General features: G+C 51.7%; 2 protein-coding genes across 10 annotated transcripts; one reads left to right on the forward strand and one right to left on the reverse strand.

Annotated features, from left to right (window-relative positions):
* Window positions 1–4,752: 4,752 nt before the first annotated feature.
* On the forward strand, window positions 4,753–102,640 carry APMAP (adipocyte plasma membrane associated protein). 8 transcript variants are annotated; one of them, XR_004345837.1, is made up of 12 exons: window positions 4,753–4,890; window positions 12,919–13,035; window positions 17,562–17,677; window positions 25,170–25,262; window positions 26,482–26,598; window positions 27,721–27,895; window positions 28,355–28,489; window positions 28,909–29,101; window positions 31,967–32,095; window positions 63,654–63,776; window positions 64,106–64,196; window positions 102,431–102,640. XR_004345837.1 is itself a non-coding variant. In XM_032605583.1 (10 exons), exons 1-10 carry the CDS (start codon window positions 4,799–4,801, stop codon window positions 54,769–54,771), a joined length of 1,389 nt encoding a protein of 462 aa, XP_032461474.1. In that variant the 5' UTR covers window positions 4,753–4,798; the 3' UTR covers window positions 54,772–54,860. The 8 variants fall into 8 exon arrangements, 7 of the variants coding, with proteins under 7 accessions (XP_032461474.1, XP_032461475.1, XP_032461479.1 ...); XM_032605583.1 differs by lacking the exons at window positions 63,654–63,776; window positions 64,106–64,196; window positions 102,431–102,640 and adding an exon at window positions 54,550–54,860; XM_032605584.1 differs by lacking the exons at window positions 63,654–63,776; window positions 64,106–64,196; window positions 102,431–102,640 and adding an exon at window positions 54,550–54,860 and having other exon boundaries at window positions 31,967–32,074.
* On the reverse strand, window positions 29,340–45,696 carry CST7 (cystatin F). 2 transcript variants are annotated; one of them, XM_032605593.1, is made up of 4 exons: window positions 45,501–45,696; window positions 37,838–38,010; window positions 36,849–36,965; window positions 29,340–29,850 (listed from the first exon to the last, which is right to left on the reverse strand). In XM_032605593.1, the coding sequence occupies exons 1-4, from the start codon at window positions 45,565–45,567 to the stop codon at window positions 29,695–29,697; spliced, it is 513 nt and encodes a 170-aa protein (XP_032461484.1). In that variant the 5' UTR covers window positions 45,568–45,696; the 3' UTR covers window positions 29,340–29,694. The 2 variants fall into 2 exon arrangements, with proteins under 2 accessions (XP_032461484.1, XP_032461485.1); XM_032605594.1 differs by lacking the exon at window positions 29,340–29,850 and adding an exon at window positions 35,563–36,212 and having other exon boundaries at window positions 45,501–45,693.
* Window positions 102,641–106,490: the final 3,850 nt, after the last annotated feature.

Genomic DNA, 106,490 nt, shown 5'->3' on the forward strand with positions numbered 1-106,490 from the left:
CAGGAAAGGTAGTGTGAATTCTCACCCCACTGCCTCGGCCTGACTCGAGTGAAATTAACTCGAGTCCTCGCAGACTGACCTGCCCCCACCTCCAGCCCTCACAATACCCAATGTCGGAACAGAAATGCTTCTGCTGCTGAGCACAGTGGGCAAGGAGGCCCTGCCAGGTGCCCCACTCCTCAGCCCACTTTATCCCCTTGGCGCCTCCTGAGCAGACACTTGTCCCCACTTGGTAGAGGAGGCGGGAAGATGGCGGAGCTGGGTTTGGATGGAGCTGACTCCATCTTTGACCCCCATGCTCAGATCCCCTCCTGGGAGAGCTTAGGGGAACATCTACATTTAATTTTATTTATAATTTTTAAGGCATCTTACTGTTGGCCTCTGTATTGGTATCTGGGCCGGGGACAGCAGCACCCAGGTGCAGGCCCAGAGAAAGCCTCCCCAGAGGCAGTGACTCTGGGGGGGGGTAGGAGGCAAGGTGGTGACGTCCAATCTGAGTTAGAGGCTTTTCCTTCATCATTGGGAATTTCTGCTGTGTAACAAGGGTGAAACCAAGCAAACAGATCCTTTCTGGTCTGTGAAAACCATTTGTCTTTGGTTCCACAGTATTATTTTTCACTGACTTGTTTTTATTTATCCTGCCTGGGCTCCATAGGGCTTCTTGGGTCTGTCGCTTGATGTCTACCTGAATCAATTTTGGAAATATCTCCATCATTCATTATATCTTTAAATATAGTTTTTGTCATTCTCACTTCTTTTCTGAGGACGCAGACATCCCATATGTTGGAACTTCTCATGTTCTAGTCTCTCTTCCTGCCTTGGTCTCGACTGCCCTGAAAGCAGAGCCTGAGATGAAGGCTTGTATGCAGCCTTCCCTGTTCTTACTTCGGAATGTGATTCCAGGAACAAGTTTGAGGGATGGGTGTGAAACAGGGAAGGAGGGTAACTAACACCATGGCAACCGCTGCTGACCTGGCAGGACTCACGAGGAATCCTATACATGTGTCTTGGAACTGGCTGGCCTCTCAACTTCCTCCTCTGGACCTGCGAATGCACTCGGGGGAAAAAGTGGCTCCCGACCCTGGGCTCATCCTCCTGGGCCTCTCTCTGTCCTTTCTGTTACCTGGTCACCATGCTGGGCTTGCCAGTGTCTTCACGCAGATGTTTCAAATATTTCGTTCATCATTGTCCTCACTGCCAGCGTGAGTCTCAGTTATCTAATCTGCCATCACACGAACAGAAAGTCATGCATAATGTTCCTTAAATGTGAAAGGTTCTCAATTCCAACATCCACTTCACCCAAGCATTTCTCATAAGTTACGGAGGCCCTTTACATATTACTTTGTACTTGTTTGTTCCCTCCCAATATAATGCAGGTATCTCCCCATCTTATTCCTTGTATTGATTGCATATGGCAAACCACTGAATGTGAGCATTTATTTAACCATTATTAATGGACACCTGAGGTGATTCCAATTTGTCTACATTAGAAACAAGACTGAAATGGACATCCATGCCCATCTTTGCACCATGGGATCAAAAGGAATGCTCGACCCCTGCAATGGCCTGAATGTTTGCCCCCCTCCCCTCCTATTCACATGTTGAGATCCTATCCTTCAAGGTGATGGTGTCAGGATGTGGTGTCTTTGGGAGGCTGGGGGTCTGGGAATCTGGGCTTTCAACAATTCCCAGGTGTTTTGCACAGCTGGCAAGGCCCTGGTCCAGTTTCGGGGATCACTGATCAAGCCCAACACTAAATGCATTTCCATTTCAATTTAAGAAAGTGATCCGGACAAAGACAGCTTTCAATCTAGGCAACAGCTTGCTTTCAGACATTTTTGGGGATGAAATATAACAAACATATATAGAAAGGTATACAAAACATAAATGTACAGCTAAACAAATTGACGTAAACAAACACCCAGGTAACTCCCGTCAAGGTCATGATAGGAAACCACCTGTGTGTGGGAAGCCACCCAGCCCATTCCTCATCATAATCTGTGTTCCCCCTGACAAGTCACAGCCCCTCCGGTCCCAAGCCCTCAGGGTCATGCCTGAGTCCCCCCAGCCCCTCATGGCGCAGAGCTGCCTCTCTCATGTTTCCTGCAGACAGTCTCTGAGGCTTCCAAAGCAAAGTGGTGGTGGGGTGATTCTCTTGGTCTCCAATCTTAGGGACACTGGACTCAGACCCCTGTCCCCCCCAAACTGGATATATGCTGTATATATGTCTCTATTTCTTCTCTAAGCAGTGATGCTCGACTTTGGCTTTTAAAAGTGTCTGGGGAGGGACTTCCCTGGTAGTAAAGAATCCGCCTTCTAATGCAGGGGAAGAAGGTCCAATGCCTGGTCAGGGAACTAAGATCCCACATGCCGCGGGGCAACTAAGCCTGCGCGCCTCAACTAGAGAGCCCATGCGCCTCAACTAGCAAGCCTGCATGCTCTGGAGTCCGTGCACCACAACTAGCCTGCGTACCTCAGCGAAAGATCTCACATGCCGCAATGAAGATCCTGAGTGCTGCAACTAAGACCCAACGCAGCCAAAAAGAAAAAAAGGAAAAGTGTCTGGGGACCCTTTAAAACTACCTATGCCCAAGCCACACCCCAGACCGATTACACTGGAATTTCTGGGATGGGACTGAGGCATCAGGATATTTCAAAGCTTCCTGGATGATTCTAATGTGCAGCTAAAGTTGAGAACCCCTGTCTTAAAAAGTGATGCATCCTGGGGCAACACGAATCACAGTGACCAGCTGGGGCACTTGCCCCTGCTGCCTGGCAAACGTGTTTATTTTCACCCTCATGTCATGCCTTTCAGCCAGGTGCCGACACTGTGAAGGACTCAAGACTCTGATTATGGCGTCTAACCCCTGGGACGGTCCTCCTGGCACAGGTGACTTAAAAACAAGTGACTGGAAAGCAGCACCGCTGGCACAGGCTCAGGGTGAGGGGAGTGGGTTCTGGTTGGTCTAACCCATGGGACACTTGGTAAGGCCTGGAGACATTACTGACTATCATGACTAGGTGGGATGCTGCTGACATCTAGTGGGTGGAGGCCAGGGGTGCTGCTAAACATCCTACAGTGCACAGGACAGCTCCCGGCTCTCCCTTCCCTCCAAGGAATTATCTGGCCCAAACTGTCAACACCACTGAGGTTGAGGGACCTGATCTAACCAATCAGAGTGGTCCCACCCCCCTGCCAGGAACGGGGTGTTAGTTATGCTGGAGGGTGGGTGGGGGGACTGAGAAGGAAAGAAACCACAGCTAGCAAAGTGGGCCTGACCATGACACCCAAACAGAAAAACAGGACTAAACCATGCCGTGCAACACGCGTGACTCAGCTCACGCAGAGTACGTGCTCCAAGACAAAACCACTGACCCCTCCAGTGGCTCTCCTGATTACAAATTCTGACCCATCCTTGCCAAGACCATCTATGGCCAACTACAGCCCCACACCCCTCGAGGACCCTTCCATAACACCCCTGTTTTGAGGAGACTCATGTGTCCTCTGGTGCATTCCTTTGCTGCAGCAAGTTGAATAAACCTAACCTTTTATTATTTTCTTGGACAGCCATGTTCCTGGCTGTTTTCAGTTGGCATGGAACACAAATAACTCCAGTGAAAGTGCCTTAGACACTAGGAAGATGTCCTGCTTGTGAAATTAGGGGAGGGATTTTCAGCAAATGAAGTGGGTCCTGAGTGATAAAACCGGTCTGACCAAGTGGAGGTGAAGGAACAATAAGGACCAAGGCAGGGAGGCACAGAATTAGAAATAGCAAGCATCCTGAGTGTGTGAAACACAGGATTCAGGGTAGGGACACTCCAGACAGGCAGGAAGGGGCCGATCATGCAGCGCTGTTAAAACCATCCCCGGCAGAGCAGCTGTACTGGCTGCATCCCGCGGGGAATGAAGTAAGATGCTGCCAAGGCCTGAACTATAATCCGGGACCCTGCCGACCTGGATTCACACAAGGAATCTTCATTCCCCCACGCTGGGTCTTCCGAGCTTTTCTTGGGGACAGCTGGGTGGGAGTCCGGTGCCCTCGAGCACCCAGAAAGGCCGTGGCACACTGGCCTGGGGACCGCCTTGCCTAGTAGCAAGAAAATCGATTCTCAGGGTTTCATTTTGAGTGGCCTTTTCTGGAGACGCTGCCGAGTAACAGGAGCCGGCTTCCTCTGCCGGGAAAACCTCCTCCCAGTGTCTTCCCCAATCCCATACAACTTCAGCTCCGTCATCTGCCGGACGCCCTCACGAGCCCGTTGGTCTCCTTCGGCAAAATTCCTCATTAAAACCCCAAAGTGTCTCACGACGACCGGCTAGAGTCGGCTCTTCCGGGAGGAGATCGCGCGGGTCAGTCGGCGGGCGCGGCCCTCGGCTTGTCCGCTGCTCCTGGCGACAGCTCGGACCACGCTTACAAACCGCCGAACGTCGCTGCGACCGACACAATGGCGAACACGGCCGGCTGCCCTTTTCCGGCGCGTTTTCCCCTTAACCCCATCGGTTAGGAAACGGCCACGGGATTCTTGGTGGGCCTCGCCTCGAGGTCAGAACAGACGTGAAAGGCTGGGACGGCGGGCTAGGACGCGGCGATGCAGACGCCTGAAGCCGCCTCCGGGACGTCGCGCTCGCTGGGACCAGCCGGGGAGCGCCTTGCAGCAACTCCCGCCCCGGCGGCCGGAAGGGGCGGGGCCCAAGTCACTTCCGCGCACGGCCGAGGAGGGAGGCGGGGCTTGTTCGTCACTTCCGCGCGCCGGGCCGTAGGCGGGGGAACGGGGCTCAGGCAGCAGGCGCGCGGGCGCCATGAGCGAGGCGGATGGGCTGCGGCAGCGCCGTCCCGTGCGGCCGCAGGTTGTCACGGACGATGCCCGGGTCCCGGAGGCCAAGGGCGGCAGGTAGGCCGGGCCCGGAGCGGGACCGTGACCCCGAGGCGGTGACAGCGGCGAGCGCCTCGTTTAGTCCCCGGGGGCCTCGCTTCACGGGAGGAAGCGGGCTCTCGCCGCGCGGTGCACCTGCGGCCCTTCGGTCATTGCCCGGCTCCCGGGACCCCCCTTCTCCCGGCCCTGCCGCACTTCCCCGTGGGGACGTCTGCGGAGCAGCCCGGGGCGCGCGGAGAGGGCCTCCGCACCTGCCCTTCTTGCCGCGCCTTCAGGAAGAACGGGGAGCCGAAGGGGCGTTTTTGGGCAGTTTTTGTGAGGGTCCAGGCTTGCACATTTTCCTGGTAGGGACGGAGATGCATAGGGACCTTCCGGAATTTAAATATACTTTGCTTTGTTAACTAAAAACTGAAGCATAAGCCTATAAAATTCTTAAAATTCTCCTCTTAACTTTATGCCCTGAGTGTCCTAACTTTGGATTTTTAGGAAGAACCAAGAGGCCCCACACAGACCAAGCTCAAAGTGTGGAACTGATTGACTTATATGTTGATAGAAATATTGGGAATATTTCTTGGAGTGCCAGCGGGTGTGGTACATACTGAATGTGAGACAGCTTTTGCCGAGAGAGACCGAATGTATTCCCTGATGATAACGAGAGGAACACATTTGAAGGAGAGACATGGCAGAGAGGAGCGTTTGGGCTCTAGAAAGGAGATTCATGGAGAGTTTTCAATAATATGTCTCGGGGCCAGTGGAAAGGTTGGATATATGTTTCGTATATAGTCCTCACTCTAGGGTGATCAGCTATCCTGGTTTGCCCTGGACTTTGGGACGTGGGACTCTAAGTGCTGACCCTAGGCAAACCAGGACAGGTTGGACACCTTTTTGACTGTGGGTGTTGTGAAATCATCTGCTGATGACTTAGGAGCCTTTAGAACACACGTGATCGGACTGGCAGTGCTGTGCTCCTGAAACTGTGCCAACACCGAGTCTCTACACACTCATGCCCAGAAGACCAGGAAGCAGCCGGCCTGGGTCTGTCTGGAGGTGCAGGGCATAGAGTGCCCGACGGCACTCGTTTGATGGGCCCAACTCTCAGCTGGGCTCCCCCAGGCACTCCAGGCCCCAGGGCAGGGGGCAGAGTTAATTCAACTGTATTTCAGTTTCTCTGGGGGTTTCTTCCTTAATGGTAGGGTTAATTGAATGTTCCAAAGTCCTCACCTGTTGCTGGTCTTTCCCTGGGTGCCTTTTGCCCTGTGTTGATTTAAGACATTTTCTTGGCTTTCCTGTGTTTCCCTCTTTCTCTTCTTTGCTCTTCTTCTGTATCTTTGTAACAGTCTCTTTCCTGTCACCCACCTTCTTTTGTATGTGTATATTGTAATTCTTTAGTTTTTTCTTATTTTTACCATGCAGTTCTTCTCTGTTTTTCACTTCTTTTGTGGTGGTTTCTAGTAGTTTATCTGATTGTCATCTTGGATTACCTTAAAAGTTGAGGGTTCACCCTAAGACGGGAAAACGTTGTGTATAATGGGTGAAGTAAAGGAATCTGAAGGAACTAGAAACATGATGATAGAGTAAACTTTAGACATGCTGAACAGAATAAAGGAAGCCTTGAAGGACATACTGTTCAGTTAACAGAAGCAGGACAATAGATTTCGGTGGACAGGACACTGAACGATACCTTGCTCAATCTCCTGACTCTTGGCATGAAAGGTGGCATTAGCTCTGTTTTCCTGGTGAGGTCGTTGAGGTCTCTGTGAGTCATGTGGTTTATGTAAAGTTACAGAGGAATGGAGTCACAAGTGACATGAAAATGAATGAAGGACAGAATTGGCCGCTGGACAGTGAGAAGCATTGTGAAGAGTTGTGTGTGACTCTCAGGTTCCAGGTATACTTGGCACCTTGGGTTCCAGTCTCCCCTGGATTTGGGCCTAACAGGTTTTCCATAAAAATCACAGGTCTCTTTTGATCTCACTGAATCTGTTGGTCAGGACTTCTGTCTGCGACTCAAGGCCCTGATGTCCTGTGTGCAGAGGTGGTTAGAGAATGCCCTCTGCCGCATTTGGCTGGTGCCGCAACAGGATTTTGTAAGTCGTGGCTGAGCCGATGGTAGTTGTCAAATCCTGTTGCGTCATTGTGATCGCTCTCTTGCCTTAGAGACTGTAGGAAATTTCAGGGTGCAGGTGTAGAGGTTGGGGCAAACAAGTTGATTTCCCAGATGGCACCTGGGAGGGAAGTTGCTGACCTTCTGGGATGTGTCAGCCCAGATTGGGAAGGAGAGTAGGATGGGCACGTGCAGCACTTTGTCGGTGAAAGTGGTATGGATGAATGGAGGGTCCTTTATTTGAGTGGACGCAGGGCAGGTGTGCGGTGGGGGCAGCCGTGCAGGAGAGGCAGAACTGTGGCTGACTGTGCCAGCTCACAGGAGCTGGCAGTGAGATGGGCCTGTCAAAGAGTTAATGAACCTTGGGCTAAAATAACCATGTGCCCAGAGCCTGGGTGGGAAGCCCTCCAACCTCACCCCCAGGACCTGTGCACCCAGCAGTTATAGGCTCAGTGCCCAGGGGAGTGCAGCTCTCGCCTGTGCCGAGAGCTCGTTGAGTCCTGTGTTTCCTCGGCTGCATGGCTCTGCTCAGTGGTTTCTCGTGAAGTTTCTGGGCAGAGCTCATGGGTTTCGAGCTCTCCCCGCCCTCTGCCCAACCTGCTGTACTGTTCCCCTGTGTGCTTGTCACTCCCTGGTGGGCCGTGTTCACACCAGGATGCATGGAGGGCGGGAACTTGATGGGGCCTGGCATGCCTGCCGTGTGTGGAGCTGGTCATTAAATGCTCGTGGGCTCCCAGGTGGTGCTGTCTGATGCGGCAGCCGCTTGGCCACATGTAGCTACTTAAGTCTAAATTAATTAAAATGAACCAAAATTAAAAATTCAGTCCCTTTTTGGTGTTACGTAGCGGGTTTGAGGGATGCTGGGGCTGATGAAGGAAAGTGATGTGGCTGTGGGGTGGCAGCAGCCACGTGAGCTTCGTGGGTGACACTGACGGGTTTGCGTGTGGGGGAATCTCACGGGGGAGGGGATGAGAGAGGCTCCCGGGTCAAGGCAGGTGGTCAGAGAGCTCCAAGGGCAGGAGTGGGGTGGGAGTGGCGAGGCTGTTTTATCGATGGGTAATAGCTGTCTGGTGAGGTTTCACAGAGAATGCAAAGCAGGCAGGCTCTAAATGGCTAAAAATTTGTGTTTGGGCTATTTTTAAAGTAATTGGATATGTAAAGTTGGAGTTTGGCGCTGATGGGTCTTTTGAGCTAATGTGTCTCAGCCTGCAGTGAGGAAGTAAACAGCCTGGGACTGAGCTGCTGTTTCTAAAACTTGACCCTGTGCAGAACTTTCCAAAGGGGCTGGCCGGCGGTCAGCCAGGGTGTTGATGGACTTCTTTCACTGGGGAGGGGTTTGAATCAGGTCAGTGGTGTCTGGCCGCACATCAGGCACAACTGGGGGTTTCTTCCTTAATGGTAGGGTTAAGACAGGGCCTTGTTTACAGCTGCCCCAGGGGAGGTGCCCCCTTCAGGAGCACTGGGCTGGGTGGCCTCCAAGTTCTTCTCCAGTTCTTTATACTCTGATTGTAAGAGGGGGCTGGCTGGGTCCTCGGCAAGGATGGGCCATGTGGACACAGGCCTTTGTCTCAGTTCCGGCCGCCTTTCTAGCTGTATGCAGTTGCCTTCTGTCCTGGCTGGACTCCTCGTTTTCCCCGTCGTAGGAAGGGGCAACCAGGTCTTCAAGCACGCTGCCACAAGCTCTAAATCACATTCCTAAATTAAGATTTTCAAATGTACACAGCAGTGTAGAAAAGGAGAGTTAACAACATAGAGTCCGAGCTAGATGGGAAGGATCTGTTTTATATGGAATCGTGTTCAGCAAGGAAAAGGGAAAGGGGCTCTTTGGCCAGTGTCACCATTTTTGTTGGTGAGTTTGCACAAGGCAGCTTCCCCTGAGGAGCAGGGGCCGGGGGTAGGGGGATTACATCAGCCCCCTATGCAGGACGGCCCGTCCTTCTTTGTGGGGGCCCTGCGGAAGGAAGGGTTTGTGTGGTGCCATGTGGCCCGCTCTTTGGGACTCCACTTTTAAAGGAACCACAGGACCAGTCATTCCTTCCCTGCACCCTTGCAGGTGCCCTGTTGCTGTGCAGACACTGGCTGTGGCCACCACGCTGACAGACTGGGCACCGAGTGAGTGATGCATGTCCCAGCCTGTGGACGGGCGGTTTGCAGAGCTGGTCACTGACTTTGTTTACTTTCTTGACTTCTTTGTTGAGATGTAATTCACATACCATCATTTTCCAGTTTAGAATGTCCAATTCAGGGGTTTTTAGTTTATTCAGAGAGATTTGCAACAGTCATCACAGTCTAAGTTCAGAATATTTTCATCACCGTTAACTTTTTTGGAGGTGAAATTCACATAAAATAAAGGGAACCACCTCACAGTGTACAGTTCAGTGATGTTTAGTGTTGGGCAACCACCACTGTGGTTTCAAAACTTTTCCTCGTCCTATGAAACTCCTTGTTCCCATCAAATAATCACTCCCCGTCTCCCCTCCCACCGTGTCCGTTAGCAGACGAGCGGATAAACGTTGGTGGTGTTGAGCTGCGGAAGGCAGAGGTGCTGACATGTGCTGCAGCTTGGATGAAGCCAGACACGTTGTGTTGAGTGCACGGAGTGGCTCGCAGAGGCCACACCGGTAGCTCCATTTACCTGCAACGCCCAGAAGGGCAGACACAGTCAGCTTGTGCAGAGTGTTTCAAATGCTACTCCAGGCTCCAGGTCCAGGCGTCTCCTCCGGTCCTTGGCAGGTGGCGTTACTAGCAGTGACTGTGGGCTTGGGGTCAGACCTGGCCCTCGGTCTCGTCCTTCTGGCAGTGGGCCGTGCGCCGGCCACCGTGCCCCATCCACTTCCCTCGTCCTGGAGCGGACGGTCCAGTTCCGCCTGGTCACCCTCCTGAGCACGTTGCATGGCACCTCTTGTTTTCACCGTCTTTGTCATCATACTTTTCGGGGCCCTTGCTCCTTGCCCCTCGCAGGCCTCTCAGGTCGTGTCCGCCTGCTGTTGTGTCTGGTGGTTAGTGCTGATCTGTGCCACGTGTGCACTGCATGCTCTCTGTTCTTGTACCCTTGACCACGTGAGTCGGTCACGATAGAAGAAGGCTGATGGGGTTTGGAGACCGGCCTGGGAGGGAGGGGTTGCCTGATTTTCCCTTCCTGGTCACCTGTCTTCTGCCAGGAGCCTGGCAACTCGGCGTTTCATCTGCTGGGGGGCGTCCTCAATCCCATGTGAAAAGGGGGTTAGGAACAAAACTTGCTTTTTGGAGGTTATTAGAGGGAAAATAGGTGCAGTTTGGGATACTCATTAGCAGAAGGGAATGTCAAAGGTCAGCACTGTCCCCTGTGCATGAAGGTACAGGTGCACCTCAGTTCTGCTTGGAGGTGTCCCGGCTCATCAGGTACAGGCGTGCTGTCCCCCTCACTGTGGGATACAGTCAGCCCGGCTCTCTGCTGCTTTCCTCCAGGTCTGGTCCTTGTCCTGGCATCCTCCTGAGGTCTCACCAGCAGTGCCTTGCATGTCCATGTTTCAGCTCACAGTCTGTTCTCACTTCGTCCTGAGCCTTTGCCAGCAGAGTCTTTAAGGTCCGTGTTTCTAACAACAGTCAGTTCGAGGAAATCTAGACCTTTTCTTTCCTGATCCTCACGATTCTTTCCTCCTCCACCTACAGCTCAATTCCAGTGCTACTTCCTCATTTTTAGGTATTCGTTATAGCAGCACCCCGTTTCCAGGTAACAGATTTAGTTTAATCAGAAAACTGTATTAGGACTTCCATGGTGGCTCAGTGGTTAAGAATACGCCTGCCAATGCAGGGGACATGGGTTCGAGCCGTGGTCCGGGAGGATCCCATATGCCACAGAGCAACTAAGCCGTGTGCCACAACTACTGAGCCTGCGCTCTAGAGCTGGCGAGCCGCAGCTGCTGAGCCTACATGCTACAACTACTGAGCCTGTGCTCCGTAACGAAGACAAGCCACAGCAACGAGAAGCCCGTGCACCACAATGAAGAGTAGCACCCGCTCTCCGCAACTAGAGAAAGCCCACGTGCAGCAACAAAGACCCAACGCAGCCAAAAATAACTAATAAAATAAAATAAATAAATTAAAAAAAAACTATTAGTTTTCTGTGGCCGCCATGACAAGCAACCACACACTTAATATAAACAACACAAATTGATTCTCTCACAGTTTCGGGCTCAGGAGTCATGCACAGTCTCACTTCGCTGAAACCAAGGTATCAGCAGGGCCACCACGTTCCTCCTGGCAGCTCTAAGGACAGTCTGTCCTCCTGTTTAGACTGGGGGCAGGATTCAGGCACTTCAGCATGCTGTCCATGTGTCTGCAGGGGGCACTCTGTCATTCTTTCATTTCCACCTACCCCCAGTAGAAGCAGAACGATTTGTTTTCTGCTTTATTTGCTTATTAAAATCATGAATGTTCAGAACTGGGTAGGACTTTGAGGTTACTCTGCCGCAAACCCCGAGTCACAGTGGGGAACCGTGGGCTTTGGGGTGCAACAGCTCACCTGAAGTGGCGTGGCTGTAGTTGGGACAGTTGGGGCTGGCACCCAGGCCCCCACATTTCTGCATTCTTCATTGAAACCATCTTGTCAAAAGTGAAGTGAAACATTGCCCTCACGTCAAGTTGCTTTGTTAAGTGTGAGTCCTGATTTTTTTCAAGTCAACTTATTTTGATAGAAAAAGATTTTCCACTTTAGGAGCTCATGATTTTAATTTGCTTTAAGTTACTTTTGATTTCAGGTGTTCAGTGAATTTGAATACGCTGATGCAAGGGAACAGTGATCCTGGGCAGTTTATTTCTTAGCAGGAGGCTTCACGTGCTCCCTGGTCCATGGGTGAGTGAGGATGTGTGTGAAGATTGTTAGAGAGGAGTTTCAGTCCCCCATGGTCATTTGTCCACACGCTTCGCTAGAGGTCCCAGGGCACTGTCAGGTCTCCCCATGGCTTTTGCAGTGACGGCCTGGAGGTGTGATCTTGTAGGTTCTCTGTCTGTATCTGTCAGGCTTCTCCCAGGCAGAAGAGCTGGGGTCACCTCTTGAGCTCTTAGAGGTGCGATGCCCAAAATGGTTGGGGTTGGATGCTCAGGACATTCTGCTTCTGTTTCCTTCTTTTTTTTTTTTTTAATTAATTTTATGTATTTATTTATTTATTTTTGGCTGTGTTGGGCCTTTGTTGCTGCACATGGGCTTTCTCTAGTTGTGGCGAGGGAGGGCTGTTGCAGTGTGTGGGCTTCTCATTGCAGTGGCTTCTCTTGTTGCAGAGCACGGGCTCTAGGCGCATGGGCTTTAGTAGTTGTAGCACGTGGGCTCAGTCATTGTGGGCACAGTCATTGTGGCGCGTGGGCTCTAGAGCACAGGCTCAGTAGTTGTGGCGCACGGGCTTAGTTGCTCTGCGGCACGTGGGATCTTCCCGGACCGGGGCACGAACCCGCGTCCCCTGCATCGGCAGGCAGACTCTGAACCACTGCGCCACCAGGGAAGCCCAGGCGGATTCTTAACCAGTGCACCACTGGTTAATAGGAAGCCCTGTTTCCTTCTTGAGTTTGTCTCTGAGCATTGCTTCTTTGAGTCCAGGCGGCCAGAGGTGGTGGCTGAGGGATGCTGTCTTCCCCGTGGATGAGGGTGGCTCCTTGCCTCAGCGCCACTCTCTCCTCTGTCACTTTGTGCCCATCAGTTCTTTGGGTTGCCCACTTTTAACCTCTGCTAGAGGATCCAAGATACAGCTTAGCAGACTACCTTGGAAATAACCGAGAAGAGTGTCCCACACGCTGAAAGGTTAACAAAAGAGCAAGGGCATGGAGTGCACAGTGCTGACCTTTAGTCACTGACATGGAGGTGGTGGCGGGCAGGCCAGGCGGGAGGGCTGCCCCTGCCCAGAGGGCCGAGACTGCGGCCATTCTGCCTGAGCCCTGCCCAGTGCCTTCCTGTGCTTTGTCTCTGGCAGCTCCTTCAGTGGCAGAGTGTTCCGAGCCACCTTCCTGATGCTGGCTGTGTTCCTCACCGTCCCCCTGCTTGGTGCCATGATGCTGCTGGACTCTCCCATAGACCCACAGCCTCTCAGGTGAGCTGTTGCACAACTTGGGGGGCTGGGGCTGTTGCTTGACAAAATATAGTAAACGGGCTGAAATGCCTTCTCGACTGATAAACCAACCTGCTCTGAAAGGTAAGTTATTATGGGAAATAGAGATCAGTGATTTCTTTAGTGCCTGTGTTTCATGTTAAGTTAGATGTTGTACAGTATTATCCATGTTACTGTTTCAAAAACAAAACTGTACAAAGCAAAATTAAAAACCAGAAAAATCCCAAACAAAAGAAGCTTAAGTATTAGAGATGATTAACCTGAATTCATTTGAAGTGTCAAAAGCACATGTAAATGCAGGTTAAGTTCAAGTTGCCTTCTTTACATTTTTTAAGTAACTGATTTTTTTTTTAATTGATAAGTGTTATTTGTTCAGCAGTCACAAATATGTTTGCTGGAATAAGGATTTATAAGTAGCTGATTTTTAGTAAACCTTGTAATTACTGTTCTATTTTTCCTAAGTTACCCTTTATCAGTGGGGATCTGTGGGTAATGCAGTCCGTTATAACTTGAAAAAATAGTGTACACCTCAGGGTCTTGTGAATGTATTCACATTTGTAATTACAGTCACGCAGAGCCAGGCTCCTCTTGGTACAATTATTTATGACATCAAGGGCTGTGCAGTCTGGTTCAGTAAGTTCCTGTTTCCCCTCAGAACCACCCAGGGTGATGAGGCTGTCTGAAGTTTACTATGAGTGAGTTCGTGTAAGACTTTAAAGCTTTAGATAAGAACCCTGGCTCAGTATAGAGAGAATCTAACAGGTGCAACTGAATAACACGTTGGTGGTTTGTGAATGAGAGTTGAGGCTTCATGGTGGTGTGTTGGGCGTCCTCTCCAAGGGGCTCCCTCCTGCCGACCCCCTCACTGGGTAGAAGGATGCGGCTAAGCCTGCCCCAAATGCAAACTGCCTGGGCCTTTCTGGATAATCCAGTTGGCCAGGCAGGAGCATGAATTGTGTCCACAGCTGGGGATCAAAACCTGGGCTGGGGAGCTGGCCTTGGAGAGAGGAGGCAGTGGGGAGCAGGTGAGCATCCGGCATCTGAGGGGACAGGGAGGGTTAGAGCTTCCATGACCGAAGACCTATGATATCAGTAGAGGTCATTTATTGTGCAGAGTGGTGAAGCAATTCGGGGAAAGAAGGTGTGAAGTCCTGACAGCCTGGAGGGGAGCGAGGCCAGGAAGGTTTTGAGGTTGTGCAGAATGAGCCCTGTCTGTGGAGTAGATGTGCCGGGTGAGGAGAAACCCAGAGAAACCGGTGTGGCTGACAGGCCTCTCCTGGGCTCAGAGTTAGGGAATGACTGGCTCCCACATTGGGGCTGTGGGCCCCCAAAGCCAGAATGAAGGCAGAAGGCTGGCAGATGGTGAGAACGGGAACGATCTGGGGTTTGGGGAAAAGTGCTGATAACAGCAGCAAACAGGACTTTTGTAAAACTCCCTTCAGAGCAAAATGAACAAGGAAGGGGGAGACCCACTGACTAGGGTGAGCAGTGCAGTCTCAGTGCTGGTGGGGCTCAGCTGGCGGAGGTGTCCTGGGGGCTCTGTCTGCAGGGGATTCAGGAAAACAGAGGACAGACAGACACAGAGGGCGCAAGACTAGGGGAGACCCAGGGTGGCTTGTTATGCAGTTGGTGGCAGTCCTTAGGGAGCAGAGTCAGCGGGAAGGCTGCCAGACTTGGCCAGATCCTGCTGTGCGGAGCAGCCTTCTTTTCTTTGTTAGGAAGATTGGGGACTAGTGGACACGACATAAGTGACATCCCGATTCCTGGAGGGTGTTGCTCAGTGTACGTCAAGATACATTTTGCATGTGGAGAGATGGGAGCCCAGTGGTGTGGTCACCTGTGGTTGGCACGGGCGCAGGAAACTTGCATCAGCTTGGTGGTCCTCACTGCACAGGAGCGTCCGCTCGTGGAACCAGAGGGGTTGGGTGGCTCAAAGGTTTCCTGAGCATCTCTGAGGACCCCAGTGTGTCTCCCTCCTGAAGGGGTCAGGGGGCATGGGACACTGTCTCTCTCCTTCCCCTGCAGGTCTCCCGTGGGCCTTGCCTGAGTTTTATTTTTTGTGTTTCTATTTGCTCCTCACATCTCTGACCACCTGTAGCATTTTATTGCTACTATTTATTTATTATCTTTGAGTTTTACAGTTTCACTCTGCTAATAGAATGCATACTTTTGACAGTAATGGTAATAGCTTTCAGTTGCTAGAAGAATTACTATTCCTGTTGGATTTTTAAATCATAGCCACAAAAATCTCTTCTTTAAAACACGTGTTTTTTATGTTAAATTTTACAGTAACTGAAAAATATGGTTTAAATATGGCAGAAACAGTCCTATCCTTTTATGAAAAATAATGTTTCTGTTCCTTTCTGGATGGAAGCTGAGTCCTTCCACAAAGTGGTGGGTGGAGGCTGCGGTGACCACTGCTGAATTGGGGCCCATGGGCCGTGTCCTGGCCACATGCTTGTGAGACACATTCACAGCTCACAGTCGGAGGGGCATTTCCTCAGTTCCACCTCAGAAGGAAGACTAAAGAGTGATCCTGATCAAATGGAACCATGGGGAGAAACAGGATAAAATTGGAAACTGAGCATAAGTGGTGACTGAAGTTAGGGGGAGTAGCACGAGTGAATAGGAGTTAACAATTAATGAGTTAATGCGAGTCCCTGGACCTGGGCCGGCCCGAGGTGCTGGGCTGGGCCTCCTGGGCTGCTGTTCCCTGATGCTTCTGCGCCCAGCGGCGGGCCTGGGGGCCCTTTTTGTGTGTCCTTTGCATTTTCTCCTATGTTTCCTTGTTTCCTCGCGGAGATTACCCAGACTCCTTGGGGGCAGGGACAGCACATGATACACTGACTAGTTTGATGCTGCAGCCATTCCCCGAGGACCTCCTGAGTGTAGGGAAACCAGCAGCGTCCACGTGGGCAGAGGGAGGTTGAGTCTCAGGGGAGGCTCCTCTGCCCCTGCTCTGTGTGCTCGTCTGTTGTTCTGTTTACACATGTACCTGCACCTGGGAGGTGTGACCTTCCCGGGCAGAGTTTGAACCCAGGTGTGTTGCAGGTCATGGTCCTGTTCTCTCCCTTTGGAAATAAAACTCCTTAGTTAACCCAAGAGTGTGTTTTTGAAAAGCAGGTAGAAAGCCATAATTGGGAGGCAGCAGATGGTGAAGCGGGGGGATTTAATTTGGGGGGAGTTGTGCTGTGTTTTGAGTAGGAGGCGGAAGGGAGTGAAGAGTTCTGCCTGGAGGGGGATGGGGGTGGAGAGTTCCCACATCACCCCCCCCCCCGCCTTGGTTGTCCCACTCTGGTGGGTGAAGTGGGGGGGGAAGTGGGAGCTCTCCTCCCTTCCTCCCTCCCTCCCACGGTACTCCCCGGGAGCCTCCTGGGTGCCAGGTGTTCAGGATACAACAGGGAAAAAACACAACAAATCCCTGATCTCGTGTGTTCTTGTGGGGACAGACAGTTGACATAGAGAAGTGAGAGCTGAAAAGTGCTGCCAACAAAGTCGAGTGGGGTGGGGTCTGTGCTTCTGGGGGCCGTGTTGGATGCTAAATTGGGTGGTGGGAGCAGGCTTCACTGAGAAGGTGATGGAGAGGAGGCAGCAGACTTAGGATGGGAGATGCCTGGTGCCCTCAGGGACCAGCAGGGAGGCAGAGTGAGGGGAGGAGAGGAGGCTGTGGCTGGACTTCAGGGTGAGGAGCTCATGGAAGACCTTGGCTCCAGGGGAGAGGGCCCGTTGCAGGGGTTTGAGGGGCGGATGCCGTGATCTGACTGTGTTTCCTAAGGTGCAGGTGGGCTGCTGGGTTGCGAGCAGACTGGGGGGGACAAGGGAGGAGGTGGGGAGGGAAGATGGTGGCGTGGACCAGGCTGGCAGCAGAGGACCTGACTTGTACAGGTGGCATCAGCAAAAGTTGCTGACGGGTTGGGAGAAATGGCGTATTTGCCTGTGTGTGGAAAGGGGAGAGCTCCTGGGGCGGCTTCTTCGTGTGGGGAGGGGTCCAGGCCAGAGGGAGCTGGGGGGCCCCCGAGAGTGACAGGCGGGAGACAGGTGCGCGTGTGCAGACGCTGGGGCTGTGGCGCCAGGCCCAGCCATCTTCTGTCCCCTCTGGAGTGGGAGGTGAGGCTGTCACTGTGAAATGTCCACTCCGCTCCCTCCGTCTCAGCTGGACCTGGGTGGCCTGGCAGCCCGGGGGAGAATAAAGGCCTGGGTATGTGAACCGCAGGGTGGAGCAGGTTGGATGGGTGGGTGGAGGCCCGGTGGCCTTGGGTGGCTGCTCCTGCGGAGTTCTTGCATCAGCCACGCTTACGTTCTCAGTTCTCTTCTGTGCTGTAACCTTTCCTGATATCCCAGGAAGTTCTTTTTCTTAACTTGTGCTTCTGGCAACTAAGGATGTTATTGGAACATGTGCTCTTTGTCAAAGAATGGGGAGTTATGCGTGTAGGTCCTTGTAGGTTCTCCGTGAATACTTTCTTCGTGTACTTTTATAGACAAATCCCTGTAATTGCGTTATTTTACAGCTTCAAAGAACCCCCGCTCTTGCTTGGTGTCCTGCAACCAAATACGAAGTTGCGACAGGCGGAAAGGCTTTTTGAAAATCAGCTTGTTGGGCCAGAGTCCATAGCACATATTGGGGGTAAGTAGACCCCTGGGACTTGGCGCTTTCTGTTGCCTGAGTGGGGTCCTGTGGGGGCAGCTCCGTGGGGAGCCCCGGGCAGCCTACTTGGCTGCGGTCGTGCGCGTGTTTGTCTACCAGATGCCCTGCGGGAACCTCTCACCTCTCCGAGTTGCAGGCCATTTTAGTGCTGGGTGATTTTGAGTTCATGTTTGTGAAGCATTTTCTTCTGCTCAAACTGTTGCACCCTTTAAAGTGAAAGGAGAAAGGAAAAAATGTGGACAAACATTGGTGCTCAGTTCATTTATCACATTGGGTAGGTGTTACTTGATAGGACGTTCCTAGCACAGATTGTCTTTGTGTAGATTTCATTTTTGAAAAGAACAGGAACCATTCTCAATATTTCCACTTTTTTTTAAAAGCTCACTTTGGTGGGTACATTTAAGGGTAACCATCTGCTTCAAAGTTGCCCAAACCTAAGAACTGGAATAGGGTCTGGTTCTAATTCTTGAGTCTGTAGCAACCTGGAACAGGTCTTTTCTGTCTGTTAGAATGAGAGTTAAGCTCAGGAATAAAAAAATATAGTTAATGAAAAGTTTGCCGAGGGTTGAGATGAGAGGATTTCCCAGCCACTGCTTACCTCTGCTCATTGGCCGTCTTTCCAAAGCACGGTGGAACGGCTGTGGGCATGGGCGGCCAGTGTGCTTCTGTTTCCTTCCAAAGGCCTGTCAGGCCCACGCCTCCACCTCTGTTGCTGTGGACCAGCCCCTCTTTCCCAGCCCTACTGTTTGGCTGGCCCGAGGACTGAGTGTTTCTGCAGTTGGTGGCAAAGTCAGAATTGTTCAGGAGGGATGGGCACTTCGTGATAGAGCTTCATGTTTCTCTTAAAAAGATTTTGATGTTTATTAATTTCACAGATTTTGTGTTTTTGGTTAAAAAAACCCGGTATTGACATTTAAAACTGGAACTTTGAGGAATTACAGTGATTTTTAAAAAAATCTCTCAGAGGATGCTTTTCTTGTGTTTTCTACTTGGCCTGATGCCTCATCTTGCTCTCTCATCACGCCTCGCTTTTCTCTCTTAAAGGAGCTGCTTGTCCTTTGGTGATATTTCTGGTTACCCGCTGCAGGTGTGAACCGCACAAAGGCCCTGGGGACCCACTGCTGCTGACAGTGGAGGGAGGCACTAGCCTCCGGAGCTGCCGATGAACATCCTTTAATTTTTTAAATAGACTATGTTTTAGAGCAGTTTTGGAGTCACACAAAATTGAGGGGAAGGTACAGAGATTTACCATATATCCCCTACCCCCTACTTTCCCCATTATTATTATTTTTTAAAATTTATTTTATTTGTTTATTTTTGGCTGCATCGGGTCTTCGGTTGCTGTGCGCGGGCTTTTCTCTAGTTGCGTTGAGCGGGGGCTACTCTTCGTGCGGTATGTGGGCTTCTCATCCCAGTGGCTTCTCCTGTTGTGGAGCACGGGCTCTAGGCGTGGGGGCTTCAGCAGTTGTAGCATGCAGGCTCAGTAGTTGTGCCTCGCGGGCTCTAGAGCGCAGGCTCAAGTTGTGGTGCATGGGCTTAGTTGCTCCGCGGCATGTGGGATCTTCCTGGACCAGGGCTTGAACCTGTGTCCTGTGCATTGGCAGGCAGATTCTTAACCACTGTGCCACCAGGGAAGCCCCTTGCCCAGTTATTAACATCTCCCATAAGATGGTACATTTGTTATAATTGATGACCCTCCATTGACACATCATCATCACCAGATTCCACAGTTTACATTAGGGTTCACTCTTGGTGTGTACGTTCTATGGGTTTGGACAAATGTTTAATGACATGCATCCATCATTATAGTATCATACAGAAAATTTTTACTGCCTCTCCAGAAATCCTCTGTGCTCCACCTCTTCATCCCTCTCTGCCCCCAGCCTCTGGCAACCACTGATCTGTTTCCTGTCTCCTTAGTTTTGCCTTTTCCAAATGTCTTAGAGTTAGAATTATACAGCATATAGTCTTTTCACACTGACTTCTTTCACTTACTGATATGCATTTAAGGTTCCTCCATGTCTTTTCATGGCTTTATAGCGCATTCCTTTTTATTGCTGAATAATATTCTGTTGTCTGGATGTAGCGTAGTTTATTTTTCCATTCACCTACTGGAGGACATTTTGGTTGCTTCCAAGGTTTGGAAATTATAAATAAACCTGCTGTAAACATCTGTGTGCAAATTATTTCATGGAGTTAAGTTTTCAGTTCATTTGGGCAAATACCAAAATAATTGCTGGATCGTATAATAAGAGTATGTTTAGTTTCATAAGAAACTGCCAAACTGTCTTTCAAAGTGGCTGTACCATTTTTCATTCCCCCCGAGCAGTGAATGAGAGTTCCTGTTGCTCCACATCCTCGCCAGCATTTGGTGTTGTCAGTGTTCTGGATTTTGGCCATTTTAATAGGTGTGAAGTGGTATCTCATGGCTGTTTTTTTTTTTTTTTTTTTTTTTGCGGTACGCGGGCCTCTCACTGTTGCGGCCTCTCCCGTTGTGGAGCACAGGCTCCGGATGCGCAGGCCCAGCGGCCATGGCTCACGGGCCCAGCCGCTCCGCGGCACGCGGGATCCTGCCAGACCGGGGCACGAACCCGCGTCCCCTGCATCGGCAGGCGGACCCTCAACCACTGTGCCACCAGGGAAGCCCTCATGGCTGTTTTAATTTGCAATTTCCTGCTGACATATGATGTGGAGCATCTTTTCATATGCTTATTTGCTGTCTGTATATCTTCTGTGGTGAGGTGTCTGTTTTAGTCTTTGGGATATTTTTTAAATTGGATTATTTGTTTTCTTATTGTTGAGTTTTAAGAGTTCTTCATATATTTTGAATACAAGTTCTTTATCAGATGCATCATTTGCAGATATTTTCTCCCAGTCTGTGGCTTGTCTTCTTATTCTCTAGATGGTGTCTTTCTCAGAGCAGAAGTTTTTAGTTTTAATGAAGTCCAGCTTATCAATTCTTTCTTTCATGGATCATGTCTTTGGTGTTATATTTAAAATGTCATCACCACACCCAAAGTCAACTAAGTTTTCTCCTTTTTTATCTTCTAGGAGTTTTGTAGTTTTGTCTTTTACTTGATCTAGGTCTGTGATCTATTTTGAGTTAATTTTTGTGAAGGGTGTAAGGTCTGTGTCTAGGTTCATCTTTTTGCAGGTGAATGTCCAGTTGTTCCAGCAACATTTGTTGAAGAGACCATCTATACCTCATTATATTGCCTTTGCTTCTTTCTTAGAGATGAGTTGTGAATCTATTTCTGGGCTCTGTATTCTGTTACTTTGATCTATTTGTCTCTTCTTTTGCTATTACCACATTGCCTTCATTATTGTAGCTTTATAGTAAGTCTTGAAGTCAGGTAGTGTCAGTCCTCCAGCTTTTTGTCTTGGCTCTTCTGGATCTTTTTCTTCTCCATATAAGCATTAGAATCATTTGGTGGATATCTACAAAATAGCTGCTTGGGATTGCTTTGAATCTATAGATCAAGTTGGGAAGAACCTCTTGACAATGTTGAATCTTCCAATCCATGAACATGGAATATCTCTCCTTTTATTTAGCTCTTTGATTTCTGTTATCAGAGTTCCATGGTTTTCCTCATCTAGATCTTGTACATATTTTGTTATATTTAAACCAAATACTTCATTCTTTTGGAAGCTAGTGTAAATGGTATTCTGATTTTAATTTCAAATTTCACTTGTTCATTGCTGGTATGTAGGAAACTGATTGACTTTTGTATATTATCTTTGTATCCTGCAACCTTGCTATAATTGCTTATTAGTTCCAGGAGTTTTTTTTGTTATTGTTGATCCTTTGGTATTTTCGACATAGACAATCATGTTATCTACAAGTGAAGATAGTTTTATTTCCTCCTTCCCAATAAGTATACCTTTTATGTCTTTTTCTGGTCTTATTGCTTTAGCTAGAACTTTCAGTCCAGTATTGTAAAGGAGTTATGAGAGCAGACATCCTTGCTTTGTTCCTGATTTTAGTGGGAAAGCGTCTAGTTTTCACCATTAAGTATGATGTTAACTGTAGGTTTTTTGTAGATATTCTTTATCAAGTTGAGGAAGTTCCCCTCTACTCCTAATTTGCTAAAAGTTTTTATCATGAAATGAGTGTTGGGTTTTTGTCAATGCTTTTTCTGCATCTATTGATGTGTTCATGTAGTTTTTCTTTACTCTGTTGATATTGTGGATTACTTAACCGATTTTCAAATGCTAAACTAGCCTCGCATACTTGGGATAAATCCCACTTGGTTGGGGTGTATAATTCTTTTTATACATTGTTGGATTTGATTTGCTAATATTTTCTTGAGGATTTTTGCATCTTTGTACATGAGAGATGTTGGTCTGTAGTTTTCTTTTTTTTTAAATTTATTTTAATTTATTTTTGGCTGCGTTGAGTCTTCGTTGCTGCGTGAGGGCTTTCTCTAGTTGCGGTGAGTGGGGGCTACTCTTCATTGCAGTGCGCGGGCTTCTCATTGCGGTGGCTTCTCTTGTTGCGGAGCACAGGCTCTAGGTGTGCAGGCTTCAGTAGTTGTGGCACACGGGCTCAGTAGTTGTGGCTCGCGAGCTCTAGAGCACAGGCTCAGTAGTTGTGGCGCACGGGCTTAGTTGCTCTGCGGCATGTGGGATCTTCCTGGACCAGGGCTCGAACCTGTGTCCCCTGCACTGGCAGGCAGATTCTTAACCACTGCGCCACCAGGGAAGTCCGGTCTGTAGTTTTCTTGAAATGACTGTCTGGTTTTGGTATTAGGGTGATGCTGGCTTCATAGAATGAGTTAAGAAGTATTTCCTCTGCTTCTATTTTCTGGAAGAGATTATAGAAAATTGGTATCATTTCTTCCTTAAATGTTTAGTAGAATTCATCAATGAACCCATCTCAGCCTGGTACTGTTTTGGAAGGTTATTAATTATTGATTCATTTCCTCAATAGATACAGACCTATTCAGATTGTTTCTTTCTTCTTGCGTGAGTTTTGGCAGATTGTGTCTTTCAAGGAATTGGACCATTTCATCTACATTATCAAATTTGTGAACATAGAGTTGTTCGTAGTGTTCCTTTGTTATCCTTTTAATGTCCACGGGGTCTATAGTGATGTTCCCGCTTTCATTTCTGATATTGGTAATTTCTATCTTTTCTCTTTTTTGTTAGCCTGGCTAGAGGATTATTTATTGGGTTGGCCAAAAGTGCATTTGGGTTTTCCGTAGCATCTTACAGAAAAACCCAAACAAACTTTTGGACCAACCCAGTATTTTATTGATCTTTTCAAAGAACCAGCTTTAGTTTTGGTGATTTTTCTCTGTTGATTTCCTGTTTTCAATTTCGTTGATATCTGCTCTAATTTTTATTATTTGTTTCTTCTGCTTACCTGGGGTTTCATTTGCTCTTCTTTTTCTAGTTTCCTGAGATGGAAACTTAGATGATTGATTTTAGGTCTTTTTTCTTTTCTAATATATGCCTTTGATGCTACAACTTTCTTTCTAAGCACTGATTTCTCTGCAGCCAGAAAATTTTTATAAGTTGTATTTTCATTTTAATTTAGTTCAAAATGTTTTCTAATTTCTCTTGAGGTTTCTTCTTTGAATTATGTGTTATTTAGAAGTGCACGTTGTTTAATCTCCAAGTATTTTGTGATTTTCCAGCTCTCTTTCTGTTATTGATTTCTAGTTTAATTTCATTTTGGTCTGAGAGCAGACGTTGTATGATTTTTATTCTTTTAAATTTGTTAAGGTGTGTGTCGTGGCCCAGAATATGGTCTGTCTTGGTGAATGTTCCATGTGAACTTGAGAAAAATATATATTTTGCTGTTGTTTGGATGAGGTAGTTGATATCCAGTTAATCAGTGATGCTGTTGAGTTCAACTGTGTCTTTACTAATTTTCTGTCTGCAGGATCTTTCCATTTCTTTTTAATTTTTTTTTATATCGAAGTATAGTTGATTTTCAATGTTGTGTTAATTTCTGATGTACAGCAAAGTGGCTCAGTTACACATATGTATACGTTCTTTTTCATTATGGGTTATCCCAGGACATTGAATATAGTTCCCTGTGCTGTACAGTCAGACCTTGTTGTCCATCAGTATCTGTCCATTTCTGAGAGAGGTATGCTGAGGTCTCCTCCCCTAATCATGGATTCATCTGCTTCCTTGCAGTTCTGTCAGTTTTGCCTCATGTATTTTGATGATTGTTTTTAGGCACATACATGTTAAGGACTGTTATGTCTTCTCTACAGTTGACCCTTTGTCATTACGTGGAGGCCTTCTTTATCCCTGATTGTGTTCCTAGGTCTGCAGCTGCTCTGAGATTAATAGAACTACTCCAGCTTTCTTTTGATTAGTGTTAGTGTAGTATATCTTTCTCTGTCCCTTCATTTTTACTCTATATGTGTCTGTATATCTAAAGAGGGTTTCTTGTAGACTGCATATAGTTGGGTCTTGTTTTTTGATACACTCTGACAGTCTCTGTTTTTTAATTGGGGTTTTTATACCATTGATGTTGAAAATGATAATTGATATACAGTTGACCCTTGAACAAGTCGGGTTTGAACTGCGTGGGTCCACTTGCACGTGGATTTTTCTCCCGGTAAATACATTCTGCAGCACTACTCGTCCGCAGTTGCTTAAATCCGCGGGCGCAGAACCTTGCGATGCAGAACCTCTTGAATGCAGAGCCTGGAGGATGTGAGGGCTGACCATAAAGTTGTGCACAGGCTTTCGACCGTGCACAGGGTGACAGCTGACACCCCTAGCTCCCAGGTTGTTCAAGGGTTAACTGTAGTTGGATTTCTGTTTCCCATATTTGTTACTGTTTTCTGTTCATTGCCTTTGTGTTTTTATTTCTTATTTTCTCTTCCACTCTCCTTCTGACTTTGTAGTTTCAGCTGAACATTATGATTCTATCTTCTCTCCTTTCTTCGCATATCAGTTATGCTTATTTTAAAAACTTTTTTTAGTGGTTGCCCTAGAGTTTGCAATATACATTTAAAAATATGGAGCATTTCATGAATTTGCACATCATCTTTGTGGTTCCAGTTCTAGTGTATGTGCTGCTGAAGTGAGCACTTAATTTTACACCGAGGGCCTTCCTAGCAGTTCTTCCCCTTTGGTTGGGTGTAATCGGCTTCAGCAGCAGACACTGACATGAAGCAGACGTGAACAGCCCCGAGTGCTGAGCGTCAGCCCGAGGGTCCCCGCTTCTTTGAGGGTAGAAAATCCTGTTTTTATCCCTGACTGGTGTCTGCTGTGCCCTGGATCCAGCCTCGGGGTCACAGCCATGCTGTCTGAGGCCCCCGTGGGGTTTATCGCTGCACGTGTTAAGACTTTTGTCCCCAGACACCACTTGCCTTCATCTTCAAAACTGCCGTTTCCTCTCTGGAGATAAAAAGCACAGACTGGCCGCCTCTGTTGTAGAAGGTTGTGAGAGCACAGTTTTTAGGCTAACCCAGTAATACCCTTATTCCCTCCTGTCTTTAAACAGATGTAATGTTCACTGGTACAGCAGATGGTCGAGTCGTAAAACTTGAAAACGGTGAAGTAGAGACCATCGCCCGGTTTGGCTCAGGCCCATGCAGTAAGTCAGTGACCCCTGGTGTGTGTCTCTTCCAGGCACCCAGGAGGGTGCCAGGAGGAGCTGTCTTCCCCAGAAGTCGGGTCCTTGGAGGAGGAGAGCCTGACGGCCCAGCTAGAGGCTGCCTGGGCTCCTCATTTGCCACCTGTGCTTGCAGTTTCCCATCCAGCTGTGGCCGTGGCCCTGCCGGGCCCCCACACCCCAGAGCTGCTGCAGGAGGTGCTGGGCTTTGTTCCTCACATGCTGGAGCGCGTTCCTGTTCTAGCCCCTCAGGAACCTCAGCCCTGCATCCAGAGTGAAATACCCTTAGGTCGCTCAGCTTTTAGAAACTCACTGTTTAAAAACTGGTAGCTCCCAGACTTATTTTTTTAAGAGCTAGAATGTTTTTCTAAAAATGATGCATTTTTATGGTGAAATGCAAACAACGCAGAGAAGAAAGTAAAAATCACCTCAGAGTCTTCTCAGATGTAACTGTTAACAATTTAATGAATAACTTTTCAGATTTCTTTCTGTTCATGGATACTCACACCCACACATGGTTTTATGTGATGGAATCATACTCTACATTTGGGTATTTAACCTGCTTTTTCCCACTCCGTATTTTGCCTGTAAGTGCCTCTGCAGTAAGTGCCCTGCAGTATACACCTCGAGGAGCACACCCTGCGGTGAGCACCCTATAGTAAGCACTCTGCGGTAAGTGCCCTGCAGTGAGTGCCCGGCAATAAATAGGCTCTGCCACGGGTTTAAAAAGAGTATAGGTAGTAGAACAGGAGAGTGGATCTCAGCAGTAAACAGGAGCTTTCCCTTCATGACGGGAGGAGGGACGCCGCCATGTCCCTGGATGGGCGCAGCATTCAGGTCCAGCTGTTGGGCCTAAATGCGACTCCTGAGGTTCTGGGGGATTTGGGAGTGGGGCCTGTGTCTGCTGACGTCCCTGAGTGAACTGTTTGCGTCTCAGGATGCTGATGTGAACTTGATTCTTGAGTATCAGTTGCTGTGCTTATGTCCACATCCAGATTCTCGGGTGGTGCCTCTAGACATGCTGGACAATTGTCCTAAGCTCTAGGGGGCTGGAACATGGGGGGCCGAGTCTGTCTCTGAAGCCATGGTCTGTTTTGTTCTCTACAGCATGATGCAGGTTTAGGACGGGGTGGAGGAGGTGTTTGGACACTGAGGGGCCACAAATCTTGGACCAGCCACTGATTCCTGTCTGTTTCCCTAGAAACCCGAGATGATGAGCCTGCTTGTGGGAGACCCCTGGGCATCCGGGCCGGGCCCAACGGGACCCTTTTTGTGGCTGATGCATACAAAGGGCTATTTGAAGTAAATCCCTGGAAACGTAAGTGACAGTGACTTGTTTCCTTCTGTGATGATTGCTGATCTTTTAAACAGTATGTGCATTTATTTATAAATGGATTTAGTAGAATTTGTTCAGTACAGTCTACTGGAGACCCTGATGTTTTTCTTATTCACTGAATGGAACTGAAAATATTACCTGCAGATACCAGCCAGTATTCACACCGTGTGGCTCCTCACTTATGCCTGCTTCTGGCCCATTCCCTCCTTTCCCCTGGCCTTTGTGTTTGAGCCACAGGATCTCAGAAGGACTCATGTTGAGGATGTTAGGCTCCTCTTCCTATCTTTACTTCTCTGTATTTCTCTGCATCTGGTCTTGCTGTTTGTTTTCTGCCTCTCTGTCTTTTCCTTCCTCCAGTTCCTTCTCCTCTTTCTCTCCCCTGACTGAGCACGATGTCACCTCGATCAGTGCCACAGTATTGCTGTGTGTGCTTCAGCGGGAGGTTCATGCTGAGGGAGGAGTTGCCGTCGTGGGTGGCGCACCGGGCCCCTGGGAGGCCCCCGCTCTGCTGGGTGCTGGCTGTGTGAGAGTTACTCAGCCTCTCTGTGCCTGCTTTCCTCACCCACGGGGCAGGGATGACGGGAGTGCCTGCCTTGCGCGATAGTTGTGGGGGGTTTAAATGGGATTATATGTGGGAAGTGCTGAGCGCTCCTTGAACGTTTGTGCTACAATCTAAAAAGATTTACTATGATTCCTGCCTTTTAAATTTAAAAGCAGATGAGGTGAACTTTCTGTATTTCTCTCAAGCAGACAAATAGAAAATTGCCTTTTTAGCCTAAGATTCTTACCAGATTTTTAAGTCAGTTGGTCTTGATAAAAGGAGTTCCTCCTCATCCTTAGAGGGAGGATTCTGCCTTTAGTGGAGCTGGTCTAAAACAATTCATCACCTAATAGAAAGAAAGGAAAACACTGATTTTTACTGTAAGAAGGAATAAATCTTCTGTCAGGACACGGAGAAGCTCATTTAGTTTTTCCTTGTAAATCAGTTAGGCCGATTGATATTTTGAAATTATTGAGTTACACGTTCTTAGAATACAAGCAAGTCTCTCCCCTTCTTTCTTTCTTCCCTTCTTTCCTTTTCTTCCTCCCCCCGCCTTGCCTCAGGTGAAGTAAAACTGCTGTTGTCCTCCGAGACACCCATTGAGGGGAGGAAAATGTCCTTCGTGAATGATCTTACAGTCACTCGGGACGGGAGGAAGATTTATTTTACGGATTCTAGCAGCAAATGGCAAAGACGAGATTATCTGCTGCTGGTGATGGAGGGGACAGATGATGGTCGGTGAGTGTTCCTTCTGGATCTTCTCCTCAGGGAGGCTGTAGACAGGCAGGATGACTTCGCAGAGCTTATTACATCCAGGAATTGTTGGGGTGTTTCTGAGCATAGTACTCAGCTTTTAAGGGAGGATCTTACTGTCTCCTGGAAACAGGTGACGGACACAATGAAACAGCGAGATGTTCTCACTTTCTTCTTTGGAGAAATGAAGGTAGAATGGCCAGGCTGTCTGAGGGTGTGGTCTTGCAGCGGGGAGAGACCTCACAGGTGACCTCTGAAGGGGACTCCTGTGAGGCTGCAGCCACGGTGGCCCTCCCTGGTGCTGAACCAGTGCTCAGGTCAGCAAGAGAGCTGACTGTGGGCTTGTCTGGAGGAGGGTGCCTGAGGGCCTAGACCGGGAGCAGGGCTCTAGCCCAGCAGAGGCCCCCAGACACCCCGTGTGACCTCCGCTGTTGGCGCCCGCAGCCTGTTGGAGTACGATACCGAGACCAAGGAGGTGAAGGTTTTGCTGGACCACTTGCGGTTTCCCAACGGGGTACAGCTCTCGCCTGCGGAGGACTTTGTCCTGGTGGCGGAATTGACCATGGCGAGGATCAGGAGGTGCGTGAGCTGATGTCAAGTCCACCGAGCTGTGGGCCGGGCGGCTGTGAGGTGTCAGCTGCAGAGCCTGGGACGCAGCGGGTGCCTGTCCTGTGTGATGAGAGAGTCATCTTCCCTCTCCCTTCCTCAGCCTTCTTGCGCGTCATGGGCTGGGAGAGTCTTGATGGAATGCTGGCTGCGATCCCGGCCCTTTTCCCTGCTGGTGGGCCTGGTCCGGCCCTGCTTCCCGCACCTGCTTCTTGCTGGGTGGGCCCAGGGCGCCGAGGGCTTCTTGGAGCAGACGTGCCATCGTTCGTGATGGACGGGTTTACAGTTGTATCCATTTGGTTATTGGGACCAAGACCAATTTGGTGCTTGGCTAAAATTTTTCCTTCAGTTGGGGGGCTGCCACTCATTGCCTGCTTGGGCGAATTTTTCAGGTTCTACGTGTCTGGCCTGATGAAGGGAGGGGCCGACCTGTTTGTGGAGAACTTGCCTGGATTCCCAGACAACATCCGAGCCAGCAGCTCCGGGGGTTACTGGGTCGGCATGTCGACCATTCGCTCCAATCCTGGGTTTTCCATGTTGGATTTCTTATCCGAGAGACCGTATCTTAAAAGAATGATTTTTAAGGTAACTATGAGAACTATTGATTTCAAAAAACAAAATGAAAATGCATCTAATTATGGGTTTTTTGACCTTTATGGAAGCTCTGAAAATTCTAGTTCTGCTTATAGTATTTGGTGCTTTTAATGACTTCTTTAAAACATATTTTATTCTTTGCCTTGTAACGTAAATGTAAACATTTGAGCCCTCTGAGTTTTTTCTCTTGGTTTCCTTGTCTGGGTATTTTTATCGTCACCCTCCCCGTCGTGACCTGTTGGGGCCTCTAGCCCTGCCTGTCCCTCTTGCTCTCCGCTCTCCCTGAGACCCCGTCCTCAGCAAACTCAGCTCTTCCTTGAGTGGTTGCAGGTGCCCCTTCCTCCTGCCCCGCTTCCTCCTGCGTCCTCGGAGCCTCATCACCCCCTTCATGGGATTTCGCCCATGTCCTTAGTTTCAAATACTAACCTGTTTGAGACTTAAGGTCCTGGAAGGTGCTGGGCAGCAGTTGCTGAGTCTGTGCGGCACGTAGCCCTGTGTCTGGGCCCTGCCGAGGGCTGTGGGCACCTTCTCAGTGAGGCTGGCCCATGGCCTTCAGTGTTGTTCCGAGTTCGGCAGGTCACTGTTCAGAAATGACGCATCGTCGGCTGCAGAGTTAATCTGTTCGCTGGGACCTGGAGGGGGCAGAATGGCAGTGTGCAAGGAGAAGGGTCTTGAGGAAGGCCTGACCAGCTGTGGGGCCCTGGGCAGGGGATGTGGTCTCTCTGCCTCAGTTTCTCCATCTGTCAAGTGGGAAGAATAATAGCACTTCACTAGGTGATGAAAAATTTAATGAGAATATGCAGATGATGCCCTTAGCTGAGTATAGTGAGTGCTTGAAGCTGGTACCCATCAGAGGATGTGCTCTGTCCGTGGTGATCGCATCTCTCCCCTGGTTGATAGGCTGCATCTCTGCACCATCAGAGCAGGTGCTTTTTCTGTTGAGTTCTCTCCGTTATCCTCAGCGCCTAGAACAGTGTCTGCATCAGGAGCCAAGACCGTGTGTGAGAAAGGGCCAGCGGGGTGGGCGTGTTCCCGGACGTGGGCGTCCTGGGCAGGAGTGGCCCGGCGTCGTCATGTGGCTGGGAGATAGATGGTGGGTCTGGGGCAGGTGGGAGGTGGGAGGTGGGAGAGGACCACAGGCCTTGCAGACTTGAAATGGAGGTTAGATTTTCTTCAGAATGTTGTTGAAGTCTTTGAGGATTTTCTTTTTTTAGTTTTGAGGCAACATCAGACCTAAAAAGTAGCAGGAAGGGAACAGAGGATGTCTTTCCCTCAGCTGTTTGCAGGCAGGTGGCTGACCTGTCGCCCCCGGATGCTCCAAGCGCTGTTCCTATAGCAGCGATGACCCCCTTGGGATAGGATGTCCTGCGGATACGGGTGACCCTCCGGTGCACAGACCCAGCTCAGGCTCGCCAGTGGCCCAGGGGTGTCCTTTGTAATGGGACTGTGCCCAGGATCGGGCTGGCTTAGTCGCCACCTGTCCTTGTCCCCTTCAGCCTGGAGTGGCTCCCAGACCTGACCTTCAGGATCCCCGGTCAGCTCTGCTGCAGAATGTCCCTGCCTCGGGCTGCCTGGTGTTTCTCACGGTCAGGTTCAGGCTGTGCCTCTCCGGTGCCCTCAGCGTGACCTGTCGGGAGGTGCGTGGTGTCCACTTGTCCCTGCAGTGCCCGTCACCTCATCCAGTGGTGGCTGCCGGGTTTCCACTGTGAAGTTACTCTTTATCATTTGTAATTAATAAGTATTTTGTGGGGATAGTTAGTAAGTGTCATTATGGTCTCGGGGTTGATGGTTTTATCAGTGATTATGATCTGTTAATCATCGTTGCTTACTTTGACGCTCACACTGTCCGGCTGTGGCCAGTGGGAGCCCCTTCCATATGGCCCCTTGACCTTTGCATGTGTCCCAGTCGTTCTTGGAGTAGTTCCTGCTTCCTGGCCCCGCACATTGTTCAGGCGCCTCTTGTTCTTTCCCTGCCGGGCTCTGGGATCAGCCGTTTGTCAGGGAGCCCAGCTTCTCCTAGAGGGGACAGGTGCTAAGTGTGCTTACTGACGGGGGGTCGCTGCTCCCAGGCCCTCGTGACAGAGCTGGGGATGTATGCACACGTGTTCGTGCACAGACCCTCACACCTACATTTATGTGTCTTCATCTGTTTCTTTAAATTGAAAACCGTAAGTAAGGCTGTATCTCTGCTTCCGGTCCCATACCACAGGATTTATGCCAGTTTTCTTACCGTCTGTGTTTGTACTTCCCTTCTCTAAGGTGAGAAACCCGGGTCTCATGCTCCTTCATACCTATGTGATCAGATTCCCCAGTTGTCCCTGTCTGTAGCCATTGTCCCCTGTCACGTGGCCTCAGCTGTCATGTGGCTCGGCTGTCATGTGGCCCCAGCATCACGTGGCCCCGGCTAGGGCTCTAGCACCCATGCCAGCCCTTTTCCCTCCTCCCAGCCGTGTGCAGGGGCCTTACCTCTTAAGGGCTCATGGCCTGTGCCAGGTCACCCTGCTGCAGGACACCATCTCCCCTGCTTGGGCCCTGACACCCTGCTTGGAGCCATGGCCCTCTCTCTTCTCTAGCGTGGACTCTCCCTGCTCAGACCGACTCTCTGGTCTGGGCCGCCCCTGCACGCACCTACCTTGCTTGGCTCCACAAGCTACTTCTTGACTGAATTGTTCAGGTGTGGGGTGTTGCCGGTATTTTAAAAAGGCAGCTGCAGTGCCGTGTGGAAGCGAGCTGGTGGGGAGGTGGGGGGCAGGGTGGGTGGGACGTGCACAGCAGGTGACAAGAGCCACAGTGCCCGGCCTGCAGGACTCCACGTGGCCCGTGTCATGCTCTCCTCTCACTGTGCTTCCCTTTCAGCTGTTCAGCCAGGAGACGGTGATGAAGTTCGTGCCGCGGTACAGCCTCGTCCTGGAGCTCAGTGACAGCGGGGCCTTCCGGAGGAGCCTGCACGACCCCGATGGGCAGGTGGCCGCTTACGTGAGCGAGGTGCACGAGCACGACGGGCACCTGTACCTGGGCTCCTTTAGGTCCCCTTTCCTCTGCAGACTACGCCTGCAGTCTGCTTAGGCCCGTCGTTGCCCTGTGCGCCACCCCTGGGCCAGGAGGTGCGTGGACACACCCTTCCCACCTGCACCTGCCGGTACGCAGAGGTGTGGTGCAGCCTCTCGGGGCACTGTTACCTGGACACCTGGACTTGGCCTTGCATCTGCCCTGGGGAAGATGAGTCCCTTGTCTCTTAAAAACCTTCCCAAGTGCAGTGATTCTTTAGGCCCCAGGGACTTGGTGCACTTAACAGGCTTCAGGTGTGGGGATGGAGCTGTGGGTGAGTCGGCTGGCGTCTCGCTTTTGCTGCTGGCTGTGTCCCGCCAGCCTCGATGTCTTTGTTGTTAAATGGGTGATACCTGTCGTTGTGAGAGGGGCTCCGGGAGGGCGCGGAGAGCTCAGAGGAAACGTGTGTGAAGCCTTGGATGGGCTGTGCAGGTGAAGAGGGCACGGCTACGTTCCCCAAAATCAAGTGAGACCTGAGCCTCGGCCCTGGGCGTCCCTCCCGTGGCTCCCACCCTCCTGCTGCACCTGGCCCCTCCCTACCCGGGTACCCGCCAGCGCTCTGCAGGCAAGGACCTGGGTGTGTGTGGAGGAAGAGCACGTTGATTCCAGCAGCTCAGAGGACTCACCGGCTTCTCCGTGGACAGCCTGCCGTGTGGATCAGAGGATGGGGAGTGAAGGTGGGCGCTGGGCAGCAGGAGTCCTGTTCACAAACCTGGTTCCTCACCCCAGACCCAGGTGTGAATAGTGCACGTGCTGGGGTTGCGTCTGTTCTAGTGTTACAAGCCTGACGCTGCTCTGTATCCTGACGGGGTGTCCACACGTGGTCCCGGTTGGGGGGTGATCCGTGTGATTGTGGTAATTAAATGGACTTTCCTGCTGATTAACCTCTGGATGGTGTTGCCTGGGAAGTTCTGTGCTTTCATCTACTGTAACAGTGAGTAAGGTCTTGTCCTCTGCCTGTCGTAGGGGCCGTTCTGCTGGGGTCATGTTTAGATTCGCTCGGGGCCTCCCCTGTGCCCGCCTGCCTCCCACGCTGACTCAGTCCACATGACACCCCTCTCCTGTTTCCATTCTGCAAGGTGGGGCTGATGTCTGCTCCTTCCTTTCCTGCGTATTTGTGAGAACACATCAGGGATTGTGTCTCTGGAATTGTCTTTGTAACTTGAAAAGGCAGTATTTTGACTAGGGGATGACATTGAACGTCAAGGATGGCCGACATCGTGGTGAGACTTGGACCGTTTGTGCCTTGTGCTGGTTCATAGCTCCTTTCCCCTACCTGCTCTGCACCATTTTAGGGGAGAGAGTCGGGGTCTGATGGGGGCTCATTCCGAGTTGCCTGCTTGGGGCCAGCTTTACGCATAGCTGCGTACAGCAGAGTCAGACTGGCTGCATGGCCGTGATGTGACCCGTGTCCTGTCAGGTGTTGTAACTTCATAGGAAATGCTTTTTAACAGGCAACAGTGCACCCGTGTATCGAGTCTGCAGGAATAGTAAGGTGAAACCTGACCATTCTGCCTCGAAAACACAGAACCCAAGCGTGCTGACCCTGAACATTTCTTCTTGGTTGGGAACTGAGGGCTGTGCTCTCAGTGCAGAGAAGCTGGTAGCTTTTCACAGTTTTCAGCAAAGGTGTCTTTTTTTTGTTTTGACTCAGATGTTGATTTTCTGTCTCAAAGTGTCATTTCCTGTATTTTATCTGGTAATTTGCCATGATGAGGTGCAAAATATAGCTTCATTAGGCTTAAATATATGATAGGTTTTTGTTGTAAACATGAAACGGATTTACTCTAATGGGAATTACTAACATGATCTTAAAATTAAGTGATTCATTCACTGTGTGCTGCTTTGTCATCGTTACAAAAGCTCCATCAGGAGTCAGTTGCTGCCTTTATAGGACAGAGGCCCCGCGTTGAGGTTTTTGTCATCAGCCTTCTCTCTGCCGTGTTGAGTTTTCATGTGCACTGACCTCTTTGTGATATAAGGAGACGTGGCCGCGTCTCATGGGGGAACCTAGGCTGGGGAGGGACCTGCCTAGGGGCACAGGCGGCTGGGGGCGAGGAGGCAGGGTGGCTGCCCAGTCCAGGGGTCAGGCCTGCGGGTGCCTATGTCCCGGGCACCGAGGTGGGACAGCAGCGGGGCTAAGCCTTGCAGGTGGTCCTCTGGGTGGCTGCGTTCCTCAGGGCCTGGCCCGTCTGCAACCCGGGGAGGGCTGGGCTGCATCTGGAGTGGAGGCCCTGAAGCTGGATCCCAGAGTCTGCACGGCTGGTGAGCAGGGGCGGAGGGCCTGGCGGGGGAGGCTCTGGAACACAGTGCAGGGCAGGCGTGCCTGTCGGGAGTTAGACTGGTTTTGGTCAGTTTGAGACCTCAAGTGTTTCTTCTTCTTGGTCATAATTCTGGTACTGTATGTCTTAGAATCCTGTGTCCTTAACTTTACATTTTCCCAGTGACAGTGAATGAGATGAAGGTGCAGCTTCCCACTGTCAGAATCATTCCCTCTTAGAGCAAAGCTGATAAGTTTTAAGAAACAGGTAGAATTGGGTGGCAGCATGGGCCACCACTGGTTGACATCCACTCCCTGTGGTAAGTGACGCTGTCACGGGCACAGGGGGAGTTGGGGGCAGGGCTGCCATGAGGCTGCTTCCCGTCACACCTCTCTTTCTCACACCACGTGAGGCCTGTGGGGCAGCGTCCGGTTGGTCTCACAGTTGTCAGGAGACACTTGGCCTTGTGCTCTGGTGTGTGTTTGAAAGTGAGGACGGAGGGGACCTTAGAGCTTGTGTCCCCTGCATCAGTCACAGGGGCCCCACAGGTGTGTCGTGAAGCGTCTGGCCCTGGTGCTGGACCCCGGTGTGCCTGCCGTCCTGCTGACGGACGGGGTCAAGCAGGGGCTGAACTTGCTTGTGTTCACGAGAGGGCTGCCTTCAGGGGCCTTCAGAGTCTCGAATGAGTCCAGCATCGTGTGGCATAGTGGCCGCCACTGCCCCTGAGTTAGTGACCAGGAGGTGAGTCAGGGCCGCAGAAATGGAGGCAGCTGTGGAATCATCGTGACTCTCATCGCCGCAGGAGCCAGAGGAACTTCACTTGGTGGTTCGCGTTTGTCACGTTTATGACAGCGAGCTAAGTCGCCGAATTCAATGCACATTTTCTGTTTCCTGTGAATTACCGAGTCGTTCTTTTAAAGGTGACAGCACGTTTGGCGCTAATCCGTAGTTGGACGAGGACGCCCAGGCTCATGGTGCAGGGGTCTGGGTCCCCTGCTCCCGCTTGGCCCAGCCTTGTGCCGCCTCCACTGCGAAGGCCTTCCCGCCTTCCCACCCACGGCGGTGCCCCCCGCCCAGCAGGTCCCCCACCCTGCCTCCCTCTCCGGGCCGAGCCGTGGGATCTGCTCCGTCCCTGCCCACCTACCTGCCCAGGCGCAGCTGCCGAGCCTCAGGCAGCAGAGAACGTGGGGGTGGGATGCGCAGAGGACAGCGCAGCTGGAGGTGGGGGGCCTTGGGGCTTTGGTCTTCAGTACGGTTCAGTGGCGAGGCCCCCCAGGGCTTTGTGGAGGGAAGGGGGCCTCCTGACTTCCCCATTCTCCCCTTAGCAGGTCAAGCAGCGGCATTGCTTCAAGGTGATCAGTTCTTTATTCAGGTTTATTCCTAACTATTCACCCAAGACATCACTGATGCCTGGTCCCTGCCCAGTGCAGGGACAGTTATTCAGATGGAAAGATGGCCCTCTGGGCTTTCCTCGAGGGCCTGGGATCTCAGGGCAGTGAGGTGGGAGGGTCCCTTGGGGTCGAGAACCCGTGTAATCCCCATTGGAGGACTCGCCCTGTCTGTGCAGACCCTGAATCTAGGTGGACAGCGTTGGGGAGACTAGTTAAGTTTGGGAGGAGGCTTGATGTGTTATATCCAGTGGACTGCCATTCTGCTCTCAGGAGATGCTGTTTCCCAGGGCCCACGACAGCAGGGATGGAGCTGGGAGGCGGGAGTCAGTGACAGCGGAGGACAGGCACCTTGAAGCTCTGGAGCCAGGGGATGACCCAGACTTCAGAGTAGCAGCTGAGAGTCTGAAACGAGGGTGATCTGAGAGTTCCCCTTCACGGAGGCTTCCCACCCCGCCAGGGTAACCTCACCTGCCGCAGAGGTGGGTTCCCAGTGCCACTGCCTCAGGCGGGTGTGTGTGTGTGTGTGTTTGTACACGTGTGTGCTTGTGCTTGTGTGCTCACGTGTGTGCGTGTCTGTGTGTGCGCCCACGCATGTGCATGTGTGTTTTCTTTACTGAAGAATTCGCTCCCTGCCCTGGCTTTATTTTGAAAAACTTCAAACCTACAGAAAAGTTGAAAGAATAATTCAAAAATATATACTCAACACATGTATTTACAAATTACCAAATTTTGCCACATCTACTCTCCCCGTGTGTGTATATAAAATTTCTCAATTATGTACAAGTTTTCTTTTGCTCTCCCCCCACCCCCAAACCTGCAGTGTTTACTCCCTGGAGGTGTGCCTGTGGGAGCGAGGAGGGGTGTCGTTTGGGAAGTCCTGGGGGGCTGCCTCTCGCTCTCCCGTGTTGGGGGTGGACGTGGGCGCTGCTCAGGGGTGGGGTCAGGAACCTCGCAGGTAGAGCAGTGCCGAGGGTGATTTCCGAGGCTGCGGAGGTGGCTGGGGGGTGGTGAGCGGTGGGGAGGCCAGAGCCCTCTTACCTGCTTCAGGGTGCGGTTGGTCTGGAAGCTGCAGTCGTCCAGGCTCGAGTGCCTGGTCTTCTTGCAGGTGGTTCTGCTGATGTCCAGGTCCAGCATGAACTTCAGGCCCTTCACTATCTGAGGGGATAGAGGGCGGGCCTGGGTCACTGGGTCTAGGACATGGTGAGAGATGGGGTGAGCTGGGGGCCCACTTCCCTCCCCCCAGGCTTGGGCATGCGCTCCTGCAGACGGTGGAGGCTGAAGACCCCAGTCCCCGGGTCTGGGCCCCTGGAGTCCTGACACTGGCTACTTATACCCGTGCAGACCACCCTCCATGATAGGGACAGCATCCCGCCCTGAGAGTTTGAGGTTACCAAAGAGAAGAGAGATAATAGAGTCACCCCCCCAATCCTGTACCCAGGGGTGACCATTATCGTGAGTCAGCATGTGGGGTGGTGTTGGGCAGCACACATCCTTGGGGCTGTGGGTCTCTCTCCCCAAGGCCAGCTCCCTGGTCAGTGACTGCGAAGCTTGCTGACTGGCTGCACCGGGCCCCTGCTCGTCGAGAGTGGCTGCGTCCTGTCACTGACTGTGTCCTGTACCCTCATTGACCTGTGTTCTCGGGACCCAGGACGAGCCAGGCCTGGCTGCCTCGTGGTGTCCCCGTGGGAGGGGGAGCACTGAGCTGCTCGTATGGGGCCGCTGAGAAGCGTGGGGACCTTGCAGGGTGTGACACTCCTGCAGGGACGGGGCAGTGGTTGGGGGACATGGCCGCAAGTGCTTTGGGGTTGTGGAGCAGTGGCCTGCGGGCAGCCCGGCAGGCAGGCAGCCCTGAAGGTGGGCGGCGGGGCAGCTTGTGGCCCGTGGTAGCCGCCCTCGCCCGCCCTCCTCCCTGTGTGCTGTCCGGGAGGAGCCTGGTGCAGTGAGAGACGGCGCCGGCCTCGGTGCTTGACTCTGGTGGCCCCGGTCCGGTTCTGGCCGCCTTGGGCAGTCCTGAGCCCAGACCCCACCTGGACGAGGGCTCTGCTGATGTGTGACTCCCGGAACAGGAAGGCATCGTTGCTGCAGTTGTTGAAGCTCTCGGCGCTGTGTCTTGCTGCCCTGAGGACGTCCGGGTCGTTGGTCTTGATAGTCTTGGGAAATCCTGGCTTCACACCTGAGTTAAGGATCTGGGAACAAAAATCTGGACGAGAAACAGAACCAGACAAGAACGTTAGCTGTGGGGGGGTCCTTGGTCCAGGGATCATGCCTCCCGCCTCTGCTCCCAGTGTGGTGCCCGGCCCACCCGCCCACCCGGCCTGTTCTCCCCTCCCATGGCCGTGTACCCTGCCGGCCCATCCATCTCTCGCCCCCCAGTGCGTCTGCCCTCCGTCCCCGTGGTTGCCCCGTCCTCAGCCGAGGGCCAGTGCGGTGGGCGGCGCAGAGGTGGATAAGATGTGGTTCCGTCCTGTCCCTGCCCGCATGTGTCCCTGGGTTCTGTCCTTTCAGAACCCAGGTTGTTTCCAACAGTTACAGGAGCCTGGACACCCCTGCCCGCCCTCAGGCCTGGAACCTCTGTCAGGATGAGCCCTGGTGTTCCGAGAAGTCGGCTCTGGCCTATGAGTCCGCCCTCTGGCTTCGACCCCTCAGCTTGTCCCCAGCAAGTGGCCGAGGGGAAGTGCTCAAAGGCCGTCCTCCGCCCCCAGGACTCTCGACCGAATCCGCCCAGCTGCCAGGTCCCGCGGCACCCGTGTGTTGCCTCCTTTGGGGTGTTTGGGCAACAGGTGGGTGGTGGCTTTTCTAGTTGGTGGCTCAGGGGTGACTTGATTTCAAATTTATGTTTCTCAGTTTTGCTGCAGTGGTCACAGACTACTTTTATATTAAAATCTAAAATGAGGGGGAGGGAGAATGGGAAGAGGGTTTAGGGTTGTAGATTACTTCTCTAAGAATTCCCCAGATTTTCCTGAAGTCATCTTGTGCCAGAAGTGACTCGGAGCTGACCCACCCCCTGGTGCCAGCTCAGCTGTTTTCTTTCACTGAGTCGTGTGGAGAGTGGGGTCCGCGCCTCGTGCACGGCCTGCATCGGGGATCAGCTGCATCCTGGCCGGTGTGGAGGGTCCACTGCCCTGCGCTGCCCTGGAAGGTCACTCTGCCTCCCTTGGCCGTGACCTTGGGGAGCACCTGTGGTGCATTCAGTGGGGGTGGGGTCAGCACGTGGTGGACCCGCTGGAGCCACAGGAAGTAGAGACTTGTGGACGAGCTTCCGGGTGTTGCGTGCGGAAAGGAGGGGGCAGTGCTGCCCGGGTCCCCTCCTCACGGGGGACTCGCTGGGACTGCAGACTCAGGGTGCTGGGTGTGGGCCCCGCCGTATTGAGGACACACGGTTCCCTGGTTGTGAAGAAGTCTCGACTCGTGGGAGGAAAACAGTGGTGTGAGGTTGGCAGTGCTTGGGGGTTTTGTTCCTCAGGGGCTGGACGCGGGTGTCCCATTGGAGACAGGGCCCCCCAGCTGAGGACCTTCACCTCAGCTGGGGGTTGGGGTCAGGGTCAGTGGCCTTGCTGGGCCGGGACCCAGGCACCCGGCAGGACGGCCCGTGTGCAGCTATGTGTCCAGGAGCCTCGGCCAGGTCAGTCCAGTACGCTGGGACCTCTTCTGGGGGCCGGCCTGTACGTGGGTCACAGCAGAGGGGGAGACATGGCGGATGCCAGCTCAGCTCAACTCAGTGGGGAGGTCTTGCCAGGGTGTCAGTGAGCCCTTCAGCCCAGAACGAGGTTTTCGGAGGAGGCTGGTCCCACCGTCTGCCGCCTGAGGTCTGCACAGAGCCCCCCTTAGAACTGGACATCTGCTGTGGCAGTGGGCACACGAGACCCCCAGCGGGTGCGAGAACCAGGACGGCCAGAGCCGGCCCTATGCGGCCTCGCTGAGGGGTCTCCTCTCCAGTTGGGTGGAGCGGTGGAGGGGGCTCTGGCAGTGGGCAGAGGAGGCGTGGGTCTGGTCTGGGTAGAATCTGCAGAGGGCCCATGACCCTGGGGGTGAGCCGCTGGCACTCATGACAGCCTCTTTGTAAGGGGGGCTGGCACTGCCCGCCCAAGCGGGACCCCTCCTGGCAGGTGGGCCCCAGCTGGGTCCCTGGGTCGAGATGGAGCTCTGGATGGCTCTGTGAGGCCCCCTCAGCTGGGAGGCCTGCTCCACCCCCATGAGAGCTTCCCAGCAGGTGAGGTTGTCGCTCTTCCCCCACGAAGCTTTGTCCCCAACGTCTCTGAGAGTCTCCTTTGCCATAATCCGGCCCTCACATGACGTCCCCAAAGACTCTGGGGTGGGCCGTGGCTGAGGTCTCTGGACGCGGCAGCTGGGTTGGTCGGCTGGCTGGGCCCTGAGCCCGTGGCTCTGACTCTGGTGCTTTGAGGGCTGCTGGCCTGCTGTTGACGACAGGAAGTCCAGTGTGTTTTTCTGTTTTGAAAACCGTTCGATTTCTGCTTGTCAGCATAGTCTGAACAGCAGACGGGAAGGACCACCTGGTGGACGGTCCAGTCGCCCATGTGTTTGTGGGTCTACATCCACGGCTATTTTTTCTTTGTACAAATTACATATATTGCTTTTTCTGATTATAAGCTTACTTGTTTGGTAGGAAACTTGAAAAACACAGAAAAGTACAACAGAAACATTAGAGCTCACTCTCAGTGTTGCAAAGGTAACCACTGCTACCTGTTTTTTAAATAAAGTATACTACATTTAATTTCGCTTGAACTTAACATGATTATAATAATGAAGTGAAACTAGGTGAGGCCAAACCTCTGATGATGTCTCTGCCAAACGTGTGATGTCAGTTCTAAGCAATTTTGGTAAAGTTACAAAGAGGTTGTAGGAAACTTGAAGTTGGTTTATTTTTAACTACATTTCCTGAAATATAGGCTTCAGTTAAGTGAGGTTTCATCAGCAGAGTTATCTAAACAAACAGTAAAACCCCATTTTTAATTTTAAAAAGTTGAAAAGTCAAACCTATTTTCAGAGCAATTCTTCAGAACGTCCACAGGGCAAGGTTGGTGCAGAATAAGCCCAAAGAGGGGCTCTCCTTCCGGAAGAAGACAGGCAGCCGGGGGCCCTGGGCCCCAGCCAGCTAGCCCCCTCCCACCACCGCCAAGGGGTACCCCCTGGGCTGGCCGTGGTCCCATCTACAGGGAGGAAACAGGCCTCGAAGGAGTGCAGGGCGGGTTAAACCTAGGTGTGAAAGCTGTGCTCTTTTTCTCTCAAGAAGTATTTCTCAGTAGGTGCTGTGGGCAACTCCAGGTTGGGGGCAGGACAGTGATCTGGCAGAAGGGGCTCAAAGAGGGAGCTGGGGGTGGGGACCAGTTAGAAGGCACGGAAATGGGCCAGGGGAGCAGAGGGCAGAGCACGAGGCAGACCTGACTGCCCTTAGCTGCAGGCTGGGTGCGGGGGCCACGGGGGGGGGATCGTGAGTCACGCCGGTGGCAGGTGGTGGCCTGGTGACGTGGACTGAAAGGACAACCAGAAGGAGAGGTTGTGAGGAGGAACAAACACTCTTCATCACACACGCTGGGGTGGGGGAGGGCCAGGCGGCGCAGAGAAGTGAGGTTTCCAAATAAGCCGGACTCCCTCCCCCATCCCCTGCCAGGTGGGGCATGGAGGCTTTGGCCCAGAAAGGCACTGGGAAGAGGGAGGTGGGCAGACCCCTTGGTGAGGGGCGGGCTGAGTCAGGAAGGAGAGAAGAGGGCCCCTTACTGCTCTTGGGAGAGAAGTAGCTCTTCAGGTGGTCTTGAAAAAAATGACTCAAGACGGCAAGAGATTGGGCAAGAGATGGGGGGCCGGAGACTTGGGAAGATTAGGGTGACAGCAGCGCTGTGCCTGGGTACTGAGCGGGGGCTCCAGCCGCCCCCGGATGCACAGTTGTAAGAGCCCCGGGCGAGTGCAGTGTGCAGGGGCGCGAGGCTTGGAGGGAGGACGGCAGAGGCCCAGCTTTCCTGGGGCCAGAGCAGACCCCCCCGGGGTGGAAATGCGAGCGCCTGTCGTCTCAGACCTGGGCGGTGGAGCTGGCCCTGGAACTGAGAGCGTGGGCAGGAACCAGTGCGGGACCTGCCTCTGGCAGATCCGTCCCACCTGCCCTGGCACAGCTGGGACCTGCTCCAGGAGCCAGCACGGCTGGGGATCCTGCAGGCCCCTGGGCTGCTCAGGCTGCACCAGCGGACTCCCGGCCACCTGCTTCTGTGAAGTCACCCCAGGCCCCTTCGACACCCCCTGATTCAACCTGATTCAAGGGAGTCAAGGAGTCTCTCCTCTCATGTGATCAGAATGGGAAGCAAAACGTCAAGGAAACATTCTGATGTTTCTTGCTGAAAAGTGTAACTTTCCATCTAAATCACAAGTGATTCCTACTCCAGCTCCTGTCCTGTCCTGTCCCTACACCCCTTTCTTCAGAACTAACACCGGCCCCACTGATTTCGGTGGCCAGGCTCTGCGCTTGCCCTCACCAGTTGGGGCACTCAATTCCCTCCACCAGTGTGTGGGCACTTCACAAACATCGAGGGGTTCAAGGCAGATCCACAGTTGAGCAGGTGGGGCTGGAGCTTGGGGGACATGGTCAGCAGCCCTTCGGGTTGCGGCAACAGTTAACTGTTTCTATGCAGTTTAAAGAGGATGGAGTCTGCCCTCCAATTACCACCAAACATGCAGCAAATGTCCCAGGAGAGGACAGTAACTTCCTGACAAAGAACAGCTGGTAAAATGAGTCAGCAGCAAATGTTTTTGGTAAACATCCCTCAACTTGCTTTTCTGAAAAATGAAGACGTGCGATGATGTCCTGTAGGAGGCGCTGGAGCCTGGGACGCTGGCTGTGCGTCCAGGGGTGCTGGGCCCTTTGGAGAGTCCAGTGCCTCAGGCCGCGCAGCCCCTCCTTCCCTGGTGTGGAAGGGAGAGGGGGCTGCTCAGGCAGCTGAGGCTCCCTACCCCTTCCTGTTTCAGGAGTGTCCTGTGTGTGGCTGGGAGGTGGGGGGACCCTAGAAGGGAGCCAGGGTGCTCAGGAGCCAAACACTGAGGCCCCCACTGGAGGCTGCCCCACCGTGTCCCCGGTGGTCTCCTCGTGGTGGCTGCTTCCCTGCCAGCATCACGGGGCCCTTGTCATGCCACGGGCGGGGTCCTGGAGCGCACACTAGGAGAGCTGTGCCCAGGGAGCGGGGTGCTGGTGTCCACTGCCCACCTGGAGGTTCACTCCGAGCCTCGCCCCCTCTCGTGACACCAGAACTCAGTGTGCTGGTGGTTGCCCTTAATTCCGTGGGGCCACACCCACCCGGCTGTGCTCTGGGGGCTCTGACTAATGAGTAGCCCCGTTGTTTTGAGAGCATAGGTGTCCCCCGGCACAAACAAGATGCTGGTTAGTCCCTGCCTTAATCCACTGGGACATGCCCAGAGTGAGTCCCAAGTCTGCCTCTCAAAGGCTGTACAGCCTTGGGGAAACTGCTTGACCTTCCTGAGCCTGTATGATGGGTGATGATGGCACCAGCCCCACAGGGTTGTGGTGGGAATACAGGAGACCATCCGTAGGAAGATCTTGTCGATAAAGGACATGCCATAGTGCCATGATGATCAAATATGGGAAATGGCTGCAGTGGCGCTCTGAGGGCAAATGGGTGTCCCCACTGGAAAAAAGAAACCTCAAAATGCAGAGGGTGGGTCACTGGCCCTCACGCCGAGATGCAGCAGTCCCCCCCCAACCGCCACCCTGGGATGCAGACCGGCGTGGGCCTCCCTTGTGGTGGGTGGTCTCTGGGTCCTGCCACTGGTGACGACGGCTGCTGGACCCCAGACCTTGCCAGGTGGCCTGTGATGGGAAGATGGGCCCCTGTGAGCCCGACTGGGAGGGCTTCCCAGGAGAGATGAGAGTCAGGTTGAAAAAGGGCTTCCATTTTCAACTGAAGGAAAAGTGGCTGAAGAAATCGATGTAGCAATTTCCTAGGTTCTGAAGGGCTTGGGGAGGGAGGCTGCCGGGGTCAGGTCAGCGTAGTTGAGCGCCAGGGGCGGGGAGAAGCCAGGTGCCCAGGTGGCAACACTCGGGGCCCCTGTCCTCCCACCACGGAAGGCTCTAGGATCTGTTCTTAGAGGAAGGCCGTGGGGCTGAGGGGCGGACTCGGGTCTGGGGCCGAGCTGTCTCTTCTCGACCCCCAGACAGGGGCCCCCAAGCCACTCACTCGAGCCCGAGGCCCTCGCTGGGGCCGTCACCTGTCACCTGAAGGAGGCAGCAGAAAGGATCTGTATGGCGTAGGGGCTGCGGCCAGCAGAGGCTCAGGAGCAGGGGTGCGGGTGGGCAGCTGCCCCCCACCCCAGGCCCGGGGCATTGCCTTCCGTGGGCCACTGCAGCCAGGTGCCTCCAGGGCCTGAGGGGTGCAGTGGTTTACCCATTTCATGGACAGTGAGACTGAGGCTCAGAGAGGCTCCGGGTCCCAAGGCCCCTGCATGTGGCTTGGACTCTGGACCCTCCTCCATCTGGGCTGTGGGGCTGAGAGCAGGCCTGATGGGGGAGGGCCAGGCCAGCCAGAGGGCTGTGTCAAGGGCAGGCCGTCTTCCACCTCCCGAGGGGGCAGGTGCAGGACTGGGTTGGAGAGGGTTTGGTCCAGCACCAAACCCCAGCAGAGGGGAGGCAGCCTTGCCAAGGGAAGGAGGCCAGCGTCCAGAGCCTCCTGGGCCAGGATTCCCCACACAATCCTGCTCTGCTTGTTAGGGGAGGGAATGAGGCTGGCAGAAGCAGCTTAGGAAAGCGGGACAGAGGGCACGAACGTTACATCCCAGTGCCGCGGAGGTGGCGGGCCCCTCACTCAGGCTTTCGGAGGGAGTCACTTCCCTGGTCTGAACGTCCAGCCACTTCCCTGGCGTGGCCTCCTCGGTTGGGCACTAAGGGGGCCCAGGAGGACAGACAGCTCCCGGAGGAGAGGACCTGTGAGGCTTCATGGTGTGAGCTAAGACCGCGGCTGGGGGAGGGGGCAGAGGCAGGATGTCCTGTCTGCATGGTGCCTGAGATGGTGCTGAGATGTCACCCACTTCCGAGGCTGTGACCTCCAGGGACTGAGAGGCTCAGGCTATCTCCTGGGCACCTGCCTGGGCACCCCAGACCTGGTCACCCGTGGCCAGGCTCCAGACCTCTTCAAAGAGGGAGGAGAGCAAAGACCAGTTGCTACCTGGGGGCTGTATCCTCCACCTCCCGCTGGTCACTTCAGCCCCGGCTACCAGCTTCCTCGTGCGCATGGGGCAGGTGCTCACGGGCTGTGTTACTGGGCAAGTCGCCTAACCTCTCTGTGCCTCATTTCCTGGCCTACAGGTGGCGGCTCCCCTCGCCCTCCCCCTAGCTCTGGCCTGGCTGGAAGGATGAAGACTTAGGTTCCCCCGAGCCAAGTCACAGGGCAGCAGCAGAGGCAGGAAGGGTGCACCATCAAATAGAAACGGCCTGACTGCTACCCTGTGCGCTGTCTCCATGGAGGGGCCGTGGCGGGCCTCCTTTGGGTACTTGCAGACCCCTGGAGCGGTGGGGGACAGAAGGCACTTCCCCGGTCCCCAGACCCCCCCAGTCCCCCTCTGCCGAAGCTTGCTCCCCACAAAGGCAGCTGCTGTGAGGTCCCCTGGAATGTGCCTTGGGAACGGGGTTGGGGGTCAAGCTCACGGCGCCTGGACGGTGGGGAGGTCCCCTCTTACCTTGCGAAGGGTCCCCCGTGGCACCCAGGACGAGGCCACAGACCAGCAGTACGCCGGCAGGACGCATGGCTGCACACAGGGCTGTGCTGAGCAGGGGCGCCGGCAGCGAGGTGCTGGGGGAGCCCCGCCCCGCGAACCGCCTGCCTGGGGTGCGGGTGGTGGTTTCTTGCTCTTCATCTCCACATCTAGCAGCTACAAGCTCAACCGCTTCCTTTGTAAAAGTTTCCAAACAGCGATTATTTGCAGGGGAGGGGAGGAAGAGGTAAGAGCTGTGAGCAAAACTTCTGCTATTTTCTACCCTTGAAACACATGGAAGAGACGTTGCAGCAGAAAAATGAGCAGGGATTTTCAGAAGCACACGCACTTGGGGTTCCTTCTCCAAAGGGTACGCTCCTCAGGCCTAGATTCTGGGGTCTGAGTGGCCCCCTGCAGGAGACTGTCCTCCTGCTGGCGTGAATTAGGTGACTTTCCCTGGGAAGTAGCAGGAAAACGGGGTTCAGACTGCAGTTCAGAGGATGAACTTCGCCAGGCCTGGAACCAGGTGAGGAACAGCATTTGCTGATGAGTGATGGATTCTTGAACCTTTTTGGCTCAGAGCTGGCAAAGGAGAGGAACAGTGTCTGGGCTAGAGGTCCCGGCACTCTGCCCAACTTCTAGGCCAGGCCTACGGTTAGGAGTGGGAGCTCTGGAGCCAAAAGACTTGAGGCTCTACCTCTGAACACCTGGCTCACCTTGGGTGGGGGACTCCAAGCCTCAGTTCCTCAGGTTATGCTGAGGTTTGGGGATGTCGTGAATGTAAACGGCCACTGTGCTTGTGCCCTCCACCAGGCATGGCAAGGAGTTGGGCTTCCCCTGTGCTCACGGCCTTGACCCTGCAGTACCTCGGGAGCCAGCGGTCACTCCTGCATGTCCTCAGTGCGGTGGCTCATTCCCACTTTCAGAAGTTCCGGGGGTTGGGGAGCTCAGAGCGGTTATGGGACCTGCCTGTCACTGCACTGTCTCTGGCCCTCGGCCCTGTTGTCTGTGAATGTGGGTGATGGTGCACCTCACCGCCCAGGCCTGGGGCGAGCAGAGGCTCAGAGAGGAGGAAGGAACTGGGGTTAGAGCAGCGTTACGGGCCCCCCGGGGAAGTGTGCATGTGTGCGCTGTGTACATGTGCCATGTGTATGCGTGTGCATCCAGTCTTTACATGTGTCTGAATGTGAACATGTGGAAGTGTGTTTTTCTGAGTGTGAATGAAAGGTGTGTATGTGCTAACACGCAGATGTGTATACGTCTGTGTGTGTTTTGTATGTATGTTGTGATGTTGATTTTATGTGTCCACTGGGCCACTGAGGGCCCGGACATTTGGTCAAACATGATCCCATGTGTGTCCACGAGGAGTGTTTCTGGAGGAGATCAGTGCTGCAGCCAGTAAACTGACTAAGGCACTTGGCCCTCCTGCGTGGTGGGCCTTGTCCATTCAGTCGAAGGCCTGAATAGAAGAACTAAGGCCGGGAACTAAGAATCCTCTCTGCCTGCCTGTCTTCCAGCTGGGACATCAGTCTTCTCCAGCCTTCGGACTCAGACTCAGACTGTCCTAGGTCTGGACTTCTCAGCCTCTTTAATCCCATGAGCCAGTTCCTTGTGATAAATCTCTTCATACATACACACACCCTACTGCCTTTGTTTTTCTGGAGACCACTGATCCATACATTTGTGCAGGTGTCTGTGCCTGTATGTATCTGTGTGTGAGAGTGTACATTGCTTTCGAGTCTGTGTGTTCATATGTGTCTGTGTGTCTGTGCATGTGTGTGACTGTAGGTGTGTACGTGCACTATTTCTGCCCCATCCTCGGCCTGCTGGGGGTCGTGGGCTCTGCACTGAGCCCCACTCATTCATTGGTGGGTCTGTTCATCACTCGCCATTCCTGCCACCCCTTCCTGCTTGAAATGTGGTTCCCTGCCCAGTGCCCAGTCAGCACTCCCTGGGCCCTTGATGGAAATGCAGCTTCTCAGGCTCTGCCCGTGATCAGGCTCTATGAGTGGGGCCCAGGAATCTGTTTTCACAAACCCCCCAGGAGACTTTTTCTTTCGGCCTCCACGCTGTGCCCCCTGCTGGTTGGCTGGAGCCGTCCAGTTCTCAGGCTGTCCTCCCCACCGCCCCACCCCCCCACCCCCAACCGCCCTGAGGAGCTGGAGCGAACCGGACACCTGAGCCGTCCTGCTGCTTCCAGGTCCCAAGCTTCCTGCCTCGTGCAGCCCGTCTTGGCCACAGCCGGGCCCAGGGAGCCTGGGGCTCCGCCAGAAGTGTTGCTGCATTCGTTCTGATGACAGCCGCGGTGTTGGTGAGAGGGCATGTTCCAGCACTTGCTGTGTGCCGGGCACTTTTCTCAAATCCCCACACCATTTGACAGTTGAGGAAACTGAGGCACAAGGGGGTGAGAAGTTGCGGGAAGTTCTGCAGAGTTGGGGCCCAGGCCCAGCGCTGTGGTCCCGGCTGCTGCCCTGCACTCCTTGCCCCCCGTCCCCCCGCCCCCGGCCTGGGGTCCCAAGCCTGGGGCTGTCCGTGCCGGCCACGCTGGCACCGGCCAGCCTGCAGATGCCAGCTTGGCCATGGGGGCCCCGATGGTGGCCCGAGTGAGCCGACATTCTGTCCAGCACGACTGTTAGCAAAAGCATCACCGAGCCCTGCAGAGCAGGAGTGTGGGGGGCCTTGGAAGGAGTCTAGGGTGTGTGTGTGTGTGTGACTTTTGTGCACCCAAACAATGTACAGAAGAAGCACAAAAACTGGTTGTCCCAGGAGAGGATTGCCCGATGGGCTTCTGAGACCTTACGCCCTGTGTGTACTTTTTTTTCTAAAGTCCACGGTGGTTGTCTGAGTGGAGGGGCAGGAATGTGCTTTTTTGGTCTGTGAAGAGCTGCTGGGTGGCGAGCAGACTTTGTCCACACGGTGGCGCCGTGATCCAAGAAACGAGCAGGTCTTGCCCGGCGTTTCCCACGCTGGGGGCTGGAGGCTTCCTCCTCTGCTCTGGGAACCCCCCTGCTTCTGTCCTTACATCTGCTGTACTGGTGATGGATTTCAGCAGTCCTGGGCCCTCTCTGGGGAAGTACAGTTCTCAGTGGGGGTGGGAGGGACCCTGCAAATCTTCGGCCTGGGGGCTCTTCACTCTCCCCAGGCTGGGCCTCCTCCTGGGGGATCTTGGTGCTTTCGCGGGTGGGGTTCCTGCACCCAGTGCCGCCCGCAACCATCCGTCATGATCACACATTCTGCACGTGGGGGGCTGCATGTGTCGGTATGTCCATCTCCGTGGGGTCTGCGGCATCCCTGGGAAGAGCCACAGGCTGGGCCTGGAATCACCCTAAGATGCTGGTGCCGCGTCTGGACTTGATCTCAGTGGGGCTGTTGGTGTAGTGGCCCCTGGAGTGGCAGGTGACAAACCCCTGGATCAAACCTACCCTGAAGCTCATGTGCTGCTAGATTTTCCAGTTATGAGTTCCCATCCAGTCTCTTGCTGCTTAAGACCATTCTAGTTGGATTTTCTAGGTTTGTTTTCCTTTCCCTCAGCATAAAAGGCCCCAACTGACAGATGGGAAACAAGTTTGTGGCTGGGTCGGTATCAGGGGTATGTGCTTGCCAGTTGGGAGGCTGGAGAAGTTGGTAATGCTATTGACCAGGAGAACTGAGAACCTTTCTGGTGGTGACGGGAGCCTGGATCCACAGGTGGAGCTGAACTTACGTGCCACAGGCACAGTGGGGCTTGGTTCCTAGATACTGCACACAACCTGCCTTCCCTGTCCCAGTGCTGTGGCTTCTGCCCAGAGGTCACGTAAAGGCCTGGCCTGGCTTCTGACACCCGTTACCTAAGGTTGCCAGTTAAAATACAGGGCACCCTGTAAACTTGAATTTCAGAGAAACAACAAATAAATTTTTAGTATAAGTATATCCTAAATATCGCATGGGATGTACTTATACTGAAATCATTCATTCTATAAAGTCCAAATTTTGTGTATTTTTATGTGCTAAACCTGGCAGCCCAACCGTTGCTTGGTCTGGTGACCTGGCTGGAAGGACAGAGTTGCCAGCTCTTTACACGTGATTCTTCTGTGTGGATCCGGGGGCTCTCAGCTCAGGGCCCTGGTGGGTCAGCCTGACTGCACCGGCCGGCCCTGGGTCCTGGTTTGGAGCAGCACCTGGTGTGACGGGATGGGACGAGATTTCGCTGCTCCTCTTGCCCTTACGCTTTGTGGGTAAGAAGCATCCTCAGGGGCCCTGATACTTGCTTGCCTGGGTGGGCTGGATGCTGCCCCTCACCTGGGGACTCACGAGGGCTGGGCTGCTTGGCCTCCCGCTGTGTCACCCAGACAGCGACTCACGACATCATGTTGCAGCAGCGGCTTCTCATGGAGACAGGAGCTCAGCCTGCACAGCTGTCTCTACCGCCCTGAGGGGGGCTGAGGCCCGGGCCTGGGACCAGGGGGCTAGCCTGGAGGGGCTGAGGGAGCGGCTGCCCCCTCTGCTGACTGCTTGGTGGGCACAGGGCACCGCCGGCCCCACGGCAGGACCTTGGTGCTCATCTTCCAGCTGAGGGGAGGGTCATGCCCTTTCCCAGGGGCAGCCTGAACCCCCGGGGCTCCAGGCAGCACCTCTGCGCAGGCCCGTCGCTGCTCCAGAGTTCCGGCTGCCCTCATGCCCCAGCAGGCCCCTGTTCTCCCAGCACCACCTTGTTTGCTTCCCAGGGACTCATCCCTACTATCTCCACAGAAGGGATATTTAAGTTGAGCTCTGATGACGGGGTAGGAGTTTTCTTGGCAGGAAAGGAGGGGGTGAAAGCCGAGGTAGCGTCGTGAGCAGAGGCTGGTGGGGGCCGGGTGCCTCGTCAGGACCGCTGTGCTGTGCTGGCCCGGCCTCATCGTGTTGTCCTGGACCTCTGGGTCCTCCTTGGGGCCACCGGAGCCTAGGAAGGTTTGCTCGAGGGGGGCAAGTGCTGGTGCTGACAGCAAACGCGGCTCTGCCGCTCCAGCCAGGCCCTTGTCCAGTGGCTCTCGAAGCCTCACGCTGCAGGACAGTGGCAGTAGAGTGACCTATGACCTGGCATTGGAGAGCCAAGGGCTGTGTGCAGAGTTAGACTCTGTGTCCACCTGTATCGTCCCCACCCGCCTGCTGAGTTTCCACGGGTCGCATTCTCTTCGAGTGGGTTTTACAGCCAAGGGCTGTCAGGGTCTGGAGTTGGGGCTCTGGAAACTCCTGGAAATTCTGGAACTAGACGATGAGGAGGAAAAGGCTCAGGGCAGCACGTCGGGTGCTGGAACCTGCTGTGACCCCAGCACAGGGACACGGGCTGCTGACCGCCGAGGCGAGGCAACTCTCTGACCTGTTTTCCCCCTTCACATCTTTCTTTCTGACTAAAGCTGCGTTTTCTGCTCTTAAGGCTTCACGTGATTACATTTAGCCCCCTGCCATACCCCTGTATTCTGGGTAATCACCCCACCTCGAGGTCCTTCCTCACATCTGCAGCGGCCCTTTTCCCTGAAGAGTACCATAGTCACAGGTTTCAGGCTTAGGATGTGGGCATCTCTGGGGCCGTTGTTGGGTCTGCTCCAGGGGGTGTCAGGAAGAGGAGGGCCCTGCAAGGTGGTGGGCCAGGAGCTGCTGAGGCCTCTGGGGGCCTCGGCTCAGCTGTCTCACAGACCGCCTACCTCATCTTCCTCCTCAGGCAGGTCTCACGCTGAGTACCGCCCCTCCAGCAGACCTGAGACAGTGGCTGGAGCACTTGGCATATGGGCGGGGGGTCCCAGTGAGACACGTGCACTCGTGGGCAACAGCCACACCACACGTGACCATGGCACCCTGCCCACTCCCTGCTGCACCTGCCCAGGAAGCCAGACCACAGCCTCTGCTGCAATCACCCCAACGGCCCGGCTTGGTCAGGAGCTGTCAGCTTCCCTAATTTTTGACCCCGTGTTCAACTTAGCATCAACAAGAGAAGAAAGCCGAATGTACCCCCTGCCAGGCCCGCGGGATCCCCCGCTTCTAGTTGCCTGCTTCCAGCCTCCCCTGTCCCCCTCCCTGGCCTGCATGCCCGTCTCTGCCACGCGCCAGTGGCTGAGTTCCCTTGCTGTCTCACGCTCTGAATAGGGGAGATAGCTTTTGCTTGTTCTCCTATGGGTGGTCCTTGTTTATTTCCACGCTGGGAGACGTGGGTGGGCAGTGGGACGGGGACACAGCCTGTACAGGTGGGTTAACGCACAGGTTCTTGCTGGGTGGCTGGGGATCTCAGAGCCAGGCCCCTGGAGGTGGGGGAAGTGCTGGGTGGTGGGCTGAGAGCAGCCCTCAGGGCAGCTGGAGAGAGCCCTCAGGCAGAGGTGGCGCTCACAGTGTCCCCCCAGTAGCATGGCCACCCCACCAGGCACTGCGATGTGGGCAGGGCACTGAGAGCACCTGCCTCTGGCCTCCGGCAGCTTCCAGGTGGGGTCCTGGTTCCTACGGAGGCCTCTCATTAGAATAGCCCCACAAACTTGGCAAAAATGCAGACCGTTTGTTCCTGAGTGAACACTCACTCTGTGGATCTGGGTGTGGGGCTGGGAATGAGCATCTTCAAAGCTCCTGGGGGCCCAGCTAGACCTTGGAGCGCAGCTGGGTCTCCACAAGAGCTCAGGCAGACACACCGCCCGCCCCACGGCCCAGGTTTGTCTTCCTCCCTGCGTCCCTCCTCGTTTCACGGAATGATTGCAGATTTAAATGCACGAAGATGGTATCAACTACAAATTGGCACTTGTCGTTGGCACCTGCCACCTACCTCTACAAGGATTAAATGAGGTGCTGCTGCAGCTGCTGACTTTCAACACCCCCGGAAAGGAGCTCAGGTGGAGAGCAGAAATGAGGCACTCTGCTCTGGGAAAGACTGGCGGAACAGGTCTGCAGATACATATTTTCAGGAGCAGATTTTATGAGCCCAATTCTTGTATCTCCTCATATCTAGATAATCACTAAAATCCTTCATGGTGATGACTGCTTCTCGTGACTAGCAGAAACCTTCTGTAAAAAAATACGTGCTTGATTGCATGTACTCCCCTTGAATGAAAATCACACATATACTGACCTTCCCTCCACCTCTTTGGAGCAGTTTCTCAGAGCTATCTGAAATGCTGTCTCCCGGGCTGCAGTCCTCATTTTGCCCCAAATGAAACTTAGCTCACAACTCTCACACTGTGCATTTTTTTAAAGTCGACAGTGGCTTCTCTGCCTCGGTCCCCCTTGGCATCTGACGTCCCATTTGTTGCTGTTAATTAGGCACCTGGGCGAACCTTCCCTCGGGCGTCTGTAACTCTCGGGCCTCGTTCGTTTGGCTCCACGCTGTTGTGGATAACCCATTTCACTGGCTTTCCTTCTGCCATTAGTTTCCGTAGCCCTCGTGTAAAATTTCCAGATTGTAATTTCCCGACTCCAGGTTGTGTGGTGAGCTAGGGTTGGTTTCACCGCCTCCCTTGCCTTTGTCCCATCCTTGGTGAATTTTTTTTTTTTTTTTTTTTGCGGTATGCGGGCCTCTCACTGTTGTGGCCTCTCCCACTGCGGAGCACAGGCTCCGGACGTGCAGGCTCAGCGGCCATGGCTCACGGGCCCAGCCGCTCTGCGGCATGTGGGATCTTCCCGGACCGGGGCACGAACCCGTGTCCCCTGCATCGGCAGGCGGACTCTCAACCACTGCGCCACCAGAGAAGCCCCCATCCTTGGTGAATTTTTAATTGTGCAGGTGAATCTCCTGAGGTGTTTATCCTCCTGAAACCCCCGGGACCAGCCCGAACCAGGGCTGGCTGGACTTACATGTCGTGTGTGTGGTGGGTGCAGGTGTCACAGAACCACGAATCCAGGGTCAAAGGGACAGTCGTGAAAGTCGGTTCTCACTTGATTTCTTCCACAACATTTTAGTAGAAAAAATTTCAAGCTTTTTCAGAAAAGTTGAATGAATTGTTCTGTGGACATTCACAAGCCACCCCCTAGATGCCACAGTTAACTTTTTCTACATTGGCTCCATCCATCCATCATCCATCCATCCATCCATCCATCATCTATCCATCTATCCATCCATCCACCATCCATCGTCCATCCATCTATCCATCCATCCATCCATGATCCATCCATCTACCATCCATCGTCCAGCCATCCATCCATCCATCCATCCATCCATCCATCATCCATCCATCATCCATCCATCCATTCATCCATCATCCATCATCTGTCATCCATCCATCCATCCATCATCCATCCATCATCCATCCATCCATCCATCATCCATCCCTCCATCATCCATCATCCATCTATCCATCATCCGTCCCTCCATCATCCTTCATCCATCCATCCATCATCTATCATCCGTCATCCATCCATTCATCCACCCATCATCCCTCAGTTCCTCTTGTTGTTTTTGCACATGAATTACAAAGTAGCTGCACTTCAGTTGATGTTGAATCCTGGGGACCCCATGCTGCCCAGTGACCACGTGGCCTCAGTTTAAATTCCCCTGGAAACAGGAAACCTGCTGCCTGCTGCAGCCCAGTTCCACCGCTCCAGGTGAACCAGGTTCCCTTCTGTGCCAGGGGCCCAGTGACAGGCTCCCTTTCTCCCAGGTGTGACTCTTCAAAAGAAGGCATTGAAGGGAAGCAAGAGGTGGAACCCATGGGGATGTTAGAGCCCTGGGCTGGGCCCTTCCAAGCCTCTGGCCCAGGGCCTCTGGCAGGCCCGGAATGTGTGGGTCTAACAAGGCCGTAGGCGAGGCTGATGCAGCTCATCCAGGCTCCACTTTGAGAACCACTGATTTAAGCTTGCACGGCTCAGTGGAAGTCCAGTTATCCCTAAAATAACTGCCTAGTCAGAGTCTTGGGTGTCCTTTTGGAATAGGTATGGAAACATGCTTCTGGCCCGAGGGTACCACTGTTTGACCCCCGAGGGAGGCCAGGCCAGCCCCTCTCCTGGGCCCACGGACACGCCATGCTGCTGGTCATGGGGCGGGCACCTTCAGGGTGGCGACTTACTACTGTCTGGGTGTGTTTCAGGCTGCATGTCTCTGCAGGTCTGCCGCCGGCCGCCCCAGTGGCCTCTGTGGCTCTCCTCAATGCCTGGGTGTCCATGGCTCTACCGACCGACAGGAGATGGGGTCCTGGCTGAGTCCCCACAGAGAGGCATCATCATTACAGCTGGATGGGCCGTGGCACCAATAACCTTTCTTTGCTTAATTTATTTCCTCACCACCCAAAGTAAAATGTTCTGTAAGCAGGCGAGTGTGTGTCTCTGAGAACCCCTTTGCCGCCTTCTGTGGACTGCGCAGTGCTGTCTTTCACATTCTGCTGTTGCAAGTTAAGTCATTAAAGAAAGTGTAAACGTGCTAATTGTCAATGGCTTATTACTACCTAGGAGGACGGCCAGGCTGGGGATGTGTGTGAATTTCATGAATTTCTCCAGGCTTTTGGGGTTTGGCTTGAACTCAAAGGCCCTCCATGAGCAAACTCTTGTAAAAGCTTTAATTAACTCTTGCACTGGCAAGAGTTTTATTACTTTCTGTAGCCGACAGGCTCCCCCCGTGACTAATTTACACGGATGTTCCCAGCCGCCGTCATGAAGCCACAGAGGCCACTGGGCAGACGGGAGTGGATTGAGTTGCTTTATGGGCTTCAGCTCAAGGGCAGTTCCTCCGTCAGAGATGATGGCGGGGGCGAGTGGGGGGTGTCTTCTGTTCTGGGGAGTCAGAACTTGTTGCATCAAAAACCGAAGGGCTGAGCTTAGACTGACATATACACACTACTATATATAGAATAGGTAACTAATAAGGACCTACTGTATAGCACAGGGAACTCTACTCAATACTCTGTAATGACCTATATGGGAAAAGACTCTAAAAAAGAGTGGACATATGTATAACTGATTCACTTTACTGTACAGCAGAAACTAACACAACATTGTAAATCAACTATACTCCAATAAAAATTAATTTAAAAAAAGAAGCCAAGGTGCTGAGCTTGGAGATGCGACCTTGGCCATGCCCTTGAAGGCTACGTGGGGTCTGGGACTCAAGTTTGGGTCTTGATCTAAGCTTGGAAGCTTTGGGGTGGAGGGCGAGTCACGCCCACCTCTGACTCCCTTTCCCTCCATTTGAAGGTGAGGGCAGGAATATTGCCCCTAGACGGCCAGGTGCGGGGGCATCTTCACGGCCATAGGTGTATGCAGAGACGCTGACTTCCACTGGCTTGTGGTCTGGGGTCCATGGCTGCCTGGCCTCTCAGGGTGGGAGCCAGGGGACAGACATTGTCAGCCTGTGGCCCCTGCAGCAGCCACCTGCCACATTCCACCCACACCCGCAGTCCCTGCCTCTCTGCCCACAGGACCAGAAGGGCTTGGGGGGATGACAAGCCCAACCTCACCATGACTCCTGGGGGTAGAGGGGGTGGAGGCCTGCATGATGGGGGCACCGCAGCCTGCCAGGCCTGCATCCCCGTGCCACTGGCTTCCCCTTGGCTCCAAATCCAAATTTATCCAAACATTGATCTTTGAGGCTTGCTACTTTGATTTGATTGAGGTAATATTTACATGCAGTGAATGTAAGATCGTAAGCGGATGATTCCATGAGCTTCCGCAGATACACACAAGCGGGTACGGAGCCCTGGGTTCCCTCGAGCCCCGGCATCAGTCCGCCGGCTCCCCAGGCACCCTGTTCTGATTTGGTCCCCAGAGACTGGCCACCTTGAGCTCTGCACGAGGGACTTTTCCATCCCCCTTCTTTTGTGTCAGGTGACGTCCCTGGGGTTGAACCCTGTGGTTTGTGTGTCAGCGTCTCCTTTCCTTTTACTGAGGAGTAGGGTTCCCATCTGTTTGTCCATTACTTGTTGACATGTGTTACATTTTGTCCAGGTTTTGGCCACCATGAAAAATACTGCTATAAACGTTCTTGCATAATGCCCTTGTGTGGTTGTTGTTTTTGTTTCTCTTGGAGGGTATTGTTGAGTCGTTGGGTAGTGTGTGTTCAATTTCATGAGAAACTGCCAGGCTGTTTTCTGGCCGGACCGTTCTTCACCCCCAGCAGCAGTGCTGTCAGCACTTGATACTGTCAACCCTGAACTTTAGCCATCATGGTGGGTGCACAACAGCATCTCCTTGAGATTCTCATTTGCATTTTCCTGAAAACTGATGGTGTTGGGCTTCTTCTCATCTGCTTATTGGACAACTGTGTATTTCACTTTGTGAAGTATTTGTTCATGTTTTTTGCTCATTTTTAAATTAGCGTGTCTTCTTATTGATTTGTATTTCTTTATATCTTCTGGGTAGAAATCAACAGTCAGGTATACACATTACACAAGTTTCTCCTGGTCTGGGGCTTGTCTTCATAAGCAGAAGTTTTTCATCTTGATGAGTGCTTTCTACTTTTGTAATTGAAATGTACATAGACTCTCTGAGCTGGGATTGTAAGTTTAGTTTTTTTAATTAGAAAATTTCATTATTCCCTGAAATATGACACAAATGAATCTATCTATGAAACAGAAACAGAATCATGGACATAGAGAACAGACTGGTGGTTGCCAAGGGAGAGGGGGTTGGGGGAGGGATGGAGTGGGAAGTTGGGGTTAGCAGGTGTAAGCTTTTATATATAGAATGGATAAACAACAAGGTCCTACTGTATAGCACAGGGAACTATATTCAATATCCTGTGATAAACCATAATAGAAAAGAATATGAAAAAGAATATATATGTGTATAACTGAATCACTTTGCTGTACAGCAGTGATTAACACGACATTATAAATCAACTACAATTTAAAAAAAAGTAAAAAATTTCATTATTCCCATGATACATCCCCCGCTCACCCCAAGGTAACTGGCATTGGCAGCCTCACCTGTATCCTCCTTCACCTTTCTCCACGCTGCAAACACACCCACGTGAGATTGCCCTTTTTTTTTTCACTGAGATGGGCCTGGACTCCACACTCAGGGACTGGCCTTCTCACATCACAGCACAGTGGTTCATCCACGGAGGCAACACCGATGGAGATCTCACACCTTCTTTTTCGTTGCTGCTTACTATTCCAGAGAATGGATGTGCCATGGTTTATTTAACTCCTCTTTCTAAAGACTTTTATCGTTTTATTTTGCTGGGAATTCAGGTTGTTTCCAGTTTCTTGCTGCCTCAAACAATGCTGGGATCCGAGCACACAGCTGTTACACCACCTCACCATGTCACAGGCCTTGGAAGCTGCTGCCTTTTTCCTGTGGGATAAATTCCCAGTGCGAGACCGTTGGGTCATTGAGTGTGTGGTTTTGAGACTTGACAGGTCTGGCAGATTCTTCCCCCAAAGACTGTGGGAATTCACACAGCAGTGGGTGAGGTTCTGTGTCCCGTTCACAAGCACTGGCTGTTGTCACTTAACGTGTACGTCAGTCTGATGGGCGATGACACTCGTACTCATCCCCCTGCAGCCCAGTTGTGCTTTTCTATGAACTCATCTTAAAAACTGACTTGCACAGATTATCTACAGATTTCTTTGCTGTTCAGAAATGTTCTTTTTCTCTCTTTCTCCCCGTTTTGTCTTCAACACTCTCCCTTGCTCTTCACCTTGTCCTTCTCAAATGACGTGTTTCAAACCAATTCTTAGGAGATCTTTGGTTCTCATTCAGTGATTTCCCATCTTTTGAAATGGATGTGACTCTCCCCACGTGTTTTCCTCCAGCCTCAGGCCCTGCCGACAGGCCTTGTGGCCGCTTGAGTTCCCTGGGACTCCAGTGCGCAGCTTCTGGGTAAGACTTTGATTACGGCTGGCTTTATAGGAACCGTCTCAGTTTTGTAATTGCGCCCTAGTGTCCTGGACGTGGTTTCTTTTTAGAGGACTGATCCTACCCGCGCCAGGATCAGATTCATCTTGACTGAATCTGAACCTCCCTCCATGGTGACTGAGCTTCTTTCTGAGCCTTTCTTCCCGAGAGTGGGTTTTGTGGCTGGAGAACCAGCTCCTGGCCACTGTGGAACCGGCGCCGCCGGCCTCGGTGTGGCTTGGTTCCATCCCAACCACCAGCAGGGCGTCTGCACCCGGGGAAGGAGGGTGCCTTTAGAGCCCCGGAAGCGGTGTGCATGCAGGGCCACAGCCTTGTCCAGGGCATGAGGAACACGCCCAGCCACTCTCTCCTCCTCCACTCTGGGGCGCTTTGTGGGGACTGGGGCCAGGCAACCAAAGCACGGAAATGCTTTTCAAAGCGTCAAAACCTATTTGACTAGGGGTTGAGCCTTTCAGCATTTCAACTGTCCATACATGTCCACGTGTCAAGTGACATGTCAAGGGAAAGGGCCTCCATGAGATTAATTTCTTTCTCTCTCTCTCTTTTTTCTTTTAAATATTACCTAGAGTACAGGGCCTGCACAAGTACAGCACTTTATTATTTTTAAAAATATTTATTTATTTATTTTGGCTGCGCCGGGTCTTAGTTGCGGCACACAGGATGTTTAGTTGCAGCATGTGGGATCTAGTTCCCCGACCAGGGATGGAACCCAGGCCCCCTGCATTGGGAGCTCAGAGTCTTACCCACTGGACCACCAAGGAAGTCCCTCTTTCTTCTTTCTTTCTCTCTCCCTCCCTCTTCCTTCCTTCCTTCCTTCCTTCCTTCCTCTCTCTCTTCCTTCTTTTCCTTCTCCTTCCCTTCCTCCCTCCCTCTCTCCATCTAATAATGGTCTATGTAGAACATTTGAATGATTATACCACAGAGTATAATGAATAAAAGAAAGCTTGCAGACTTCCCTGGTGGTCCAGTGGTTAAGACTCTGTGCTTCCACTGCAGGGGGCACAAGTTTGATCCCTGGTCGGGGAACTAAGATCCTGCATGTCACGTGGTGCAGCCAAAGGAATAAAAAAAGAAAAAGAAAATAAGTTTGCAAACTTGCACATAATCTCACTATCCTCAATAATCTTCCACACTAGCTTTGTGGATTTCTTTCAGTGATGCACATACATTTATATACATATAATATATATATTAAATTTTGTACGTATTTAAAATTTGGTTCCTATTATGTATGCAATTCTCTCTTAACATTATATTATCTGCATGTAACTATGTCATTAAGTATTCTTTTTTTTTTTTTTTTTTTTTTTTGGGCAGTGCGTGGGCCTCTCACTGTTGTGGCCTCTCCCGTTGCGGAGCACAGGCTCCAGACACGCAGGCTCAGCGGCCATGGCTCATGGGCCCAGCTGCTCCGCTGCATGTGGGAATCCTCCCAGACCGGGTCACGAACCCATGTCCCCTGCATCGGCAGGCGGACTCTCAACCACTGCGCCACCAGGGAAGCCCAAGTATTCTTTAAAAGTGTAATTTTTGGATAAACTTTTTATTGAAGTATAATATACACAAAAGAGTGCACGCACCATAAATGTGTAGCTCAACTGATTTTTCACATGAAAATGTGATTTTTACACTACAAAGTAATCTGTTGCATGTAACTTATCTGAGCAGCCTGTTGTTTGTAATTTTGCATGTTGATAAATAACTGTAACAGACCTCCTTGTGCACAAATCTTTGGGTGCATCCTGGGTGACTGATTTTTAATTAAACATACACGATTGTAGGAATCACCTTCAGATTGTAGGAATCAGACTTCAGACTATGCTGCTGAGCTACAGTCATCAAAACCACATGGTCCTGGCACAAAAACAGATACATGGCTCAATGAAACAGAATAGCAAGCCCAGAAATAAACTCACACATGTATGGTCAATTAATCTACGACAAAGGAGGCAAGAATATACAATGGAGAAAAGACAGTCTCTTTAGCAAGTGGTGCTGGGAAAGCTGGACAGCCGCATGTAAAACAACGAAATTAGAACATTCTCTAACACCGTATACAAAAATAAACTTACAATGGATTAAAGACCTAAATGTAAGACCTGAAACCATAAAACTCCTAGAAGAAAACATAGGCAGAACACTCTTTGACATAAATCATAGCAATATTTTTTGGATCTGTCTCTGAAGGCAAAAGAAATAAAAGCAAAAATAAACAAATGGGACCTCACTAAATTTAAAAGCTTTTACACAGCAGAGGAAACCATCAACAAAACAAAAAGAAACCTATGGAATAGGAGAATATATTTACAAATGATGATCAACAAGGGGTTAATATTCAAAATATATAAACAGCTCATACAACTTGACCTCAAAAAAAAAAAAAAAAAACAACCCAATCAAATATGGGCAGAAAACCTGAATAGAAATTTTTTTTCCCAAAGAAGACATAGAGATGGCCAGCAGGCACAAGAAAAAATGCTCATCATTGCTAATTATTAGAACAATGCAAATCAAAACCACAATGAGGTATCACTTCACACCTGTCAGAATGGCTATCATGCTTCGTATGTGAGAAGATTTTAACTTATTTAATTTCTTTAATTGTTATGAGAAAATTTGGGCCATCACTCTTAGTAAGGTTTTCATATTGAGTGTAACTTACATTTGGAAACGTGCCCAGTTTGTGTTACAACTTGATGGGTCTTCCATGTCACCATTACCCAGGTCAGCCCCACTATGGTCCCTTGTGTCCCCACCTGTGTGTGGCTGTTTGACCAAATACTTACCTGCACCTACTGATATGGCCTTGTACTTTCCCATTATTCTTTTAATGTGGTGAAACACAGTAAGTGATTTTCAGTGATAGGTCAACCTTGCATTTCTGGAATAAACCCAACTTGGACATGCTATTACCATTTACATATATTGCTGGATTGGATTTGCTAATGTTTTCTTTAAGATATTTGTGTCTATGCTTATGAAAAAGATTGACCTCTAATTTTCCGTTCTCAAAATCTCCCTTTGATGCAAAACCGATTTTGTCAGACAGAAGGTAGAAGGTTTAGCCCTCTGGAAGGCAGCTGGTGGGGAGGGGAGGGAGTTGGTGGTGGCTCAAGAGCTACAGATTCTGGCAATCTTCGCTGAGATTTAGTAGGTTTTCTTGCACAAATATTTTTTCAGTTGCTCTATGCCCTTAGGGCGGTTTCCAGAGACTTCAAAATGGTTATGATTATTTAAAAATACTTTTCACCAGTTGTGGCTGTCTCACTGCAGAACGTGGACTGTTTCGTTATCTTTGTTGGTAGGATTTCCACTATTAGTGCTTTTCTTTCTTTTGCATTTCTTTTCTCTCAGGTGAGACTTCTGTGTAATTTTGTCAGCTCTGCTCTGCAATGGACTATTTCTCTCTCCAGCTAAATCTATTCTGCTCTTCAACCCATGGAGTTTTCAATTTCAATTATTATATTTTTCATTTTCAGAAATTCCACTTTGTGCTTTATTAAAACTATATGGTCAATTTTGAGAGTCTCTTGTTCCTTTGGTTTTTATCCATTTCAGCATATTAAGTGTCTTTATATTTTTGAAGTTGATAATTCCCTTTCATTTTCTCAGTGAATCCTCTCTCCTCACTTTTTGTTGTTGTCGTTGATTCTAGATTGAAATGGTTTGTTTCCTCATACATATCATGATTAAAAAAATTCAAGTTTATCTGTGGGGATTCTTTGTGACCTGAATTTAAAATACCTCCAGAAAGGATATACATTTGCTTCTGTCAGGAGCCTGGAGATTGTGAATCTCGGTCTGTTGTAACCTGGATTTTCAGCTTTTATTTTCCACACAGAGGCAGTGTGACTTCCATCCCCAAAGCCCTGGGCGTGTTGTCTTCTTGGGGGAGATTCCTTCCCCTTTCAAAGCTCCCAAGTCTCTGTCCAGCGTCATGGATGCTCAGTGACCCCTTGTGGGAAGGCAGACCTCCGGCCTTGTTCTCTGGCAGGTTCTGCATTGGACAGGCCAACTCCTCTGCCTGCCGGGTGCCTGTGGGTGACCCTCTACCTCAGCAGACCCGGGGTCCAGTCCGCTTCCCCCACTCTGCCTATGCACAGGCTTGCATCCTGGCATCAAATCTCAGCAGCTCTGTGACCTTGGGTTAGTTTTTAAAAAACGTCTCTGAACCTCAGTTTCCTCATCTGTAACGTGGCCACATAGCAGTACTCTACTGGCAGTTAAATTATTTCTTTCCTTCCCTTTCTTTCTTCTTTTATACCCATTTTCCCTCACTTAGAGTAACTATTAAGCCAAGACCACCAGAAAACCTGAACTGTGTATTAAATTAGATTGAAGCTCTCCTTGCAATATAATAGCGGTTCTTTGAAAATATTTCACCTCTTAATCTGTTCCGCTGGTGTCTTCTTGCCTCTCTGATTTGCCAGGAGGGCAGAAAACCCAAAAGAAAGCTTTGACATAAAAAGTCTCTTGGTAGCTGGTGTAATAAATCTTCAACCGGAATTCAGGTAACTCACCTTTGAGCCACGATGAGGAAGAGGGGAAGAGCTGGGCAGAGGGACATCCCACGCGGCTGCCCCCCTTGGAAGGCATTCTCAGACATGGCGTTTAAGGTCTGCTGGGGTGTCTTCAGGTAGCTGGAGCTCCCAAGACTGGGGTGTCATGTCCTTTGAATATTTCTCAAAAGATAAAATACTCTGACTGCCCATGTATTTCAAGTCTTGTGCATGTAATGAGAACCTTTGCTTCCAGTGCCAGATGCTCTGAAAGGGGGTAAGATGTTAATTCACAGTCAGTAAAGTTCCCTCCTATTTTTACTGTGAAGGATCTGGGATCCCGCCCAGCTGAACTGTCGGGGTTGCGTGGCAGTCACAGCTGTGAAGGGTTCAGGAGGTTTGTTTGTCACCTCTTCCGGGTGGCAGGCCCCTTGCTCCCTTTTTCATCAAGGCCTTGTGTTCCTATAAGAGATGACACACATGACGACTCCTCTCTCGTCCTGGGTTCACTTGCCCGTCCGGAAAGGCCCCCTTCCCCTCTGGCAGGTGGTGCCTCAGCTCCAGAAGCAGCCCCTCCGGAGGCTGTGTTGCTGTGCTTCTGTGCTTCACGAGTCTTATTGGAAACCCTCCCCAAGGCACGCTTGCACACTGGGGGGCCGTGGGCTGGCCTTGGAAGGACAATCCTACTGCTGTAAACGGCACCTGAGAAGATGCCTGGGGAAGATTTCACTGGTGTAGGCAGGAGGGGGAGATGCAATATGCAAAGGGATGGAGGGGGGGTGGGACCCATCTATCCATCCGTCCATCCATCCATGCACTTAGGTATGGATTTATTAATTTCTTTTCTTTTTTTCAGCAGGCATTTGAAGGCTCTAAGCCTGCTGCTGGAGTTACAAACACAGGACACTCTAGTGTCCTGCTCTCTCATGGCCAAGAGTGACATGTAGACAGAGATTCATTCCACAGTGTGAAAATCACCAAGGTGAAGTGCATGCGGGTGGAGAGGAGGGCAGAGATTTGGGAGCAGGGCTGGGTGACCAGGGGACGCTCCAGAGTTCACCTTCAGGCCAGCTCTTGAACTAGGGGGGACTGAAAGGGCTGAGTTACTGTCCGCATGAGAGTCCGGCATGGACGAAAGTGTGGCCTGTGGCAGGACGTCCTCCAGGTGGACGAGATGACAGGTGCAGGTGCTGATCACCCGGGGACCCCGGGGACCTGGCTACGGGATTTTCACTTTATTCTACAGGAGCTGGGGCCTTACGGAGGGTTGTGATAACAGTCAGAAGTGCATTTTGTAAAATTGTTCTGCAGGGCTCTTTGGTGGACGAGGAAAAGAGGCCAGATGGGAAGCAAGTGTCCAGGAAGGAGGTGCCGATGCTGAGCTGAGGGGAGCAGTGTGGAGGTCAGTGGCAGCTGCTCCCCGGGAAGAGGCTTTGGCAGGAGGTGAGGGAGAGACATGGACGGAGGTGAGACAAGGCTCAGGGGCTGATGCCGGGGCCACCAGGAGATCCGGAAAACAGGCCGCAGGTGTGACAGATGTGCTGGGTGGGTAATGGATGTTGGTGAGTACTGTTCAGGTTTAGGGGTCTGTGCACATTCAGGTGGGGAGGTCTCACAGACAGTTGTAAACACGTCTGAGCTCAGGAGGGAGGAGGGAGAGACACGGGGGTGATGGGCAGCACAGACATGGGGGTGATGGGCAGTAGCCATAGAAATTCTCTGGAAGCCCTCTGACGAGGTCCTCGCTTATTAATTAGCATCTCTATAGCACGTCACAGTGTTGGTTCATATTAAGCTTGTGATGAGCTCAAAATGTAGGACTTTTCCATCAGAACTGCCGACAGTTCAAGTCTCTGCCATCGCATTCCTGGACGACTGATCCTTTGAGTTCAAATGCATGACCTCACGTCTGGTTATCTCTAGTCTGACTCTGGCCTACGGGGCCCGGCTGATGTGCGGCCCTCTGAGTCCTGTGGCCCCTGCCGCCATGGTGCGGTCCCACTGGCGGGGCCGTTGACCAAGCAGGGCCCTGCGGTTCCTCCGGGTGTGGCCCTGACCCTGGGAGCTCCTGCCTGCAGCTCAGCACCCCCCAGTTCTGTGCGTGGGGCACAAAGACGCCACCTGCTTGAGGGGCAGTGGTCGTTGTCATGAGGTCCCTGAATGAGTGTGTGGGCAGAGGTCACAGGTCATGTGCCTTGGCCGTCCTGGACGTACCCACCTGACTGTGGTTTCGGGCCCCCTTTCCTGTCCCTGGAAGAGTTTTAAACTGGAAGGACGCTTAGATGGTCCGCTGTGTTGAAGGGAAAACAGGAGTCAGAAAAAGCCCCGCTCTCTGCCAGGGACTGTCGCAACCCAAATCACAAGACAATTTCGTTGTTATTTGTGGAAAGACGGTGAGGAATTTAGAGAAATGGTATAAGTGGTTAAAATCTTTTACTTCGTCTTTCTTAAACGTCACATTTTCAGAGACTGGCAGGCAAATTAGAAGAGAAGAGCAGGCGTGTGGGTGGCGTGTGGGAGCCCAGTTTGAAGCTGTGATGTCTGTTTCCCAGCAGCACATGGGTTCTAGGTTTAGATGCTCCCCAAGATTCGCCCCAGTTTGGGGCGTTCGACCTCGCCAGTCCTGGCCTAGTTGTTGGGGGCAGGGTGTGTGGCCAGGATGGCCCGGAACCAAGAAGGCCGTGGAAATCCAACCGCCTCTGCACTTAGCAGCTAACTTCTTTTACATTAGGCAGGGGCAAGGAAAAGTTTGTTTTTTTTTAAATTGGGGTAGAATTGTTTTACAATGTTGCGTTCGTTTCTACTGTACAGCGAAGTGGAGTTCCCTGTGCTGTACAACAGGTTCTTATTAGTTATCCATTTGACACCTATTAGTGTATACATGTCAATCTCAATCTCCCAATTCATCCCACCTCCCCACCCCCCCTCCCCGCTTTCCCCCCTTGGTGTCCATATGTTTGTTCTCTACATCTGTGTCTCTATTTCTGCCTTGCAAACCAGTTCATCTGTACCATTTTTCTAGATTCCACATACATGCGTTACCATACGGTATTTGTTTTTCTCTTTCTGACTTACTTCACTCTGTATGACAGTCTCCAGGTCCGTCCATGTCTCTACAAATGACCCAACAAGGAAACGTTTGTCGACAAGGAATATCTCTTGTGGTTGGTTAGCAGGTTAAAAAGCTGTGAGTCAGGCATAGACAATTTCTCCTTCAGTTTGCGTGTCACGCAGATCATGAGATGGGCAGATGAAGCCAAAATTGATTAGAAGTGAGGAGCAGCTGCCCCTGTGTGGATCCTCAGCGTGTCCTTCCTGGGACTTACACCCCCTCCCCCCGGCCCTGCACCCCCCCACCCCAACCCCATCCCATCCCATCGCCTCTGGTTGCCGGTCCACTCATCTTGTCTTGCTCCGTCCACCGGGACCCGGGCAGCGGTGTAGCGTCAGTGCCCTGGCCCTGGGGGAGGGCACGCCCCTCCTCCCCCTCCTGCAGGTGAGGGTGGTCATGATGGCCCCCTCCCCCAACAAAGCTGTCGATGCCCCCTGCCAAGCCGTGGTCCCCTGTGGTCAGAGGGCTGCTCAGCCTCGGGCTGCCTTTTTGAAGGGACCTGAGCTCCCGATGGACACTCCGGCCCAGTGCAGGCAGGGAGGGGCTGCGGGAGGGCCTTGGAGAGAGGTGCTGCCTGGGAGCGGGGTGGGTGGGTGGGGAAGGTTCCAGGAGGTGCTCATGTGGTCAGAGAGGAGGCATGTGGCGTGGGGCCCGATGGACCAGCGTCTCCTCCGTCGTGCCAGCCGGGTTGGTTCTGTGCGGCCTCCACCCCATCACTCGGTGCAGTTCCTTCCTGAGGGGTCGGCTCAAAACAATAAACACTAAGTCAGTGTGCTCGGGGCATTTTCACCTTTCTTGGTCTCCAGCTTTGTGAGACAGAAAGACGGCCTTGGCTTTTCAACAGCTCAGGCTTTCCCATGGGAACAGGAAGCCGTCTGGGTTTCGGCGCTGGAGGGGTGCTGGGCGAGGTCCCACGCCAGTCCACACTGTCTTTATTTCTGTAGCTCTACAGTAATGCTTATCATTGAAAATAACTGTATTGTAAAGATGAAGTGCATTTTGTGTGTGTGTGTGCGGTACGCGGGCCTCTCAACTGTTGTGGCCTCTCCTGTTGCGGAGCACAGGCTCCAGATGCGCAGGCTCAGCGGCCATGGCTCACGGGCCCAGCCGCTCCGCGGCGTGTGGGATCTTCCCGGACCAGGGCACGAACCCACATCCCCTGCGTCGGCAGGCGGACTCTCAACCACTCCGCCACCAGGGAAGCCCCTTGCTGTGGTTAACTTGCGCTTCCTGGTCCTGATGGCGCCTGGCTTCTCTACTGTGCTTGCTGCCATTTTTCACATGATCTCCTGTCAACTCTCTGCTCAAGTCTTTTGCTCTCTCTTTCTTAACGTCTCAGTTCAACCCCTCGTCCTGCTCTTCACTGGATGAGGTAGGTGGACGCAGAAATCAGTGGTGAATTGGTACTGACGGCAAGAAAAATTTGGAGAAATATGCTAATTCCAGAAGCTGGGGAAGTTCTAGTCCAATGCTGTCTTTACCTTCTCTTTAGTCGTTTCTGGTTTTTCGAGGCCTCTCTCAGTCAGGAGTTATTCTGTCCTCTTCATGCTTCTACAATACACCTGTGGGACCTCTGTCTGTCCACCCACACATCTGTCCACTCGGTGGCCTGCTCGGGGAGAGGCAGTGCCTGGGCTCTCTCCCTGTCCCTGCTGGTCTTGGGATGGGACCCTCCTGGGCACTCCTTTGGTCCTCCTGGCCCCTGTCCTACTGCAGACTGCGACCAGCCTCATACAGCCCGACACGGCCTGGCTCTGTCTTCTCGCTCCAGTGGTCCCCAACCCCCGGGCTGTGGACTGGTACCGGTCCACGGCCCGTTAGGAACCGGGCTGCACAGAAAGAGGTGAGTGGTGGGCGAGTGAGTGAAGCTTCATCTGCCGCCCCCCATTGCTCCCCATCGCTCACATTACCGCCTGAACCATGCCCACACCCTGTCCATGGAAAAATTATCTTCCACGAAACTGGTCCCTGGTGCCAAAAAGGTTGGGGACTGCTGTCCTGCTCGGTCCTTCTCTGATACCTCAGTGAGGAACATCCTGGACCCATGTGGCCCCCACACATCCCACCTGGACATCTGGGGCAGGACAGCATTCCAGGGAGCCGAGGGGTAGATGAGGGGGGTCGTGAGACTTCTCACCCAGTGCCCCCCCAATTGAGTGTCTGGGGGCCTGAGCTGCGGCCAGGCAGCGAGGTGGACTTTCCCTTCCCTCTCTCACCCCCGTCTCTCACCCCTGCTCCTGGGATCACAGCCCCACATGCCCTTGACTCAGACTCTGCTTTTGGAGGCTGCAGGCTGAGGGAGTCCAGAATGTGGTGCCTGATCCTGCTTCCACGTGGAAAGCCCCGCAGTGGCTGACCTTTAGAACAAGTGTCGTGGCTGCCCCGGGGCCAGCCCCTGCCTCCCTCCGCCACCCCTACTTCTCCAGCAGAACCCCAACTCCCCTCAGAAGGGATGCACAGTGAATTCCGCTTGGGCTGCGGGTGGCAGGGAGCTCAGGGAAGTCTTCCCAGGAGAAGGGTGCTTGAGCAGCCTCTTGAATTGTGTCTGTGGAGTTGTAGGGGTCATAGTGTAGGGGTCACGGTGTCGGGGCCAGAGTGTAGAGGTCATGGTGTAGTGGGTTAAGGTGTGGAGGTCATGTAGAGGTCATGTAGGGTCTAGAGATCATCGAGTAGGAGTCAGAGTATAATGGCTAGTGTGTAGAGGGTTATGAGTACATAAGCTTGGAAGTCAGACCGTTGATTTCAGCTCCAATTCTGCCCCCCTCCTAGCGGTGTCAAATTACTTACCTCTCTGAGACACAGTTCCTTCATCTGTGAAAACAGGGTGTCGCTCACATCTATGGTGTAGGATTGCTATGGGGTTTAAGGGATGGCTGGTGTACGGTGCCTGGCACTTGGTGACTGGTCAGTCAGTGCTCTTTGTATGTGCTAAGTGGTTCTTTCTGAGTGGGTCCCCCCAGGGCCTGGGTGTTGAGGCCATTCACATCACTCAGTAGAGTATGTCCTCCTAAGGCTGGAGACCTGTGTTAAACACCCAGGAGTTTCTGCTCTGCTCAGGAAGCCTGAGGATTGAGCAGATAAAGAGTCCTGCGCTGCGATGAACGGCACCTCCAGGTGGGGTCTACAAGAGTGTCTGCTGTAGCCCAGAGGTTCTCAAAGTAGGGTCCCCAGAACAGCTTCAGCATCACCTGGATATTGTTAGAAATGCAGGATTTCTTGGAGCCCATCCCAGACTTGCTAGATCAGAGGCTCTGGCTGAGGTCTCCCAATCTGTGTTTTAACCAGCCCCTCCTGGGTGTTCTGGTGACCTAGGAAACCCCCTGGGGGGCAGGACAATGCAGCGCATCCTGCCCTAAGGACCCCAATAAGATGAGGCTTTACTTCCCCAGTAAACCAAGTGGTGCCTCGCCTGCGCCCATCCTGATTTCCACCCCTTACTCTTGGGACGGCCATTGACTAGGTCACATCTCTCAGGCTGACCTGGATACTCTCTCCACTCTCTGCCTCTGTCCTGTGTCTGCCAGTGTCACCCTTGCTGGAGGGAATGCCACGGAATTTCCAGGGCTGATAAAGATGACAAGACAGCTGCTGCTACTCTTTGGACAGAAAAGCTTGTCCCCCATAACCAGCAGGGCCAGACTAAGAGAGAGGATTTATATCTGTGTCTGGTCCATTGGGTGCAACGCCCCTAACGCAGATACAGTTTCTGGAAGTCTCCATAAGCTTCGTCAGCCCAGGCCTGACCCCCAGTGGCTGAGGAGAGAGGAGGCCCCGGAACCAGACCCTAAGATGGTTCATGGCAGGTGATTTCTAAGGAAGTGCTCCCAGGTGAAGCTGGCAGGGAGTGGGGGGAGGCGGGTGGGAGGGGAGAGGCTGCCAATGTGGGCTGACCCCACGGGGAGATCTCTGTCTTGCCTGGGTTCCACCTGTCTCTGGCCACGGGAGCACAGTAAAGAGGTGACCCTGGTCTTCTCTAGGGAGACGCTGGCCGTCTCTTATTTAATTGTTGCCCATCCACCTCACCTGCCACAGTGACACAGGCTAGTGGAAAACTGTGAGGATGATCCCCAAGGCTGAGGTGTTGATGCTCATACTTGATCCTTGGGGAAGATAAACCAATAGCAGGTACAAAGATTTAGGTGGATGATGTCTTAATAATAACAATAAAGAGCAGGGATACTTCGTTCCCCTGTAAAGCACCCCAAACTGACCACACTTACCTGCTCTTTACAAACAAACCACAGTGGGTGTTTGTCCCAGTAGAAGGACCTTATTGCATGTTGGTCACGACACAGAGCACGTGTTTCTGGAAGCCCCCATAGCCAGGTGGCATTAGCAGATGGCTGGAATCGTTTCTGAGTTGGGAGGCGGCCAGCCCTGGGCTCCTGTGGCTGCACCATGTGTGATTTCAAAAGGAAAACCCAGCAAGGATCTCTGCAGTCACTGGAGCCGGGGCTCGTGGCCGTTCAAGCAGCATGTTTTCTGGAGAGGTTTTATCATTAACCTTTGATTTTGCGCATACATTCAGGCCGTCTTGTTCGAACAAGGGCAGTAAAAGACATATTTCCAAAGAAATCAAGGACTGTGTCTGGGGGAGAGGACAGACTGGCAGATGGGAAAACTGCTGGTTGGGGTCACATATGCAGATTTTCTGCAGCAGGAAAGCACCCCAGAGGGTCATCTCACTCGGGCATTTTGGATGTGTTCCCGGGTCCTGGGAGGGCGACACCGAAGGGGCCGGGCTAGGGTGGGTGGGAGAAAGCTCTCACTGTATCAGAGGTGCCCATTTACAATTTGTACACGTGTGCCTGCCGTGGACAAGCCGTTTTGACTTTAGTGCGTGCAGGGCTTTGCTTGAAAACATAGTTCTGCTATGAAAACGTTAGAAAAGCACCGAGCCCATTTCCTCCTCTCCCTTTGCACCGACGAACCAGAGGCACAAGAGGCTCAGCAAAGCACATTGTTGGTTGCCCTGCGAGACGGTGACAGACACCAGCCTTATCAGCTCCAGTCTGGCTTTTACTCCACCAAACGATTATCTGATTAGAAACTTGGCAGGTTCACTTGAAATGGGACATTGGACCTCCAGAAACATACTGTCCTGAGGGGGGGCAGCCATGGGCTGGCGTGGAGCCTGGCTCTTCCTGCATACAGGGTCTGGTCTTTCCCCTGAATCTTCCCTACGTCGAAATCTGTCCTGTCTCTTTGTCTTTTTTGGACTTAAGCCTTTATTTGTTTGAAATCGGCTTGAAACACCTGCTGTGCCTTTTCCATCATCGTCACCAGCTTATTTGCACAACATGTTAGGGTTTACGACAGCTTTTCCGGGGATGGTCCACACTAGGTTAACAGTAGTGCCGTGAAGCAGGTTGTTATGTCCCTAATGGATCTGAGGTGACTTGTCTAACTTTTCTCCACCCGTAGGTACTGGTGGCAGTGGACGTGCGCCCCAGAATTGTCTCCTACTCATTCCACGGCAGGCAGAAGGCTCGCTCCTGTAGGGTCGGCTGCTTCTGTTGGCTCCTTATTCAGCAAATACCTCTGGCATGTCTGCTCTGTTGCAGGCACTGTTCCAGACACTGGGGGACAGCAGAGGACAGTGTCCCTGAACCCAAGAGTCTGGACGCCAGCGGGGCTGGTCTTCAGAATCCCTGGGCCGCCTGCGTTGATACCCACCTGTGTTTAACCACCGAGTTCTAGGCTCCAGGGGTGTCCTGCCGTCTTCTCTCCTCCACTTACCTGGCACAGGAAGGTCCCTAGGGCCAGATGTCCAGACCATCCTTCGCTCCCCGCCTTCCTGGTTTATCTCTGCCAGCTCTTCTCTCAAGAAGGGAATCCACAATTTCTTATGCCTTTGGGCTCATTGCCCGTTTGTCTTACTTGAATTTTAGAAACCAGGGAGGGTAGAACAGTCCTCACTTTCTTCACCAGCTCCCCCATTGCAGACCCCGAGTACGTCCTGTCTGTCTCTGGAAGACAGTCCCCTGGCTGGACCCCTGTCAGTGGCCGAGCCCCCATCTGTGGGCCTGCGGTGCCGTGGGGACACCTCGCTGCTGCAGGACGTGTGGCCAGCGGCTCCCAGGCCAGGGGCTCCGGAGCCCAGCGTGGAGGGGACACGTGGGGCCGGGCGGAGGAGGTGCACCAGCTTCTCCCTGGAGGATGAGGCAGCTGAGCGGGGACCAGGACAGCGGCTGGGGGATACAAGGTCCCATAATATTGCATTGACTCAGCCTTCAGTCTGATGGGTAAGGCCCTCTTGGTGAAATGTGTGTGGCTTAAAACCGAGACTGTAAACCAAATAGGAATTTGGTTTGCTTCATGAGTCAAGATAATTGTACTTTGAAAAATGTTTTCAACATAACATTAATTTTGACCTTTATGTGAAGTGTGACGTGTGTTTTTAAAATGGGGATTCATGCATGACACATTTTCCATTATCACCTTATCAGATTTTCTGAGCTGCTGCCGCAGTAGGTTGGTCAGGTGTTTAACATAAGCAATCAGTTATTTTTATGCTCCTGCAGGGACAGGTTATAGTGGGGATTGAACGGAATTTTATTTTCTTTTCCTTCCAGGAGTCTCAAGAACAAAGGCCACGGGAGGGTGGTGGGTCCTGACACCAGGACCCGCTGGCTGGGATGGCGGGATGGAAAGTGAGGGAGGGGACAGCAAGGCATCGGCCCGTCAGTGTACTCCTCACTCCTGCCCCTGGAGGGACTTGTGACGGGACCTGGCAGTGCTTTCCTGTACCCTTTGATCTAAGATCTCCTTGTGAAATACCTGAAACGCAGGTTGAAGACTTTTGTGGATTCCCGCTGGAGCCACTGGCTTCCTGAGCTGACTTTCCCTTCTGCCAGAGCTGTCCCAGCCCAGGGACTGAGGGGCCCAGAAGCTGGGCTCTCTCCCTCCAATCCCCATTTCTAGTCGGCTAAGGGCTCCGTCTGGGGATCCACCCTCTGTCCCTTCCCGCCGGACCCCACGATAGGAAAGCCCTCAGGCAGGGTCTCCAGGGCCCGCAGGGGAAGCTACGGATGTGCCAGGAGCCCGGAGAGCTGGGGTTTGTGGCCAGGGTACCCTAGGCGCCATCGTTTTTATGGGACAATCTGGGAACATGGTGACCGGTGTAAAACCTTTGGGAATTAGTATGGAGCAGAGTCTATTTAGATGGGAAAAAAGTATATTGTCTGTGCTTCAAGTTAAGTGGGGGGACTCAGGGACTAGAGGATTGGAATAAAGCCCCGTGATCTGGATTCCCATTTAACAGAACAAGCACAAGCCCTGGCATTGTTCTAGCCTTCCACACGCAGTTTTCAAAATCACTTGGCAGCAACAGTGGCCTTAGCTGCTGAGTAAATATGGTTACTGAAAATCTAAAATAAGACATTATAAACTATTTAAAGCAGTAAGAGAATTCACACTATTAGGAGCTTGGAGGAAATTAGCCATCTTTAAATACCTCAGTAAACAAAGACTGTATTACACTTCGTAAGCACAAAAATTGCAGGAACTGCTTTGTTCATTTCAGAGGAGAGACACCAAGCACTGCTTGGTATTCGGGTATTCGCCCACAAGTGTTTAGGTGCTTCGTTGGGGAAGAGAACCCGAGATCTTTCCACTGAGAGGCGGTCTGGGCCCGGCGCGTGGGAGGTGGTGGTGTGTCTGGGGGGGTGTGGGGCGGGAAGAACGGAGCTGGAATCCAGCGGGAATTCTTTCCGTCTCACCTCACTGTGTGCACTTGCATCCCTTTCCTGTCCTTTCACAGCCTGGTTTCCTTTTCGGGAATTACACTTTCTCCAAGGGGCCAGCGTAGGGGCCAGTTCAGGCCAAGCCGCCGGTATTCCCTCCGCAGTGTTTGCATCTTGAGTCAACAGTGGCTGCTATATCCACCCCAGTGATGGCAGCCGGGAGAGATCACCCGCTGCAGTGAGTATTCTTTCTTCTCCTCGTCCCCGGGGGGCCTGTCCCCAGCCTCGCCCCTGGACCTATGGGCTTCTGATAGCTTCCAGTGAATTCTCTAGGTCGGAGCAATTCTTATGAGCACTGAATTCTGGCTGATATACTTCCCCACCACCAGCTGCTCTATAACCCGCGGCTGTGACGGTCCTTGCATCCTTCTCGCGTCTCGTCGATGCGATGTACGTGGTCTGTGATTTAGGTTTGAGGACTCACATCATAGCAGATGTGGCCAGGGGCCTTCCCTTACCTCTGTAGCTCATGCCAGCCAGACTCCACTGCCAGCACCTATGTCTCTCGGCCCCCTGGGCTCAGGAGCCCCAGACTTTGTAGGGCAGAGACAACTGTCCCTGCTGTGCCCTTTCTGAAGCCCGGTCACTAAGGCAGCACAGCAGCCATACTGAAATTAATGGTGTGAGGCATGATGAAGCAGTGCTCCCCACCATTAATTCCTGGATTAATTTCTGGGTGGCTGCTGCGCTGCATTGGCAACGGAACGGGGTGGGGTGGGGTGAGAGCTGGGAGCAGGGAGGGCACCCCCGGTCATCTCAGGACGAGCAAGGCCAAGGGTACATGGGACAGAGCCGACGCCCCTGGGTGGGAAGTGGCCAGGCTGGGCTGGGGCTCAGAAGCCACCCTAGGGCCTCTGGACGTTTCTGTCTTTTCTGCAGCGGGGAGGGGGGTGTTAGGTAGAAGCCAGCCTGTGGCGGAGCTCCATGGTTTGTTACAAAAGTGCCAACGTAAACAGCTGCGCCCAAGGAGCCTACGTTTGGTGTAAACCCTGGAGCAACTGAATTCCTGAAGTTCAAATCCACAGAGATGCACTTGTTACTCCCCACATCTGTCCCTTCACTGGGATGGAAGCTGCATGGCTGCCCTGGTCTCTGTCACATCTCAAAGGGGGGAATTGTCCACCTGGAGAAACCATGATCTGAGGGCATGTGCCTGGATGCCCTTCAGGTGTCGTGCTCAGCCCTGGGTGGGCGCACCAGCTCTCACACCGGGAGAGGTTGGGGGGGGGGGGTGGCGTCCGCGCCCCCGGCAGGGATCGCAGACGCTGTGGCCCGTCCGAGGCAGGACGGGAACAGACCCCAGAGCAGAGTCCCTGGTAGGGCCAGTGCCGTGCTGGACTCCAGGCCCCATAGGCCAGTCAGGGGCCCAGCGGGACATGGAGGGTCCTGACGGTCACAGGCGTCGGCCCTGGGGTCCAACAGGAGTGGATGCAAGGCCAGCTCTCCTTGCGTTTGGGATGTAGAGTAAGACTCTTGAGACCTTATTCTCATGAGCAAGTGGGGTGATAATTGTCCCCAAACCACAGGGTTTTGTGGGGCTGCAGGGGACCTGTGACGTGCCCTCAGGTGCACAGTGTGTGATGGGTGCAGCCGTCCTCACTAGTGGTTCTCTTCCTGCTCCTTCAGTGATGACAGGGGCTTGAGGGCAGAATATCTGGACACTCCCTGCAGAGGAGCTCCATAGACCCTGGGGCTCCTGGAAGCAGTTTGGAGAAGAAGGCTTTGCCTGACTCCCTTGTGGACGAGGGTGGTGGCTGGAGCCCAGAGGTGAGGGACTGTCCCCACCGTTGAGCTAGGGACCGAGGCTGTGGGTGTTTGTGAGGCAAGGGCTTGTTCATACTGCACTGTGCACGGAGAGACCCTCAGAGGCTGGGATGCGACATGCCTTTGCTGGGCTGCGGCTGGTGTTGAAACGCATCCCTATGGTTTCCTCCTTTGGGCTAAAGAGTTGGCCTTTGATAATGTGCAAATTCAGCTGCCTTCTTTTGTTTGGATCTAGTTCATCCATTCATTCAAATATATGTTGGGTAGCTCCTGTGTGCTAGGACGTTTTCTGGGTGCTGGGGGAGAAAGTGGTGAGATAAATGGACAAAAATCCTTGTCTATGAAGAGTTTCATCCCAGTGGGAAAGGAGGAAGATTGTAGACAAGACAAATAAGAACAGGGTACAGGTTGTTGGGAACTGGTGAGTTCTAGGAAGAAGAATAAGGAAGGAGATAAGGATTGATGATGGAGGGAGGGAGGATGGGGGAGGGACAAGGGCGGCGTCCAGGCAGAGCAACAGCAAATGCAGACGCCTCCCGGCTCCGTGTTCCGTGGCCCTGGTATGGGCAGACGTGTGTGGGGGGACACAGCAGCTGAGAGTTCAGGGCAGTGGACGGTGGTGCTCTGGGCGACGGGTCTGGATGGGGTCCTGCCCTGGCCGTGGTGAGCGTGGTGGGAATGGCTGCTTTGCCCGGGAGAGTGACTGCTATGTTGTCCAACCCCTCCTGCAGAACAGGTCCAGGAAGCGTGAGGCCACCCACGTCCCCTCCCTGACCACTCAGTGCCACAGCCTGGTGGGCTGGTGTCCTCCCCGTCCAGCCTCCCATCTGCTCTGGCTGCGTCTCTGGTGTGTCTTCCCAGACAAGCCTCTTGCCCTCACGTCCTGCCTCAGGGTCTGGTTCTGGGGAGACCCAGCCCGGATGCTGTGAGCATCACCCTCATGGCTCCGTACACGCACACAGTGCGGTGACTGTGGCCTCGGGTTGGGGGCCCCTCCGCCACGCAGGTGGGCGCTGGGGGGCTGGGAACACAGCCCGTCCTCACAGAGTGAGAAGCCCTCTGTGCTCCTCGCCGGCATCACACTTGGGAGTGTGAACTGGGCCAGCGTGAACTGTGAGCCCTTAGCACCCCCATCTGCGCTGAGCTGCGGTCTGCTGGGGGTGGGTGGTGGCTCTCGTGCGCTGTCCCCAGGCATGGGGACTTGGTTAAGTACACACACTCGGTCACCTCACTGTGCAAACAGGTACTCCTGAGGGAAATACCTTAGGGAATTCTGCTTTAGGCCACAGAGAGCGATCCGGTTTAAGTGGCCTGAGCAGCGGGTTGTTTAGAACTAGAACTAGAACCCTCGCCCCTCACTTGGGACGTTTCCGTCCAGGAAAGGAACACCTCTGGCCTCTCATTTCCCCCTTGCGCCTTCCTTCCCTGGTGATGAGGGGCGCTTTATGGGGTTGGACAGTGTAGGGAGAAGGAATCCGGCTCCTTCTTGCCTTGGTTTGAGGGCTGTACTTCCCTGCAGGGAGTGGCTGGTAAGCACAGGGCACCCTGCCCAGGCCGAGGGCTGTGCGCTCAGCGCTTCTGTCACTGGTGGTGAAGGGCCTCTTCCAAGGCTCAGGATGCGGAAGCTTGTCTGCGCACCTTGCATCTTGGCTGCGTCTCCAGGATGGGTGGTGCTGTTTTCTGACGACTAGATTGGCAGTTGATGTGTCTCAGTTGGTTTTGAAATTGGTAATTAGTGTGACTGTTGGTTCTGAACTTGAGTGGGAAATGGAGGCACGCGATCCATGGACCCCTCTGAACGTGGGCACGTGAGCTTTTCTCGTGGCTGCTGCACACGGTGGCAGCCTGGCTGGCTTCTTGTGACAGGAGAACACTGGTGGGCAACCTTCATTTCCCCCGGCGATGTGCGCTGTGGCGGGAACATGGCAGTGGGTCCTGCCAGCCCTGCCGAGGCCGGGCCGCCTCCGGGTGACCAGGTGGCGCCCCCATCAGCCTCGGAAAGTCGCTCCTGTTCCACAGCTGCAGCGGGTGCTGGGCGTTACTGTCAGCCCCAACGTGTGAACAACCAGAATGTTGGGAAACTTTTCCAAGGAACTCCTCCAGGGTATGGACGGTTTCTCCCATTCATGGAGCTCCTGGGGTGGAGCTGCCCCAGGAAGCCAGGAGATGGGCCCCAAGTCATCCATGGCATCCTCCCCTCACCCAGCCTGGAGGAGATAAACTGTAACAGCTAAGACAGAAACTCAACAAAAGCAAGCAAAATTTTGATGTAAATGCCATTTTGGAGAACTGATTAATATGTCAAAATATTCAGCTCCCAAGGTATGTCATAAAAATAACCAGAGTTCTCTGCAATTTCGCGATTTAACATTCAAATGAATGATCCAAATTCCATTTCATCAACTCCTTTTCAAACCTATCTCCTCTTTCCTGGGGTTTTGGGCAGCTTCTTTGCTGGACCCTGAACTGGTGCGGCTGGAATTCCATGGGGTGGGGAGAACAATGGGTTCTGGAGAAACGGAGTAGTGGGGGGCAGGCCATATGTTATCCTAACAGGAGAGATGTGCCTTCGTACAGTCCCGTCCTTTGTTTCCAGCGCAGAGAGGAGGCCAGGGACAGGGTTGCCAGGCAGTCACAGCCCCTGCTCCTGGCGGGAGAGGGATGGTGACCAGTGTGAGGTCATCCTCTGGTTCATGCATCCTGGCCGAGTCCCCCAGAAGGCAGTGCCTGAGACATACAGAGCCTGCTCTCACCTTTTATGGGGGTTGGAGGTGTGATCCCGGGGATATGAGGCAGTGGGGGTGGGGAGGGAAAGGGGAGCAAAGGTGAAGGCCTGAGCACTGGGTGTGTCTGCCCCTCAGAGAGGCTTTAGGACCCACGGTGGAGGGGCAGGTGCCCCACCTCCCATTGCCCGTGGCTCCAGTTACCGTCCTGCCTCTGCGTCTTCAAAGAGCTGTGAGTCTGGGCATCAGACGCCCCTAACCCTAACCCCCCGTCGCCCCGCACGGCCGTGCCTTCCAGCCCGGCAGCTGCAGGCAACCTGGGGAGGGCAGGGCGGCGAGGGACAGAGCCCCCCGCGGCAGCCAAGACCCAGCTCGATGGTCAGGAGACCCCAGTCGGGGGGCATCTGGCGCCGCACTGCTTACACGTGGCTCTAGAAGGACGCCGACGGGGGACTGGTTGGGAAGCAGTCAACCCGCAGGACAGAAGGAACACTTGAGAATCAGTGGCTCGCGGGCGCCGCTCAGGGATGGAGTTGACACGGGTACTGTGACCCTGGCGTCCCTGCTCGTGGAGTCCGGGGGTGGGGGGAAGGGCAGGGGCCTCGTGGTCCCTTCATCTCAGGGAAGCAAGGGGCGCTTTCGCTGCATTCGAGCCGAGGGGGAGTCCCGTGGGGGCGGGAGCGCCCTCTGCCCACAGCGCTCTCGCACCCGCACCCACGCAAGGCAGAGTCACCTCAGATTCCTTATTTGATCAGCCAAGGGCAAGACATTTCCCCAGGAGCGTGGGGGCCGAGGGGTGGAGGGGTAAGGTGCTCCATGTAGACCAGCACCCACCCTGCCCCCCATCCCCCCACCCCGGCCCGCACGGGGCAGGGGGCGGCTGCAGGATCCCCGAGGGGTCCTTAGAGAGTCCAGGGGTGGCAGCTGAAAAGACCAGTGGAGGTCGCACTGGGAGAAGAAGTCTGGGGCTGAGCTAGGGAATCTGATGCCAGGCCAGAGCCTAGTGATGTTGCCCTGTGGACCCCGGACCCCGGCTGGTGGATGGACACCCCCATCCCCGCCTCACCAGACCGCCAGGCCCCAGCCCGGGGGGGGGGGGGTTTGCTAATTTTTCACGCTATTTTCTTGCCGCACGGGTGACCTCAGAACCCTTCCCCGCAGCACTCCAGGTGGCTGGCGTTGGTGTGGCCATCACGAGCTGCCCTGCTGTCGCTCAGGGGAGCTCTTGTTGTCTCCCAGCAGAGGAAAAAACCAGAAAAAGCATCCGTGAGCTAGAAATAGAAATTGAGGCCACTAAGCAAATGTCCAATTATCTTTCGAGATGGTGCCCAAGTGCCGTCTGCCTGCTGATCTGCAGCCTTTTGGAGCGGCCAGCTGCCTGGCTGGGCAGTGACTGTCTGGGGACGGCAGCCAAGGGCTAGCCGGGCTTAGTGTCCTGGCCGGCGTACATTTCAGTGCATTAATGTGAATAAAGCACGTTTGCTTCCACGTGCAGCCAGACACGTTTTATCAGTATCTCTCTTTCCCGGGACAGGAATATTCCTGTACTTGTCTCACCCCAGTGCCCCAGCCTGCACATTGCAACGTGAATGGCGGAATCTGTACAAAGCCCTGGGACCTGCCTGCATCTGGCTGTGACGCTGCTTCTCTCCTTTAGACACAGCCATTAAATTGCCATTTTGTGGCGGGGAAGCACTTTTCCCAGGAAACTTAGCAGAGAAAGTAGGCAGCACCGTCCTCACTATACTCGCGAGATGACGCTGGGGTTGCACAGCGGGGCCACTACTGGGGAACCAGCGCCGTTGCCTTGTGTTCACTGAGAACCGGAGCTTTCGGGCCGTGTCTCATCCGCTGGCCTTGCAGCATTAGGATTCGGGCTCAGAGTCCTCGCAGTCAGGGACCCGGGGCTGGGCTCCTTCCTCACCTGCTCAGAGAGGCTGTTGCACTCACCAAGCGACTTCCCAAATACCTGCTGTAACAGCAGGTGGTCAGCTGCGGTGGCTGCCCCAAGGAACGTGACCCTATTGCTGGGGTCCTGACCCCAGCCCTGGAACATGTCTTATAAAGGTTTTTGTGTGGTTCCCCAGTTCAAAGGTCTGTCTGAAGGATGCTGTTTGGATTTCAAAATATTGGGTTAAAATTTCTGGGACAGCTAAATGGAAGATTTGACACGGGGCCTGTTTTTAAAAGTCTGAGCTGATTGCTGCTGTGGACACATGATCCCTGTCATCATTGCTACAAATAACTGGTAAAGTGAATAGCCAATATTTGTTAAGTACACATGGGCCAGCCTGGGTCACAGAACTGGCGGAGGTGGCCTCATCTGGCCCCACCAGACAGCTCTCTAAACAAGGCGTTAATTGTGTAGATGATGAAGCTGAGGCGTGGATGTTAAGTCACGATTCAAATTCAAACATATATGAGAGGAAGACTCGGAATATAACCCAAGTGTCTGGCTCTAAACCCAGATTCTTAATCACCCCATTACATGGCCCCCTTCCCTTCCAAGAGTTGAAGATTAAAGGAGTCAATACACACAACACCTAGGTTGCTGCCCAGCATACCCTGACCACTGAATAGATGTTAGCTCTTTCAGCATCACTGCCACCATTGTTGTCCCTGGAGTAGCTAAGGGGGCAGAGAGTTAAACCTGGTCATTTGGCCATACGTGGGGAGAGCCTGGCTGCAAAAATGCCAACACAGAGGGAATCATAACCCTCCCCCATCCAAAAAGGGGAGAACACAAGAAGAGCTTCCCAGTGACAATGAGTTCCTGGAGGCAGCCATGCCTGATATCCACTCCTGGAGTTTTCAGTGCTATGTGCCAATTGCACCTTTGATTTCTTTCTGTTTAAGCCTACTCGAATTGGGGAGCCCTCGCCTGCAATCAAAAGAGTTCTAGCATGTTCAAGCAGAGACATCCTCACCTTCCCTGCAACTCCCACAGCCTGTGTCTATCATTTATCCCCTTAAGAGCCATATTTTCGAAGTCCAAAATCATGATTAATGCCTTGACAAAGAGTTTCTTTTCCTGACCTGAAAATTTCATTACAGGAATTTAGTGGTTTATTAAAGGGTCACCTTGGTGAAAAGAGCCATCATCCCCTGATTACATGCACCGTGAATCTGGAGCAGCTCAGCCCCCTGGCCACGGCCATTGTCTCTCTCTACTTCCTACTGCAGGGACCCACGTGCTGGCTGATTTTACCTTCCTGGCTGCAGGCATAAAGTCGGGGTCTGCATCTGACTCATTTTTGTGTCCCCAAAGGTGGCTTACATGTAGTCTCATAAAAGGCAGGTTTTTCAGTAAATGTTGATACACAACATTGGTGTGGTTTTCTGGGAACTTCTCTTAAACTATCAAATCCCAAGACATCAGTAGATTTTTTAATCTGCTTTTCCAGACCCCAGAAACACTGCAAAATTAAGTAAAGGGACACAGTTCATGCTTTCCCAACACACAACTTAAGCATCTGATTTGGAGCCCCAAAACATTAATCTCCAATTAACTCTATGCTCCTGACACCCATGATGTTGCAGTGTTGCTAATGCATGAGCTTATTAATTACATCTACTTATTCGATTAACGACGAGCAAATACCAGCGGAGATGAAAGTCTGTGAGTGATTAACGAGAAGACTCCAGTTTGACAGGCTTGGAGCTGCTTAGCGGCAAGAGAGAGGATTTCTGGGGCACTGAGTGGCCTTCACGGAGGGGGAGGGTACTCACCTGGCCTCCCCAGAGATGGAGACTCGAGGCCTGGAGATCCAGGCTGTTTGTGGGCTCAGAGCTTGCCCTGCCAGGTGGGGGTGTGCCCACCTCTCTTTCCCAAAGCTGGGGGGCCCTGGGCCCCAAGCCCAGACCTGCCCATGGTGGACGGGGCTGTCCTGGCCTCTTAGCAGGTGGGGGCTTAATACACAGTGACTCAGGAGTTCCTGGATGCTTCCTGGGCCTTGAGTAAGATACAGAGAAAGTCATGGGTCGGAGGGAAATGTGGACTCAATGTTAACTTGGGGATAAGCAGCAGATGTGAATTCTCACCTGGGCGCTTGCACCCTGGGGTACACAGACCAAGGGGACAGATTTCCAGATCTTCAGCGTCCACATGCTGGCCTCCTTAGTCAAACAGGGGACACGCAGGACCCGTGTCCCTTTCCCCCCCTAATGGTGCCCACTGGCCCCTCATCTCTCCTATTCTGGAAAGCAGGGCCGCCGGAAGACGGCAGGTGAGCGCGGGGACCCTTCCCACATGAAACCTTCTCGGTCTGGAGAAGTGCTGGGAGGGTCTGCATCCAGAGATGTAGGCAGTGGAGCGTGGAGCTGGTGCAGACTACAGCCAAAGGCAGCGTTGCTCTTGGGGGACAGTCCCGTGGCCGTGAAGCAGAGAGAATGTGAGTAAGAAACATTGAAATTAATTGTTTTCATGAATTTAAAAGTATCAGCTTTCTCCCTGATTTTGGCAATGCTTGTCATCTGGATATGTCATTTGGCCAGAAAGAAAAGTATCTTTGAACAGCCAGAGCAGTGATGCTTACAGCTTAAGAAGATTATGTTTTTCAATGTATTTCGAATTTGGGGTGGGGAATAACCACTTTTTTCAATATAAACACAAGCTAAATCTTGCTGATTACAATTTTTAAAATTTTATTTATTTTTTATACAGCAGGTTCTTATTAGTTATCTATTTTATACATATTCGTGTATATACGTCAATCCCAATCTCCCAGTTCATCCCACCATCCACCTCCCACCCCCCTCCCCCCTTGGTGTCCATACATTTGTTCTCTACATCTGTGGCTGATTACAGTTTTGTGTGCATTATTCTAAAGGAAGCTGAAACCCAATTTTCAAATCATAGAGTGAAATATTTATTCAAATTATAGTCAATCCTTATTTTATCAAAACAAATACTTACTAAATTTACTGATTCCTATTCTCGTTAACAAAAAATAAAATTGTAAGCAACCACCAAAAACCTAACCACCAAACACTTAGGTTTTTGGCATTTTCACCTTCTCTTTTTTTTAAATATAAAAAGAAACTTTGGTCATTATGTCTCAAAGTAGATAAGGCTGTTTATGATTTTAATAGATTATTCTTAATTATTCTCAAGGCTTCTATCACATGTACTATTTCATAAATAATAATGTTTCCTACATATGGCATTATGACACTGCATAATGACAAATCCAATAATGAGAAACAGGCTTTAGGCTTATTTTCACAATCTATTATAAAATAAATATGAATTGATTATATAGTTTTTACAATGTTTTAAAATATACTTCAAAATATTATAAATTATACCTAAAATACGCATTATTATTATTTTAAAAATATATTTATTTATTATTTATTTTTTTGGCTGCATTGGGTCTTTGTTGCTGTGCGCGGCTTTCTCTAGTTGTGGAGAGCGGGGGCTACTCTTCCTTGCGGTGCGCGAGCTTCTCATTGTGGTGGCTTCTCTTGTTGTGGAGCTTGGACTCCAGGTGTGTGGGCTTCAGTAGTGGTGGCTCGCGGGCTTCAGTGGTTGTGGCTCGCGGGTTCTAGAGCGCAGGCTCAGTAGTTGTGGCGCACGGGCTTAGTTGCTCCGTGGCATGTCGGATCTTCCTGGACCAGGGCTCGAACCCGTGTCTCCTGCATTGGCAGGCGGATTCTTAACCACTGTGCCACCAGGGAAGCCTTCCAACTTCTTATTTTACAGAGGAGGAAGCTGAGCCCAGAGAGGTAACGTGATGGTCAAGGTTACAGGTCTCTTGAAGATACCTTGTCAAGGAGTAGAACGAGCGATTGTTTGTGGTTCGTGGGTAGAAGGGAAAGTAAGGATTCTCCTCCCGTTAATCCAGTGGGGAAGGCGGGTTTGTAAATGGACCAGACTTTCCAATTAAAAGGCAGAGAATGGAAGAACAGGACAAACACCATGATCCACCGATAGGATGACTAAAAAAGACATATTTGAGATTTCAAGACACAAATCTATTGAAAGGGAAAGGATGAAAAAGATATTGCCTGCAAATAGCCACCCAAAGAGAGTTGGAGTAGCTGTACTAACAGCAGACAAGATAGAATTTAAGGCAAAAATTGTTGCTAGGGAAAATTGTACATTTTGTAATGAAATAGAAAATCCATCAAAACGATGTAACAGTGATAACAACAGAGTCCCAAATATATGAAGCAAAACAGGCAGATTTAAGAGAGACTTCAATACCTCATTTTCAATAATGTATAGAACAGCTAGACAGACATCAGCAAATAGACTTCCAACACCATGAAACAATGTTACCTCAGCACGGCACCCAACAACAGCAGAAGACACATCCTTCCCAAGCACATGGAACATTCCACAGAGTAGACAACGTATAAGGCCACAAAAGAAGTCCTTAGTGCAGTTAAAAAGGGTTAAAACCATACGAAGTATGTTCTCTGACCACAACAGAACGAAATTAGGAAAGCGATACCAGAAGGAAATTTGAAAAATTTCACAAAAGTGTGGGAAATAAACAGTACACTCCTAAATGACCAATAGGTCAAAAAACACCAAAAGGAACTGAGAGATACTTTGAGATGAATGAAAATGAAAACACAACATACCAGAATTTATGGACACAGTGAAAGCAGTGTCAGAGGGAAAATTATACCCATAAATGCCTACATTAAAAAAGAAGAAATATCTGACGTCAATAACCTAGACGTTCATCTCAAGAAACTAGAAAAGGCAGAGCAGCAGTGGGAAGTAATAATAAGATAGATGGAAATACATGAAATAGAGGACAGAAAGACAGCAGAGAAAGTAAGGCACGAAACCCAAAATCGGTTCTTTGAAAAGAGGAACAGAATTGACAAACCTGTAACTAGAATGATCAAGAAAAGACGAGAGAGACACAAATTACTAAATCAGGAATGAAAAGGGGACATTATTGTGGGCCACACAGAATAAAAAGGGCTGTAAGGGGACACTGCAAGTGTGTGACAACACGTTAGATGATCTATATGAAATGGACACATTCCTAGAAAGACACTAACTGCCCAAACTGACTCAAGAAGAAATAGAAAATCAATAAATTTATATAACAAGAGATTGAATTGGTAATACAAAAGCTTCCCACAAAGAAAAACCCAGAACGAGAAGGCTTTCCTGGTGAATTGTTGACAAGTATGAAGAAAAATAAAGTGAGCGTTCAGTTTGGGCAAAGAGGAAAAAACAACAAAGTTTTCCTTAGAAAAGGCAAGACAGGAAATTAAGGACAATAAAAGCAGGACCTGTTGACTTGAAGACACACGTGTGTGGATACTCACAGACTCCCATGTGTGCGTTGCCACACACACACACACACACACACACACACGTATGTACACGCACAGACATGCAGTAAACTCGGCCTCATAAGAGGACAATTCAAAATGAGAAAGTGGAGAAACCACAGATGCAGAGAAAACATTCAGATTCAAGTTGAAAAGGATACTTTGCTTAGCTCTATGTCAATAAACTTGAAAACTCATGGGACTGGATGATTGATTCTAGAAGACCCAGGAAACTAACAGGTTGGTGGCCATGTCCAAGCTGAGCAGTCGTTCAAATGACCCTCAAGAAGCATCGGCTGTGATAGGGGCAATGGCACACTGGTGCACGCCTGCATTTAGTGTGTGGAGCTGCTGCTGTAAGCTGTGTACATATGCACACAGGACACCATTGTTTTCTGGGCACTTGGGCATGCAGGTGGGAAGAAGCTGAGTTTCCACTGCACATCCTTTTGATCCATCTGGCTGATTTTACATGCTCTTGTCATTTTTTTTTTTGCGGTACGCGGGCCTCTCACTGTTGTGGCCTCTCCCGTTGCGGAGCACAGGCTCCGGACGCGCAGGCTCAGCGGCCATGGCTCACGGGCCCAGCCGCTCCGCGGCACGTGGGATCTTCCCGGACCGGGGCACGAACCCGTGTCCCCTGCATCGGCAGGCGGACGCTCAACCACTGCGCCACCAGGGAAGCCCCTGACCCATTCTTTTACCACGAAATAATGCAGTTGGCTTGGCAGAATGGCTTCTGAAATGAGAACAGTGATGCACGCCCATAGCTGTCAGTCTTTAGCAGAAATTTGTCATATTTCTGCTCAGAATTAAATTCATTCTCCATTAAAAAATACGACTAAAAGAATTAATTAATTTTCAACGTAATGACTGAAGCAGGCAAATCTTGCATAACAGTGAGGGTGTCTGAACTTCTAATGAACTGTTTAAAGTGTTTGAGCGTAGTTGAATTCAATTCTCTGATGATAATTGCAAAGATCCGAGACTCCCCTAAAGGAGCCGTTTGGTGAAATACTCTCCAAGGGAACTGATCTTGAGACTCATGAACAAGGGCGTCAGAGTCAGAGGCCATAGCAGACTGTTGTCTCTGTGGCCCCCATGGTGACCTCACACCCCATTAACCTGGGGCTTGGCCAGGCGGTTGTTTAGGGTGGGGCATTAGCAAGTGTGAGCTTGGTAAGTGCTTGCACGTTGGGGTTTGTCTTCCTGGGACTCTGCATCGTATACGAAGGACAATGGTTCAAGGCCACCTGTCATCAGGAAGCCCAAGTTGCCCAGTAGAAGGTCAGTTGGAGAGAGCTCTGTGCCATCCGCTCCCAGCCATGTCAGCTGTCCTGGCTGAAGCCCTGCGGCCCAGATGCGCACTAATTGGAAGGAAGAAGTGTCCAGCTGAGCCCCGGCTCAAATCCTTTCTTGTTGCGTAAGCCGCTAAGTTTTGAAGTGTCTCGTGCAGCTTAGACAAGGGCCAGAGGTCCAAGCTGAGACGCACCTTGAGGAAAGGGAGAAGAGGCAGGAAATAAATACACCGAGAGCGATGATGCTGTCGTTGTAATGCAGTCAGAGCTCCGACTGCTTCTCAAGGACTCTGAAGTACAGTGTAGCAAAGATCCTTATGATTCAAGTGTGGTCCCCGTGCCAGCAGCACTGACGTGCCGGGGCGGCTTGTTCATTTCTTAAAAACCCCAAACCTCGGGCCCTGCCCCAGCCCTGCCGAATCAGAACCTGCCTCTCCACGCGATTTCCAGGTGCTCCACGAGCACGTTCACGTCTCGGGTTCTGGGTCGTGAGCCCCGGGGATGCCATGCTCTGGGCTGCGAGCAGGTCGTGACCGTCTGCACACAAATGTATTTCGAGATGTTGGTCTCCCTGGAGACTTTTGCAAGGGAGTGATTCATCCACTGAAGGTCTCACTGCCCCCACGCACGGAATAATCAGCCCTCATGTTCCCAGCTACCAGCGTACGTTTCCAGGCCATGTGGCAGTCATCAGTAAAAAGTCAGTAAAAGAGGTCTTTTTTCACTGTCAACGCAGTCAGTGTATTCACCAGGAAAGTGACTGCCTGAGAGGAGGCTTGGGGAGGGGGGACAATGGCAAGGGCGCAATGTCTCTGAGCTGCTGGATCAAGCAACTGAAAGGCTGGCCCAGTGCCTCCTTGAAGACTGCACAGAACTGACCCCCATTGTGGGTCAGAACATGAAGGCCAGGCCCTGCCCTTCAGACCCTGAGCCAGGGACAGGGGTGTACCAGAGAATCTGCACATCTCAGGACACTACAGGGTCTGCAGTCTTGGCAAGTGGTTCCAGGACCACCCTTCCTACTTTAATCTGAGAAGTAAAGACATTTGATGGTACCAAGCAGCGGTGTGCTGTGAACCAGCAACGTGGAACAGAAATAACCCACAAAACCCCCTGATTTGCAGCGTCTTCTCATTTCTGCAGTGTAGACACTCTGACCACCGCAGACTCCAAGCCACTAACAGTTTAACACCCAGCTCCCTAAATTGAACCTGTCCGAGCCCTAGAAGCCCGGTTGGGGAGCAGGTTTCTTGTGCGGTGCCTCTGCGGAAGGGGATGCTGCCGCCCCTCCAAGCAGGTGCCTGCTCACGGGGCGGCTGGCACACAACCCTTCTCCTCCTGATCACAGCTCCCCGGGCAGGTGGGATGAAGGAATTCAGGGCTAAACCCCCGCCCAGGGCCAGGACGGGTCCTATGTCACGGATGGCTCCCAGGGTCTCTGTCGCGCGGCTGGCCTTAGGGAAGATCCCTGGCGCCAGCATCTTTTCACAGAGCGAAGAGCCTGGGTCTCTCCCTGGAGCTCTATCGCCACCTGGCGGCGGGGCCCCCCTGTGTGGGTGCAGGCGAGGGCGCAGTTGCTTCTGGGATTCAGATGGTGCGACCTGGGCACGTGGTGGGTGAGCTTTGATCCACAGAAGATGGAAGCCACGTGGTCCCGAAGAAGTCCCAGGAGGCCTGTGCCCTGTGCCCTGTGCCCAGCCGCCGGCCCCTGGCCTGGTCTCTGGCTCCCCTGCCTCACGGCTGCGTCCTTGAGGTGCATTTGTGTCAGAGTGGTGCTGTTGTCCCAGGCTGTGCTTTTTTTTTTTTTTACATCTTTTTTGGAGTATAATTGCTTTACAATGGTGTGTTAGTTTCTGCTTTATAACAAAGTGAATCAGTTATACATATACATATGTTCCCATATCTCTTCCCTCTTGCGTCTCCCTCCCTCCCACCCTCCCTATCCCACCCCTCCAGGCGGTCACACATCACCGAGCTGATCTCCCTGTGCTATGCAGATGTTTCCCACTAGCTATCTATTTTACGTTTGGTAGTGTGTATATGTCCATGCCACTCTCTCGCTTTGTCACAGCTTACCCTTCCCCCTCCCCATATCCTCAAGTCCATTCTCTAGCAGGTCTGTGTCTTTATTCCTGTCTTACCCCTAGGTTCTTCATGACATTTTTTTCCCTTAAATTCCATATATATGTGTTAGCATACGGTATTTGTCTCTCTCTTTCTGACTTACTTCAGTCTGTATGACAGACTCTAGGTCCATCCACCTCATTACAAATAGCTCAATTTTGTTTCTTTTTATGGCTGAGTAATATTCCGTTGTATATATGTGCCACATCTTCTTTATCCATTCATCCGATGATGGACTTAATAAATAGAACTACCATACGACCCAGCAATCCCAGTACTGGGCATATACCCTGCGAAAACCATAATTCAAAAAGAGTCATGTACCACAATGTTCATTGCAGCTCTATTTACAATAGCCAGGAGATGGAAACAGGCTGCGCTTTATAGGGACCAAAATTGAGACCAGTCCCAGTTCCCGCTTGTGCCATTGTGCTGCCTTCCTCTCTCCCTGGTGGTGATGTGGGACGTCACAGGGTCAAGTGTTCCTGCCCTGGCCGGGCGTCCAGGCTGGATGGCCTGAGTGCCCTGTCTAGCAGCCTGACCTGCCTTGGGCAGGATGAACTCCAGGAGCCGGACAATAACAGTCCTGCCCCTCCTGAGATTCCGGGGTTGGAAAAGGGACCAAAACAGGGGAGTCTTTCTTTCTAAAAGCCTTTTAATACCTTCTCAAAACCCCAGCTTTCCAAATAAATATATAATGCACAATATTATAACGTTAATATATAAAGTAATATGTAATATACAGTCCCAGCTTTCCAAATATATAAATAATAAAATATAGTATATTATATTATTCGATATATTAATGTATTGCACATATTATTATTTATATATATTTGGGAAGCTGGGATTTTGAGAATATTTTAAAGGCTTTTAGAAAGGCAGACTCCCCTGCTTAGGGAGAAATTTCCTAAGTTATAAGAAGAATGTTCTCTGTAATTTTGCCCAGAAAGTATCACATTAGTGGTTTGGTACCTACTTCTCTACAGCTGTTCTCTCCTTAATGACTAATGTGTGCCCATGTCCTATAAAGTGGCAGGACTCTTGCAGCCTCGGGTGCCCTTGGCCACGAGTCTCAGACCGCTCCCCAGAAGCGTTTGGGCTCGGACACCTCCAGGCTTTGAAGGGCCGGCGGCCCTGTCGGATGGATACTCGGCAATGTGTTTACAGTTGTCTGATGAATCCCAGCTGGGAGACCTTCTGCATCTCATTTCTCAGTCACACGTGCCTTGCTACTTGCCGAGCTCACCCCCAAATCCAGAGGGCCTTATGGTGGGTCGGCGGGAGGTGCCGGGTCACAGGCTGGCTCTAGGGGTTCCCTGGGGGGCACACCCACCTGGAGGAGATCAGGGGACAGTGCTCTGTACCCCATCACCTGCCACCACAGGGACGCTCTGTCCTGCCCTTTGTTCAGTTTTGCACATTTGCTGTTCTGCTGTTGTTGACAATCGGGGACTCTAAAGCTACCCCAGAAAAGCCCCAGTTATGTTTGGACCAAGAGATGTGATGTAAGGGGGACCAGCAGCGCCTGGGATGAGCTGCACCCCCGCGCCTCCCACCTGTAATCACATCCTCATCCAGTGCATCCCCAAAGGCCCCAAGCCCAAGCAGAGCCGTCCTTGGAGACACACCTGTTGTTTCAGTTACCATGGCTTCACAACAAACCAGCCCAGACCTTAGCAGCTTTACACACCGGTGTTTATTGACCGTGCGTGTGTAGGTCAGGAATTTGGATGAGCACAGCCCTCTCCACGTGGTCTCCAGCTCCTTAGTGGCAGGCGGCCGGCCCCCTGTGGAGGGCACGCCCCAGGAGAGAGAGGCGGCTTAGCCTTCGTCATCAGCATCTCATCCTGTGAAGGGTGCGCGGGACAGACGCATCTCAGTGCTGCCACGTTTAGAAATTCATCGTCCAGGCCACCATTTTACAGAGGTGACCTCAGCGGTTGTACAAGCTGGACACTCAGGGACAATGTTGCTGGGCTCGACTGAATAGGCTGGGGCTGGGGACTGTCCCAGGGAGGACTCGGGGTGTCCTGGACGATCCTTGGCCCACCCGGGCCCTGGCGATACCCTGGGTGGAGGGGGATGGCTGGAGGCTCCAGGCAGGGGAAGAAGTGGGTTTGGCAACGAAGGGCCCCCTGTTGCTCGTGGGTCATCAGTTCCTTCTGACCAGGAGCCCAGCCGGTGGCAGAGGATGAAGAAAGCAGGGGTGGGGTAGGGGGGAGCCACGCAGCCAGGATTGCAGCCAGGGCTCTGGTGTCAGGCTCCATTGTGCAGCTGGAACCAGGCAAGGGGCAAGGTTCCCTTCAACCCCGTCCCTTAGCCAAGGGGGCCTCCTTGTACCAAGGGCCTTCCAACAGCGATCCTGAGGCCTTTCTGCTGGGAGGACAGGCCGGGGCCTCTAGCAGCCCTGCTGGGTGGGGAAGGCTGAGGCCCGCCTCTTCTTCCTGTGTCCAAGGAGCCCGTCATGTCTCAGATGAAACTCGGGGGTGGAGGAGGGGCTTCTGTGACTGCAACTCCCCAATGCCTCGCTCAGATGTGGCTCCCAAAGCCAGGGTTCAGTGGTATGCCCTGAGCCAGGCGGTAAAACGCCCCAAGTCTTCCTCCGATTTCCCCTTCCTTCAGGAAGCCCTCCGTGACTTCCTGCAAACAGGGTGCCGGCATCTGCCCTGAGCACCCACTGTTCCAAGGTGAACGTGAGGCCAAGTCCTCCAGGCACAAAGTGCCGTCTGGTCCACAGCGGAGGTCAGACCACGTCGCAGGCCTTACTGGGCGGAGGGCACAGGACCGTGGTTCTGATGGGGGTGGGGACTGTGCGTGAAGGGTGTTGTGTCCTGCAGTCCCCAAGGGAATGGGAAACAGCCGTGTCGGGAGCCCATCTGAGCCCTCAGCCCCTGGTTCTGGTCATGTCGGCAGAAATACGCTCACCCGCGTTCACCGCAGGACAGCGGGGCTCTAGGCTTGGCGGCTCTGTCACCCTAGCATGTGGGAAGGAGACTTATGTGGCTTGGACCCCGAGCAGGATGGACACTCGTGGGGAGAAACTGCAGCCTGGGCTTGGAGGAAGGGCTGGGCAGTGCCCTCCCAGGGAGCCTCATCGCCTGGGCTGGGCGCTGCTACTCGCGGGGGTGCCGACTTGCCTGGCTCCTGCCCTCACACCCCGTCTCCACAAAGAGCTGCCCGGCCAGAGCCATGGGGGCAGCTTCCCCGGTGGAGTCTGGAGTCTGGGTGACCCCGCTGCAGATGCACAGGCCTGGGGAGACCCTGCCTGCTTCCTCAGTGTAGCCCCATGGTCCCTGGCTCCATCTGGGGCCCTGCACACCCAGGCTCACTGCCATCATCTGAGGGAGGTTTCTGGGCTTGGCTTCTGTTTCCACTTGTCACACATCCTCGTGTGACTAAAAGGTACTCTCTCTTTGCGCAATTTTGGTTCAAACAGAATATGTTCTGTTTGGAGAAAGGGGGGCGGGCACCAGCATGCCCTTGTGCTGACAGTTTAGAGAGTAAGGCAGAGGCTGGGGTGGGTGCGAGGATGCTGGTGGGAGGAGGGAGGGGGACGGGGCGGGGGGAGCGTGTTAATACAAGAGGGTTTCTGAGCGCGCTCCACGCCCCCAGCGCTGGGGTGCTGGGAGCAGAGCCAGGACTCCACCCGCAGGGCCCACCTCCAGCCCAGCAGTTGCCCCACATTGAGCCCAAGAGGCTGGAAAGGGGCATGTGTGAGCCATGGCCCTACCTGGATGCGGGATGTTTGGACTCTTAACTAATTTAAATGTTCCTTAATCATCCTCAGATCGTCAACCCTGATGAGGGTTGCCATGGCCACAGGGCTCTGGCGAGCGAAGGGCCCTCCGCACTTTCACGTCAATCACTTGGCCCACGTGAAGCTCAGGCAGCTCTGCTCCCAGCTCCAGGTGCCTCCAGCAGTTACCGGCACCTCTTCCTTCTGCGACGCCCAAGGATCCCTGGTGCTCCCTGGTAGGAACCAGTCACGACAGGCCATCATTCAGTGTTTCCTCTGTACCCTCACAGCAGCACCACCAGGAATGGCAGAAGAGGAAACAGAGGCTCACAGAGGACCAGTGACATACACAAGCCTAGTTATGACTGTCCAGGCCTTGTGCCAGCTGAGGATGTGGTGGTACTGGGCAGTTCTATAGTGTCGGGTGCTGGGCTCATGTGCCGTACACCAGCAGCATTGAAATAAGTGCAGGTAATCATCCCGGCTTTTCAGGTGAGTGAGAGGGTCAGAGAGGGTGAGTAACTTGCCTCGGTTCAGGGAGCAAGTGAGAGGCTGAGGGGGGCTTCCTGGGTTGCCGGTGCCCACGCTTGGGGGCTGTGGTTTGCTGTGGTTCCTGTGTCTTCCTGGAGCAGGGATGCTCCCCCTTCCACGCCACCGCCCACCCGCCCTGTGGCGTGGCCCCGAGGGCCATGACTCTGCAGCAGGAGGCAGGGAAGGCGGGTGTGCACACACAGGAGCACCCGGGCCTCACGCACAACCCGGAGCGTGTTTCACGGTTAGACGCCCCCGTTGGGACTGTCCAAAGCCTCAGCCCGGTGGCTCCTGCAGAGTCTCCTTCCAACAGGGGCTGAGTCTTCCAGGCTCCTGCCAATGCACACGACAGTTCGGGACCAGGCCAGATATGTGACGTGTCCCACAGCAGCTGCGGACGTACCGAGGGCACGCGGGGGGCAGCGAGTGCCTGATGCCATCAAGAGTGGCGCCGAAGCTGGGCCCTGGTCTCCATAATGAACGTCATGAATGTCGCCTGCCCTGCTGTTCCCGGCCTCCTAATTAGAGCGAGACGTGGCCATGTGTATCCGCTGCAGCTTTTCCAGATTGTTTTTCACCCGTTAGATGATTACGGCTCACACGTTTCTTCTGGGAAGTTAGGTCTTCAGAGTGTGGAACTGTTGCCTCACCCCCTCTTCCATGGTCTAGGCCAAACCCGTGAGACTTAAGGAAGCCCGGGAGCCCTGGGGCTCAAGGTGTGTGCTTGTCCTGGACTTGACTGACGTTGATGACAGGAATCTCCCCATAGGGACAGGTCTCCCGAAGACCCTCTCCTTGTGAGGAGTTCTGCAGGTTACCCAAGGTCTGTCTCAGTCAGGGGTTGCTGGCTGCTGCTGCAGAAGGACCCCAAGTGTCCAGAGTCTTTAGTACAGAAGTTCAAGCTCATTCACTGAGCAGGTTGGCAGGTGACTCCCTCCATCTGAAGGCTCCTCCCAGGAGTGCGTCCTCTGTGTCCTCCATCCCAGGCCTCATGGTCCGTCCCTGGATCCAGATGCAGAAGGGGAGGTGCGTGGGGAAGGCACAGCCACTTCCCCAGTCCTGGACCAGACACTGCTGGCCTCACTGGCCCACGTCCTGTTGGTGGGAACTCAGCGGTTACCGCTGCCTGTAGGGAGGCACCGTGCAGTGTGCTGGGTGCCCGGGAGGGAGGAGGGGACACCGCAGTGAGCAGGCCTGGAGCGCAGGTGTATGTGAAGAGGGCGGGCTCACGGGGTGAGGGACGGGCCTGCTCTCAGCACCTTCCTTGTGTGTCCTCCTTCTTCATGACCTTCCGGGTGGGAGTTCGTCCCGGACTTGGTGGTCTTCCCCAATGTCTGGCCGTCTCCAACCTGGTTGTGTGTCAGAATCACCACAGTTTTCTGGAAACACAGACACTTGGGGCGCAGCCCCCCAGATGCTGATTCACAGGCCCAAGGTGGGACCTGGACACCTGCATCTGTAACAAGTCCTGCAGGTCTGGCTGTCTCAGCCCCAATGCTTGGGAGTTGGTTCTGCCCCAGGTCCAAGGAGAGGCGTCCACCGCCCACAAAGAGGTAGTGCCGCATCTCAGGGGAAGGGCAGGGCATCCACTCCTGGCCCGGCTGCAGCAATAGTGGGTTCCTTCTCCTGGTCCTGTGGGGCCTCTGAGGGCCCCTGGGCAGCGTGGGGAGGATGTGCCCGTCTTGGGGAGATATGAGCCTGGAGAAGTATGCAGGTACCGATGATGTCCCTGTGGGGAGATTCGTGTCATCAACATCCCTGCAGAGGAGAGAGCAGACGGCGCCACTGCCCCTCCCGCCGCCCCTGTGGTGACCACCCTCTGGCGTCCAGGTCTCCTGGCACAGAGCCAGTCAGACCCGCAGCTGAGGACCCTGTCTGGCTGCCCAAGTGTCCTCGCTGCACAGATGGCCCCACCCATGACACTGCCCTGGGAATAGGCTCTGCAGAGACAGTCACTCCTTCCTGCTGTGGTGCCAGGAGCACACTTTTTTCTTCTCCAAGATTCAAGGAGGAATCTGTTATCTCAGCGTCACAAAGCCGAGCACCTCCACGGAGGTTTCTCTCTCTAATTTTATTTTATTTATTTATCTATCTATCTTTCTATTTATTTATTAACATCTTTATTGGAGTATAATTGCTTTACAATGGTGTGTTAGTTTCTGCTGTATAACAAAGTGAATCAGCTATACGTGTACATACATCCCCATATCTCTTCCCTCTTGTGTCTCCCTCCCACCCTCCCTATCCCACCACTCTAGGTGGTCACAAAGCATAGAGCTGATCTCCCTGTGCTATGCAGCTGCTTCCCACTAGCTATCTATTTTACATTTGGTAGTGTATATATGTCCATGCCAACCTTTCACTTCATCCCAGCTTACCCTTTCCCCTCCCTGTGTCCTCAGTTCCATTCTCTGTGTCTGTGTTTTAACTCCTGTCCTGCCCCTAGGTTAATCAGAACCATTTTTTTTTTTTTTTTAGATCCCATATATATGTATTAGCATATGGTATTTGTCTTTCTCCTTCTGACTTACTTCACTCTGTATGACAGACTCTATGTTAATCCACCTCACTACAAATAACTCAATTTCATTTCTTTTTGTGGCTGAGTAATATTCCATTGTATATATGTGCCATTCCACTGTACATATATTCCATTGTATATATATGTGTGTGTATATATATCTTCTTTATCCATTCATCTGTTGATGGACACTTAGGTTGCTTCCATGTCCTGGCTATTGTAAATAGAGCTGCAATGAACATTGTGGTACATGACTCTTTTTGAATTATGGTTTTCTCAGGGTATATGCCCAGTAGTGGGATTGCTAGGTTGTATGATCGTTCTATTTTTAGTTTTTTGAGAAACCTCCATACTGTTCTCCATAGTGGCTGTATCAATTTACATTCCCACCAACAGTGCAGGAGGGTTCCCTTTTCTCCACACCCTCTCCAGCATTTATTGTTTGTAGATTTTTTAATGATGGCCATTCTGACCAGTGTGAGGTGATACCTCATTGTAGTTTTGATTTGCATTTCTCTAATGATTAGTGATGTTGAGCATCCTTTCATGTGTTTGTTGGCAACCTGTATATCTTCTTTGGAGAAATGTCTCTTTAGGTCTTCTGCCCATTTTTGGATTGGGTTGTTTGTTTTTTTGATATTGAACTGCATGAGCTGCTTGTATATTTTGGAGATTAATCCTTTGTCAGTTGCTTCATTTGCAAATATTTTCTCCCATCCTGAGGGTTGTCTTTTCATCTTGTTTATGGTTTCCTTTGCTGTGCAAAGACTTTTAAGTTTCATTAGGTCCCATGTGTTTATTTTTGCTTTTATTTCCATTTCTCTAGGAGGTGGGTCAGAAAGGATCTTGCTGTGATTTATGTCATGGAGTGTTCTGCCTATGTTTTCCTCTAAGAGTTTTATAGTGTCTGGCCTTACATTTAGGCCTTTAATCCATTGTGTTTATTTTTGTGTATGATGTTAGGGAGTGTTCTAACTTCATTCTTTTACATGTAGCTGTCCAGTTTTCCCAGCACCGCTTATTGAAGAGGCTGTCTTTTCTCCACTGTATATTCTTGCCTCCTTTATCAAAGATAAGGTGACCATAGATGCATGGATTTATCTCTGGGCCTTCTATCCTGTTCCATTGATCTATATTTCTGTTTTTGTGCCAGTACCATACTGTCTTGATTACTGTAGCTTTGTAGTATAGTCTGAAGTCAGGGAGCCTGATTCCTCCAGCTCCATTTTTCTTTCTCAAGATTGCTTTGGCTATTTGGGGTCTTTGTGTTTCCATACAAATGGTGAAATATTATGTTCTAGTTCTGTGAAAAATGCCATTGGTAGTTTGATAGGGATTGCATTGAATCTGTAGATTGCTTTGGGTAGTATAGTCATTTTCAAAATGTTTTTTCTTCCAATCCAAGAACATGATATATCTCTCCATCTGTTTGTATCATCTTTAATTTCTTTCATCAGTGTCTTATAGTTTTCTGCATACAGGTCTTTTGTCTCCTTAGGTAGGTTTATTCCTAGGTATTTTATTCTTTTTGTTGCAATGGTAAATGGGAGTGTTTCCTTAATTTCTCTTTCAGATTTTTCATCATTAGTGTATAGGAATGCCAGAGATTTCTGTGCATTAATTTTGTATCTTGCTACTTTATCAAATTTATTGATTAGCTCTAGTAGTTTTCTGGTAGCATCTTTAGGATTCTCTATGTATAGTATCATGTCATCTGCAAACAGTGACAGTTTTACTTCTTCTTTTCCGATTTGGAGTCCTTTTATTTCTTTTTCTTCTCTGACTGCTGTGACTAAAACTTCCAAAACTGTGTTGAATAATAGTGGTGAGAGTGGGCAACATTGTCTTGTTCCTGATCTTAGTGGAAATGCTTTCAGTTTTTCACCATTGAGGACGATGTTGGCTGTGGGTTTGTCATATATGGCCTTTATTATGTGAGGTAAGTTCCCTCTATGCCTACTTTCTGGAGGGTTTTTATCATAACTGGGTGTTGAATCTTGCCAAAAGCTTTTTCTGCATCTTTTGTGATTATCGTATGGTTTTTCTCCTTCAGTTTGTTAATATGGTTTGTCACATGGATTGATTTGCATATATTGAAGAATCCTTGCATTCTTCGGATAAACCCCACTTGATCATGGTGTATGATCCTTTTAATGTGCTGTTGGATTCTGTTTGCTAGTATTTTGTTGAGAATTTTTGCATCTATGTTCATCAGTGATATTGTCCTGTAGTTTTCTTTTTTTGTGGTATCTTTGTCTGGTTTTGGTTTCAGGGTGATGGTGGCCTCATACAATGAGTTTGGGAGTGTTCCTCCCTCTGCTATATCTTGGAAGAGTTTGAGAAGGATAGGTGTTAGCTCTTCTCTAAATGTTTGATAGAATTTGCCTGGTGAATGTGAATGTGAAGCCATCTGGTCCTAGGCTTTTGTTTGTTGGAATATTTTTAATCTCAGTTACAATTTCAGTGCTTGTGATTGGTCTGTGTATATTTTCTATTTCTTCCTGGTTCAGTCTCAGAAAGTTGTGCTTTTCTAAGAATTTGTCCATTTCTTCTAGGTTGTCCATTTTATTGGCATATAGTTGCTTGTAGTAATCTCTCATGATCCTTTGTATTTCTGCAGTGTCAGTTGTTACTTCTCCTTTTTCATTTCTAATTCTACTGATTTGAGTCTTCTCCCTTTTTTTCTTGATGAGTCTGGCTAATGGTTTATCAATTTTGTTTATCTTCACAAAGAACCAGCTTTTAGTTTTATTGATCTTTGCTATCATTTCCTTCATTTCTTTTTCATTTATTTCTGATCTGATCTTTATGATTTCTTTCCTTATGCTAACTTTGGGGTTTTTTGTTATTCTTTCTCTAATTGCTTTAGGTGTAAGGTTAGGTTGTTTATTTGAGATGTTTCTTGTTTCTTGAGGTAGTATTTTATTGCTGTAAACTTCCCTCTTAGAACTGCTTTTGCTGCATCCCATAGGTTTTGGGTTGTCGTGTTTTCATTGTCATTCGTTTATATGCATTTTTTGATTTCCTCTTTGATTTCTTCAGTGATCTCTTGGTTATTTAGTAGTGTATTGTTTAGCCTTCATGTGTTTGTATTTTTTACAGATTTTTTCCCTTTAATTGATGTCTAGTCTCATAGCATTGTGGTTGGAAAAGATACTTGATACAATTTCAGTTTTCTGAAATTTACCAAGGCTTGATTTGTGACCCAAGATATGATCTATCCTGGAGAATGTTCCATGAGCAGTTGAGAAGAAAGTGTAATCTGCTGCTTTTGGATGGAGTGTCCTGTAAATATTAAGTCCATCTTGTTTAATGTATCATTTAAAGCTTGTGTTTCCTTATTTGTTTTCATTTTGGATGATCTGTCCATTGGTGAAAGTGGGGTGTTAAAGTCCTCTACTATGATTGTGTTACTGTCAATTTTATGGCTGTTAGCATTTGCCTTATGTATTGAGGTGCTCCTGTGTTGGGTGCATAAATATTAACAATTGTTATCTTCTTCTTGGATTGTCCCCTGGATCATTATGTAGTGTCCTCTTTGTCCCTTGTAATAGTCTTTATTTTAAAGTCTATTTTGTCTGATATGAGAATTGCTATTCCATCTTTCTTTTTTTTTTTTTTTCCATCTTTCTTTTGATTTCCATTTGTATGGAATATCTTTTTCCATCCCCTCACTTTCAGTCTGTATATGTCCCTAGGTCTGAAGTTGGTCTCTTGTAGACAGCATATGTATGGGTCTTATTTTTGTATCCATTCAGCCAGTCTATGTCTTTTGGTTGGAGCATTTAATCCATTTACATTTAAGATAGTTATTGATATGTATGTTCCTATTACCATTTTCTTAATTGTTTGGGGTTTGTTATTGTAAGTTTTTTCCTCCTTTTGTGTTTCCTGCCTTGAGAAGTTCCTTTAGCATTTGTTGTAGAGCTGGTTTGGTGGTGCTGAATTCTCTTAGCTTTTGCTTATCTGTGAAAGTTTAAATTTCTCTGTCGAATCTGAATGAGATCCTTGCTGGGTAGAGTAATCTTTTTTTTTTTTTGAAATATAATTGTAGTGTTTTCTGATTTCTTTTTCTAGCAGGTAGATACAGTTTTGGGGGGAAGCTCCTATTTAAACATACCTAGATGGACCTAGAGATTGTCATACTGAGTGAGGTAAGTCAGAAAGAGAAAGACAAACATCATATGATATCGCCCATATGTAGAAACTAAAAAAAAAAATGGTACAAATGAACTTATTTACAAAACAGAAATAGAGTTACAGATGTAGAAAACAAACTTATGGTTACCAGAGGGGAAAGGTGGGGGAGGGATACATTGAGAGATTGGGATTGACACATACACACCACCATGTATAAAACAGGTAACTAATAAGGACCTACTGCACAGCACAGGAACTCTTGGGTAGAGTAATCTTGGTTGTAGGTTTTTCCCTTTCATCACTTTAAATATGTCCTGCCCCTCCCTTCTGGCTTGCAGAGTTTCTGCTGAAAGATCAGTTGTTAAACTTATGGGGATTCCCTTGTATGCTAATTGTTGCTTTTCCCTTGCTGTTTTTAATATTTTTTCTTTGCACTTAATTTTTGATAGTTTGATTAATATGTGTCTTGGCATGTTTCTCCTTGGATTTATCCTATATGGGACTCTCTGAGCTTCCTGGAGTTGACTATTTCCTTACCCATATGAGGGAAGTTTTCAACTATAATCTCTTCAAATATTTTCTCAGTCCCTTTTTTTTTTCTCTTCTTCTTCTTCTGGGACCCCTATAATTTGCATGTTGGTGCATTTAATGTTGTCCCAGATGTCTCTGAGATTGTCCTCAATTCTTTTCATTCTTTTTTCTTTATTCTGCTCTGTGGTAGTTATTTCCATTATTTTATCTTCCAGGTCACTTATCTGTTTTTCTGCCTCAGTTATTGTACCATTGATTCCTTCTAGAGAATTTTTAATTTCATTTATTTTGCTGTTCATCATTGTTTATTTGCTGTTTAATTCTTCTAGTTCCTTGTTAAACGTTTCGTGTATTTTCTCCATTCTATTTCTAGGATTTTGGATCATCTTTACTATCATTACTCTGAATTCTTTTTCAGGTAGACTGCCTATTTCCTCTTCATTTGTTTGGTCTGGTGGGTTTTTACATTGCTTCTTCATCTGCTGTGTATTTCTCTGTCTTCTCATTTTGCTTAACTTACTGTGTTTGGGGTCTCCGTTTCTCAGGCTGCAGGTTTGTAGTTCCTGTTGTTTTTGGTGTCTGCTCCCAGTGGGTAATGTTGGTTCAGTGGCTTCTGTAGGCTTCCTGGTGGAGGGGACTGGTGCCTGTGTTCTGGTGGATGAGGCTGGATCTTGTCTTTCTGGTGGGCAGAACCACGTCCAGTGGTGTGTTTTGGGATGTCTGTGAACTTATTATGATTTTAGGCAGTCTCTCTGCTAGTGGGTGGGTTTGTGTTCCTGTCTTGCTAGTTATTTGGCATAGGGTGTCCAGCACTGTAGCTTGCCGGTCGTTGAGTGGAGCTGCGTCTCAGTGTTGAGATGGAGAGCTTTTGCTGTTTGATATTACATGGGGTTGGGAGGTCTCTTGTGGACCAATGTCCTGAACTTGGCTCTCCCACCTCAGAGTGCTCAGGCCTGGTGAGAGCACCAAGACCCTGTCAGCCACACGGCTCAGAAGAAAAGGGAGAAAAAGAAAGAGAGAGAGAGAGAGAGAGAGAGAGAGAGAGAGAGAGAGAGAGAGAGAGAGAGAGAAAGAAAGAAAGAAATTAAGAAAGAAAGAAAATAAATAAAATAAATTTATTAAAATAGAAAAAAATTATTAAAAATAAAAAAGTAATTAAAAAAAAAGAAAGAGAGAAAGAAGGAAGAGAGCAACCAAACCAAAAAAACAAATCCACCAATGATAACAAGTGCAAAAAACTATACTAAAAAAAAAAAACAGAACAAAAGAAAAAATGGGCAGTCAGAACCATAGGACAAATGGCAAAAGCAAAGCTATACAGACAAAATCACACAAAGAAGCATACACATACACACTCACAAAAAGAGAAAAAAGAAAACAATGTATATATAAAAAAATTAAAAAAGGAAGAGAGCAACCAAATCAATAAACAAATCTATCAATGCTAATAAGCTCTAAATACCAAACTAAGGTAAACATAAAACCAGAAACAAATTAGATGCAGAAAACAAACCCCAAGTCTACAGTTGCTCCCAAAGTCCACCGCCTCAATTTTGGGATGATTTGTTGTGTATTCAGGTATTCCACCGATGCAGGGTACATCAAGTTGATTGTGGAGGTTTACTCCGCTGCTCCTGAGGCTGCTGGGAGAGATTTCCCTTTCTCTTTGTTCACACAGCTCCTTGGGTTCAGCTTTGGATCTGTCCCTGCCTCTGCGTGTAGGTTGCCTGAGTGCGTCTTTTGGGAAGTCTGAGGTCTTCTGCCAGCATTCAGTCGGTGTTCTGTAGGGGTTGTTTCACATGTAGATGTAGTTTTGTTGTATTTGTGGGGAGGAAGGTGATCTCCATGTCTTACTCCTCTGCCATCTTGAAGGCGCCCCTCTCTCTCTAATTTTAAGTGCACTCTTTTCCAAGCGGAGCGGGTGTCTGCAGTTCTGGGCTCTTGGAGGATGCTGGTAGGTCTGACCTCAAGGTGGGAGGATGGCCAGGGCCTCCGTCACAGAATACTTTGAACGTTTCTTTTTAGGTGGGCAGGTAGATTCTCAGATGCAGAGAAAATCCACACTCTTGGTTTGGAACCTGTCCTGTGTTGCATTTTCCTTTGTAGGAAGAAGAAGCGCCCTGTCTGCTGAGAGGAGTTCCGTTCGGCCTCTGAACCTCAGTTTCCCTGTTTGTGAATCAGAGCCTACTAATTCCCACCCTCCCGCGTCACAGGGCCTTCCTCAAGAGGATCAGATTTAATCAGATTCAACAATCTATGTACAACACTTACTGCTTCCCAAATGACTGATGCTGAGGGAATAAACAAACTCATAAAATAAGATGTCCGTCCTCGAAAAAATCATAAAATTCAGAGGAAGGTACAGTTATGTCAACAACCAGGATGCAGGGCTGAACTGGTGATCACGAGGCAATCACGGTCCCGGGATCCCGTCTCCATGGCGATCCTGCTACCCGCCTTGCCCCCACTTTAATGACGAGGGTCCATCACATGCCTGCAAGGGGGCGGCAGGACCCAGCCTGTCCTGCTGGGACTGGAGATGGTGACCCTTGGGAGCAGGGGCTGTGTCTTCTGAACCTCCTTGTGCCTCAAGCCCAGCAGAGTCAGTCTCTGAGTTTTCTTTTTTTTTTGTGGTACGTGGGCCCCTCACTGTTGTGGCCTCTCCCGTTGTGGAGCACAGGCTCTGGACACACAGGCCCAGTGGCCATGGCTCACGGGCCCAGCCGCTCTGCGGCATGTGGGATCTTCCCAGACCGGGGCACGAACCCGTGTCCCTTGCATCGGCAGGCAGACTCTGAACCACTGCCCCACCAGGGAAGCCCTCTGAGTTTTCTTAAACATGAAACATACCATACACACAGGGATGTGTATAACAGTTTGAGAACCATGGCCCCCCAGCCCGAGCTCCCCTCTGCTGACTGCACCCCCTCTCTACTTTCTCCCCATCATCTTTCGTCGCCTAAGGAAGCATCACTACAGTTTAGATTCTCCTTTGAACCAGATCTAAATGGACCACGACAGGCATCTTCTAAGACGTGTGTTTTCTGCTTGCTGCTGTCTTGAGGTTCAGACAGTTGCCGTTCCCTCCAGGGCAGGGCTGATGGCAGTGGGTCCATGAACGCTGCTGAGTGAAGGCAGCGGGTGTGGGGGGTAAAGACCCCGTGTGCCCAGCAGAGGAGGAGGGGGGAGTCCTGGGCTTGCGGGAGCCTGAAAGCCAGGCTTGGTGACAGCTGCACCCCCGGGACCTTTGAGGATGGGCCTGACTCTGCTGGGTGCCTTCATGGGTCAGGAGGCAGCCAGGGACTCCAGCCAGACAGGGCACAATGCCATGGCATCAGCAAGGGCAGGGAGAGGGTTCAGGACTCCTGGGGCCAAAGGAGGACTTCAGTCCCTGCAGACACTGTTGCCCCCACCACCTCCACCATCAGAGGAGGCCCCTGCCCAGAGGGGGTACTGGGCTGCCCACACCCAGGCCCCCTGGTGAGCTCTTCTTGAGTCACCAGATCTCGGCATTTCTAGGTGGGGCCCTGAAAGTGGTCATTCACGAAGTCCAGGGACTCTTCCTGCTCTCTGCCTTTCAGGCTTTTCCTGTCCATGACCTTTCCCAGGACGAACGTCCACCAGACACAAAAATTTCACAGCCCTTCACCCAATTCAGTCCTGTGGCAAGAGCTCCATCCCCGAAGCTGACAGAATACACGCGTCTTACAAACCTTGCTGGGACCACATCCAGGGAACGAAGACATTACAGTAGGTGATGGAGAAGATGCCCACTCTTCCCCAACTTGTCCCACCTACACGTAGTTTGAGTCCACATATGGATTCTCTGGTGTAGACAGACAGACAGCCGCCCAAGCCACTGTTTATTCTTCAGCTGAGTCACAAGTTGGACTTTGGTGACCTGAGGGGTTACAACCGAAGGCCCTAGGGAATGGACAGCTGATTGTCGTGCTGGGATTTTGTGAGACACCCCCCGCCTCCCACCCAAGATGTGCAGGTATTTTATCTATCGTCCATCCCTATCTATCTATCTATCCGTCTATCTATCTACCAACCTACCTACCTATCATCTTCAAACTGGCCTCAAATGACCTGATTCCAATGAAAACACAAGCCCAGTCCCCTAGAGGCCATAGGGGCAATGGATACCCTCCCTGGCACTTAACTGGCCCCTACAGAGCACTGTGAATTCAATCAATCTCTGCCGGTCAGTCGAGTGCCCAGTGGAGGCTGCATTCAGATGCGTGAACCCATCTGTCTGGCAGGTAAGTGTGGCCCCAGCTCGCTGGTTGCTGGAGGGGAGTGCGCCTCTGGGTGACAAGGACACTGGGCAATGCTCAGCTAAAGGAACAGTCATCTCGGTGTCCCCGCACGGCAGGACCTGGGGCAGCGGCAAACAGGAACCTCGGCCAAGGGCCAGAGCCATCCTGATGCTGCTGCTGGGCTCGGTGGAGGCGGGAAGCCTGAGCCGTTTCAGGCCATGCACGGCTCCCCGCTGGAGAGCCCGGGCCCCCTCACCCTTGGGGTGTGTCCACCTGGGGCAGACCCCACATTCTGCCCCCGTCACCCCAACCACCCTTCCTGATCCTGCTGTGTGTCTTTTCCATCCAGCAGAAGTGGGAAAATCTTTAGACCCCTGTGATTTCCCTGCCCTGTGACTCACTCAAGACACCCTTTCTGCTATGAAGACCCACAGGGAGCCCCGCTCCTGGGGTTCACCATGCCCTGCTGTGTGGGACAGCTGTACGTGCCCTTGTCATTGACCCTGGAGCCTGTTCCAAGGCTGCGGTGGGCCCCACCTGTCATTCCCGCAGCGCCTTAAACGCCCTGTCCGTCCTCACCCATGTGGAGCTCTGACCCCTTCCCGTGGGTCAGGGAGATGACAAATTCATGCTTGTCTGGCGGGGAGCCAGCCGTCCGCAGGCCCCAGCTGTCTGCGGGTTTGGCGTCCACCCTTGGTTTGCTACCAGGAACAGAATCTTCAGGTGAGATTCCCAGGGGGTGAGGTCCCGCCCCCTGTCCCCCTCCCGGCAGCTCAGCTCATCCTGAAGACCAGGGAGGGGCTTTCAAGAGGTCGACATCACAGCCACAGCCTCACACTACTTCCGGCTCCACCCGACGCTCCCAAGGTCATTGACAGCAGAGCACAGACGTGAGCCTGGCCTCTAGTTGGTTAGAGACGGGACAGGTGTGTTTCCGAGAGGTCAGGTCAGCTCAGGATCTGAATCTACACTTAACTCTTTATTGGCAAATTGGGTCAACAGATGTCAACACCCGTGGCAACAAAGGCAGGTGGACTTTGAGGGGATGACACAAAATTGTCCTCAGGGCTGGAGCTGAAGCCAATCCACAGGGGCCCCTGGGAAGCCCTAAAAAGCCTCAGGGGCCCTGGAAAGGCAGCTCAGTGCCATGACCACTGGGCATTCGTGTCCGGAAGTGGCAGCAGCTGTTGGCCTACGGGAAGGCAGCTCGTGGATGATTTTAAACCCGGATGCTGCCCTGAATGAGAAGTGGCCTCCAGCATCCGGAGAGGCACAGGGTGAGTGGCAGGGGTGAGGGACACCCTGCCCTGGCTTTTGGTGTCAGTGGGACCCCGTTCCCAGGCAGCTGTGTGGCCCCACTGTCTTTGGCATCTCTGGTAGCCGCTGATGGCACAGTGACCGAGGGATGTGGCCTCCCCGACAGGGTTCTCCCCGGGGTAGTTCCCTGGGGAGAGTTGGAATAGCTGGGCAAACGGGCACGCCTGGTGGGGGGTGACACCCGGTGGAGCAGGATGCCCAGGGAAGCAGGGGCAGAGAGGGGCCTCGGGGTGGCAGGAGCCCGGCAGCCTGTGGCGTCTGCAAGGATGGGGGCGGACCTCTGCTGTGCAGAGGAACCAGACATCCACCTTTGCCAAGACGACACTTCCATGGAGGTTGCCTCAGGCCACCTCCCCACTCGCCCCACCACCCACTGGCAAAGACTGGCTGCGAACATAAACCAAAGTCCTCTCGGGTCCCTAAGAGTCCTGACCCACTAACGTCTGGGCGCAGATGTGATTCCTCACTGTTTTGGTAAACCACGGCTGAGGCCGTGTGCCGTAAGAGGGGGTGGCGGGTTAGGGTCTGACCATCTGGGTGGCAGCTGACTTTGCTGTTTCCGGGGAGCAGCACTGGGTCCCCGCTGC

Source organism: Phocoena sinus, chromosome 15, assembly GCF_008692025.1.
Source record: "Phocoena sinus isolate mPhoSin1 chromosome 15, mPhoSin1.pri, whole genome shotgun sequence".
Taxonomy (NCBI): Eukaryota; Metazoa; Chordata; class Mammalia; order Artiodactyla; family Phocoenidae; genus Phocoena; species Phocoena sinus.

Excerpts from the sequence above, each read along its gene's own strand:
- CST7 (XM_032605593.1), bottom strand. The coding sequence starts at position 45,567 with ATGCGTCCTGCCGGCGTACTGCTGGTCTGTGGCCTCGTCCTGGGTGCC. Across the intron at positions 38,011-45,500 it reads CACGGGGGACCCTTCGCAAG|ATTTTTGTTCCCAGATCCTT; the intron begins GTAAGAGGGGAC and ends TTTCTCGTCCAG. Across the intron at positions 36,966-37,837 it reads TCAGCAGAGCCCTCGTCCAG|ATAGTGAAGGGCCTGAAGTT; the intron begins GTGGGGTCTGGG and ends CTATCCCCTCAG.
- APMAP (XM_032605583.1), top strand. The coding sequence starts at position 4,799 with ATGAGCGAGGCGGATGGGCTGCGGCAGCGCCGTCCCGTGCGGCCGCAG. Across the intron at positions 25,263-26,481 it reads GTTTGGCTCAGGCCCATGCA|AAACCCGAGATGATGAGCCT; the intron begins GTAAGTCAGTGA and ends CTGTTTCCCTAG. Across the intron at positions 28,490-28,908 it reads ACCATGGCGAGGATCAGGAG|GTTCTACGTGTCTGGCCTGA; the intron begins GTGCGTGAGCTG and ends CGAATTTTTCAG.